Source organism: Salmo salar, chromosome 15, assembly GCF_965601325.2.
Source record: "Salmo salar chromosome 15, fSalSal1, whole genome shotgun sequence".
Taxonomy (NCBI): Eukaryota; Metazoa; Chordata; class Actinopteri; order Salmoniformes; family Salmonidae; genus Salmo; species Salmo salar.
The window spans coordinates 76,890,911-76,998,760 of NC_138305.1; the positions used below are offsets into that span (position 1 = coordinate 76,890,911).

Here is a 107,850-nt window from a genome sequence, read left to right on the forward strand (position 1 = left end):
TGCGCACATCCCTTTATAATGTCAAAAAATCCAGATAAATTGGGTCAGTTACAAGAAGCGTCAGTTTAACAATCCAGTATTATCTATCTGCTCTACAAACATTTAAAAGTTTGAGATGACATTAGATTGTCCGTCAATGGTGTTTTTTGTCACTGACGCCTTTGTCTTTGGTTCCCAGAACCATGTGTGGGGGGGGGGGGGGGGGGGGGGGGCTTGTAACCATTTTATTTATATATAGCAAAATGCCACCAATGTGAACCAAGGGCAGCACACTACAAAGATCTATGATGTTGGCGGTGTGCAAAGAAGGTTGTCTATATAGTATTGATTAACATATAGCGCCATTTACATTCATTACACATCTATTCCAGACAGAGGCTTTCTCATTGAAGGCAGAGGGGGTGGAGGTGGGGGCACAAAAGTAAAATGATAAGGGAAATTTGCATAGACAATTAGTCTTGCTCCACTTCGTGACTTAAATTGCTTCTTTGGTTAGGGTCACTTGTGATTTTGTCAAACCTTAAGAGTTTAACTGGCATGGTCGGCCAGGAATTTAAAAGGTTGTCAACATTATTTAAAAGTAGTGTGTTCGTTTTTTTTTATAAAATTTGAGCTTTCGGCAGTTAATAAAATAGTTGTAAAAAAAATTATGCATTTTTTCTGATTTATTTTACAAATTAACAAGACACAATAATAAACACACACCTATTGAGTTAATCAACAATGTATGATATAGCTAAACTCTTTATCTAGGCCTTTTAAAATTGGTACCTATTGCACTATCCAAATAAAGTGATAGATTGTTGATTCAACAAGGGCAGCTTATCATACAACACCAGCCAATTATTGAATAGACTCAAAAGGGGACCGTTAATGAGATGGAAAAAGCACAGAAGGCCACAGATCTTCAACTGGAGGAGCTGCACCAGGAGGTAATGCAGTGCTTTTCACTTATGGACAAATCCTCTGCATCTCCCTCAGGGTTTACCTCTTGCTCTGCCATTAAGGGAATAGGAACAGGTACAGTAGAACTACAAAGACCCCTCTGAAGATATTGTTATACAGAACTCCCATTTCCCCAAGACCCCTTACCACTATCATGCTTCCTCTGGAGAGCTCTCTCTCTCCCTATCAAACTACTTTTCCCCACGTTTGGCAGCCCAGAAGATGATGTTGATCCACTGATTTCCTTTCTATCTGGCCTCTTACTGACTTGGAGGTTATTGCCACCCTCCGCAGTGTTCTCCATGGTACAGCAAGGGACTGGTGGGAGATAGCCCGTGAACATATGTCAACCTGGGAGGAGTTCAAAAAAATATTCCTCTCAGCCTTCATCTCAGAGGACTATGAGGATGAACTGGCAGGACAGGTTCGTAACAGAGTCCAGGGTGAAGCAGAACCAATACGGGACTTTGCCTTCTATCGAGTTCTATGTAGGAGATGGAAGGCTGACATTACTGAGCAGGAGATGGTCAAACTCATTCTTAAGAACATGATTCCCCGCCTTGCCAGTCAACTTCGGGAACGTGTGCAGAATGTGGATGATCTGGTGTGTCTTGGGACTCAGTTTGAGGACAGGTAGCCTAGTGGTTAGAGCGTTGGGCCAGTAACTGAAAGGTTTCTGGATCGAATCCCCGAGCTGACAAGGTAAAAGGCTGTCGTTCTGCCCCTGAACAAGGCAGTTTAACCCACTGTTCCCCAGTAGACCGTCATTGTAAATAAGAATTTGTTTTTAACTGGCTTGCCTAGTTAAATAAAGGTTGAATAAAAAAAAAATATAATTTAAAAACCACCTCCAAACTCAAAACCCTGTTCCTTCAACCCGGTTTGTGCCCAAGATCCAAGTCAAAAGTCCCGTGATGTGCTGGAGGTGTAAAGTCCAACATCCTCCAGGTTCTTGCCCCCTCTATGGCCAGCGTCAGGATTCAGGAAAAGGACAGAAGACCGACAGTCCAGACAAGCATGGTGGCTTGCATACAATTTGGTCGGCCTTAATGCTCACCATGAAGCCTTCAGACAGCACAACTAGTTGTCTTATTCCTATTCCGCAACAACTATAGGTTCCTCTGACTGTTAGGAACTGGAGAGGGAAGGCCATAATCGACACAGGAGCAACTTACACAGAGGCAAGAGCCCCTGTGGCAAAACATGGCATTACCTCATGAGGAGCTTCGAACCTGGACCATTGTACTTGGCCAATGGAGAACCTACCACACCCTTGGGCTGGATTGATATGATAATAAAGCTGCATGATGAGACTATTAACCTTCCTGTGGTTATTCTTGCAGATCCGAACCTTGCATTTGCTGTAGTCCTTGGTCTGGACTTCCTGTCCTTCAGTGGACTGACCATCTCGATGTCTGAATCATCCTATCAGCTGCGCTCTGACCATTCCCAGCCTCATCCATTTCAACCTGGAAATGCACTAATTTCAGGCTGGAGCCTGCTACCTTATTCAGAGTCCTGGCTAGGTCAAGACAAAGACAGAGAAGATACAAAGAAGAAACAAAGACAAAAACACATCCACCAGTGAAGCCAGAGAATCCAGCTATCACCCTGATTACAGTCGTACCCACCTTTCTATTCGAGAGCAAAATCAAACCTGATGCTGATTTCTACATCAAACAAGCAGTGGAACAGGCATGTCTGTCAGATGACGAGAGGTGGCAGCTCTCCCAGATGTTGGAGATGAATAGTAAGGTCTGTACCCTTACACCCGGCCGTACAAACGTTTTCAAACACAAAATCTATACCCGGCATGAAGTTCCCACAGGCTGTCCCCTGTCAAACTGGCAATTCTCAATGAACAGCTCAAAAGCATGTTGGAGAATGGAGTTGTTCTTTTTCCGGATGGGCTTCTCCGGTTGTCCTGATTCCAAAGAAAGATGATGGATATCGATTCTGTGTAGACTACAGGAAGCCGAATGCCATAACAGAAAGCGATGCCTACCCTCTACCAACCATCAATGACATACTGGAATCTCTGGCAGGAGCATCCATCTTCAGTAATCTGGATCTGAACAGCGGTAGGCATCGCTGTTCACATGACTCTCCTAACAAACACATACCATAAGTTGCTGCTAGTATTTAATTTTTTTATCCTTCTGCTCAGCCACTTTACCACTGATTTACAGTTGACGTCGGAAGTTTACATACACTTAGGTTGGAGTCATTAAAACTAGTTTTTCAACCACTCCACAAATGTCCACAAAAAATATAGTTTTGGCAAGTTGGTTAGGACATCTACTTTGTGCATGACACACGTCATTTTTCCAACAATTGTTTACAGACAGATTATTTCACTTATAATTCACTGTATCACAGCTTGGAAAATTCCAGAAAACTATGTGATGGCTTCAGAAGCTTCTGATAGGCTAATTGACATCATTTGAGTCAACTGGAGGTGTACCTGTGGATGTATTTCAAGGCCTACCTTCAAACTCAGTGCCTCTTTGCTTGACATCATGGGAAAATCAAAAGAAATCAGCCAAGACCTCAGAATTATTATTATTTTTTTACCTCCACAAGTCTGGTTCATCCTTGGGAGCAATTTCCAAACGGCTGAAGGTACCACGTTCATCTGTCCAAACAATAGTACGCAAGTATGAACACCATGGGACCACGCAGCGGTCATACCGCTCACGAAGGAGACGCGTTCTGTCTCCTAGAGATGAACATACTTTGGTGCGAAAAGTGCAAATCAATCCCAGAACAACAGCAAAGGACCTTGTGAAGATGCTGGAGGACACAGGTACATCAGTATCTATATCCACAGTAAAACGAGTCCTATATCGACATAACCTGAAAGGCCACTCAGCAAGGAAGAAGCCACTGCTCCAAACCCGCCATAAAATAGCCATACTACGGTTTGCAACTGCACATGGGGACAAAGATCGTACTTTTTAGAGAAATGTCCTCTGGTCTGATGAAACAAATATAGAACTGTTTGGCCATAATGACCATCGTTATGTTTGGAGGAAAAAGGGGGAGGCTTGCAAGCTGAAGAACACCATCCCAACCGTGAAGCACGGGGGTGGCAGCATCATGTTGTGGGGGTGCTTTGCTGCAGGAGGGACAGGTGCACATCACAAAATAGATGGCATCATGAGGCAGGAAAATTATGTGGATATATTGAAGCAACATCTCAAGACATCAGTCAGGAAGTTAAAGCTTGGTCGCAAATGGGTCTTCCAAATGGACAATGACCCCAAGCATACTTCCAAAGTTATGGCAAAATGGCTGGAGGACAACAATGTCAAGGTATTGGAGTGGCCATCACAAAACCCTGACCTCAATCCTGTAGAAAATTTGTGGGCAGAACTGAAAAAGCGTGTGCGAGCAAGGATGCCTACAAACCTGACTCTGTTACTCCAGCTCTGTCAGGAGGAATGGGCCAAAATTCACCCAACTTATTGTGGGAAGCTTGTGGAAGTCTACCTGAAACATTTGACCCAAGTTGAACAATTTAAAGGCAGTGCTACCAAATACTAATTGAGTGTATGTAAACTTCTGACCCACTGGGAATGTGATGAAAGAAATAAAAGCTGAAATAAATAATTCTCTCTGCTATTATTCTGACATTTCACATTCTTAAAATAAAGTGGTGATCCTAACTGACCTAAGACAGGGAATTTGTACTAAGATTAAATGTCAGGAATTGTGAAAAACTGAGTTTAAATGTATTTGGCTAAGGTGTATGTAAACCTCCGACTTCAACTGTATATGCGTATATTTTCCTCATCTATCACCAGTATCACTGATATCGTTATTGATATTGTTCTTGTACATACTGTATATTATTTTGTTCTTTCTCTACTGGCATTGACACTTTTTGTTCTTGTTTTTTTGTTGACACTTTCTATTTTCGATATTGCTACTACTTAAATGTGCAAATAGCCATAGCCTCTCTTTCACATGACCCATCGAGTTAGCCAGGTGTGTCTGGGGGTGATTACGGCCATCTGTTGAATTTCATGAACATGTGTACATGTCTAGACAATAGTGACCCATCCACTTAGCTAGATGTGGCTAGGGGATTTATTTCACATGACCCATCATGACCCATCAAAGTGTTTCTGGATAAGCATCATCTAATTATAAAATATTTATACAATATTTTTTTCTGGACACTTTCTATTTTTTTATATTGCTACTATGCAATATGCAAGTAACCATTTCAATGTACCGTTTACACCATATGTATCCTGTGCATGTGACAAATAAACTTAGATTTTATTTGATATAATGTGTGTGTTTACCAGAGACGGTAATGTGAAGCACAACATGACCTGCCGCAAAGTCAGATTAGGATACAGGCCAAGGACTAGATAACATGTATTTTTACTACTACTTTCACCTCTTTTAGTCTTGAAATCTTTGGTTGTTTACTACACTACCTTACTCATTCTGTTTAGCAGATGGCCTCACATGTGAATCCTAAAAGAGATGGGTGGGGCAAGGCTTAAGAGGGTTAAGAGGCTCTCCAGTAGGTGTGCCAAAACGTTCAATTATAATTTTCTCAAAAGTGGGGTTACAGGTTCATTGTTCAAAGCAAAATTATACTGAACAAAAATATATATTCAACAATTTCAATGATTTTACGGAGTTACAGTTCATATAAGAAAATCAGTCAATTGAAATAAATTCACTAGGTCCTACTCTATGGATTTCACATGACTGGGCAGGGGTGCAGCCATGGGGTGACCTGGGGAGCCCACTGGGGATCCAGGCCTAGCCAATCAGAATGGGGTTTTCAACACAAAAGGGCTTTATTACAGACAGAAATAGTCTTTAGTTTCATCAGCTGTCTGGGTGCTGGGCTGACGTGGTTACATGTGGTTGTGAGGCTGGTTGGACGTACTGTCAAATTCTCTAAAATGACGGAGGCGGCTTATGGTAGAGAAATGTACATTAAGTTCTTTGGCAACAGCTCTGGTGTACATTCCTTCAGTCAGCATGAAAATTGCATGCTCCCTCAAAACTTGACGCATGTGTGTTGTAAAACTGGACATTTTAGAGTGTCCTTTTCTTGTCCCCAGCACAAGGTGTACCTGTGTAATGATCATGCTGTTTAATCAGCTTCTTGATATGCCACACCTGTCAGGTAGATGCATTATCTTGGTAAAGGAGAGATGCTCACTAACAGGGATGTAAACAAATGTGTTCACAACATTTTTGAGAAATAACCTTTTTGTGAATATGGAACATTTCAGGGATCTTTTATTTCAGCTCATGAAACATGGGACCAACACTTTACATGTTACGTTTATATTTTTGTTCAGTGTATTTTTCCACTGTTCCTCAACTCCAGTGTATGATATACAATTTTATAGCTATGAGTCTACTTTTATCCATTGTAAAAAACACTATTTCAAATTTAGCTACAAAATACTGAAAAGAAATGCTGGGTCACTTTTGATTGTACTTACACAACCTTATTCCTCTTCAATCCCTATGAGACATAAGGCCACAACAAGCTCCCTCCACTTCTTTCTGTCCTTGGTTGTGTCATGCTCAGAGAGATTTTAGGTTGCACTTGTGCAACCGGAATAGAGGAAGTTCCAGCTCGCCACTTCCAAATCGAAGATGACAGGTCCGGAGGGTCTTCATTTCATACATTAAAATTGATGATGGCTCAAGTCACTCATGCTTATCTCGATTCCTCTATCACTTTAATCGAATTACAGCATGGTGGTCAAGGACAGCCAATTACAAAGCGATACCTAACGAGCTGTATCATGGCATCATTTCTCGCATTTCAGATCGGATCAGATGGTCTGCTTCTGACCGCTAAGATGGAAGTTACATTAAAAATATTATAACTTAAAGTAACTGTCCAGTCAAAATCTAAAATCATACCCAAATAATGTTGCTGACTCATCCTATACTATCATTTGGCAACAAAAAAAAGTAAAACCTGAGAGTGAGGAGGATGAGCTGGACAATCAGCGGTGTACTCACAATATGTTTTATGACCGGTATACACCCACACCTGTCACGGCTGTCTGAATGATCGGACCAACGCGCAGCATGGTTGTGGTTCCACATACTTATATTTATTGTGAAACGTTGCAAAACATCAAATACTTGAAAATACAAAAACAACAAACCGTGACGCAGAGAGAAAAACACACTACTCAAAAGATAATCATCCACAAAAACAGGTGGGAGAAACATCAACTTAAATATGACCTCCAATTAGAGACAACGACAACCGGCTGCCTCTAATTGGAGGTCATGCCAAACAAAAACCAACATAGAAATACAAAACTAGAAACTGAACATAGAAATAGAAAAACAGACAAACACCCCCTGTCACGCCCTGACCTACTCTACCATAGAAAATAACAACTTACTATGGTCAGGACGTGACAGTACCCCCACCCCCCCCCCACCCCCCCAAAGGTGCGGACTCCGACCGCACCTACAAAAAAAAAAAAAAAAAAAAAAACCCTAACCGCCCCCCCCCCCCCAAAAAAAAGTATTTAAAAAACACAAAGGGAGGGTAGGGTGGGTGACTAATGTCTATGGCGGCGGCTCTGGTTCCGGGCGTAGTACCCCCACCGCCCGCTGATCTCCCCGCTTCTGTATGTCCAGAGGAACCAGACAATGGATAATTTCCGGAGGCTTCAGACCACCAACCGCCGCTGAAGACTCTGGGCTAAAGGCCGCCGCTGAAAACCCTGGGCTGCAGACCGCCGCTGAAGGCTCTGGGTTGCAGACCGCCGCTGAGGGCTCTGGGCTGCAGACCGCCGCTGAGGGCTCTTGGCTGCAGACCGCCGCTGAGGGCTCTTGGCTGCAGACTGCCGCTGAGGGCTCTTGGCTGCGGACCGCCACTGAGCGTCGCTGGAGGCTCCAGACTGGAGAGTGTTGCTGGAGACTCCAGACTGGGGAGCGTCGCTGGAGGCTCCGGGCTGAGGAGCGTCGCTGGAGGCTCCTGACTGGGGGGCGTCGCTGGAGGCTCCGGGCTGAGGAGCGTCGCTGGAGGCTCCGGGCTGAGGAGCGTCGCTGGAGGCTCCGGACTAGGGATGCGCACTGGAGGTCCGATGTGTGGGACTGGCATAGGTGGCGCCAGACTGGTAACACGCACCTCAGGTCGAGTGCGGGGAGCAGGAACAGGACACCCAGGACTGGGCAGGCGCACTGGAGGCCTGATGCGTGGAGCTGGCATAGGAGGCTCCAGACTAGTAACACGCACCTCAGGGCGAGTGCGGGGAGCAGGCACAGGACGTACTGGGCTATGGAGGCTCAATGGAGGGAGAGTGCGAGGAGCAGGCACAGGACGTACTGGGCTGCGGATGCGCACTGGAGGTCTGGAGCGTATGGCTTGCACAACCCGCCCTGGCTGCATGCTCAACTCAGCTCGACAACTGCAGGGTGCGGGCACAGATCACATCGGCCTGTGAATGCGCCCTGACGAAACAGTGCGCCGCACAACACGGTGCCTGCACAACACGGTGCCTGCCCGTCACTTGCTTCCCACAGTAAGCACAGGAAGTTGGCTCAGGACTCCACCCTGACTCTGCCCAACTCCCCGTGTGCCCCCCCCCCCCAAAAAAAAATATTTTGGGGCTGCCTCTCGCACTTGCCTCTTCGTTGGTATCGTGCCTCCTCTCATCGCCGTTCTGCTCTCCCTGCCTCCACCTGTTCCCATGGAAGGCGATCCCATCCCGCCTGGATCTCCTCCCATGTCCAGGATCCCTTGCCGTCCAATAACTCCTCCCATGTCCATTTTTCCTGCTGATCCATCCCACGCTGCTTGGTCCTTTGGTGGTGGGTGATTCTGTCACAGCTGTCTGAATGATCGGACCAACGCGCAGCATGGTTGTGGTTCCACATACTTATATTTATTGTGAAACGTTGCAAAACACCAAATACTTGAAAAAACAACAAACTGTGACGCAGAGAGGAAAACACACTACTCAAAAGATAATCACCCACATAAACAGGTGGGACAAACATCAACTTAAATAGGACCTCCAATTAGAGACAACGACAACCGGCTGCCTCTAATTGGAGGTCATGCCAAACAAAAACCAACAGAAATACAAAACTAGAAACTGAACATAGAAATAGAAAAACAGGTCACGCCTTGACCTACTCTACCATAGAAAATAACAACTTACTATGGTCAGGACGTGACAACACCATTCTGTTGTTGGGGTATGCCCACACCATTCCAACACAGAAGAGCTGCTTTTTAACATACTTAATAAAAAAATGTTTGGAAGGAAAAACAATTTCACTCGTACTGTAATTAATTATAGGTAATATTTTATAGAAATCTGGAAACACTGGACAGTTACATAGAAGTTCATAGAAATCTGGAAACCCTGGACAGTTACTTTAATTGTTTTTGATAGCTAAAATCTAGCTGTCACAACAACTCAACACAACAGTACAAAGCCACACAACACACGATTGATTTCCTTGTCATTCAGTGACACGCAACGTCAACTTCAACTGTCACACGTGGAATTTGCATTGGTCTCATGGCACTGCATGCTTACTCACTTCCCTAGAGCCATGTTTTGCAGGCCAGAAATGGAAGAAAACTACCCAAAATGGAGTGAAACAGGGAGGTACTATCTGAAATTGTCTACTAAACTGTTACGAACCGGCTCAGAGTTCGCAACAAAAGGGAGACAACGTGGAGACAAGGAGTATCAAAAATATATATGTATTAGATACCACAACTAGCACAAACAAAAACAACAAGGTGTCTGCATGGAGAGAGTCTCCCCAATGAATGTGGAAGAGGTGCCTTTATCCTGGGACACACCCGGGCCCAGGTGTTTCCCATGTAGCTGACGACCCTTCCAACTCCGCCCACCGGCATCCTAATAAGGAAACAAGAACAAAGAGAGAGAATACGGCAGACAGAGTGGGAGGGTCGTCACAAAACTAATTAGAGTTTTTCTTTGCAAAACATTTTGCCATGGTGTGCCCTAATGAATACAACCCAGATTTTGGAGCATGTGAATGTTACGAATGAAATTCAGATTTGTTCCTGCCTCCGTGACAATCAGGAAAATTACAAAGCCGATTCTTGGGCTGGATAGACCAATTGTCTGTCGTCATTTATCAATAGCAGTTGAAATAGAGACACATAAAGTACATAATGGTGGTTGTCTGCTCAAGGTCTGGAGCGGGTCCTGTTGTGCTATTCCAAGTACAAACAAAACTGGGGATAGGGAAGGGCAGGCATACTTTGTATATTGTATTAATGAGTATGAAATAGTTATAGGCCTAGTATATTTTTGCCTGGCTATCCAAACTCCATGCTCCGGCCAAACGTTACACCAGCCTATGGACGACTAGAAGATGGCACCAACAGAGAAGGGAGACATCTTACGAGTTCCAACCCATCTTTGCTATTTTGGGACTTTTTCATATTTATCTTCATTTCCTTTGTACAGAAAGTTCATACTATTATCACATATGACCGTCAAGCACTTCTGGACATCAGATCGACAGTTACTAACCTCGATTTTGACTTCAAAAACCGACTTCACCTCTGACTCAGCTGTTCCCTTGTTCATACCGGACCCCATTTCTTTGTTTCATGGGCTACCAAAACGCCGCAGGTGTAGACGTGGTGAGATTGAGACAGAGAATATCGACCGGCACTCCCCTCCATTCAATTGGCAAATGTCCAGTCACTCGAGGATATGATGGATGAGCTTCTTTAGAGAGTCTCCTATTAGAGAGACTTGAAAAGCTGCCATTTTATATGCCTTGCAGAGACGTGTCTGGATTACTCCATGTCAAGTTTACTGACGACACAACGATGGTAGGCCTGCTCACCGACAGCGATGAGATGAGACTTGGCAGTGTGGTGCCATGATGACAACCTCATCCACATGAGAGGATGAAAGCACACCCTCATCCACATCGACAGGGCTGTAAGTGGAGTGAGTTGAGAGCGTCAAGTTCCTTGGCGTCCACATCGCTAAGGAGGCTGAAAAGATTTGTTAGGGTAAAGTGACTACACATCGACAGGGCTGTAGTGGAGTGAGTCAAGAGTGTCAAGTTCCTTGGCGTCAACATCGCTAAGGAGGCTGAAAAGATTTGGCAGGGGCCATCGGATCCTCAAAAAGTTCTACAGCTGCACCATCGAGAGCATCTTGACTGGCTGAATCACCGCTTGGCATGGCAAATGCACCACCCTTGACTGCAAAGCACTACAGAGGGTGGTGCGGACAGCCGAGTACATCTCTGGGGCCGAGCTCCCTGCAATCCAGGACCTCTATATCAGGCGGTGTCAAAGGAAGCCACGCAAAAATTGCAAAAGACTACAGCCACCCAAAAAACACTACCACATTGACACTCTCACAAAAATACACACACACTACTGACACTCTCACAAAACCCATACATTCACTATATACACACACACTACACTGATACTCTCACAAAACTCACACACATTCACTACATATGCCCACACAAATCACACACACCGAAACAAAACACAAACACACACACACACACACACACATATCATATGCTGTGCTACTCTGTTCTTTATTTGACTTCTATTATTATCTATCCTGATGCCAGATCACTTTACCCTACCTTCATGTACAGACAGTATCTACCTCAAATACCTCATTCCCTCGCACATTGATCTGGTACTGGTACTCCCTGTATATAGCTCCACATTGGTCTGGTACTGGTACTCCCTGTATATAGCTCCACAGTGGTCTGGTACTGGTACTCCCTGTATATAGCTCCACATTGATCTGGTACTGGTACTCCCTGTATATAGCTCCACATTGATCTGGTACTGGTACTCCCTGTATATAGCTCCACATTGATCTGGTACTGGTACTCCCTGTATATAGCTCCACATTGATCTGGTACTGGTACTCCCTGTATATAGCTCCATTCTTGTGTATTTATTACACTTGTGTTACTATATATTTTTTATTTTTTATTTTTTACTCCGCATCGTTGGGAAGGGCTTGTAAGCAAGCATTTCACCGTTAAGTCGTTAAGTCGACACGTTTAAATTTAGATTTGTTAGTTTCTTCTCCACAATGAGTTCCTCCCCTTTGATTTCTAGAATGGAAATACGTTTCTATACATTCTGTTCTGTTAAAATGTATAAAATGCTACAGTATTAACATACATAAGTTGAAGTTAACATGTCTAAAGCCTCAACACCTCAACATATTTGAATAAGAAGACTGACAAACATTTGTTTTGTAGAATGCACAGTCCTGACTGATAAATCTGTGAATATAAAAAGTTGTCTTCTCAGCAGTTTTGCCATTTCACCTCAGAATCTCCATTAGCTGTGTCTCTTGGGTAAGAAATCTGATGCACTCTGACTCTTAATGCATTAGTGATATTTAAAAGAGCGTTGAGGTATTAAAAAAACAGACTGGAAATGGAACTCCATATAATTATGGCAATATGTCTTGACTCTTTTTGGCAATCATTTGGATGCATTTATGCTTTCAGAGACAGTTTTGAAATTGCTGTGCTGCTGAAATTCAACCACAAACTTCAGCTATTTTTTTTGTTTTAATATGACAATAGTCCTGTGTCCACTCTACATGAGATGAACAGACGTTGCATAATGTCTGTACACAAATCTTTAGAAAGACAAGTGGTACAACTTTATGTATTTTCACAGCACACCTCACCAGAGGTAAGAAGGTGGTCTCTGCAGGTGTGTCTCAAACCACTGAAGGTGGTGAGAGTGGTTAATCGTGAACACCAGTAAGTCTCGTCTGCCGCCGCAACACAATTAATCGCTCATACATCTTTAATATCCCATCCATCTCCTCAATCTCAACTGACAGAAAGGTACTCACCTCTTAATTATTATCACAGCTGGCAGGCCAATCAGAGGAAACAGATCTTACGCTAGTAGAATGACTGATGAGGCTGCTGTAGTAAATAGGGGAAGAAACAACCAAACCATGCTAGGACTTTTGTAATAGCCTGTACAACAGCCTGTAAAGTTGAAGTTTCAACTCTGATGGAAATCACCTGTTCAACCATCAAAAACGGTAACATGATACAATGCATGTTTATACAATGTATAGTTAAGAGGTAATTGTTTTCTTTGGTTGCACAATACAATTACAATTGTATTACACATAGCTAGCTACTGGACAAGTTGTTGGGCAAATACCATGTAATGCCCAAATTGAACATAGTTATGTAACTATTAATGATTTATTTTTACGTGGGAGGAGTGAGTTGCTTTTAGTTATTTTCACTGTCTCCAAAGTTTATGTGGGTCTCCTAGTTTTTGCTGCGCTATAGGCGAGGACATCATTATCCTTTATCTTCATATTCAATGTTAGTGCTTAAAATCTTTATTGTTTTGATATTGTTTAGCTGTTTTCGCCCTTGTCCCTTATTGGACGCTGTAAGTTAGCCTCTTTTCACACCTACACAGTGGACAGAAATGTAAGCAAAGTAGAGGCACCTCGAAGCACTGGTCTAAGTTCAGCTGTTGCTAAAATGTAAACAGTAAGACTGAGATCACTTCTAGTCCAGCACAAAATAATGCAATAACCTGTGTTTTCTTACTAACTCATGAATAACAGGAACAATAATCTTGAAACAGAGTAAACAAACTTTTACTTTATTTAAAGATATCAAATATGAATGAATGTGCAAGATATAGCTTTGCAGCTTAAACTGTAGTCATAGATGTGTGGAGTAAAGAGGTAGGCCATGTTAATTGGAGCATGATGTAGCCAGAAACTGGCACATGAGGGTGGCCTTCCTTCAGTCCATCTGAGGCAGAGTCTGTTCAATCCACTGATGATTGGTGCAGAGTAGAGGTTGATATCTGGCAGCTCAACACTAGACAGGGGGGTCTGGTCAATACAGCAATGACTGGGTAGGGTTTGACATCTGTCCACTCAACACTGGTTCTAACAGCTCAGGGTAGATGCCCGAGAGCTCAGGATGATAGAAGAGATCATGTATAGGACAAGAAATGTTTCATGACCTTTGCATAAGAGAAATGGGGCACAGCTATGGCAGAATTAATTGTTACATAAATAGTTTTGCACACTTTGGCCCAATTTTAATAGTATTTTTATCTCTAGAAAAGTGCTGTGTTAACAATTCAAATACATGGAAAGCCCTATGAAGTTAACAATGCAATATGGGACCTAAACAGAGGACAAGTTTAGCCTCAGACTTTGCACTCTTAGTTGTTGCAGAAGTTGGCCTGATATGGCTGCTCAATTCGTGCATCGTTGACTACCTTTTATGTCTAATTAATTCCCACTACCACCCACCTAAATGGGGTACATTTTATTTTATTCATTTGAATTTTTTTATTTTTTTATTCTCTTTTCAATCAAGCTAGTATTTGAATAGTAGTTGAAACATGGTCTCTGTCACTTTACCATCTAAGTAAAAGGGCGTCACGTAGCCTAGTGGTTAGAGCGTTGGGCCAGTAACCGAAAGGTTGCTGGATCGAATCCCTGAGCTGACAAGGTAAAAATATGTCGTTCTGCCCCTGAACAAGGCAGTAAACCCACTGTTGTTCCCTGGTAGGCTGTCATTGTAAATAAGAATTTGCTCTTAACTGACTTGCCTAGTTAAATATATATATTGTAGGTTTGCACGCATAAGAATATGATCATTGGAACCAGATGGCAAAAAATATTAAGATCAAAATGCTTCTCATCACTGATAGAAAGAAAGCTGTTAGCTAAAATGCCACTGCAGGAAATGGGGATGGAAAGGATAGCGCATGTAACAGGAGGTGCCTCTATTTGAGTAATTATGGTCATCATGTGACTTGTGTATGCTTTTCTATTAGTCCGTTTGAATTCATTGTTTGAGCGTTCTGATTGGTTGCAGAAGTGGCTCTGCAGAATGCACCTCCACCTGTTCCTACAAAATGGTGTTGCATTTCCTGGAGTGGGATAAGGATGGTGGTTGGAAGAGTGAGCTTGTTTGAAATGTAAAAGCGTTGCGGTAGCTTTTGATAAAGAATAACATCGAGAGGAAGCAGCTGCTTTATAAGTGGGATGCACTGTTGAGCGCTACATTCCGAAGGGTTCGTGCTGATTGTGCGAAGATTGTGACAGCTGGTTAAATGGCGTCCCTTGTGAAAGCAAGAACAAGATGTATGTCAGGAGAAGTGCAGTATTATCATAAGGAGATACTTGGAATACGGAGGAGAAATGAAGGGACAAAGAGAGGCAGAGGAGGTCTAAGAGAGAGAGGGAGGAAGACAGTGAGCTTGAGTTGGATAAAAATGGTGGAAAAAGGGAGATGGTTTGTTAAAGATAAATGGTAGAAAGTGTAAGCAGAGGGAGCTGAAGACAGGAGGAGAAATGGAAGTGAATGAGGTCGAAGTATCGGAGGTGGTAGGTGTGATGAAGTTCTCGTAGCCCGAGGCTTGCACTGAGGGTCAGGATAAAGATGAGTCTGTGACAGTAGGAGCGACGTTTTTGGAAAAAGTGGATTTTTGTCTTTTGGCTGATCCATTTGTGGTTTCAGGGTGGGTGGAAACAGATCTGGGTACAGAGAAGTCGATGAGGGTAACTAGAAGTGGTCTTGTGATAATTGTTCGTGTTTCTGCTGGTCAGAGAGAGAAGGCACTCCGTGTTAAATGAATGGGGGCAAGAAATGTGAATTGTTTCGCTCTCAAGAAAAGGGTGCCATTGAAAGGAGTGATTACTGGGGTAGCAGTAAATGTAAAAGTTGACCAACTGAAGGGGAAGATTCCTGGTGTTTGTGATGCTCGTCGTTTGGTGCGACGTAGACAGGGTGGCGAGAGTAGTGAAAGAGAAGAGTCATTGTCTGTTCTTTTGAGTATTGATGTTGAGTCTTTGCCCGACAAAGTGATGTTAAGATCTATAAGTTATCCTGTATGAGCTTTTGTGCCGAATATATTACGTTGTTACAGGTGTCAAGCTTATGGGCATGTGGCAGCAGTGTGTAGGAGGGAGGTTCCTAGGTGTGAGAAGTGTGCAGAAGGACATTAGATAAAGAAATGTGTAGCATTGGGGAAGGTAGGGGTTGAAGTCGGAAGTTTACATACACCTTAGTCAAATACATTTAAACTCAGTTTTTCACAATTCCTGACATTTAATCCTAGTAAAAATCCCTGTCTTTTATTTATTTATTTATTTATTTATTTCACCTTTATTTAACCAGGTAGGCAAGTTGAGAACAAGTTCTCATTTACAATTGCGACCTGGCCAGGATAAAGCAAAGCAGTTCGATAACATACAAAAACACAGAGTTACACATGGAGTAAAACAACATACAATCAATGATTCAGTAGAAAAAAAAAAAAAAAAGAAAGCTTAGCTCAGGTAGGATCACCACTTTATTTTAATGATTTGAAATGTCAGAATAATAGTAGAGAGAATGATTTATTTAAGCTTTTATTTCTTTCATCACATTCCCAGTGGGTCAGAAGTTTACATACACTCAATTAGTATTTGGTAGCATTGCCTTTAAATTGTTTAACTTGGGTCAAACGTTTTGGGTAGCCTTCCACAAGCTTCCCACAATAAGTTGGGTGAATTTTGGCCCATTCCTCCTGACAGAGCTGGTGTACCTGAGTCAGGTTTGTAGGCCTCCTTGCTCGCACACGCTTTTTCAGTTCTGCCCACAAATTTTCTATAGGATTGCGGTCAGGGCTTTGTGATGGCCACTCAAATACCTTGACTTTGTTGTCCTTAAGCTATTTTAACACAACTTTGGAAGTATGCTTGGGGTCATTGTTCATTTGGAAGACCCATTTGCGACCAAGCTTTAACTTCCTGACTGATGTTGCTTCAATATATCCACATAATTTTCCTACCTCATGGTGCCATCTATTTTGTGAAGTGCACCAGTCCCTCCTGCAGCAAAGCACCCCCACAACATGATGCTGCCACCCCCGTGCTTCACGGTTGGGATGGTGTTCTTCGGCTTGCAAGCCCCCCCTCTTTCCTCCAAACATAACTATGGTCATTATGGCCAAACAGTTCTATTTTTGTTTCATCAGAACAGAGGACATTTCTCTAAAAAGTACGATCTTTGTCCCCATGTGCAGTTGCAAACCGTAGTCTGGCTTTTATAAGGCGGCCTTTTAGGTTATGTCGATATAGGACTCGTTTTACTGTGGATATAGATACTTTTGTACCTGTTTCCTCCAGCATCTTCACAAGGTCATTTGCTGTTGTTCTGGGATTGATTTGCACTTTTCGCACCAAAATGTGTTCATCTCTAGGAGACAGAACGCGTCTCCTTCCTGAGCGGTATGATGGCTGCGTGGTCCCATGGTGTTTATACTTGCGTACTATTGTTTGTACAGATGAACGTGGTACCTTCAGGCATTTGGAAATTGCTCACAAGGATGAACCAGACTTGTGGAGGTTTACAATTTTTTTTCTGAGGTCTTGGCTGATTTCTTTTGATTTTCCCATGATGTCAAGCAAAGAGGCACTAAGTTTGAAGGTAGGCCTTGAAATACATCCACAGGTACACCTCCAGTTGACTCAAATTATGTCAATTAGCCAATCAGAAGCTACTGAAGCCATGACATCATTTTCTGGAATTTTCCAAGCTGTTTAAAGGCACAGTCAACTTGGTGTATGTAAACTTCTGACCTACTTTAATTGTGATACAGTGAATTATAAGTGAAGTAATCTGTCTGTAAACAATTGTTGGAAAAATTACTTGTGTCATGCAAAGTAGATGTCCTAAACGACTTGCCGAAACTATAGTTTGTTAACAAGAAATTTGTGGAGTGGTTGAAAAACAAGTTTTAATGACTCCAACCTATGTGTATGTAAACTTTCGAATTCAAATGTATGTGTATGTGTGTGTGTGTATATATATATATATATATATATATATATATATATATATATATATATATATATATTTCTTCAACTGTCTTCTGACTGTGAGAAGAGCGATGTTGATGTTGTGCCGTGATGCCAGCAGATTACAGATGGCCTTTGCCGATCGCTCATCATCTTCATTCATCAGTGAGTCGATGGCTTGAATAGTCTCGCTGGAAATGAAATACAATGTAAAAATGTGCAGCATACAGTAAAAACCAGCAGTTGATTTATTTAAGCATTATTTCTAGCATTATTAGGCCTACTTTACAGTATTGTCGCCTACTGTACATGTTCATTTTCCTGGGATTTTGAGTTCGGCATAAAACAGGCATTTAATGTGATAGTGTTTGCGAATAGCACTCTGTGACCAAAATCCCCAAGTCTACCAGTATTTTTTAAATGTCTCCAGTAGATTTTCCATTCCTCCTGAATGCCCTAATCTGCTCACTTAAATGAATAGAAATCCTGGTCATAGTGCTACAGTATGTTGTACAGCATAATCAAAGTGAGGACAATCGGGGATCTGCTGTATACTTATAGCCTATTGTAACCTGAAAGTCACACCTTTCCTCACTTTGCCCAAAACTCCACCCAAAACTCAATTTAGAATTATATAAAAGCCCCTTAGATATTCTCACAGATCCTAAGGGGCTTTCATATAATTCTAAATTAATTAATAATAATCACTTTGTTTAAAAGTAATGCTATTTTGGAGATTTCGTTTTCATTTAAGCTAGAGTGAGCGAGAAAATGGCAATTCTTGAACATGGGGTTAGACATTCTCACTAATTTGTAAATAAAGCTGCCAATAATTACGTTTAGAGGATTGTTCAGTTAAGAACAAATTCATATTTACAAGGACAGCCTACTCCTTCCTCCCTGTCTGGGATTTGAACTCCGGTCTCCCACGTGCCCTGCCTGCGCACAACATGGGGATCCTTTAGCTAAATTGCCCAGTACTGCTCCTGTCAGTCACGTTGTACAGTGCCATATTTTCCATTCCATCCTAACGGAAACCCAGAGGGTTTTTTGTTTTTCTTGGAATAGAAACACCATTAAATTAATCAAATGAATTAACCAAGTACCAGTCAAAAGTTTGGACACACCAACTCATTCCAGGATTTTTCTTTATTTTTAGTATTTTCTACATTGTAGAATAGTAGTGAAGACATCACAACTATGAAATAACACATATGGAATCAGTTAAGAACAAATTCTTCTTTACAAGGACAGCCTACACCTTCCTCCCGTCAGGGAATTGAACCCCGGTCTCCCGCGTGCCCGCATTCTCTAGTACAGACATGGCCTCCCTTATGTAAGGAATTAGGCACTTTCCCATGTTTACTACAGTATGTATTATAGGCTATGTTTACTTGTCAGACTGCACAGTAGCCAAGTAAACAAATGCAGGTGGCTTATATCTTTAATTGTCACGTCCTGACCAGTTAAGGGTTATTTGTTATTGTAGTTTGGTCAGGACGTGGCAGAGGGTATTTTGTTTATGTGGTTCGGGGTGGTGATTTTTGTAGTAGGGTGTTTGATTTATTATTTCCGGGTTTTTGGGGTTATGTTCTAGGTTTGTATTTCTGTGGTCTCTAGTCTTTTGTATTTCTTTGTCTAGTTTATTGGGGTTGGACTCTCAATTGGAGGCAGGTGTTTTCTAGTTGCCTCTGATTGAGAGTCCTATATATGGGTATGTGTTTGGTTAAGTGTTTGTGGGAGATTGTTTCTTGTTTTGCATGTGTGAGCCTGACAAGACTGTTTTGTTGTTCGTGCATTCTTTGTTTGTTATTTTGGTGTTCTCTTGATTTAAAATAAATACAAGATAAGCATCCACATTCCTGCTGCGTTTTGGTCCTCCATTCCCGACGACAACCGTTACAGAATCTCCCACTAAATAAGGACCAAGCAGCAGAGGAAGGAGAGGAGGAACGCTGAGAAAATGGACTTTGATATGGACGATCGTGAGAAGTGGACGTGGGAGGAGATTATGGCCGGAGAAGGTCCATGGAGGAAGTGGAGTGATGACAGGGAACGCTACAGGGGAACACGACTGGCGTTTAAGCCCGAGAGGCAGCCCCAATAAAAAAAATTTGGGGGGCACATGGGTAGTTTGGCTGGGCGAGGATTGAGCCCCAGGCCAAATCCCCGTACCTTTTCTGGGCAACCAGTGACTGGACAGGTCCCGTGCTTCGGGGTAATGGGTACTGTGGCGAGGCCAAGTATTTTTAGGCCGGTACGCGCAATACCAGCGCCCCGCATTTGCCAGGGGGAAGTGGGCATCCAGCCAGTAAGAGTGATGCCAGTTCTGCGTTCGAGACCGCCAGTACACCTCTACGGTCCAGTGCGTCAGCCCTGTCCGACTCGTCCTGTTCCCGCTCCCCGCACTAGCCCTGCAGTGCGTGTTCCCAGGCTGATACCTCCAGTACCAGCACCACGCATCAGGCTTCCAGTGCGTCAACCAAGTCCGACTCGGCCTGTTCCCGCTTCCCGCACTAGCCCTGAGGTGCGTGTTCCCAGGCTGATACCTCCAGTACCAGCACCACGCATCAGGCTTCCAGTGCGTCAACCCAGTCCGACTCAGCCTGTTCCCGCGCCCCGCACTAGCCCTGAGGTGCGTGTTCCCAGGCTGATACCTCCAGTACCAGCACCACGCATCAGGCTTCTAGTGCGTCAACCCAGTCCGACTCGGCCTGTTCCCGCTCCCCGCACTAGCCCTGAGGTGCGTGTCCCCAGACTGGCACATCCAGTACCAGTACCACGCATCAGGCTTCCAGTGCGTCAGCCCAGCCTCGAGAGTTCGGCAACAGTGTGCAGTCCAGAGTATCCGGCACCAGTGTGCAGTCCAGAGTATCCGGCACCAGTGTGCAGTCCAGAGTATCCGGCACCAGTGTGCAGTCCAGAGTATCCGGCAACAGTGTCTAGTCCGGAACCGAGGGAGACTGCCTGCGACCCGGAACCGAGGGAGACTGCCTGCGACCCGGAACCGAGGGAGACTGCCTGCGACCCGGAACCGAGGGAGACTGCCTGCGATCCGGAACCGAGGGAGACTGCCTGCGATCCGGAACCGAGGGAGACTGCCTGCGATCCGGAACCGAGGGAGACTACCTGCGACCCGGGACCGAGGGAATCTACCTGCGACCCGGAACCGAAGGGGTCTGCCTGCGACCCTGAACCGAAGGGGTCTGCCTATGACCCGGAACCAAGGGAGTCTATCAGCAACCCGGAACTAAGTAAGTCTGTTGACGATCCGGAACTAAATAGGATTAACTGTGTATCAAATGAGTCTGCCTACAGCGTGGAACGGAAGAGGTCTGCCTACGATCCGGAACGAGGGGAGTCTGCTTACGGCCCGAAACTGAGCAAGTCTGTCTGCATTCTGGAGGACAGTAGGCCGGAGCCAGAACCACCACCTGTATAGGTGGGTTGGGGAGGGGGGGTGTAGCACAAGTGCCGTCGGTGACGACAGCCACTCTCCCTTCCCTCCATTTAGTTTAGGGGGATTTTTTTGTTGTTGTTGTTTTGTTTATTTTTGTTTAGTTATGAGGTGCATCCGGGGTCTGCACCTTTAAAGGGGGGGTACTGTCACGTCCTGACCAGTTAAGGGTTATTTGTTATTGTAGTTTGGTCAGGACGTGGCAGAGGGTATTTTGTTTATGTGGTTCGGGGTGGTGATTTTTGTAGTAGGGTGTTTGATTTGTTTCCGGGTTTTTGGGGTTATGTTCTAGGTTTGTATTTCTATGTGGTCTCTAGTCTTTTGTATTTCTTGTCTAGTTTATTGGGGTTGGACTCTCAATTGGAGGCAGGTGTTTTCTAGTTGCCTCTGAGAGTCCTATATATGGGTATGTGTTTGTGGGAGATTGTTTCTTGTTTTGCATGTGTGAGCCTGACAAGACTGTTTTGTTGTTCGTGCATTCTTTGTTTGTTATTTTGGTGTTCTCTTGATTTAAAATAAATACAAGATGAGCATCCACATTCCTGCTGCGTTTTGGTCCTCCATTCCCAACGACAACCGTTACATTAATGCTTTAAATGCTTTATTATACAAATGTAAAAGCATATACTGTAGAGTACTGTATTTCTTCATCAGCATCTTTATGCTTTCATTAATAAAATAATAATAAAAATACTCTTTCAAAATGCTGATGTTGATTTAGTTATGGAACCATAACAAATTACTATGGGAATAAATAGCACTGATTTACAGAAATATTGGAACAAAGTTGTCTAATGAAGGCAAACAATTTAGAATCCTCCAATGTCACGTTGTACAGCGCCATATTTTCCCATTCCATCCTAACGGAAACCCTGAGGGTTTCATTTTTCTCTGAAAAGAAACACCATAATATTAATCAAATTAATTAAGCCAAATTTCTTACAATTAATCCCATATACTATGTTATTACATAGTATATGGGTTATTAAAAAGGTTTTAAATTCTCTGGTAATGCCCTCAGGTGGTCAAACTAGCACTAACTTGCATTAACAGAAAAAATGTCTGACAATTAAATAACATTGTGCAGCAGCCCGCAAGGTGTGCTGCAGAATGACGCAACTTTTAAAGGAGGAACCACTGTAGGTTTCCAAATGTGCCTGCAGACACGAACGCATCTGAAACAAAGATAAACCAGTCCCAACCAGAAACTTAATGGGCTGGTGTGCTTCCACAAGAAGAACGTTTTTTTTCTCCCTCTCATTTTTCTGGCGGATACGTAGAACCAGTTCTCGGACAATCCTTGTCTTTGGACACTGTGGGAAAAGATTGATACCTCGTAGTAGGAGGTGACTTCTTTGGATTGCTTTTTGTGTAGGGATAAGTACTGGGCACTTTGTTTGTGAATGTAGTTCTATGTGTCAGCACAAACTCATCTACAAGGACAGCAGCTTTCTCAAGAGTGAGCTCCTTGTGCTCATAAAGTAGTACGATTGTCTTTAACTTTTAGACGCTAAGTCCCCAATATTGGGGACTTTGAGTGGTTCTGGACCGGTTCCACCTGACATTTTGATGTACCAAGCACTCTGTGAACATCGAAGGGTCCAGTGCCTTATACTGGCAGAAAGCCCCATCTGTGTGCTCTCGCTACCACTCTCTCAGCGGTTTCAGACCCAACATTTGAATATGGAGTGACGTGTCACATTTTCTAGTTTATACAGACAAATAATGTGTTTGCTCTCTCTCTGAGCGACAGAAACCCAACCGGGTAGACGGCATATGAAAGGCGACAGTCTAGCAAATCCAACAGTTGTGGTTTCATTTAGCTGTGATATTCTCAGCTAAATAAGAGTTTCTCAACATGAAGAATTAATACTAATTAGACCCCTATCTCTTGGTCCCAGATCAAATCAAATGTATTTATATAGCCCTTCTTACATCAGCTGATATCTCAAAGTGCTGTACAGAAACCCAGCCTAAAACCCCAAACAGCAAGCAATGCAGGTGTAGAAGCACGGACGAAATCACTTCATGCTTAAAGTTAAAGTTGTAACGAGTGCACACATTTGAATGGTGTTTCTCCGCCACTCAGTGGATGTTTAGGAGAAAAGTCTCTAGTCAGTTATGTGAAAAGGTGCCAATATTGTATTGTCACTAAGTATGATCATATTTATTTTACAGTTATAAGAAAGGTGAAATCTTATAGTAAGTAATTTATAATTTGATTGTTACTATATTTAAAAAGCATTTCAGTCATTTCAAGCTCTATTACCCCACTTTTGTTGAATAGGAAAAAAATCCTGAGGTTTTCCAATGTACTTGAGCTTGCTATTCCTTAAGTGTATAAGTGAGTACACCTCAGCAATTTATATTTATTTTTACCAGAATGATGAGAACCAGCCCTTTCTAAAACTATGCAACATTACCAGTTATTATTTATGGAAATCTCATGAAAAATAGTATTGAAAAAAATATAAACGCAACATGTAAAGTGTTTCCATGTTTCTTGAGCTGAAATAAAAGATCCCAGACATTTTCCACACTCACAAAAAGCTTATTTCTCAAAAATATGTTGCACAAATTTGTTTACATCCCAGTTAGTGAGCATTTCTCCTTTGCCCAGATAATCCATCCACCTGACAGATGTGGCATATCAAGAAGCTGATTAAACAGCATGATCATTACACAGGTGCACAATTAAAGGCCACTCTAAAATGTGCAGTTTTGTCACACAACACAATGGCACAGATGTCTCAAGTTTTGAGGGCGAGTGCAATTGGTATGCTGACTGCAGGAATGTCCACCAGAGCTGTTGCCAGAGAATTGAATGTGTATTTCTCTACCATAAGCCACCTCCAACGTCGTTTTAGAAAATTTGACAGTACGTCCAACCGGCCTCACATCCGCAGACCACGTGTAACCATGCCAGCCCAGGACCTCCACATCTGGCTCCTTTATCTGGCTCCCCAGTGGGTGGACCTAAGCTCTCCTAGGCCCACCCAAGACTGCGCCCCTGCCCAGTAATGTGAAATTCATAGATTAGGCCTAATTTATTTATTTTAATTGACTGATTTCCTTATATGAACTGCAGTGGAGGCTGTGAGGGGAGGATGGAATGGCATCAAATACATGGAAACCATGTGTGTGATGTATTTGATACCATTCCACTTGTACCGCTCCAGCCATTAACACAAGCCCGTTCTCCCCAATTAAGGTGCCACCAACCTCCTGTGATGAACTGTAACTCATTTAAATCTTTGAAATTGTTGCATGTTGTATTTATTTGGAAATCAAAATTGTATTTATTTTTATTTCACCTTTATTTAACCAGGTAGGCCAGTTGAGAACAAGTTCTCATTTACAATTGTGACCTGGCCAAGGTAAAGCAAAGCAGTGCAACAAAAACAACATAGTTACACATAAACAAAAGTATAGCCAATAACACAACAGACAAAATCTATGTACAGTGTGTGCAAATGTAGAAGAATAGGGAGGTAAGGCAATAAGTAGACCATAGAGGCGAAATAATTACAATTTAGCATTAACACTGGAGTGATAGATGTGCAGATGATGATATGCAAGTAGAGATACTGGGGTGCAAAAGAGCAAGAAGATAAATACAATATGGGGATGAGGTAGTTGGGTGTGCTATTCACAGATTGGCTGTGTACAGGTACAGTGGTCGGTAAGCTGCTCTGAAGGCTGAAGTTTAAAGTTAGAGAGGGAGATATAAGTCTACAGCTTCAGTGATTTTTGCAATTCATTCCAGTCATTGGCAGCAGAAAACTGGAAAGAAAGGCAGTGGTGTTGGCTTTCGAGATGACCAGTGAAATATACCTGCTGGAGCGCGTGCTATGGGTGGGTGTTGCTATGGGACCAGTGAGCTGAGATAAGGTGAGGCTTTACCTAGCAAAGACTAATAGATGACCTGGATCCAGTGGGTGTGGCGATGAATATGTAGCTAGGGCCAGCCAACGAGAGCATACAGGTCGCAGTGGTGGGTAGTATATGGGGCTTTGGTGATAAAATGGATGGCATTGTGATAGACTACATCCAGTTTGCTGAGTAGAGTGTTGGAAGTTATTTTGTAAATGACATCGCCAAAGTCAAGGATCGGTAGTATAGTCAGTTTTACGAGGGTATGTTTGGCAGCATGAATGAAGGAGGCTTTGTTGCGAAATAGGAAGCGGATTTTAGATTTAATTTTGGATTGGAGATGCATAATGTGAGTCTGGAAGGAGAGTTTACAGTCTAACCAGACACCTAGGTATTGGTAGTTGTCCACATATTCTAAGTCAGAACCGTCCAGAGTAGTGATGCTAGTCGGGCGGGTGGGTGTGGGCAGCAATCGTTTGAAGAGCATGCATTTGGTTTTACTAGCATTTAAAAGCAGTTGGAGGCCACGGAAGGAGTGTTGTATGGCATTGAAGCTCGTTTGGAGGTTTGTTAACACAGTGTCCAAAGAAGGGCCAGATGTATACAGAATGGTGTCGTCTTCGTAGAGGTGGATCAGAGAATCACCAGCAGCAAGAGTGACATCATTGATATATACAGAGAAAAGAGTCAGCCCGAGAATTGAACCCTGTGGCCCTAAATGTTTGTCACGACTTCCGCCGAAGTCGGTTCCTCTCCTTGTTCGGGCGGTGCTCGGCGGTCGACGTCGCCAGTCTTCTAGCCAGCGCCGATCCACTTTTCATTTTCCATTGGTTTTGTCTATGTTTCCCACACACCTGGTTTTCATTTCCCAATTACTGGTCATGTATTTAACCCTCTGTTTCCACCATGTCTTTGTGTGTGATTGTTTATTGTTAAGGTCGGTACGTTTCCGGCTGGTTTGTTCCGGGTGCTGTGTTCACCCGTCTTGTGTGGCAACCATTATTGTTCCCACATTGGTTTTGTTACTTTGTGCTATTTTTTCAAGTAAAGTGCATTGTTCACTCATCTCTGCTCTCCTGCACCTGACTTCATGCACCAGCTACACCCACCGCCTGACAATGTTGCCCTATCATTCATGTGGCAAGGTCCTTGACAACTTGAGAACCACATCACCAAACAAAAAGGCATTGTGATTCTGTCTTTTGTAATTTACGGAACTGTTGTCTGTGTATGCCTCTGGAACCAACTCATAAACCCAAAAGATAGCAGCTTTAACAGGGTCATAGTCGGGAACTCTGATCAAGAGATAAAGCAGCGTACACTTTGAGCTTTTCCTCCAAGAACATTTTGGAGAAGCAGTGACCAAATATTTTGCGGCCATTTTAGGGATGCGTCAATACTCTCAAAAATATAAAATATACTGTACATTCAACTCTTTTTCATTAAAAGGCGGTACAAGCCAGCTGTTCCAACCAAGATCAAACTGTGTTGAGGGTGCATGATGGCCTGACTTGATTCGGAGTACTTCCAGATCTATCTCCCTTTTTGTGCTTCCAGCTCCATCTCTTTGGTGTGCTTCCAGCTCCATCTCTTTTCATCGAATGGCATGCTCACGTTCCTGTTCTTGTCGTCTGGCTGCATGTTCTTCTTGTTCTATCTGTTTTAACCGAATGCTCAAATTCAAACTTCTGTTGCTACAATCCTCCCCACCTTCTCTTTCCCTTTCCTCGTGCTCAAGCTCTAATTTCCGTTGCTCTCATCTCTCCCCACGTTCTCTTTCCTTGTGCTCAAGCTTGAATTTCTGTTGCTCTCATTTTACCTTTAGTTATATCGCTCGCAGTTGCACGTCTACGGGGTGTACTCTACCACCCTTGGGAACCTTTATCCTCCAACAAAGCAGTATCGAATAACTCTTGTACTACTGCTTTTGAATCGGCAGCTGTCACTTTGATGTCATAATGCTTTGCAGTGATGAGCAGATTCACCTTTGTACTTTTAATAGTAATAATCATTTATTTCATTTGCAAAGCGCTTTTCATTATAACAAATCATCTCAAAGTGCATAAAATAAAAAATAAAACGAAATATAAAAAAATTATGGACACAACTAGACAGGGCCAATTACACAAAGAACATAGCTGACTCTACAAGGGACAAGGACACAAAAGAGCAAAGCTATCAACTGTCATGCCTACTCCCACTCTCCCGCTCCGGCGCTCGAGGTTGCTGGTCTACTAACCACCGGTCCTGGCAACCCACATTACGTGCACCTGGCAACTATCATTGCGCACACCTGCTCCCCATCGTTTCTCACACCTGGGCTTCATCATCAACCTGATTACGCTCTCTTTATTTAGCCCTCAGTAGCCTCAGTTTTCAGGAAGTATTGTCTTTGTTTACGTTCAGTATGCTACTCCTGTTTTGATTATCTTCATGTTTCTTATTATTAAACTCACCTTCTGCACCTGCTTACTGACTCCCTGTGTATACGTTACAGAATACTGCCTCTCAAGATATGGAAGCAGGAGAAGTTAGGGATATCTCCCAGATGGTCGACGAACAGGAACACCTACTCCGTCAACACCACGACCAACTGGCACAACTGGGTATGGTAATGATCCTCTACCACGTCTCGTCCCAGCGAGCCAGTACATAACCCCATCCAGCAGTCCGCCCAGGTCAACGATGCCCTATTGACGGGCTTTGGAGTGGGCTACGGCCGTCTGAGAGAGAGGAGAGGAGGAGCTGGGTTCCAATGAGAGGTTCACGGCTCTGTTCAGGGCTGTCTAGGATCATACACCTGAAGGCAGAGGGAGATGAGCAACTACTCCAACTCCGACAGGGTGCCCAGACCGCTGCGGAGTACACCCTCACCTTCCGGACTGTGGCAGCCCCCAGTGGATGGAATGAGCCGACGCTCCGCACCTTGTGGTCAGTAGGGGCACCAGCTTCAGCGGTGTCCGATACGTTCCAACCCAGAGTCCACAAGGACAGAGGGGCGGCCCCGTGATCATCCATCTCCCAGGGTAGGCGTGAGTATTCCATCATCAATTTCCGCCAAACCCTTTCTGGTTTCCATTTCACTGGCTGGCTGTCCCTCATGTGTCTCTACAGCTTTAGTGGACTCCGGTGCCGCAGGGAATTTCATCGAACAAGCTCCTCCTCCCTGAACATCACCTAATACCCACTCTCCTATCCTTTTCTGGACCAAGCACTGGATAGTCGACCATTGGGAACCGGCACAATAACGCACATCACAGCACCACTCACAGTGGAACCCATACATCAAGAAAGCCATCCCTTCCTCATCATCAATGCACCAGTAGACAAAGTCATCCTCGGCCTCCCGTGGCTCCAATGTCATGACCCCACCATCTCACGGTCTAGGATGAAAATCACTGACTGGGCACCCGAATGCCTGAGGACCTGCTTTCCTTTCCCCTGTGGTTCCGCGTTGGTTGAGAGTCCTGTGGTTGCCCTCCAGCGCAACATCTTAGAGGTACACCAGGATCTCTGGGAGGTTTTCTCCAAGACCCACGCCACCTGTCTCCCTCCTTAATCGCCCCTTGGACTGTGCCAGCGACCTGCTTGCAGGCTCTGCGCCTCTGCGCAGCCGCATCTGCCCTCTGTCGGTAGCTGAAACCAAGACTATGGAGAAGTACATCCAGGAGGCTCTCCAACAGGGTTTCTACTGCTACCCTCTACCGCAATTGAACAGCTCCGCGGGCCTTTTAAAAAATATATAATAATAATAACAATAATTATACAAAATTGGACCTGCGGAGTGCCTACAATCTGATCCGCATCTGGGAGGGAGATGAATGGAAAACGGCATTCAGCATGATGTCTGGCCACTATGAGGACTTGGTGATGCCTTATGGATTAGCCAATGCTCCGTCTGTGTTCCAGGCATTCGTTAACAAGGTGTTCTGGGACATGCTTGGGCACGAGTGGTCGTGTATATCACCAACGTCCTGGTCTACTCTGCCACCTTGCAGGATCACATCGCCCACGTCAGAGTAGTCCCGGAATGCCTCCTGGAGAATCACCTGTATGTGAAAGCGGAGATGTGCCAGTTCCATCAGGCCGCTGTCTCCTTCTTCGGATACCAGATCAGTCCACAGGGAGTGATGATAGAGGAGAGGAAGTTTATGCAGTCAGGTTATGGACAGTCCCAACCACCATAAAGGGGCTACAACTTTTTGGGGGTTTGCCAACTTCTACCGCCGCTTCATTAGGAACTTCAGCTCCATCGCCTCTTCTCACCTTTCTCCTCATGGGTGGTCCCCGTAAATTGGTGTGGAGTCCTGCAAACGATGAGGCCTTATGTATACTGAAGGGGCATTTCACCTCATTGCCGAAACACCCAGATCCTACACTGCCCTTCGTGGTGGAGGTGGACGCTTCAGAAGTGGGCGTGGGGGCTGTCCTGTCCCAACATCAAGGTAACCCACAAATTGTATCCATGTGCATACTTCTAAAAATAACTGTCTCCTGCACAGAGGAACTATGACGTCGGTGACCAGGAGCTCTTGGAGACACTGGCTGGAGGGCACAATGGACCCATTTCTCATCCTCACCGACCATCGGAACCTGGAGTACATACTAGAGGTCGACAGATTAATCGTAATGACCGATTAATTAGGGCCGATTTCAAGTTTTCATAACAATCGGTAATCGGTATTTTTGGCCACCGATTTGCCAATTTAAAAAATATACTGCTCAAAAAAATAAAGGGAACACTTAAACAACACATCCTAGATCTGAATGAAAGAAATAATCTTATTAAATACTTTTTTCTTTACATAGCTGAATGTGCTGACAACAAAATCACAGGAAAATAATCAATGGAAATCAAATGTATCAACCCATGGAGGTCTGGATTTGGAGTCACACTCAAAATTAAAGTGGAAAACCACACTACAGGCTGATCCAACTTTGATGTAAAGTCCTTAAAACAAGTCAAAATGAGGCTCAGTAGTGTGTGTGGCCTCCACGTGCCTGTATGACCTCCCTACAACGCCTGGGCATGCTCCTGATGAGGTGGCGGATGATCTCCTGAGGGATCTCCTCCCAGACCTGGACTAAAGCATCCGCCAACTCCTGGACAGTCTGTGGAGCAACGTGGCGTTGGTGGATGGAGCGAGACATGATGTCCCAGATGTGCTCAATTGGATTCAGGTCTGAGGAACGGGTGGGCCAGTCCATAGCATCAATGCCTTCCTCTTGCAGGAACTGCTGACACACTCCAGCCACATGAGGTCTAGCATTGTCTTGCATTAGGAGGAACCCAGGGCCAACCGCACCAGCATATGGTCTCACAAGGGGTCTGAGGATCTCATCTCGGTACCTAATGGCAGTCAGGCTACCTCTGGCGAGCACATGGAGGGCTGTGCGGCCCCCCAAAGAAATGCCACCCCACACCATGACTGACCCACCACCAAACCGGTCATGCTGGAGGATGTTGCAGGCAGCAGAACGTTCTCCACGGCGTCTCCAGACTGTCATGTCTGTCACGTGCTCAGTGTGAACCTGCTTTCATCTGTGAAGAGCACAGGGCGCCAGTGGCAAATTTGCCAATCTTGGTGTTCTCTGGCAAATGCCAAACGTCCTGAACGGTGTTGGGCTGTAAGCACAACCCCCACCTGTGGACGTCGGGCCCTCATACCACCCTCATGGAGTCTGTTTCTGACCGTTTGAGCAGACACATGCACATTTGTGGCCTGCTGGAGGTCATTTTGCAGGGCTCTGGCAGTGCTTCTCCTGCTCCTCCTTGCACAAAGGCGGAGGTAGCGGTCCTGCTGCTGGGTTGTTGCCCTCCTACGGCCTCCTCCATGTCTCCTGATGTATTGGCCTGTCTCCTGGTAGCGCCTCCATGCTCTGGACACTACGCTGACAGACACAGCAAACCTTCTTGCCATAGCTCGCATTGATGTGCCATCCTGGATGAGCTGCGCTACTTGAGCCACTTGTGTGGGTTGTAGACTCCGTCTCATGCTACCACTAGAGTGAAAGCACCGCCAGCATTCATAAGTGACCAAAACATCAGCCAGGAAGCATAGGAACTGATAAGTGGTCTGTGGTCCCCACCTGCAGATCCACTCCTTTATTGGGGGTGTCTTGCTAATTGCCTATAATTTCCACCTGTTGTCTATTCCATTTGCACAACAGCATGTGAAATGTATTGTCAATCAGTGTTGCTTCCTAAGTGGACAGTTTAATTTCACAGAAGTGTGATTGACTTGGCGTTACATTGTGTTGTTTAAGTGTTCCCTTTATTTTTTTGAGCAGTGTATATATATTAATTTTTTCTGAATATTTTTTAAGTAGGCAAGTCAGTTTAGAACACATTCTTATTTTCAATGACGGCCTAGGAAAGGGGGGTTAACTGCCTTGTTTAGGGGCAGAATGACAGATTTTTACCTTGTCAGCTCGGAGATTCAATCTTGCAACCTTACGGTTAACTAGTCCAACCCTCTAACCATCTGCTTTACATTGCACTCCACAAGGAGCATGCCTGTTACGTGAATGCAGTAAGAAGCCAAGGTAAGTTTCTAGCTAGCATTAAACTTATCTTATAAAAAACAATCAATCAATCAATCAATCATAATCACTAGTTAACTACACATGGTTGATGATATTACTAGTTTATCTAGCCTGTCCTGCGTTGCATATAATCGGTGCGCATTCGCAAAAAAGGACTGTCATTGCTCCAACGTGTACCTAACCATAAACATCAATGTCTTTCTTAAAATCAATACACAAGTATATATTTTTTAACCTGCATATTTAGTTAATATTGCCTGCTAACATGAATTTCTTTTAACTTCGGAAAATGTGACACCTCTGCAACAGAGTCAGGGTATATGCAGCAGTTTAGGCTACCTGGCTCGTTGCGAACTGTGTGAATACCATTTCTTCCTAACAAAGACAGCCAACTTCGCCAAACGGGGGATGATTTAACAAAAGCGCATTTGCAAAAAAAGCACAATCGTTGCACGACTGTACCTAACCATAAACATCAATGTCTTTCTTAAAATCAATACACAGAACTATATATTTTTAAACCTGCATATTTAGCTAAAAGAAATCCAGGTTAGCAGGCAATATTAACCAGGTGAAATTGTGTCAGTTCTCTTGCGTTCATTGCACGCAGAGTCAGGGTATATGCAACAGTTTGGGCCGCCTGGATCGTTGCCAGAATTTGCCAGAATTTTACGTAATTATGACATAATATTGAAGGTTGTGCAATGTAACAGGAATATTTAGACTTAAGGATGCCACCCATTAGATAAAATACGGAACGGTTCCGTATTTCACTGAAAAAATAAACGTTTGTTTTCGAGATAACAGTTTCCGGATTCGACCATATTATGAATTACCTAAGGCTCGTATTTCTGTGTGTTTATTATATTATAATTAAGTCTATGATTTGATATAGCAGTCTGACTGAGCGGTGGTAAGCACCAGCAGGCTCGTAAGCATTCATTCAAACAGCACTTTCGTGCGTTTTGCCAGCAGCCCTTCGCAATTCTTCAAGCATTGCGCTGTTTATGACTTCAAGCCTATCAACTCCCAAGATTAGGCTGGTGTAACCGATGTGAAATGGCTAGCTAGTTAGCGGCTGCGCGCTAATAGCGTTTCAAACGTCACTCGCTCTGAGACTTGGAGTAGTTGTTCCCCTTGCTCTGCATGGGTAACGCTGCCTCGAGGGTGGCTGTTGTCGATGTGTTCCTGGTTTGAGCCCAGGTAGGAGCGAGGAGAGGGACGGAAGCTATACTGTTACACTGGCAATACTAAAGTGCCTATAAGAACATCCAATAGTCAAAGGTATATGAAATACGAATCGTATAGAGAGAAATGGTCCTATAATTCCTACAACCTAAAACTTCTTACCTGGGAATATTGAAGACTCATGTTAAAAGGAACCACCAGCTTTCATATGTTCTCATGTTCTGAGCAAGGAACTTAAATGTTAGCTTTTTTACATGGCACATATTGCACTTTTACTTTCTTCTCCAACACTTTGTTTTTGCATTATTTAAACCAAATTGAACATGTTTCATTATTTATTTGAGGCTAAATTGATTTTATTGATGTATTATGTTAAGTTAAAATAAGTGTTCATTCAGTATTGTTGTAATTGTCATTATTACAAATAAATAAAACAATTGGCCGATTAATCGGTAGCAGGGTTTTGGTCCTCCAATAATCGGTATCGGTATCGGCATTGAAAAATCGTAATCGGTTGACCTCTAGTACATACGGGCAGCAAGGCGGCTGAAACCGCGCCAAGCAAGGTGGGCCCTTTTCTTTGCTAGATTCGACTTCACCTTCTCATATAGCCCAGATTAAAATAGCATCAAAGCTGATGCACGGCCCTGTTTCGGGAGAGGTTCCTGTCCTGAGTGCACCCATCATTCCGCCCTCCCGAGTCGTTGTCCCCATGCTTTTGGACGTAGACACGATAAAAAGGCTTTGTTTAACAACTTAAAGAGGAAGCGCTAAACAGCTGTGTAGCTCTTCCAACATCTCTCACGCCACCTGGAGCATTGGCTCTGCAGCTCTTAAATATCACCTGTGCCAGCACAGGTGCAACACATCCTGGCCAACAAGGATGATTCCAATCAGTGTGCGTCCACACCTATACTGAACAAAAAATTTAAATGCAAAATGCAGTTCATATCAGGAAATCGGTCAATTGAACTAAATTAATTAGGCTCTAATATATTGATTTGACATGACTGGGCAGGGGCACAGCCATGGGTGGGCCTGGGAGCCCATAGGCCTACCACCAGGCATAGTTACACATGGTCTGCGATTGTGAGGCCGGTTGGAGGTACTGCCAAATTCTCTAAAATGACTTTGGAGGCGGCTTATGGCAAAGAAATGAACCTTCAATTCTCTGGCAACAGCTCTGGTGGACATTCCTGCAGTCAGCATGCTAATTGTATGCTCCCTCAACTTGAGACATCTGTGGCATTGCACAATTTAGAGTGGCCTTTATTGTACCCAGCACAAGGTGCACCTGTAACCCTTTCACCTGGATCGAATTTGATTCTCATGATATTAACTTACGTAGAGTATCTTAATAGCATGGGATGTTAGGTGAGAAGGACATCTCCAATAAGAATTCCTATTGTAAACTATCTAGGGTTATGACAATAGGGTATTAACTTCAGATGAAGTGATTATAGGTTTCTGTTATTGTATCAGGACAGGCTATCCCATGCATTAAATTAGATTGAAACAGTAAATGACTCCACCAAGGCAACATAAGTTTCAATATGTGTATTATTACATTTTCATAGCACAACATCAATGAGTCGTGCACAACCCATGTCCAAATTATTTAAAGCTTGCTTAATAATCCGTTGGCGCACGTTGGAGCTAAAAAAAAATGACGACACATAAAGTCCAGAAATACCTCACGTTGTGGTTACTCACTACTTGTAGATATTCCTTCAGCGAAGTATGGCAGTTCCTTGCAGGTTTCCTCACAAGATCCACAGCAAGCACTGCTATCAATGCAGACAGTACTCCTTAGTCGTAACCGATATCCCATGGGAACATGAACTAGCTTTCCCAAGCAATTCTATCTCGGTGTTACACGATGCTAGGCTAACCTCAAGGCTGTCAAATACCTCCACGATGAGACGGTAGCTTCAGGCTTTACTAAGTCTTAACAAAATTATAACAACTCTCTTATCAAATAAAATCGGTATTTCCCTTCATGTCTTAGTAGGTATGGGGTTTTGTTCTAGTTTTGTCGTCTTTTATAATTTTTCTTCACCAACGGTCCTAATGTAAAAGTCCATCCTTTTCTCTAAGTCTCTCTCCCTCTCTTTTTTCCCAGGCCTCCCGTTAACCAGGTCCATTCTCCCATTGCCCACAGCTTAACAAGCGACCTTATTTGTCAAAACTTAACCTTAAAAGTAAACCAACTTATTCACTTATACATTAAATCAATATTTCTTCAAAAGAAATGCATTAACATTAACATTTAGGAGCTATTCAATCACCTTTTAAATATAATACCAATTAATTATAACAAATAAACTGTCACGACTTCTCCCGAAGTCGATGCCCCTCCTTGCTCGGGTGGTGCTCGGCGGTCGACGTCACCGGTCTTCTAGCCATCATTGATCAGTTTTTCATTTTCCATTGGTTTTGTCTTGTCTTCCTACACACCTGTTTCCAATCCCATTGATTACATGTTGTGTATTTAACCCTCTGTTTAACCTTCTGTATCGGTGTGCGACGGGTTATGTTTACCCATGTTATTTTGTACTTTGGTTTTGGAGTTTGTTTTGTCATTAAATACTTCAGTTTAACCAATTTGGTTTCTCCTGCGCCTGACTTCCCTGCCACCTACATACACGATTATGACATAAACTCAATACCTAGTTCAAACAAGGGTATTACACACCTGTGTAATGATCATGTGCTTTAATCAGCTTCTTGATATGCCACACCTGTTAGGTGGATGGATTAGTTTGTTAAAGGAGAAATGCTCACTAAACAAATTTGTGAACAATAATTGAGAGAAAATGTGCGTATGGAACATTTCTGGGATCTTTTATTTCACTTTACATTCTGTTGCATGTACATTTTTGTTCAGTATACCGTAATTTCCGGACTATTAAGCGCACCTGAATATAAGCCGCACCCACTGAATTAAAAAAAATATATTATTTTGAACATAAATAAGCCGCAGGTGCCTACCGGTACATTGAAACAAATTAACATTACACAGCTTTTAACGAAACACGGCTTGTAACAAAAATAAATAGGCTTTAATGAAACACGGCTTGTAACAAAAATAAATAGGCTTTAACGAAACACGGCTTGTAACAAAAAATAAAACATTTGCAGTAAGCTTTAGTTGTCTTTTTGCACTGAGTCAATTCCTCACGCTGCTGTTTCCAACGTCTTATCATCGACTCATTAAGACCAAGCTCCCGTGCAGCAGCTCTATTTCCTTTTCCAACAGCCAGATCAATCGCCTTCAACTTGAAAGCTGCATCATATGCATTTCTCCGTGTCTTTGCCATGATGAGGGTGACAAAATGACTACCGTAATCAGAATGATGGGAAGTTTGAGAGCGCTCGATTTAATCTAAACAGTAAACAAAAAAGTTGTTTGACCTTAACCCGTTCAGCACGTCACAGAATGTGTTTTTTTGGCGAAAAAAAAATTGAAAGCAGGAAAAATCCATATATTAGCCGCATCATTGTTTAAGCCGCGAGGTTCAAAGCGTGGGAAAAAAGTTGCGGCTTATAGTCTGGAATTTACGGTAATTAAAACCAAGCCTGTAACATACCTGTGCGTCATTTGCCATTACATATAATTCAGTTTATAAGTCAAGGTGAAATATCACTGAGAGAAGAGCACAATATCCCAGTCTGATCCCAGTTTAGAATAATCTAAACTTTCATATTAAGTCAGTCTAGACCATCACATAGGTTCCCATTGATCTATTTGAGAGATACATAACTTGAGCCAGCAGGTGTGCGTGCGTGTGTACTTGCGTGATATGATAAAGGTTCCCATTGATCTGTTTGAGAGATACATAACTTGAAATTCATAATTACATTGCTTGTGTGTTCAGCTAGCAACGAGTCTCTGCATTGTGTGTTTACTGCTGGGCTCACCTGAGCCATCAGGTGTGTGTTTGTGCGTGCGCACTTGCGTGTTATAGTGTGTGCATGAGTATTAGAGATTATCTGTGTTTTCTCTGGTAGCGCATGTCTGAAACCTGTCTTTTTGTGCCTCACCCATCAGGGCCATCTCTTCCGAGGATCCAGCTTCTTCTTCCGCCGCGTCCCTGTGAAAGTGATGGCCTTGACTGAGGAGTGATGTCATCAACCACCGCACAACCTGTGCCACTGTTCTCCCTCCTAACTGGTACCTCAGTGAGAAAGGTAATGGTCTTTGTGTATCCCATTCCACTGGAGTTGTCTCATCTCCTCTTACCCTTCAAATGACTTAATCATTTATATTTCTTGTTGTTAACAAATGAGATATTACCTGTTAGATACTGCTGCTCTGTCGGATCTAGAAGCATAAGCATTTCTCTACACTCACAATAACATCTGCTAACCATGTGTGACCAATACAATTTTATTTGATTTGGGTGTTGATATCCTTACTGTATGCCATCTTGTCCTCAAGTTGAAGTAATGTGTGCTGCACTTTTACTAAATGAGAAATCAGTATTCAGGAATGTGAAATAGGACTGCTCATTAGATTGTGTGAGTGAGACAAGGGCAAAACAGTTAAGGACTCATTCTGGACACCAATTTGTGCAGCTTCCATTAGATTAAAAGAGGCACTGGATAAATGCCCAAAGGCGTCAGCGCCCAGACTCATCAAGTGAATTAAGAGGTGTGTATCAAGACGTGGGTAATCATGGCATATAATTAAATGGCACTTTGAATAGCACTCTCACTTTTCCCAGGGACTAAAAATACTCTGGACGGTCATTATTTGGCTGTCATTTGTGTTAAAGCCAAACCTTTGTTTTAAAGGAGTTGACTTGAAGATGGATGTCGATGTGCAGTGTTCCGAGTGAGACCTTGCTAATTGCGCCACAAGGGACAAAAGAGGCATTTATTTGTAGCTAGTGGAAGTATGGAGACAATAACTCAGTACTATCTCTTTGTACAGGGAGGGTGGTCAAAATAAAACAGCTGTACAACATTACTCAGTGAGGCTATGCCTGAATACTCAGATGTAATAAGGCATATTGCTGGGAACTATTGGCACAGTCCTCAGGTTGCAGCAACAGCAGATTACTATCCATTGTTTTCTTTAGATGACGGAACAAGGACCATTATTGGCAGACTTCGGAACTTAAAATACACTATATATACAAGTATGTGGACACCCTTTCAAATGAGTGGATTTGGCTATTTTAGCCACACCAGTTGCTGACAGGTATATAAAATCGAGCAAACAGCCAAGCAATCTCCATAGACAAACACTGGCAGTAGAATGGCCTTACTGGAGAACTCAGTGCCTTTCAACGTGGCACCGTCACAGGGTGCCACCTTTCCAACAAGTCAGTTCGTCAAATTTCTTCTCTGCTAGAGCTGCCCCGGTCAACTGTAAGTGCTGTTATTGTGAAGTGGAAACGTCTAGGAGCAACAACGGCTCAGCTGTGAAGTGGCCGCACAAGCTCACAGAACAGGACCGCCAAAGTGCATAGTGCTTAAAAATCATCTGTACTAGGTTGCAACACTCACTAACGAGTTCCAAACTGCCTCTGGAAGCAACGTCAGCATAAGACAGCATTTCTGCTTGATTGAATGGATTTCTCCTTCCAATGTAATTCCAGATTAAAATCAAATGTTATTTTCTGTAGTCCTCTGTTAGGCCAGATCCAAACAACCATAGCAGTCCATCAGCACAGTGCACAGTAATTATTATTCATGTTGTAATGCAATAAATGGCTTACCCAAATTCAGAGAGGTCTTGGCATTTGAACACAGTGATCTAATACAGTGATTGCAATGACATCTGAAAAGCACTGGTTCAGAGTAGGCATGCCACTTGTAGAAGTAAAGATATCAGCGGCCATATTCGTATGGAAGAAACACTCTTCTACTACTTTTTGAGTGGTAGAACTAAGGCCAAGAGGTGATCTGCTCAATTGTTTTAAAGGTGCAGTCTGTGATCTGTAGATAACATTTTTTTACTTTTAAATGAATCATAGTTCAGACAGGAAACACCACATTCGTTCAACCATTTCTTCTAAATTAAATGGCAATACATTAGGTCTTGGGGTTAGGTTCTGCAGTTTCAGGGCATCTCACTGCCATAGCAAAGCTAAATCATAACCATAACAATAAACTAGCAAGGTCATGTAAGCTATACCAATCCCCCCTGGAACAAAAGCAGAGCCAAACAGGTGGAGGCTTGGGTGGTGGTGGGCTAGCAGAAACAGACAATGCATAGTGAGTAACAACAATAGTTACAGCAGCAATGAGTGGCAAAGAAACATCAGCGCATAGCTGGAGGAGGCCTGCGCAGAACTGGTCAATTTCAATAGATTAAATAGACTGCCACTTTTACCTTAAGTCAGAGAGTTGAATCTGATTGGTGAAGTCTCAGCTGATGCTACAACTGATGTAAACACTCAGGTTCCCTGTATGAACTGGCTTGACTTAATTCGTTCATTGGTTCTTGAAGAATATGACTTATGCATTCTCCTTATGAGTTTATTTCAACTGTTTTACACCATCAGTACCCTAAATATAAACTCTATTGTTTGTCAAAATGTGTATTGTAAACAAAGACTGTATAGCTTCAAAACATGGTTAAAATAATACATTTCCTGTATGACCAGTCCTTGCATCCACAGCATCGTCTATGAATTTGAGTGGTAACATTTTTCCAACCCCGTGTCTCAGCTGTTTACCAAAAAAACTGTCAGGTGGCTGTTTTTGTATTATTATTATTACAGACTGCAGCTTTAATTAACTGCCTTGTTTCACCTTGCCAGCTCAGGAATAGAATCAGTGACCTGATTCTAACTGCTTTAACTCAGCAACATTTCTGTGTTTGTCTCCAATGGTAACAAAACATCAAATGTTTTGCTTTTAAGCCATTCTGATGTGGACTTGCTTGTGTGTTTTGGATCATTGTCTTGCTGCATGACCCAGCTGCGCTTCAGCTTCAGCTCCAACTCATGGATGGATGGCGTGACATTCTCCCGTAGAATTCTCTGATACAGAGCAGAATTCATGGTCCCTTCAATGATAGCAAGTCGTCCAGGTCCTGAGGCAGCAGAGCATCCCAAAACCATCACAATACCAGTGGTGTAAAGAATATAGAGAGGAACACCCCCCAGCTTTCAACCTCCCAAAATGCTGAGACAGATAAATGACTTCCACCTAGATCTCTGAGGAGTTTTCTTGCCTTGAGGTAGCACACTGTACCTCATGTTCCTCCTGTATGGTGTTCATTAGAGCAAAGTACTACTTAAGTAGTTTTTGGGGGTATCTGTACTTTACTTTACTATTTATATTTTTGACAACTTTTACTTCACTACATTCCTAAAGAAAATATTTTACATTTTCCCTGACATTACATTTTGAATGCATAGCAGGACAGGAAAATTGTAAAATTCAAGCACTTATCAAGATAACACGTGGTCATCCCTACTGCCTCTGGCCTGGCGGACTCACTAAACACAAATTCATCTTTTATAAATAATGTCTGAGTGTTGGAGTGTGCCCCTGGCTATACATGCATTTTGAAAACAAGAAAATGGTGCCGTCTGCTTTGCTTAATATAAGGAATTTTAAATGATTCTTACTTTTGGTACTTAAGCATATTTTAGCAAGTACATATACTTAAGTATATTAAGTTACTTGAGTAACTTTCTATTAAGGTTTCTACACTTTTACTCAAGTATGATAATTGGGTACTTTTTCCACCACTGCACAATACCACCACCATGCTTGACCGTTGGTATGAGGTTCTTACTGTGGAATGCAGTGTTTGGTTTTCACCAGACATGACGGGACCCATGTCGTCTAAATAGTTGCACTTTGTGGATGGCATTAGCAGCTGAATGAAGTGGAATTTAAAGATTATAGAGAGGAACACCCCCCAGCTTTCAACCTCCCAAAATGCTGAGACAGATAAATGACTTCCACCTAGATCTCTGAGGAGTTCTCTTGTCTTGAGGTAGCACACTTTACCTCATGTTCCTCCTGTATGGTGTTCATTAGAGCATAATGTAGCAAAACATTTTCCAAGAGAAAATAAATGTTTTCATTCAACAAGTACAGAGACTACCACTCCGTTTCGGAGTATTTTTATTCCATTTGGTATCTAATGAACACAACCTAGGAAAAGAGAGCCACCATATTGGGTTTGTTCAACCACGGCAGCCGGTTCTTTTGGGAGTATTTGATTTCTTGCCGGGTAATTAGAAAAACGTAGAATATTAAAATAATTCGTTTTTTATGTTTCAGATCCTGTGCATTGCCTCCAGGGGAGATGTAGCAACTATTGTTCGAAATTCTCCAAACAATACCAAAGTGACACGTGTGCATAACTTCATGCATTTTAAAGGAGCAATTGTAAATAATGTCAATAGCAGTCACTAGGGTTGGGTGGTTTCCGGATTTTCATATCGTCATACCGTCCTTCTCTCATCCTGGGATTTAAGGTACTACCGGCTTAGTACACAAGGGGGAGCCAAAACACAAAAAAATACTATTGGGTATCTGTTACCAGAATGCTAAACAAATAGCATAAGTAATAGTGAACGTCCATAGAGGCTGCTAGCTTAATATGCTAACAAGCGCAAACAAAAATAAACAAATTGCAAAGACAGACAATCCAACTCATAAAGTTATACATGTATAGATAAGAGCTACCAAATGTCATTTATGGTGAGTTTGGACATTTACAAGTGAATGTGAACGAGAGACATTGTGCAAATGAACAAAGTTTTGACGCATGCTTGTCTGCTCTGAAGCGGCATGTGTACACACTGTGTCTGGGTGGTCTTAAGTCGCGATGGCAATGGGCCTGCCTGCTTTGCTTGGAACATGCCCAACCAGAGTAACAAAAAAACTCTATACCACCTTTACTCCACACACAAAGACTCGTACAAAGCTCTCCCTCCATTTGGTAAATCTGACCATAATGATATCCTCCTAACTCCTGTTTACAATCAAACTAAAGCAGGAAGTATCAGTGACTCGCTCAATATGGAAGTGGTCAGATGACGCAGATGCTACGCTAAAGGACTATTTTGCTAGCACAGACTGGAATATGTTCCGGGATTCATCCAATGGCATTGAAGCTTATACCACCTCAGCCACCGGCTTCATCAATAAGTGCAGTGACGACATTGTCCCCATAGTGACCATACGTACATATCCCCACCAGAAGCCATGGATTACAGGTAACATCCACACTGAGCTAAAGGCTAGAGCTGCCGCTTTCAAGGAGCAGGACACTAATCCAAACGCTGATAAGAAATCCCTCTATGCCCTCAGACGAACCATCAAACAGGCAAAGTGTCAATACAGGACTAAGATTGAATCCTACTACACCGGCTCTGATGCTCGTTGGATGTAGCAGGGCTTGCAAGCTATTAGGAACTACAAAGAAAAACCAAGCCATGAGCTGTCCAGTGACACGAGCCTACCAGACGGGCTAAATGCCTTTTATGCTTGCTTCAAGGCAAGCAACACTGAAGCAAGCATGAGAGCACCAGCTGTTCTGGACGACTGTGTGATCACGCTCTCCGTAGCCGATGTGAGCAAGATCTTTAAACAGGTCAACATTCACAAGCCCGCGGGGCCAGATGGATTACCAGGACGTGTACTCCGAGCATGCGAGGACCAACTGGAAAGTGTCTTCACCAACATTTTTAACCTCTCCCTGACCGAGTCCGCAATGCCTACATGTTTCAAGCAGACCACCATAGTCCCTGTGCCCAAGAACGCAAAGGTAACCTGCTTAAATGACTACCGCCTCGTAGCACTCACGTCGGAAGTCATAAAGTGCTTTGAAAGGCTGGTCATGGCATACATCAACACCATCATCCCGGAAACCCTAGACCCACTCATATTCGCATACCGCTCCAACAGATCCACAGATGACACAATCTCAATTGCACTCCAGCACTTTCCCACCTGGACAAAATGAACACCTATGTGTTCAATGCTGTTCATTGACTACAGTTCAGCGTTCAACACCATAGCACCCACAAAGCTCATCACTAAGCTAAGGCCCGTGGGACTTAACGCCTCCCTCTAAAACTGGATCCTGGACTTCCTGACGGGCCACCCACAGGTGGTAATGGTAGGCAACAACACCTCTGCCACACTGATCCTCAACACGGGGGCCCTTCAGGGGTGTGTGCTTAGTCCCCTCCTGTACTCCCTATTCACCAACGACTGCCTGGCCAAGCACAACTCCAACACCATCAAGTTTGTTGGCGACACAACGTGGGTAGGCCTAATCACAGACAACGATGAGACAGCCTCCAGGGAAGAGGTCATAGACCTGGCAGTGTTGTGCCAGGACAATAACCTCTCCCTGAAAGTGATCAAGACAAAAGGAGAAGATCATGGACTACAGGAAAAGGAGGGCCGAATACACCCCCATTCACATCGACAGGGCTGTAGTGGAGCGGGTCAAGAGCTTCAAGTTCCTTGGTGTCCACATCACCAACAAACTATCATGGTCCAAACACACCAAGACAACTATTCCCCCTCAGGAGACTGAAATATTAGGCATGTGTCCCCACATCCTCAAAGATCTACATCTACACCACCGAGAGCATCCTGACTGGTTGCATCACCACCTGGTATGGCAACTGCTCGGCATCCGACCGCAAGGCACTACAGAGGGTAGTGCGTATGGCCCAGTACATCACTGGGGCCAACCTTCATGCCATCCAGAACATCTCTGCTAAGCGGTGTCAGAGGAAGGCCCCAAAAAATTGTCAAAGACTCCAGTCACCCTAGTCATAGACTGTTCTCTCTGCTACCCCCCCCCCCCCCCCCCCCCCCCAACCATTTGTTTTTAGACTGCTGCTACTTGCTGTTTATTATCTATACATAGTTACTTTACCTATATGTAAAAATTATCTCCATTAACTTGACTAACCTGTACCACCGCACATTGACTCGGTACCGGTACCCCCTGTATATAGCCTCGTTATTGTTATTTTATTGTGTTAAATATTTTCTTAACAATTATTTTTCAACTGCATTGTTGGTTAATCTGATTTGATTTGAAGATGGGGGAGGAGCAGACCAGCCAAGAATGGAGAGGAGAAAAAACGCAAGGAAATCAAAAGATAACTCATCCAAAGGGCTTTGACTTCTCAAACACGGCAGAAAGCTTACACAATATGATGCCCCGTTACCTTATTATTTCAGTAACTTACTTAGATAACTAGCAAGCTAAACTTAGGGGTCAGGTTAAAACCTCTTCAGCGTCTCATCCCGTCAGCGGGATCAAAATCCAGCGAAAAATCATATCGCCAATTAGCATTAAAAAAAAATCATAATAAAAAAAAAAATATATATATATATATATATATATATTTTTTTTTTATAGATACACCTCTCCTGAATCGACCCACGTCGTCCGATTTCAAAAAGGTTTTACAGGAAAAGAAAATCATTAGATTATGTTAGATGAGTCCATCGTAAAAAGCAGCAACAGAGCCATTTTCCGACCAACCACTTGCATCACATATAACCAAAAAACAGCTAAATGCAGCACTAACCTTTTACAAACTTCATCAGATGACACACCTAAGACATCATGTTACACAATGCATGCATTCTTTTGTTCAATAAAGGTCATATTTATATATAAAAACAGCATTTTACATCGGCGTCTGACGTTGACTAACGAATTTCCCCTCAAATGCGTCCCGGGAAACAATGCTACAATTCCCTAAATTACTATCCTATAACGATTTTTTTAATTTATATTGTCAATCTAACATTTATAGATGAATATCTCTTGAGAACACCTGTCATACCAGATTTTAAATTAACTTTACTGGGTAATCACACTTTGCGATAAAAGGAGATGCGATACTCAGAAAATGAGCTAATATACAGAGCTCGGCGCCATCTTGGAACAATCGCATGTCACATCTCATCTTGTATAATATTGTCAATAATCGCCTACCTTTAGTTGTCTTCATCAGAAAGAATCCCAGGTCCACAACAGATGTATTTTCGGTCGAAAAAGTCCATACTTCACGTTCCATTAGCCTGCTGTTGGTAGCGCGTCCTTGGGCTCTCTCCAAATTCTCCGATGTGCGCAGGGCTGAAGTTTCGGATAAAATGATTCTCCCGCCTGTAGGTTCGTTCAAACATGTCAAACGTTGTAAAACATTAATCTTCAGGGCCTGTAACACCAAGAGAGCCAATAAGATTCGAGGGGGATGATTTAATTGTCTTTCAAACCGTTTCCAAAGGTGGGGGTAGACATGGCCGCCGGCGTCATAATGGTGATGGCCCATCCCCTGTGACCAATTTCCAATGAGTCTCATTCACTGAGTTTCGACTGTATAAGGCTCAAACCACTGTGAAATGACTGGCGACATCTAGTGGAAGCAATAGGAAGTGCTCACTGAACCATGGTTAACGGTGTGATTTATAGGGAAAGATGAGAAGTCGAGTCCACAATTCTGAATTCCACTTCCTGTTTCAATCGGTCTCGGGGTTTTGACTGCCATTTGAGTTCTGTTATACTCACAGACACCATTCAAACAGTTTTAGAAACTTTAGGGTGTTTTCTATCCATATATAATAAGTATATGCATGCCTTAGCTTCTGAGTTTGATTAGTAGGCCGTTGAAAATGGGAACGATTTTTTTTCAAAAAATGCGCTGTGGCGCCCCCTATCCTAGGGTATCCTCAAGAGGTTTTAATGCAGAATTCTTCATTTTTCACCCAGGAAAAAAATATAAAACACATAAGAAATCTCTTGCTATGTTTTGTAAACGCAGATCTAAAATGCTTCTTATTGTGATTTCTGCTCAGCATCAGGCTAATTTTGTGATTCAGTTGCACTTCAACACTCAGATGAGAATACACAAACCGGCATTATATTCTATTTTTTCTCCAGTACTTTTCTCAGTAAAATTCAAGAATTACTTTTTGCAAAACATTAGGAAATATAGCTGGAAACATTCTTTCTATGACAGACATTAGAAATATGATGGCCATGCATCATTTTTGCCAAAAATACCTTGCTTTTTCATTGTAAGCTAATTTACTTGTGTGGTTGCCAGCCAAATAGCATTGCACTTCTGTTGTTATCTGATAAAAATTAAGCTATTTTCTGCCGAATGTGTTACACTACTGTATTTTCTGTGAAACTATACATGCATGTCCCTGATCACTCTATTGAAGGCAAAAAACACTGACTTTCAATATAAAATGTGACCCCATTGTGCTACAAACACGTGACTGTTCTGGGGAACTATGGTAAAAATCAAAATCATATCACATTTATTGGTCACATACACGTGTTTAGCAGCTGTTATTGTGGGTGTAGCGAAATGCTTGTGCTTCTAGCTCCGACAGTGCAGTAATATCTAACAGTTTCACAACATATACCCAAAATACACATAAATCTAAGTAAGGAATGGATTAAGAATATATGCATGTATGTCAGAGCAGCATTGGACTAAGATACAGTGCATAGCATAGAATACAGTATATGCATATGACATGGGTGTTGCAATATTTACGCACAAATTAAAGTGACAAAGATACCGCAGAATAGTATAGAGTACAGTTTATACATATGAGATGAGTAATGCAAGATACGGGACATTATTCAAGTGGATAGTGTTTCATTTCCTTAAAGTGGCCAGTGATTCCTAATCTATGTCTATAGGCAGCAGCCTCTGATGTGCTGGAGATGGCGGTTTAACAGTCAGTGGTGAATTACAGAATACGATACAGTATATGCATATGAAATGGGGGATGCAATATTTACACACAATTAAATGACTAAGATACTGTAAAATAGTGTGGAGTGCAGTTTATACATATGAGATGAGTAATGCTAGATACAGAAACATTATTAAAGTGGATAGTGATCCATTTCTAAAAGTGGCCAGTGATTCCTAATTCATGTCTATAGGCAGCCGCCTCCGATGTGCTAGTGATGGCTGTCTAGCAGTCTGATGGCCTTTTAATGTAAAGTAAAATAATGTGGCAGGTGAAATGAAGAACGTGATCTGCTTTATCTCCTAACGTATTGCACAAGTTGACTGTAGGTACAGTATTTACTTAAAAGTAGCTACAAATATGACAACTTATTGAAAAACGTACATACCCCAGTATACGGTATACCGCCCAAGACTAGCACTCACTGTATTGTATTGTGTTTGTAGTCTCAGTTTGAAAGGAATTAATAAAGAGTAAATTAAATGTATTTTTGTTAATACAAATAGTTGTAAGAAAGGCTACATGTGCCATTACCAATCTATAGCTGGCTGGATTGACACCAATGGGGGTGACTTTGACCACCAAACTGAACACGCCACAGCCTCAACAATCAACAGGCTCGCACACACACCGTTGAGGGTCATAAGTGGTGACTGGTGATATATATTCTCAGTGCTGATGATTTCATTGACGGATCACCTTTTGGGACAATCACACATGGCTGGTTGGGTAATGGTGTAAGATGAGCAATCTGGGATCAGAGTTGACACTTCACAGGCAGGTCCCTGGCGCTTTCTGCCATGGTGGCCTGTCATGTTGAGTTGTGATGGATGAGGGAGTCATTCCCAACATGCGAGGGAAACCCAGATGCAGGCAGGCCAGTGTCAGCGTGTGGTTTGCACATAGCGGAGATAAATAGCTCTTATTATGCATTGGAATTCCTCTAATTTACTTGACATTTCGCGGTCGGCAGCTTCCTAATTCCTTGTTCTAATTCAACGTTTTATTCGTCAAGCATTTTACTCATCTCGCCAGTAAGTCATGGGTGATCGATACATACAATACTGTATGTACAAATGTTTCTGTACTATCTAAACGCATTTGTTCTTGATTTTTAATTCCAACCAGATCCAGTTTTAAATATATTATTTATATAATGAAAATATTATATTTAAAGTATGCCAAAGCTTTTAACACGACACTAGTTTACTTTTACATAAGCCTAGCTTTCTTACAGACCAAATGTTTTTTCTTTAGGAGAGGTTAAATATCCCAATATTTAGAATGTCTTTGGAATAAAGAGCTGGTCACACCTCTGACTCACTCACAGACTCCCAGAGGATCATCCTCAGCCCTTTCTCCCTCAGATGTTTTCAACACACCAGAGAGAGAACATACCATAACCTTAAATATAACCCCATGCAGTTTATACCATGAATCACCATTAAACATATCCTCAGATCATAATTGCATTCTGCATATGATTGAGGTAAGGCCTGTAGCTTTACTTATCATCCTTATTCACGCTCAGATATTAGTTATAAGAAGGTTATTGGAGGTTGATTAAAATAAATACTTAAGAAGTATTAAGACTACATTGGAAAGCCATAATATCAGCAAAATAATATTCATACAGTACAATAATTAACCAATTTAAAACCTCAACGTTCTTCTCGAAATGTTTGGTTATTTTCAGTTCCATTCCAAATAGTTTCCTGTTATCCAAGTAGAATGTTTGAGTAGTTACACAGATCAAACAATGTTTTTGTTATGATTACATTTTGTAAACCTCACATTACGGGACGGATGCCAGTTTTTATAAAACTAAGCCCCCCTTTTTTTTGTCAATCATGACAAGTACCCCACAGTAAGAACTGACCAATAAGGATCTAGAAAGATCTCGCTGCTGGCTTCCTGTACCTCAAACACCATCTCCCAGGAGCTTTTGTTTAATTTAACATCATGCTACTTAAGGTCACTTATAGTGTCAAAAACAAATATGCATTGTGGGGGTGGGACCTTTATATGGGGGAATGAGATACCTTGGGGAGGGCAATGATCGCAGGATCCTGTCTGATGCGTTTCATTTCCCATTTGTAATTACGCTGAGACCACAGCACACACTATGATGCAAACAGCGTCTAATATAAAGTAATATTGTGTTTCCAACAGATTATACCCTCCAGGGATAGAGAGGGAGAGGGAGAGGGAGAGGGAGAGAACCATATTAATGAACTGGCAAAGTCATCAGGGTATCCTGACTCCTCACCTTTTTTTGTCTTTATTTGGACATACAGTATTTTGTTTGCATATGGTGTGTTTCTGTTGTCCTTCGTTAGCAAGAGTTCATTTGTCCATGTCAAGAAGAAAACTCTGACACAGCAATGCATGCAGAATGGGGTAAATGCAATATCAAAAGGTTTAACAAGTGACAGTATTTTGCAATTTTATAATAAGGCGACTTTGTAAACTCTAACCTCTACTGTATCTTACACACTTTCAGATCAATAATGTAAGCTACGGCACATACTCAAGTAATTGGCGTCAGCTGAACGGTCAAGTATGCACTCAGTGGTAGATAATGTGACCATTTTTGAAACAAGAAATTTGAAGCGTTTCAAACTCAGAAAGCAGATATACAGTGCCTTCAGAAAGCCCTTGACTTATTCCACATCTTGTTGTCTTACAGCCTGAATTCAAAATTGATTAAATAGATATTTTTCTCACCCATCTACACACAATACCCTAAAATGACAAAGTGAAAATATTTTTTTTGAAAATGTATTAAAAATGAATACATAAATAACTAATTTACATAAGTATTCACACCCAAGAGTCAATACGTGTAGAAGCACCTTTGGCAGCAATGACAGCTGTGAGTCTTTCTGGGTATGTCTCTAAGCACTTTCCACACCTGGATTGTGCAACATTTGCCCATTATTCTTTTCAAAATTCTTCAAGTTCTGTCAAATTGGTTGTTGATCATTGCTAGAGAACCATTTTCATGTCTTGCCATCAGTGGTGACCCGTCATTCAGGGCAGGTATTATTTTTTTTTACGTGTCACTTGTCAGTGTCACATATGAGTTTGCAAACTATGTAAAAAAAAAAAATATATATATATATATATATAATTTAATTAATAAAGCTGCATACAAACATGGTCTCTTTTTTGTTTTCTTGAGTAAGGCAGCTTCAAAATGCAGGTGTTTCAGCCTATCTCCGTGCTTTCTGTGGTGGTGGGGCAAGCCAGCAGAAAATAGGAGCATAGCATCGGCTCAGTGTTCTGTCACTCATGGGGACACTACGTCACAGGCCAAGTCTAAGTCCTTAGTAAGAGTAGACATCGAAAATGTCTGCTCTTTGGGTCCTGCCGTAGAGTTATATTATAAGTGCCCTTCCATGGACTCATGTCAACATCTTACTTTCAAAATCTTAGCTAGCAGTCATCATCATGAATCAAGTCGACAATCTACTGGCAAATCCTTTTTAATCCTTGTCATATGAAAATAAATAATGAAGAAAATGTACAGATAAAACATATCGGTGCTCATCGGCCATTGGACATACCCATTACATAACCAGTTGGAAATCGCTAATTGAACAATGAGTGGTTTGGAAGTAATCAGTGGCTAACTGCAAGCATTGCAAAGCAATCACTAGCCTGCTATTCAGTAGAGTGGCTGTGTGTTTTTTTTCCCGAGTTCCCACCATGAATCCAGAGAATGCCAGACTTTGATGCCAAAGTTTAGCCCACAAAGGACCGCCGAGCCACCTTCCTGCTTAAGTGAGCAAGGTGAGTCCAAAGATGTCTTGTATGCTGCTGCATAAATTATGTAATATGCCAGGGAGATATGTCTGCTATAGCTAAGAAAGTAATACTAAGTGTATGTTGTGTAGTAAGCTGTTGGTAGCCCATGTGCCTCACCCTAATAATTTGGTCTATTTTCACCAACACGGTATTGTAATCACATCGTTCGTGGCCGGTATGTGATTGTTTGCTTTGACAGTGCTACTGATAGTAGTGGTGGCGCTTGGCCACACGTGCAAATTCAGCACACACAGCATTCTATAATAGAAATGTGTTATTTGACGGTTCAAATTAAAAGCTTATTTAACGAGTCAAATAGTGTTATTTGACGTGTATCTTTTTTTGACACGCAAAGACCCAAGCGGCGTTCAGTGTGCCTCACCCTAATAATTTGGTCTATTTTCACCTACTGTTCTAACTTGGTGGTGCACATGTAGCCTATAACCTGTTTAATAGAAATGAGAGCTTTCATTGTCTGCTTATATGCCCCCTTTATTTATCCTACGGTTCTGACTTGGTGTACACTGTAAGAACGGCCCATGTTCTGAATTCTGTCCCTGTACATTTCAAAAGTGCTGAACAAATAGTTATATTGACTATGTCCGTCGTCGCTTGCTCATTAATGTCTTAATCGAAAATACGGATTGCCTCTTATCCACTTGTCGTCCCCTTATGCCATAGTTTGTCAGCCATATCAGTTATGTTTTTTATAAGGCAGTAAATGAGGCTGAATGAACTGTTTTGCTGCCAGACAAGGCTCCGCTGATAGCCAGGTGTAGCAGTGGTAAGGTGTTGGGACTGCTGTTGGGTCTCTGCTGTTGGGACAGCTTTATGTAGGTCCTAACAATTTGTGGGCACCGTTTGTCACCGTTATAGTGCAATTAATGTATTGTTTAGTGTTGTGTTCTGCAGTGGCTTTGCTAGCATGCATCCCACTTTTTTTTGCACCACTAAGATTTACATGCTAAAATCGACACTGCTTGCCATAGACTTTCAAGTAGATTTAAGTCAAAACTGTAACTCGGCCACTCAGGAACATTCACTGTCTTCTTGGTAAGCAACTCCAGTGTAGATTTGGCTTCATGTTTTAGGTTATTGTTCTGCTGAAAGGTGAATTCATCTCCCAGTGTCTTGTGGAAAGCAAACTGATTCCTCTAGGATTTTGCCTGTGCTTAGCTCCGTTCTCTATCTTTTTTTATCCTGAAAAACTACTCAGTCCTTTAAAAATAAAATGTAAGGGGTGGATCAGCTAAATATTGCGGAAAGATTGTTGCTTCCATCAATGTAATTGTCTGCATCATTTCCAATCCCCCAAAGATGTTTTTGGTAAATATATATATCCATATACAAACACGTATGCCTACATATACACATATATACATACACATACCTATATAGACATACATACCTTTTTAAGAATATACCTTTATTATTCCCCGCAAACCATACCACCCTTCCCCCAATTGGAGTAAACTAATAGACACTTAGGCTTCTACCTTCAGTTTATGCATCTTGTACACATTTTACAGACACAATCTATTTTACAATAGTAATATTTAGTTTGTTTTTAGTCCTTCCTCTATTTCTGATGCCCATCCAGTTTGATTTCTATTTGTAACTGTGCTATTTCACAACATTTATGAACCTATATACATTTTACAGACCCCGTATGTTTTACATTGGTTATCTTATTATTAGTCCCACCCTTCAGCTCCATTCAACCCCTCCCATTTATCTCTTAACATCATCCATTTTGGATTTCTGTTTGCCATATATTTTTAAACTGTGCTGTGATGCTTCACAAAAGTACTGAACCTTTATTTTCTCATAGCTTCTACAGATTGTAAATTAAAATACATTTTTTTGCTAAAATAATTATTATATTATTAATTGATTGACTTTGGCTTTTCAAATTACCCACTATTGCTATCTGCAGCGCTAGTTCTAGGCAAATGTTACAATTCTTCAGCCATTCCTGGACCTGTGACCAAAAACGAGCTATATATGGACAATACCAAAACAAATGATCTAATGACTCTGCCTCCTCACAGCAAAATCTTCAGAGCTGGGAAGACTGTATCCTCCATATATACAACATTATATTGGTTGCAAGAATTTTGTATAGTAATTTAAATGTAAAAATTTGAAGTTTTGAATCCGGCATATCAATTCATAAACCATGTGCTATGGAATGGGTACATCAAAAATCTCTCCCCAACTATTTTGCAATTTATATGGCACAGCTGTCAGTTTTTTGGTCCTTAAATGAAATTGGTATATGTTTTTATTTATCACACTTTTCTTTAACCATTTATGTTCTTTAATACAGGGCCGACATACAAGTTCCTTACTTTTTTCCCCTTCTACTTGCCTCTTCCATTTTTGTGGTAATGCTGCAATTAATTGGTTGTAATTTTGGGTAGAGCAGACATTTCCATATGTCTGTGTTAGCTGCATGTGTGACATAACTCCACCAGTCCTATTTATTATATAAAATTTAAATTAAAATTAAATACTAAAATTATACCTTTTTTAAACATTTCTTCGAAGAATATATATTTTTTTTATCAATTAGTATATTTGAGTTTAACCACAATATTTGTTGTATTATTTGTTCTGTCTTTTCAGGTGGATTAAACTGAAATTGCAACCAACTTTCTAATGCTTGTTTAAAAAATAACGATATTTTGGACATTATTTCCTTTTCAAACAACCGAAAGTGAGCAGGTGTAATCTGAATAAAGGGAAAAAGGCCATTCTTGAACATAGGATGAGACATTCCTACCAATTTACTAGAGAACCAGTTTGGATTTACGTATAACTTTTGTATGACTGATGCCTTTAGTGAGAGGTCTAATGCTTTAATATTTAATAATTTCTGCCCTCCGAATTCATATTCGTTATAGAAATAGGCCCTTTTAATTTTGTCTGGCTTGACATTCCAAATAAAATTGAATATTTGTTGTTCATATAATTTAAAAAGCAGTTCACTAGGTGTAGGCAAAACCATAAGCAAATAGGTAAACTGTGATATGACTGAAGAGTTAATCAGGATGATTTTTCCACAAATAGACAGGTATTTTCCTTTCCATGGTAGCAAGATCTTATCTATTTTTCCTAACTTTCTATAAAAATGTATTGGAGTGAGATCATTTCTTTCTTTTGGGATTTGCATACCGTCAGACCATTTAATTGGTAAACTACAAGGTAATGTAAAATTTGCATTTTGTAGTGATCCAATACTCATAATTTGGTTTAATCCAGAGAGGATAGCAAAAGTATCTAAATCCTCTATGAGGCCGTGGAGAGATTCTAATTGTGGTTTTAAAAGAAAACATGAATCATCAGCCTACAATGACACCTTAGTTTTTAAGCCACGGATTTCTAATCCCTTAATATTATTGTTTGATCTAATTTTAACAGCTAACATTTCGATGGCAATAATAAATAGATATGCCAATAGAGGACAACCTTGTTTTACTCCTCTAGATAACTTTCTGAGATATAGCTATTATTTACTATTTTACAGCTAGCGTTACAATACATAACTTTAACCCATTTTATAAGAGATTCCCCAAAATTGAAATATTCTAGGCATTTATATATAAACTCCAGTCGTACTTTATCAAAAGCCTTTTCAAAATCAGCTATGAAAACCAGGCCTGGTGTCCCCAATATTTCATAGTATTCTATTGTTTCCAGTACTTGTCTTATATTATCTCCAATATATCATCCATGTAAAAAACCTGTCTGATTAGGATAAATAATATCTGACAATACTTTTTAAATTCTATTTGCAAAGCATTTTGCTAGGATTTTTGCATCACAACACTGAAGTGTAAGAGGTCTCCAATTTGTTTAATGGACTGGACCTTTATATACACCACTTGGGTCCTGTTTCAGTAATAATGATATCAGACCTTCTTGTTGCGTGTCTGATAATCTGCCATTTATATAGGAGTGGTTAAAACATGCTAATAATGGTCCTCTGAGTACATAAATAAAGTTTTGTATACTTCCACTGGTAGGTCATCCAGCCCTGGAGTTTTCCCAGCCTTAAAGGCTATAATTGCATCAAGAAGTTCCTCCTCTGCAATTTGGTCTTCGCATGAGTCTTTCTGTACAGATGCTAATTTTACATAATTATTAGGAAAAAAATCCATACAATTAGTTTCAGTTAGTGGAGATGGAGGAGACTGAAATGAAAACATATTCTTAAAGTACTTTACTTCCTCTTTCAAATATAATTTGGTGAATCATGCGTAACTCCATCATTTGTAACAGAGAAGAATATGGTACATTTTCTCAATATTGCATCCAGTTTGCTTTATTTTTATTATATATTACACTGGATCTTTCTTGAATAAATTCCTCCTTTTCTTTTTGTTTTTCCTCTAACTTATTCTGTGCCTCTATGGTACAGTTTTTATTGCTATCTAACTGTACTGTTAGTCCTTCAATTTACTTTGTTAATATAGACTCTTGATCTAAATTGCTTTTGTTTAATAGATGAGTACTGAATTTCATGGCCTCTAAAGGCACATTTAAAAGTGTCCCGTACAATAAGGGGATCTGCTGTACCTATGTTATGTCTGAAAAAGTCAGTTATAAATTCTTCTGTCCTAGTTATAAACAATTTATCATCTAGTAGGCTTTGATTCAATTTCCAATATCCTCACCCACGTGGAAATTCTGTAAGAGTAATATATATGCCAATTATGTGATGATCCGACCGCATTCTTTCCCCTATCAACACTTTTTTAACTTTCGGTGCCAGAGAGAATGGCATAAGAAAGTAATCAAGACGACTAGCTTGATTAAGCCTCCGCCATGTATATCTCACTAGGTCAGAGTATTTAAGTCTCCATATATCCACTAATTCCAATATATCCATGACATTCATGATTTCCTTATGTGCCTGAGGGTGATAGTTTGTAGTGTGATTTCCTTTCCGGCCCATAGAGGTATTTAAGACCGTATTAAAATCTCCCACCATAATAATAGAGTCTAGTGTTTCTTGTAGAGTTGATACATTCTTATATATTTTCAAAGAAAATCCTCAGTCCTTAATGATTACAAGCATACTCATAACATGAAGCAGCCACCACTATGCTTGACAATATGGATAGTGGTACTCTGTAATGCGTTGTATTGAATTTGCCCCAAACATAACACTTTGTATTAAGGACAAAAGGTGAATTGCTTTGCCACCTTTTTTGCAGTATTACTTTAGTCCCTTGTTGCAAACAAGATGAATGTTTCGGAATATTTGTATTCTGTACAGACTTCCTTCTTTTCACTCTTTCAAATAGGTTAGTATTGTGGAGTAACTACAATGTTGTTGATCCATCCTCAGTTTTGTCCTATCACAGCCATTAAACTCTGTAACTGTTTTAAAGTCAACATTGGCCTCGTGGTGAAATCCCTAAGTGGTTTCCATCTTCTCCAGCAACTGAGTTAGAAAGGACGCCTGTATCTTTGTAGTGACTGGGTGTATTGAAACAGTACATCATCCAAAGTGTAATGTCCTGGGAAATGTTCTTGTTACTTACAACCTCATGCTAATCACATTAGCCTACGTTAGCTCAACCGTCCCGTGGAAGGGACACCGATCCCGAAGAAGTTTTAATGGTCCTGGTAAAATTATTTTTTTCTGTTGATCAATGACACTGACTGATCAATACACTAAGCTGGATTCAATAGGTATCAATAGGTATCGCTGAAGTATTGCTGAAGATCCGTTGAAAAATGTACAGACTTATTTAAAAGTGGTCTCCAAGAAACTTCCACATGCAAATAGCCTCTGTACTGTATATGTGTGTCAAGCATTTCAGGATAGTGGTGATTTAAGATTAGTTTTGCCTTTCATATCACAGTGAGATCAGCACTCCTACTCTGTTGCTTGATAGGCATACATGTAATATATAGTGTTGTGAAACTATTATGTCTTTTGTGGACAATGCATTATTTAATTGAATTATATCTCTTCATATTGATATCCTCTGTTGTCAGTGATATTGATCTCGCACATTAGTTGTAATAAGTTGTCAGTGAAACTTATTGGACGGGCAGTAGGCCTATAGCATCTTGTCTTCAAACTACTGTGGTCAATGTTTCAATGTGGTCTCAATTCAATGTTTAATCCATTTATCTCCCAGATTGTGATTTACAAAATGGCATTTCTGGTGCACAGACAACGTGTGAATTCTCATCACTCTATGACAATGGATATTGGATTACATTCTCCACTGGCTTATGTGGAAAACAATCACATTTAAATGTATTTCTTTTATTATCAACATATACAGAAAGTTTACATTTTCCTGGTTCAGTCATTGACTTTTGTCAAGGTGGTTGTATTCCGTGTAGTCAACAGATCGCACACACCATGCAGATGCCCTGTCCTGGCACCTTTTAACCACCCGTCTTCAACCACCTCTTGGGCTGGTACAGATGTGTTTGGGGTTGGCATCGAAGCAATATTTCCCTTTGCCCAAGAGTTTCAAATTGGCTTCAGACTGAGGGAGCTAGTTCAACTTAGTGTGACCATGGTTTAGCTAGCTAATCTTGTAGTAAATGTGATATACGGTTGCAGAATGGCATCATGTGGTTGAAATCTTAAAGGGATGGAGTGTAATCTAATTATACCTGAATACCTATGCATATTGTAGTCTAAAGCAAGAAAACCAATTATCTTTTAAAGGAGCAATCCACTTCCCAGGAATCAAAGCGGATCTTTGACTGCTGGTCTTATTTCGTGTTTATACGTGTGTGGCGTGAGCATATGTTTTATGTGGATGTGCGCACCTGTGTGTGTGATGTGGTAAAGTGTGTGAAGAACACAGATGGTCTGTGACGCGCTCATGCAAAACATACGGTACCAGTCAAAAGTTTGGACACTCCTACTCATTCCAGGGTTTTCCTTAATTTTAACTATTTTCTACATTGTAGAATAATAGTGATGGCATCTAAACTATGAAATAACACATATGGAGTCATGTAGTAACCAAAAAAGTGTTAAACAAAACAAATATATTTTATATTTGAGATTCTTCAAAGTAGCCACCATTTGCCTTGATGACAGCTTTGCACACTCTTGGCATTCTCTCAACCAGCTTCATGAGGTAGTCACCTGGAATGCATTTCAGTGAACAGTTGTGCCTTGTTAAAGTTAATTTGTGGAGTTTCTTTCCTTCTTAATGTGTTAATGTGCCAATCAGTTGTGTTGTGACAAGGTAGGGGTGGTATTGAGAAGATAGCCCTATTTAGTAAAAGTCCATTATGGCAAGAACAGCTCAACTAAGCAAAGAGAAACGAAAGTCCATCATTACTTTAAGACACAAAGGTTAGTCAAATGTCAAGTGCAGTCGCAAAAAACATCAAGTGCTATGATGAAACTGGCTTTCATGAGGACCGCCACAGGAAAGGAAGACCCAGAGTTACCTCTGCTGCAGATTATAAGTTCCCAGAGTTACCAGCCTCAGAAATTGCAGCCCAAATAAATGCTTTGCAGAGTTCAAGTAACAGACACATCTCAACATCAACTGTTCAGAGGAGACTGTGGGAATCAGGCCTCCATGGTCAAATTTCTGCAAATAAACCACTACTAAAGGACACCAATAAGAAGAAGAGACTTGCTTGGGCCAAAAAACACAAGCAATATACATTAGACCGGTGGAAATCTGTCCTTTAGTCTTATGAGTCCAAATTTGAGATTTTTGGTTCCAAACGCTGTGTCTTTGTGAGACGCAGAGTAGGTGAATGGAGGATCTTCACATGTGTGATTCCCACCATGTAGCATGGAGGAGGAGATGTGATGGTGTGGGGGTGCTTTGCTGGTGACACTGTCAGGGATTTATTTAGAATTCAAGGCACACTTAACCAGCATGGCTACCACAGCATTCTGCAGCGATATGCCCTCCCATCTGGTTTGCACTTAATGGGACTATCATTTCTTTTTCAACAGGACAATGACCCAAAACACACCTCTGGCCTGTGTAAGGGCTATTTAACCAAGGAAAGTGATGGAGTGCTGCATCAGACTACCTGGCCTCCACAATCACCCAACCTCAACCTAATTGAGATGGTTTGGGATGAGTTGGACCCCAGAGTGAAAGAAAAGCAGCCAACAAGTGCTCAGCATGTGTGGGCACTCCTTCAAGACTGTTGGAAAAGCATTCCTCATGAAGCTGGTTGAGAGAATGCCAAGGAGAAATCTAAAATATATTTTGTTTAAAACTTTTTTGGTAACTACAATATTCCAAATGTGTTATTTCATAATTATGATGTCTTCACTGTTATTCTATAATATAGAAAAAATCTTGAATGAGTAGGTGTGTCCAAACTTTTGACTGGTACTGTAGCTCTCTGAGTGCAACTACGTGGCTACACACACACACACACACGCACGCACGCGCACACACACACACACACACACGCACACACACACCCTCATATCAAGGGAGCTCTGTGTGTTTTGATCTATACCTTGAGATGCTTCAGTGGTTTTGGGGCCCATCAATAATGGAACTATTTTGGTAGCGAGGGATTCCCTCGCGACTACTGACAGTTATTTGATTAACATGAAATATATAAATGTAAAATCTATAGCCCTCTTCCTCATCATCATTGTCTTTCTCTTTAGATACACCTGATCTACAGTTTAGATCATTGTTAGTCTGGTGGGTTGTTTCAATGCTGCTCTGGAATAGATGGTGCTGTTCTACTGTGGATACTCTACGATGGAGGAATCTTGAATATCCTAACTTTTCCTTCGCTATAGCCAGGCTCATACTATCTAGCATGTTCTTATTACCTGTTGTGAACACCACCCCCCCACCCCCCGTGTCACACCACCTCGGCACTTCCTTCGCTCAATTATTAAGGAGGCCAGTGCCAAAAGTGAATCCCACCCCTCATTTCTCTCCTCACCAGGTTTAATGAAACAGCTTCTTTTTTCCTTTCCTTTTCTCCACCTCCCACCCCCCAGCAACAAGCCAAAAGCACAGATGATCTGCCTCATCATTGAAGGTGGACTGTGTACGTGTGCGTGTCGGCGTGTTTGTTTGTGTCAACAACACCCAACCTTAATTGGTCTTCATGTACTTCCTGTCTTTCCCTCAAAATACGTCCTGAATTAATCCGCTGAAGTAATTCGTTATCGAGTCTGAGCAAACAGTCACCGATCAAGTATTTTCTCTCGCCAACACAGATGAACAAAACACTCACCCCACACATCTGCCCTGTGTTTGCTGTGTAGCGAAAGAAGGAGAGGAATCTATCTATTCATCTGTCAAGTCCGTGTTAGTCATCGCTTGTTGGAGAGAGTGTCTTTGATTTGAAAAATCAATACATATACTGTGGAGGCTTCTCTCTGTGGGTACTCTGTGCCTTGAAAAGGAACTCAGCATCCGACAAGTAAATGCCTCTTCTTAGTCATCACGCCACTCCTATTTCCTAACTACACTGTTCAATAGTTTTCAATGCAGGGTTTTCGCTGAAGCGGACCTTGTAAGGTAAATGGATAACGCTTGATTGAAGCTTCTTTTAAAACCATTTTCTTCTGTCTGAGCACCCTTTTCAGCTATTCAATGTCGATACCATGTCTTTTTTTTTTATCATCCTTGCAATGCAAGGTGAGTACATCAAAAAGTGAAAAGCTGTATGGTTCATGCTCACCTCTTGACTATGAAAGGCCTCTATATATATATATATATATATATATATATATATATATATATATATATATATATATATATATATATATATATATATATATATATATATATATGCCCATCTTTGCCAATGAGCTGAAACTACAGTATGCCAGCATATGGAATGTGTAGAATGGAGTGATAGGGGAGCATTTGGTCCCAAAAATATTAGGCTTTATCTGTCTAAGGGGGGAGTTGAGATGCTGCATAGAGACAGCTAGGGCTAGAGAGAGGACTATGTCAAGTGAGAAAGAGGGAGGAAGGAAAGGGGGAGGAAGATGAAGATATATCATTCAGGATGAAAGGTAAGACAGGATAAAGAGGATATAGTATTTCTGGAGGTGAAAACAAACGGATGGACTGTGGACAGAATTTGGACGTTAGAACTCAAGGGTAACATGCTGACTACACCAGACACGCGAGTGCGTGCACCATCGTCCACATGTTTATTTTGTCTATCCCACCAGATGCGATCATGACACACAGGTTAAAAAAACAAAATCAACTGATAGAGTGTGAGTGTGAGCAGAGAGGGAAAGAGAGTGTGAGCAGAGAGAGAGAGGAGAGAAAGGAGAGCGAGGAGAGAGAGAGATATTAGAGGTGGCGGGGAGGAGGAGGATAGAGAGAGAGAGGTAATGAAAGAGAGAGTGGGGAGCCACACTTGGCTTGAGGATTCCATGGGATCGAGGAGAGACTTTGAGATGGTGAGTTAAGGGACAGAACAGAAGGGCTTGTGGTCATTCATATTCATGTATACTAGCCAGCTGGTCACTGAGAGGAGAAACATGCAGATGGAGAAGCGGCACGTCCTTCACGAAGACTCCAAGACTGATTTTAGCTCTACTTTGTCTCCAACCAAAGACTGTAGGAGATCTTAACCATCTATCTACTACCTTTCTGTTTTGTTGGCGACTTGACAGGGTTGGACAAGCCATCCCACATCCAACTGGTAGAACATTTATGCAAGTTGATTAAAGGGGATTTGACACCCTTTGAAAAGACCGAAGCCCACCAAATATAGGAGATAGTTGACTACTGGAAACTACACATTAGCGTATGCACTATGAATCTTTCCAGGTGCTTACGCTTGCTGAGCACACTTTTCTTCGTGCATCCTTCTCAAGGTAAAGTCTTGTGAAATTCGACCTTTAATTGATGTTGTCTCTGTGAGTTTCAGTTTATAGGCTGATCATTGACATGCTTGTTGGACTTGACGTTACAGTTTCCTATAGATTATAAATTGTTTAGATTATGTCATGATAAAACATGAATCGTATGTTACAGATGTGTATATTTGTAATGTGATCAATAACAAATGTCATATCAAATATTCTCAAACATATAAACCCCACACTATATCAGGTGTTTATCACAATGATTTGCAATGACACATTTTCATTATGGATCATGTTGATTTTAAGCCTGCTTTTGAGAGACGGATTCCCTGTTGTGCTTGTTGTTTGGACTCAGTTGTTGTGAGGGAGTTGGAATATGGTGTGCATCACAGTAGGTTGATGACACCGTCTAATTGGGGAGGATGGGCTTGTGGTAACGGCTAGTTTCCATGTGTTTGATACCATTCCACTCGCTCCGTTCCAGACATTATTATGAGCTGCCGTCCTCTCAGCAGCCTCCTGTGCTGTGCATACACTATTGACTAATGAAAACAAATTCATCATAAGGAGGACAGATTTGGGTACACTTAATATTCATGCAAGCCAAAGGAAACCACTTATTTTATATGTGTCCCTGGACAGCACAAATGTATTTTACAGGAGAGACCCATACCAGTCTTTACCAGTCACATTCAGATATACAGTAGATTTTCATTTAGTTGTGTCAGTTAAAAGAAGTCATTGTTTTACAGTAAACAGATTTCATTCACAATTACACAGTGAGGATGATGATAATCGTTTAAGAGAAATTATAAACTGGGTGGTTCAAGCCCTGAATGCTGATTGGCTGATAGCCGTGGTTTTTCAGACCGTATATCACAGGTTTGACAAAACATGTATTTTTACTGCTCTAATTATGTTGGTAACCAGTTTATTATAGCAATAAGGCACCTCGGGGATTTGTGATATATGGCCAATATACCAAGGCTAAGGGATGTTCTTATGACCTTATTGTTTAAATGTTGTCTTTGCCAGTAAGTAGTGGCTAAGAAATGGATAGAGACCATTGTAAAGAACAGTCTATCAAGAGCCAAAATAAGACTGATACAGACACCTACCCTCAGTGTTGAAAATAAACTTGTATCTATTGAGAAGCCATGCAGGATGCATATCTCTTGTTTTGTCTGCGACAAAGCTTGTAAGTCAAAATCCAACGATAGGGACAAACATACCTGTCCCTCCCAGCAGTTATTGGAATGAAAGGTTTCCCTGACGCGTCTCAAGGTTGTCCGGTGTCTGGACATGTCAAGCAGATCCAGGTGTAAACGGAGAGAAGAAAAAATAAGTATATCCATTTAATACGTTATTGATCCTGAGCCTTTAAAAATAGAAGAGGATGCCAGATTTCAGGCAACTGAAGGACAGCCCATCAGCTTTGATTGAGTGGAGATGAGGACCTGAGTGTACGGGCAGCATGCTAAGATGCACTGTGTCACCGACTCACCATTGTTAATGTTCACACTTAGGTATCTTTGCAGAAGTCTGTTATATTTGGCAATTAACATCCTATAGGGCTGTGTATGTACAGTACTCAATACATGTGCAATGGCATAGAAATAATGAATAAATAAAAGACTGGGCTTAAACATCCCCCAGACTTTGCTCTCACTCCTCTCCTAATTGTTCTCAGACATCGTTAGGTCATCCTCCCTGCTATGTGAGCCGATTCTAAAAAGGAGGGATGTAATTGAGTTCACTCATCTGAGCCGAATGGGAGGGAAAGAGAAGGGGAGGGACGGAGAAAGAGAGAGTTAGGGGAAAGAGAGAGGGGGGAAAGAGAGAGAGGATGAGATAGTGAGAGAGAGCGGCTGAGACGAGAGAGCGCGAGAGAGAGGAGAGAGAGAGAGGGGAAGAAAGAAAAGAGAGGGAGAGAGGGGAAGAAAGAAAAGAGAGAGAGAAACAATGTACTCCAACTGCCTTCAGCCTTCATTCCTCTTTTTGATCCTCTTCTGCTTCCTTCTCTCTCTCGATCTGATACTGTCTTATGTTACCATATGCCAACACTCAGCAGAGGTCCCCCTCTTTCAGATTACACCTCCTATCCAAATGCAAAGAGCTGTTTTTACGATGGCTGTCTGCTTGAGAGAAACTCATTATAAGATATGAGCTTTTGGTGGTGGGAGGGGTGGGGTCTACAGTTTGTATGCAGTGTTGCATATGTGTGACCTCTCAATTTCTGCGTCTAATAGATCTCTCTTTTTAGATGACACACAGGATTGTACTCTGAGTTTAAATGTCAGGGAGTTAAAGGTCCAATGCAAAAGTATGTGTAAAGGTTAAAAGAATCCAAGAATCTAAAAAGGAGAATAGACATGGGAATGAGCTCTCCAGAAGGAGTTAATGATAGGAATGAGCTCTCCAGAAGGAGATAATGATGGGAATGAGCTCTCCAGAAGGAGTTAATGATGGGAATGAGCTCTCCAGAAGGAGTTAATGATGGGAATGAGCTCTCCAGAAGGAGTTAATGATGGGAATGAGCTCTCCAGAAGGAGTTAATGATAGGAATGAGCTCTCCAGAAGGAGTTAATGATGGGAATGAGCTCTCCAGAAGGAGTTTCTGATGGGAATGAGCTCTCCAGAAGGAGTTAATGATGGGAATGAGCTCTCCAGAAGGAGTTTCTGATGGGAATGAGCTCTCCAGAAGGAGTTAATGATGGGAATGAGCTCTCCAGAAGGAGTTAATGATGGGAATGAGCTCTCCAGAAGGAGTTAATGATGGGAATGAGCTCTCCAGAAGGAGTTAATGATGGGAATGAGCTCTCCAGAAGGAGATAATGATAGGAATGAGCTCTCCAGAAGGAGTTAATGATAGGAATGAGCTCTCCAGAAGGAGATAATGATGGTAATGTCAAATCAAAGTAGCAAAATAGTTGGTAGGTACTAGCCAAGCATCAGGAGTAAGATACTAGATGATTGTTGTCTGACTTGTATGAAAAGACAACGGTTTACTTCCTGATTCCACATGGGTATATGTTTTTCATTACATAATATTAATACCCTGAAACAAAAATATCAGTAGAAAAGTGACGATAGTAGGTTATTGAGTTAATGATAAAGAATATGTATTTCACAGAGGGACAGCCTAAGCATTCACTTGTCCACTGTCTGTAGCCCAAGTAAGCAGTGGCCTAAGATCTATTTTCAAACACTTTCATTTGATACTGTACCAAAATGCAGTAACTTGTTGTTCTCCAAAGCTGTGTGTGGAACTAGACACCCTGACTATTGTCTTTCTTCCTCCCCCCAGTGTGTCCTCTTGGTGGACCCCGGGTCCATGCTTTCCATGCTGCCCATGCCGCTGAGGAGAGGCTTCTCAAGAACCTGTTTGCCCACTACAACAAGCTGTCCCGGCCTGTGGCCAACACCTCAGACGTGGTGCTGGTCCACTTTGGCCTCTCCATCGCCCAGCTTATCGACGTGGTTAGCAAACTCAAACGACTCCTATAGTTATTCACATAATTTTGTTGTGATTGACAGATGCACTGGGGTGAAATCTTTAACTTAAACTTCAGTCAAATTTCCACGTGTCAAAAGGAAACTAGTGATTTAGGTAGAAGTTAGGATTCACTGTGTTTGGCCACACTGTAGTGCAATATAATTGTTTTAAACATGACTTGATCTGTTTTAGTCTTATTGATAGGCTGAAACATGGTTGTAGACTGGTTGTGAAACCATATGAGTCTATAGCCATGTCTCAGGGGCAAGACCTATGCCAGGACCCTTCATTTCAAGAATTTTAAAGCGCTTGTCTCCCCCCTAGAAACTATGAGAAAGTTATTGACTCCAGAGACTGTAATAAACCTATACAGCGAGTTGGATTTTAAAAGGCAAATACAATCATTGGTCTTCACAGCCTTTAACTCATTAATTAAAAGCTTTAGATTAAACTTGTGTACCATGTTTCCTAAGGGGACGGTCCTCACAATGTTGACACACAATTAAAAGGCTTACTCTCTCCACTTGCCTGCTTTGCTGCCTCTAAAGAGTAATTTCTGGCTAGAATTACCGGCCAAAGACTTGTGAGCAGAGAACACAGGCAGATTTTTTTTTCAAAAGGAATGTTACATTGTGTTGTATTCACACATTTGTCTAATGTTTATTTTGTAACTTAGTCATGAAGCATATGGCTTTCTTGGGACAAATAGGACATAGGCGTTTAGGGACCAAAAAGCTGATCATTAGAAATTCAACAAGCACTTGTGGGTAGCATGTTGTTTGGGTTTTCAAAATGCTTTACAGGACTGTATTATCATACATGATTCACCACTATGCATACTTTAACCCAAATGTTCATCTTGGAACATCTTGAAAATAATGTTGAGAGGAGGGAAAGGGATACCTTGTCAGTTGCACAACTGAATGCATTCAACCGAAATGTGTCTTCTGCATTTAAAGGTTCAATATGCAGAAATCGCTCCACCATTTCCTGGTTGCAAAAATTCTAATAGTTTGCCTAATTTCAGTTTATCATTGTACCATCTAAACCGCTGTGAAATATATTTTCAATAACCCACAATATTGTGTTTTCAGCTCATTTGAAGCCGATGTACAAAACCTAGTAAAAGACGCAAAAAATAAACTTAAGAATGGCAAGAATTGAAATAGCGCACATAGAACTGATCTACCTCTTCTTAGACTTGCTTTCAATGAAAATAACAGATCTATAACGCAGATTTCAATATGAATTTGGTCGGGACTCCCACTAAATTACATATTGCAGTTTTAACACAAAGAGAGGTGCGGGGGGCTGCCTTAATCAAGGTCCACATCATTGACTCCCAGGGAGCAGTTGTTGTGAGGGCAGAACAGCAGATTTTTCCACCTTTTGGTTACTGTCCCAACACTCTAACTGCTAGGCTACCTCCCACACCAAAGTTAACATTAATAGGTCATTTGAGGCAAAGCAGTGCAATCTCCCTAAATATTTGTGTGACCTTATGTCTCTATAGAGTAAGAATGTTTTTGGAAGAAAAAAAAAAAATATATATATATATATATATATACGTACACACAGCGCCTTTGTAACGTATTCAGACCCCTTGACTTTTTCCACATTTTGTTACGTTAGTCTAAAATTGATTCAATAGTTTTTTTCCCCTCATCAACGTACACACAATACCCCTAATATGACAAAGCAACAACAGGTTTTTAGACATTTTAGCCAATTTATATATTTTTTAAATAAAAAATATCACATTTACATAAGTATTTGGCAACGATTACAGTATTGAGCCTTCATAGGTATGACGCTACAAGCTTGGCACATCTGTATTTGGGGAGTTTCTCCCATTCTTCTCTTCAGTTCGTCTCAAGCTCTGTCAGGTTGGATGGGGAGCGTTGCTGCACTGCTATTTTCAGGTCTCTCCAGAGATGTTCGATCGGGTTCAAGTCAGGGCTCTGGCTGGGCCACTCAAGGACATTCAGAGACTTGTCCCGAAGCCACTACTGCGTTGTCTTGGCTGTGTGCTTAGGGTTGTTGTCCTGTTGGAAGGTGAACCTTCTCCCCAGTCGGAGGTCCTGATCGCTCTGGAGCAGGTTTTCATCAAGGATCTCTCTGTACTTTGCTTCATTCATCTTTGGCTTGATCCTGACTAATCCCTGCCGCTGAAAAACATCACCACAGCATGATGCTGCCACCACCATGCTTCACCGTAGGGATGGTGCCAGGTTTCTCATGGTCTGAGAGAATCTTGTTTCTCATGGTCTGAGAGACTTTAGGTGCCTTTTGGCAAACTGCAACTGGGCTGTTATGTGCCTGCAACTGTGCTGCAGAGAGAGTTGTCCTTCTGGAAGGTTCTCCCATCTCCACAGAGGAACTCTAGAGCTCTGTCAGAGTGACCATAGGGTTTTGGTCACCTCCCTGATGAAGGCCCTTCTCCCCCGATTGCTCAGTTTGGCTGGGCGGCCAGCTCTTGGAAGAGTTTTGGTGGTTCCAAACTTCTTCCATTGAAGAATGATGTAGGCCACTGTGTTCTTGGGGACCTTCAATGCTGCAGACATTTTTTGGTACCCTTCCCCAGATCTGTGCCTCGACACAATCCTGTCTTGGAGCTCTACAGACAATTCCTTCATGACTTGATTTTTGCTCTGACACGCACTGTCGACTGTGGGACTTTATATAGACAGGTGTGTGCCTTTCCAAATCATGTCCAATCAATTAAATTTACCACAGGTGGACTCCAATCAAGTTGTAGAAACATCTCAAGGATGATCAATGGAAACAGGATGCACCTGAGCTCAATTTCGAGTCTAATAGCAAAGGATCTTATTACTAATGTAAATGGGAATTTTAGTTTTTAATTCTTAATAAATGTGCAACATTTCTAAAAACCTGTTTATGCTTTGTCATTATGGGGTATTGTGTATAGATTGCTGAGGATTTATTTTTACTTAATCCATTTTAGAATAAGGCTGTAATGTAACAACATTTGGAAAAGTCAAGGGGTCTGAATACCTTCCGAAGGCACAGTATATTTATATTTATTTACATTTTTTTACGGTACACCCTTCAACTCCATCCTTCTTTTTGTGCAAACAGGACGAGAAGAACCAGATGATGACGACCAACGTCTGGGTGAAACAAGTACGTTCGAATCAAATGCAGAGCTCCATTGTACATTAACTGGGCCATAGAATTAAATAGAACACAAATAGAATATAATATAATAGATCTCTATGAACTATAATTAAAAAATAATTATAATTAGGTGGGTGCTTATCTAAGTGTGTATTATATGCATGTGTGAAATGAAAATGTATTTTTTACATATCCCAACACACCCTCGGAGAGTGCGGTCACGGCAAGAGCAATTGCCATGATTGTATTTCACATTTACCTTTGACATATATTCTTTGTAATGTAACGTGCCTACATGAATATAATATTTCATCTTTATTCCCCGCAGGAGTGGAATGATTATAAACTCCGCTGGAACCCAGAGGAGTATGAGAATGTCACCTCCATCCGCATCCCCTCGGAAATCATTTGGAGGCCTGATATTGTGCTTTATAACAAGTAAAGTACTTGTTTTTAGGCAATCCTTCACTTCAAACAAGTTGCCTAAGGTGTACCGAAACTAACAGTGTAATAGTTTGACAGCTGGACAGCAACTCGTTATGAAAGACTTCAATATTGACTGATGCATTTTCGATTCCAAATTCTGACTCCGAATTCCAATTTTCCTTTTTTGCTTGGTCTGTCCCGCAGTTCAACTCTCAAGAGTCATTCCAATAGTGAACATATGGGGTGTATTTAGTAGTTGTGCCCTCAGCCCCTCGCTTTTGCCCCCTCAAGTGTTCTCCGGAGTAGACTGATTGTCACGGTTCGTCACCGTTATAGAGTGAAACCGAATGCGTGGACTGAACGAAAAAGGAAAACCAGACCGGCTTATGTATATTGTCTTATATAGACCGCTGTTTTGATGAGTAACGATTGAGGTCGGTGAAATCCCTTCACAACAAATGGGATGAGTATTAGAACAGCTGGAAATATGTTTAAGCATCGAGCCAAATCTTTTGTCCTATGTCATTACTTAATTTGGCTAAAATAGATCTGAGAGAGGTCAGTCAAAATGAGCCTGGTCATAAACAAAACGTATTTGATTTATTACATTGCACAATGCAATAGACTAGGAGGGGAATAGAGGACAAAATGTGATTGGATGTGCTTTGGGAGGTCAAAGACAACATGTCCCCCTTTGACTGATACCCATTGTTGGACACATTTTACATTCTGTAAAAGGACAGTAAACTGATAAGGATAGCTAGATTGGGTTTCTAACCTGCAGCTGGGTTTTCATAACCGGGCTGGTGGCTAGGTGAACCATACAGACATTTGTGAATGATTGGATATCACAAAGAAACATCATCACCTTTCGCAGTTCATGGCATCCAGACTTTTGGTTTCATGAAATCAATAAATTAACATGTGTGGTCTAATGTGAAAATAGTCCAAGCAAACATGGAAGCATGAGTTCAAAGCTCAGTCAATTATTAGTAGTACACAAATTACATTTACTGTTGGCAGCAGGCAGGGAAAATGCATTTGGGAATATCGCAAACTCAGTTCATGAGTACATGCATTTTGTAGTTTTGTTCCTCAAAAATGGTGTTTGTTGGTGTGTTCCTTATTGTACCTGAACATGCAGTCAGTGATAATATAGTGTTGTATTGTGTAAAATTGTTCATGAATAACACTGGGTTTGGATCTGTTAAATTCTTCACAAATGATATAGTGCTAATTTAAGTCTGGAAACCAATGCTGACTTAAGAAATGCACGCAAAGTAAAAAAAAATGTAAATGGTCCATATAGTGTTTGTAGACTAAATCCTTAAAGTAACTGCCATATTTCCAATGATGATATTGCATGAATAACACATTCAAGGGGTTGCTACTTCTCTAATGTATTTCCTCTGTAGCGCTGATGGTGACTTCGCGGTGACCCACCTGACCAAGGCCCACCTGTTCTACGACGGACGCATCAAGTGGATGCCGCCGGCCATCTACAAGTCCTCCTGCAGCATTGACGTCACCTTCTTCCCCTTCGACCAGCAGAACTGCAAGATGAAGTTTGGATCATGGACTTACGACCGTGCCAAGATCGACTTGATCAGCATAGCCAGTGATGTGGACCAGATGGACTACTGGGAGAGTGGCGAGTGGGTCATCATCAACGCCGTGGGCAAGTACAACACCAAGAAGTACGAGTGCTGCACCGAGATCTACCCCGACATCACCTATTACTTCATCATCCGCAGGCTGCCGCTCTTCTACACCATCAACCTGATTATACCATGTCTGTTGATCTCCTGTCTGACTGTCTTGGTCTTCTATCTGCCCTCCCAGTGTGGCGAGAAGATCACCCTGTGTATCTCTGTGTTGCTGTCTCTCACCGTCTTCCTCTTGCTCATTACCGAGATCATCCCGTCTACCTCGCTGGTCATCCCACTCATCGGCGAGTACCTCCTCTTCACAATGATCTTCGTCACCCTCTCGATCATCATCACCGTCTTTGTGCTCAACGTGCACCACCGCTCGCCGCGTACCCACGGCATGCCGCACTGGGTGCGCCGGGTCTTCCTAGACCTGGTGCCTCGTGTGCTTTTCATGAAGCGTCCACCAGCCACCGCCAAGCAGAACTGCCGGAAGCTGATTGAGATGATGCACCGGACCAGCTCCTCGACAGCAGTTAGTCAGTCGCAGTGTTTCTGGGCCGGGGTGGAAACAGGGCTAGGACAGCTAGGACAGCTGGGACACACACTGCCTGCCACCCCCTCTGACAGCTCCAACATCCTGGCCCTTTCCCCTTCACCATCTCCCTCTCCTACCCAGGGCCTGCCCTTAGAGGAGCACCCTCTCAAGGCCCCCCAGCTCTTCTGCCGCTCCCCTTCCAGCCAGTACTCCATCCTCCTGGAGGAGCCTGGCAAGCTCGGGAACACCGCCTCCCCTTTGTCCTGCTCAACCCACTCCTCCACTCCGTCCTCCTCTCCCCCGTCTCTGCCGCTGGGTCCCCTGGGTCCAGTCCACTCTCTTCCCCGGGACGAGCCACGAATACTGTCCCCCACCGGGCGGAGCCACAGTGTAGAGCATGTGTTTGACCACCAGAGGGAGCCTAACTGGGAGCCCCCCCAAAGGGTCGGGCACCGCTGCCGCTCCCACAGCTTCCAGTACTGCTGCCTGCACGAGGAAGGGGGTGGGATTGCTGGTGGTGGCAAGGGCCGAGAGGCTGTAGGTGAAGGAAGGCTAAAGAGACAGGTCCTGCTAGACCAACTAGCTAGAGCCTCCTCCACAGAGCCCACCGTTGATCTAGTGATCCGGGAAACCATGGTCCCCAGAATATCCCCGTCGATGAGAAGGGCCATTGAGGGTGTGCAGTACATCGCTGACCACCTCAGGGCAGAGGACGCCGACTTCTCAGTGAGTTTGTTGACATTACCTTTTCTGTCAGAGTTCCTTAATTTCCTTATGAACCTTAAATGGTTTTAATAACATTCTCTCAATGTTGAAAGTACCATTGTCTTCTATGAAGATCTTGTTGCAAGGTTACTCTATGACTTGATATACTGCAGGGGTCTCCAACAGGTCGATCGCAAGCTACTAGTACTGTAGCTTGCAGCCCACAGATGAGTAGCTCGCCAAACAATTCTGAAAATACATGCAATTGTCACGCTTTCCATTGCAAACTGTCATAAACAAATCTCACAAGTATCAGACACCACAAGCTCCCAGCTACTATCAAATCAACAAAACATTGACATTCTCCTACCCCGGTTTGCCACTATTGGCTTAAAAAGCCAAACCTAACACATTATCAGCCAATACATTTTCAGCAATATTTGTCTTTCACTACATGTGTAGCCAGTTGATTTGATAACCGCCTTGTGGGTTGACAGACATACTTTCCACAAAACTGTCTCAATTAAATGTTAACTGCAAAGTACACTTACCTGGCAGAAGTATTTCATGAGTAAGTACATCATTTGTATCTATTATTTGTTATTTGCAAACTTTGCCATGAAATGAGCAACAGCAGTACAGAACCGTTGCTAGACCGGCACATTCCTCACATGCTTGATCAATCAATCAAATGTATTTATGAAGCCTTTCTTACATCAGCTGATATTACAAAATGCTGTACAGAAACCCAGCCTAAAACCAGCAGGGTCAAATAATAATAATCACAGTGGTTGTCGAGGGTGCAACAGGTCAGCACCTCAGGTGTAAATGTCAGTTGGCGTTTCATAGCCGATCATTCAGAGTATCCTGCTGTCTCTAGAGAGTTGAAAACAGCAGGTCTGGGACAGGTAGCACGTCCAGTGAACAGGTCAGGGTTCCATAGCCGCAGGCAGAACAGTTGAAACTGGAGCAGCAGCACGACCAGGTGGACTGGGGACAGCAAGTAGTCATCAGGCCAGGTAGTCCCGAGGCATGGTCCTAGGGCTCAGGTCCTCCAAGAGAGAGAAAGAGAAAAAAGAAAGAGAGAGAGAAAAAGAGAGAAAAAGAGAAAAAGAGAGAATTAGAGAATTAGAGGGAGCATACTTAAATTCACACAGGACACCGGATAAGACAGGAGAAATAACAGACTGACCCTAGCCCCCTGACACATAAACTACTGCAGCGTAAATACTGGAGGCTGAGACAGGAGGGGTCGGGAGACACTGTGGCCCCGTCCGACAATACCCCCGGACAGGGCCAAACAGGCAGGATATAACCCCACCCACTTTGCCAAAGCACAGCCCCCACACCACTAGAGGGATATCTTCAACCACCAACTTACCATCCTGAGACAAGGCCGAGTATAGCCCACAAAGATCTCCACCACGGCACAACCCAAGGGGGGCGCCAATCCGGACAGGAATATCACGTCACTCAACCCACTCAAGTGACGCACCCTTCCTAGGGACGGCATGGAAGAGCACCAGTAAGCCAGTGACTCAGCCCCTGTAATAGGGTTAGATGCACAATTTAAGGGAAATTACTCAAAAATCTATTTGTTAGTTTTCAAAAAAAATTGTCTTATGTGATTTAAGCATTGACAAGGACTCAGAACATCAAATTTCGTTGTTTCTCAAGGAACAATTGTAATTTTGAGAGTAAAAAGAATTATAATTAAAACGTAATTTGGGAAAATATAAAACAGATTTTATGGGGCCCCCCTTAGAGTTGTTTATTAACCACTATTTTACCAGGTATATTGACAGAAAACATAGTGGACTACTTTATCTTGTACACTAAAGACCCGGGGAAGAGTTGCAGGGGACAGGAGAAGAATGTACCTATTTGAAAGCTACCAAAAAACAAGTAGCTCGCCACACGTTTCATTTTTTTTAAGTAATGCTAGAAAAGGTTGGAGACCCCTGATATACTGTATATTGTAGTCATGATCCACATGAAAAGTCTTTAGGTAAAAGTAAGGTTTAGCTCTGGGGTATTCAGAAAAAATGGCATTTGAGACTTTTCTCACTACCTTGCCAAATCCATTCCTTCATATTTAATGGATGGCCGCTCCCCTAAATTTGAAAATACAAGCCTTTCCAGGTGTCCTTGAGACAAGGTTCCTGTGTTTTCTTTTGAAGCACAACAGGGTCGTGGTATTGCGAGCAGAAAACCAATAGGCAGGAAATCACTTTGATGTCCTTGGTAAAGATATATCGATAGATGAGAGTCATAGGCAAACAGGTGTGACACAGACAAGCTTTGATTAGCAATCGAGGATTGTTTCTACTGTGAAGAGAAGCTGCTGAATAAACAAGCCAGGGCATATCCAAGGCAAAGATTGGTGGTCTCTGCAAAAGATAGTAGCACAATGTAGCTGAAGTATATGGCCAGGAGCTCTAGCCAGTGTATGCTTCTCTTTGAAACAAATAAGGCTTTACAATGTTGTCCTGAATATTTCATAAGCAAGCTGGGAATGACTGACATTGAAGGGATAGCTTCCCCTTGTAATGAAAAAAATCATCCATTCGCGAGAAATCAATCAAGGGCAGAAATTGACAGCCTGTAAAATGTATGTGCGGTGTGGTGTGGATATTCGAAATGACCATCTCATCTCTTTTCTTCTTCTCTATCAGGTAAAGGAGGACTGGAAGTATGTGGCCATGGTCATTGACAGGATATTTCTCTGGATGTTTGTACTAGTGTGTATACTGGGAACACTGGGACTATTCCTTCCTCCTTGGCTGGCTGGAATGATCTAGAAACCTAGATTCCAGACACAAGGAAACCGTGTGGAAGTCCGATTCTGAGAGAGATTAACGACAAGAGACACAGAGTTACAATGCAAAGTTACCTGTGAGTCTCTCTAGGCCAATGTATTTCTAGGTTTTCTAATAGTGGTTGATTTGTATTTTATGCCTTTTTTGTTACTTTTTAGATTGAACGTGTAAGCCACTGTCTTTATTTGTGGTTGCCATTGTGTACAGGTTATCATGAGGTTATTCAATGAGACATGGGGGGGGGGGGGGGGGGGGTGTCTTTCACTGATTCCACAGAGCATATGAATTCTTTATGAGGCCAAAAGGCTGACAGTGAAAACATCCTTCAAAATTTCAATTTGACATTGAGCTGCGTAGCCCAAGTCCTCACCAATGTATAACGAATTACTGTAAGGTTGGGCTGGCCTACGCACACACACACACACACAAACACATATACACCTTAGTGTCAGAGGTGACATGGAAGGTTTCTGATTCATTAGCTTGAAATGCTGAAACTTGAATTAATCCGTTTCAATTAAATGGAGGGTAATGTAAAAAAACAAACAGGAATTTGTGGTTCATCAGGAAAAATCATATCCTGTCACAGTTTGTTTATCTGATATTTAATTTTGCCTGATGACATAAACTATATATACAATAGTATGTGGACACCCTTTCAAATTAGTAGATTTGGCTATTTCAGCCACTCCAGTTGCTGACAGGTGTATACAATTGAGCACACAGCCATGCAATCTCCATAGAGAAACATTGGCAGTAGAATGGCCTTACTGAAGAGCTCAGTGACTTTCAACGTGGCATCATCATAGGATGCCATCTTTCCAACAAGTCAGTTCGTCAGATTTCTGCCCTGCTAGAGCTGCCCCGGTCAACTGTAAGTGCTGTTATTATGAAGTGGAAACGTGCTGAAGCACATAAATATCATCTGTCCTCGGTTGCATTACTCACTACCGAGTTCCAAACTGCCTCTGGAAGCAATGGGATCTTCATGAAATGGGTTTCCATGGCCGAGCAGCCTCAGTCAAGCCTAAGATCACCATGCGCAATGCCAAGCGTTGGCTGGAGTGGTGTGTCGTGACTTTACTTTCATTAATCTGATGACTGTTATTTATCTAATCAACTAACTATGTTTAATTGTTACCCTATTAAATTAATCATGTAACAATTAACTCATTAGGAATTTGGGGCACCACGAGAGCAGTTGTTGAAAGAGTTACCATCTCCCAATTTAAACTTTACCTATCACATCCATAAAACAGTCAATGTATTAATCATAACCTCGTATCATATCATCATTCTGAACAGTCGTAACCTCCTGCATCTGCAGAAAACCCAGCCTTACTTATGATTCAGTACTACACAAATTGGTTTAATAATTTATTTACTAGCTAACTAAATGATAACACAGGATAAACATACACACTTAATACATTAGGAAAAGGTCCCTAGCGGACTGACACAACATATGGCTGCTTCTTACACAACAACATGGAGAGGGAGAGAAAGAGACACTTATCGTTGATACATTTTAGGAACTACTCTCACTGTAATCATATACTTTGCACACGAATCGCCGGCAGTTTGGAGTAAGAAATCATGAATGTATTTACTTTTATATGTCTTCGTACGCTGTGGATCTCTGTCGGAACCTTAGGAAGGGTGTTGGGCCTTTCAGCGGCACGCTTGTAAGGCTCTGATTGTCCAAAAGGGGTCTCGCCCTCCCCTGTCTTCTACTGTTGTTCACTCTGGAAGATGCTCCTTGGAAGATGGGCTAGCCAGCCATGTCGACGGTTCCCATTGGTGATGATTAGCGGAATAAGGTGATTTGAGAAGAGTAGTAGAATAGGATGGTTTGAAGAGTAGTAGAATGGTCCCACTTAAATAAGCTTTTCTAGATACTTTCTTAGGACAGCTATTCAGCTGTACCAGTGATTGTCTGAGGGGAGCTTTCTTCTCCACCTTGTGTTGGCATTCAGGGTTCAAACCACTTTACATGTACAGCTGCAGCCTGGTGATGTTCTGGTTCATCCCTTTTATGCACTCTGGTCGAAAGGGACGGTTCCATCAGGCTGACACGCTCTCTGACCTCACTCGGGGCGTGGCTACTTATTGTGCAAAGATTATAGGAGACAAATTATCGCATGGCTACTAAATTCACATTCCTATCTTAACAAAAATACTTTCAACCTTTTTCATAGTTCATATACAATGTAAAGGATGGAGACTTCATACATGTAGTGTATATACTTTTCAATTTACAATATTTCCTTTATAACACTTAATGACATCACAAAATAACAAATCATGTGAAAGGATTATTCTTTAGCTCGCCTCTAGACCACTCCCCACGTTAGGAATATTTTTCCAGTATTCGCTTTAGAACATATTAGAGTTTCTGCAGGAAAATTCTCTGGAGACAAAGGTGTTCATTTGGAGAGGAATGTTCTCTGGATCTCCTCTCCTTTAATTTACGACAGGGTGTGAGCTGTCAACCCCCCACCAGCTCCCTCCTCCCTTCTGTGGGTGAGAGAGGGTCTGGTTACTGTCATCCATTGCCAAGCTGGTCTGATCTGACCCATTTGGATCTTCACAGGACAGTAATACTCACCGCCATTGGACTCTGGAGCAGTGGAAATGCACTCTCTGGAGTGATGAATCACACTTCACCATCTGGCAGTCCAATGGACGAATCTGGGTTTGGCGGATGCCAGAAGAACACTACCTGCCTGAATGTATAGTGCCAACTGTAAAGTTTGGTGGAGGAAGAATAATGGTCTGGGGCTCTTTTCCATGGTTTGGGCTGGGCCCCTTAGTTCCAGTGAAGGGAAATCTTAACACTACAGCATACAATGAATGACATTCTAGACAATTCTGTGCTTACAACTTTTGGCAACAATTTGGGGAAGGACCTTTCCTGTTTCAGCATGACAATGCCCCCGTGCATGAAGCGAGGTCCATACAGAAATGGTTTGTCGAGATCGGTGTGGAAGAACTTGACTGGCCTGAACAATTCACCTTTGGGATGAATTGGAATGCCAACTGCGAGCCAGGCCCAATCACCCATCAGTGACCGACCTCACTAATGCTGCTGTGGCTGAATGGAAGCAAGTTCCCGCAGCAATGTTCCAACATCTAGTGGAAAGCCTTCCCAGAAAAGTGGAGGCTTTTATAGCACCAAAGGGGGACCAACTCCATATTAATGTCCATGATTTTGGAATGAAATGTTTGACAAGCAGGTGTCCACATACACTACATTACCAAAAGTATGTTCACCATCCTAAGACAATTATGATAATCAGCAATAGGGACTCACAGATCATAATAAAGTTCACAAATTTATTTTACAACCTGATGAATCGACACAATCTTGATTACCTGTGTTTGGGTGATGAGTGAAATTGATTCTCAATTTGTTTCAGGAGCACGATTTTAATTAACCATATTTGCAGTCTCAGCAGTTAGATATTGATTTTGATGATGGAACAAAGGTAATTTGTCAATGAAAAGAGCACAAAGTCTATTTTTTAAAACATGAACAATAGTTTTATCGTTCAAATCTTGGTTAAATGTCGTTCACTGTATGATTTTGTATCTCTCTTGTAACACTGCTATTCAAATGTATCTCTATTGAATAACTTCTGAGTTGTTACATTCGGATTTCAAACCACTATGGATTTGATTAACACATTACTGGTTACCAGTAGCCTTATCAAAGACTGTGCGTCCATAGTGTTCTGTCAAACAAAGAGCAACAGTGATAGAAGCACTATATGATGTTGAAACACACAAGTCAATGTAATACAGTGTGCCAGTGCAGTGACTGCATCTGTTCATGTAATATAGATGGTGTGAAATTTAAGACATATGCAAAAGAGTTCATTTTGGAGTTCAAATGTTAATCCACAAAACAACAAATTGCATAACTGGAGAGCATTTAGATTTTTATTCATCAATATGGTTGTTTGATGTTTTCATTGATGGCTGATATGTCACATTATATTGTCTTCCTTATCATTCCAGAATGTAGTTTCTATTCAACCCTTAACCAACGGGATTTATTAGACTTCTATTTAAAAAAAATAAAGTATTTGTTTGAAAGTTGCCAATGTATGTTTATTTCAGTCCAAGCAGTCCATAGACAGTACCAGTCAAAAGTTTAAAAACACCAACTCATTCAAGGGTTTTTCTTTATTTTACTATTTTCTACATTGTGGAATAATAGTGAAGACATCAAAACAATGAAATAACACAAAATGAAATAACACAAAAAAGAAACTACACCTGGCTATAAGCGGAGCCTTGTCTGGCGGCGAAACAGTTCATTCAGACTCATTTACTGACTTATAAAAAACATACTCAGCAAAAAAAGAAACTGACCTTTTTCAGGACCCTGTCTTTCATAGATAATTCGTAAAAATCCAAATAACTTCACAGATCTTCGTGAAGGTTTTAAACACTGTTTCCCAAGCTTGTTCAATGAACCATAAACAAGTAATGAACATAAACCTGTGGAACGGTCGTTAAGACACTAACATCTTACGGACGGTAGGCAATTAAGGTCACAGTAAGGACACTAAAGAGGCCTTTCTACTGACTCTGAAAAACATGAAAAGAAAGATGCCCAGCGTCCCTGCTCATCTGTGTGAATGTGCCTTAGGCATGCTGCAAGGAGGCAATAAATTGCAATGTCCGTACAGTGAGACATCTAAGACAGCGCTACAGGGAGACAGGACGGACAGCTGATTGTCCTCGCAGTGGCAGACCACGTGTAACAAGACCTGCACAGGATCGGTACATCCGAACATCACACCTGCGGGACAGGTACAGGATGGCAACAGCAACTGACCGAATTACACCATGAATGCACAATCCCTCCATCAGTGCTCAGACCGTCCACAATAGGCTGAGAGAGGCTGGACTGAGGGATTGTGGGCCTGTTGTAAGGCAGGTCCTCACCAGACATCACCGGCAACAATGTCGCCTATGGCACAAACCCACCGTCGCTGGACCAGACAGGACTGGCAGAAAGTGCTCTTCCCTGACGAGTCGCGGTTTTGTCTCACCAGGGGTGATGATCGGATTCGGGTTTTTCGTCAAAGGAATGCGTGTTACACCTAGGCCTGTACTCTGGAGCGGGGTCGATTTGGAGGTAAAGGGTCTGTCATGGTCTGGGGCGGTGTGTCACAGCATCATCGGACTGAGATTGTTGTCATTGCAGGCAATCTCAACGCTGTGAATTACAGGGAAAACATCCTCCTCCCTCATGTGGTACCCTTCCTGCAGGCTCATCCTGACATGACCCTCCAGCATGACAATGCCACCAGCCATACTGCTCGTTCTGTGCGTGATTTCCTGCAAGACAGGAATGTCAGTGTTCTACCATGGCCAGCGAAGAGCCCGGATCTCAATCCCATTGAGCACGTCTGGGACCTGTTGGATCGGAGGGTGAGGGCTAGGGCCATTCCCCCCAGAAATGTCTGGGAACTTGCAGGTGCCTTGGTGGAAGAGTCGGGTAACATCTCACAGCAAGAACTGGAAAATCTGGTGCAGTCCATGAGGAGGAGATGCACTGCAGTACTTAATGCAGCTGGTGGCCACACTGTTACTTTTGATTTTGACCCCCCCCCCCCCCTTTTTTTCAGGGACACATTATTCCATTTCTGTTAGTCACATGTCTGTGGAACTTGTTAAGTTTATGTCTCAGTTGTTGAATCTTATGTTCATACAAATATTTACACATGTTAAGTTTGCTGAAAATAAACGCAGCTGACAGTAAGATTACGTTTCTTTTTTTGCTGAGTTTAGTAACCAAAAAAGTGTTAAACAAATCAAAATATATATTACATTTGAGATTCTTCAAATAGCCACCCTTTGCCTTGATGATAGCTTTGCACACTCTTGGCATTCTCTCAAACAGCTTCATGAGGTAGTCACCTGGAATGCATTTCAATTAACAGGTGTGCCTTGTTAAAAGTTAATTTGTGGAATGTCTTTCCTTCTTAATGCATTTGAGCCAATCAGTTGTGTTGTGACAAGGTAGGGGTAGTATGCAGAAGATGAGGGCTAAGTCCATATTATGACAAGAACAGCTCAAATAAGCAAAGATAAACGACAGTCCATCATTACTTTAAGACATGAACGTCAGTCAATCCAGAAAATTTCAAGAACTTTGAAAGTTTCAAGTGCAGTCACAAAAACCTCAAGCGCTATGATGAAACTGGCTCTCATGAGGACCGCCACAGGAAAGGAAGACCCAGAGTTACCTCTGCTGCAGAGGATAAGTTCATTAGAGTTACCAGCCTCAGATTGCAGCCCGAATAAATGCTTTATAGAGTTCAAGTAACAGACACATCTCAACATCAACTGTTTCTTAGGAGACTGCGTGAATCAGGCCTTCATGGTCGAATTGCTGCAAAGAAACCACTACTAAAGGACACCAATAAGAAGAAGAGACTTGCTTGGGCCAAGAAACACGAGCAATGGACATTAGACTTGTGGAAATCTGTCCTTTGGTCTGATGAGTCCAAATGTGCGATTTTTGGTTCCAAACGCTGTGTCTTTGTGAGACGCAGAGTAGGTGAACAGATGATATCCACATGTGTGGTTCCCACCATGTAGCATCGAGGAGGAGGTGTGATGGTGTGGGGGTACTTTGCTGGTGACAGTGTCAGTGATTTATTTAGAATTCAAGGCACACTTAACCAGCATGACTACCACAGCATTCTGCAGCTAAACGCCATCCCATCTGGTTTGAGCTCAGTGGGACTATCATTTGTTAGTCCACAGGACAATGACCCAACACACCTTCAGGATGTGTAAGGGCTATTTGACCAAGAAGAAGAGGGATGAGTGCTGCATCAGATGACCTGGCCTCCACAATCACCACCGACCTCAACTCAATTGAGATGGTTTGGGATGAGTTTGACCGCAAAGTGAAGGAAAAGCAGCCAACAAGTGCTCAGCATATGTGGTAAATCCTTCAAGACTGCTGGGAAAGCATTCCAGGTGAAACTGGTTGAGAAAATGCCAAGAGTGTGCAAAGCTGTCTTCAAGTCAAGGCAAAGGGTGGCTACTTTGAAGAATCTAAAATATAACATATATTGGGTTTGTTTAACATTTCTTTGGTTACTACATGATTCCATGTGCTATTTCATAGTCTGGATGTCTTCACTATTATTATACAATGTAGAAAATAGTACAAATAAAGAAAGACTTTTGACTGGTACTGTACATCAGTAAGAAAAAACTTCCAGAAACATATGAAAAACTTAATTGAAACTTTCAGAATATTGACTTTTGGATTAAGCACTCTTCCATTCCTAACCTTTGAGTGGTATAGCTCACTGATCAACTCTTAAATATTGAAATTAATCTTGAGACACACTGGCAAATAAGTTATATTTGCTTTTTCTTTGGTCTCACAGCTCAATGCCCACTGCTATTTAGCCTCAATGAAAGTATCTAATGTTACACCTGAAGGCTCAGACAAATGTCCTCAGTCCTGACCTCAAGTCCAATGATTGTATTTCCACTGCCTCAGCACAGGAACTAGCATTGATCTGTGTATAGAAAAACACAGCCAGAAATGTTTTTGCCAGTAGGCACGATATGGAAGCACAGCACTTTTAAAAAGGTTAAATACTTAAAGTGTTCACTGACTTCAGCAAATGCAAAATAAAAGTTCACTTGAATTGTATTAATTCGAAAGTATGCCCGTTACACTCTAGAGTAAGTCGAGAACACCACATTGTCCGAATCTTTCAGGGTACTTGTGCTCATTGAAATAATCAAATCAAAACGGAAATTAAGAAAACAAAACAACATTTTAGTTTCCCGTTGATACACAATAGTGGGTAGAAAATTTGATTTCTTGATGGAATAATGATGGTCTGGATAAGACACGAGACTTTTGAGTAAGACTATGGTCTGTATTATTGCAATGGCAAATGGACATACTGTACAAACTCAAGTAGTTAATGACATATTGTAGTATACTAATATCAATCTTCTCTTCGTTGGTTTGCACCATTTGCAATATTTAAATAGGTGGAGACAAAAGGCCATGGAACTAAATTAACTTAATAATTAGCACAAAATATCAGGTTATTCAATTCATCTTTGAGAAAAGGACCTTTAATTATCTTTGTGATTTTTTTTCCAGCTTGATTTTCAAACCCTTTGATAACTGATTAAAAAGAGATAATATCAGCATAGTTTGAGTTTAATGAGTCAAATCTGATTAGGCAAACAGATACTGCAAATAGACACTGGGTACAAGAGCGAAACCAGTGCAACAGTCAACCTTCAAATATCTGAAAAATATCCATTGCGCTATGTGGCAGTCAATGATCTGCTCGGTTTCCTACAGCCCTTAAATCCAGTCAAATCAGTTGTCACCAGATTCATATATGGACAATCTCTATATAGGGCTATGGTCGGAAGGGATGAGGAAGATAGGGTGAGAATGAAGAGATATGGTATGAGAAAGGACAGATAGATGGAAGGAATGAGGAAAGACAGAAGGGATGAGGAAGAACATTTATAAGGAAGGGATGAGTAGGGACAGAAAGAAGGGCTGAGGAAGGACCAACAGAAGAAAGTGACGAGTAAGGACAGAAAGAAGGAAGTGATGAGCAAGGACAGTAAGAAAGAAAGGATGAGGAAGGACAGAAATGAGGAAGGAAAGAAGGAAGGATGCATTTTCCCTGTCTTTCAACAGGTCCACCTGAAATGATAATGCACTGCAGTGGGATATGAAAGTAATTGGTTTCTGATACCCATTTTCCAATTGATAAGCCAATAAATCTTTGAAATGCCTATAGCTTAAAGGTTAATGGAATTGGTGGAAAATCAATTCCGTAAGAAAGTATTTATCGGATCCCTAAAAAAAAAGTGCTGCAACAATTACTGGCCGAAATTGGCATTGGATATTATTGTGCATGAATCAGAAGTAACACATACACAAGGGGACAAGGAAGATACGATATGTTCTAGTTAAGATGAGCACCGCAGCAAGTACGCAGAGGCTCAGTCATTCCAATTAGCCTGTAGCCTAGCTGTCCTGTTGGTAGTGGAAAGGTTATATGCAATCCCTATGTAAAACATCTGTCAAAGAACCACCCAATCAATTCTCCAATCACATCTCCTTAATCACATAAGCCTAGCTGGGATGAGTGCCATTTAGCAGGGAAGACCTCTTAAAAGGCCAATCAGTCTAAATACATCAGGCGAACAACATTGGAAACCCAACAGCTAATGAATCTAGAGCATGAGGCCCAAGAAATGTGTGTGAAACACATACACACTCATGCATGCTCCCACACACACACACACACACACACACACACACACACACACACACACACACACACACACACACACACACACACACACACACACACACTCTCTCTCTCTGGGTCACTGATGGACGAGCTGAGTATCTTGATGTGTGTACAAAATACAATTCATGTTTAATAAAATGACACTTAGGCCCTAATGCACACAGTAGAAGCAGAAAGGGGTTAAATTACAGAGTAGGCTACGAATGGCACATCTCCGAAAGGCGCAATGCATTTATCCAAATAGTCTCTCTCTGGACAGGGTTGATTTTTACAATGTTTACATACATTATCTTTATAGTATTGTAATCTTTTAATAATTTGACATCGCTGTCTTGTGATATTGAAGTTGTCTCCACCTCTATTTTAACGCCACACTAGCATGTGTCTTTGTGAGACCCCCTGAAAAATCAGAAGAAAAAAATATATATAAAAACATATATATTTATTTATTTAGTCTTTAACTAGGCAAGTCAGTTAAGAACAAATTCTTATTTACAATGACAGCCTACCAAAATGCAAAAGGCCTCCTGCGGGGAGGGGGGTTGGGATAAAGAAAAATATTTCTTTAAATATATAATATAGGACAAAACACACATCACGGCAAGAAAGACAACACAACACTACATAAAGAGAGACCTAAGACAACAACATAGCTAGGAAGCAACACATGACAACACAGCATGGTAGCAACACAACATGACAACATGGTAGCAACACAGCATGGTAGCAGCACAAAACATGGTACTAACATTATTGTGCACAGACAACAGCACAAAGGGCAAGAAGGTAGAGACAACAATACATCACGCAAAGCAGCCACAACTGTCAGTAAGTGTCCATGATTGAGTCTTTGAATGAAGAGATTGAGATGAAACTGTCCAGTTTGAGTGTTTGTTGCAGCTCGTTCCAGTCGCTAGCTGCAGCAAACTGAAAAGAGGAGCGACCCAGGGATGTGTGTGCTTTGGGGACCTTTAACTGAATGTGACTGGCAGAACGGGTGTTGTATGTCGAGGATGAGGGCTGCAGTAGATATCTCAGATAGGGGGGATTGAGGCCTAAGAGGGTTTTATAAATAAGCATCGACCAGTGGGTCTTGCGTCGGGTATACAGAGATGATATACCCGTATATATATATAATATAATTTCACAAAAGTAGCGCACTGGGACTTTAATATTCCTGTATTAGTGGACCAATACAGCTGTCTGCAGCACAGAGGAGACTTGTCCAGCCCCCCACCCGTTATTATTCGAAACATTAGCATACATTTTTATTCATAGGTCACCTTCAAATAGAAAGTGTTCATAGGCGATAGCAAAAGCATCTGTACCAAAGCAGCCATGAGTACACTACTTTCTCAAAAGCGTGAAGTCACCTTATATTCTGAATCACGATTTCAACCTTTTAATAAAATAATTGAAAGACCAAGAGTGAGATTGCTAAAAATGTCCGTCTGGATCAGTAGATTCAATCACCACACCCCCATCACACGGCTGCTTCAGACAATGTCTGTGTATGTGGAGAATGAACTCATTCTCCAATTTCATTATTTAATAAAAAGAGACAATAGCAGTAGCTTCAAAGAGGCTGAGTATGAGGAAGGCGGGAGGCGGGGTGAAAGGGAAGGGCTTCACTTCAAAACTCCCAAAAGGTCTCTGAACTCCCAAGGTTTCAATCCCCAAGTGAGTAAAAATCACATTTGAGGTGGGCGAGAGCCCATCAAAGCTGGCAGCCACATCTGGTCAAAACGATTCCAATTTCTTCTGTCAAAATCTGTCAAAGTTTTCGTAAGAAAAACAAATATGAAAACAAAGTGTTTCTTAAGCAAAAAATATATATTTCCAGTACACTTCAATTTTTGTTGTGCATGAGGTTTATATTTACAAAGAATGAAAAATGTACAATAAAATGTACAATAAACATTGGCAAAATATACAGTATCAGTCAAAAGTTTGGACACACCTACTCATTCAAGGGTTTTTCTTTATTTTTACTATTTTATACATCAAAACTATGAAATAACACATATGGAATCATGTAGAAACCAAAAAAAGTGTTAAACAAATCAAAATATATTCTATATTTTAGATTCTTCAGAGTAGCCACCCTGCCTTGATGACAGCTTTGCACACTCTTGGCATTCTCTCAACCAGCTTCACCTGAAATGCTTTTGCAAAAGTCTTGAAGGAGTGCCCACACATGCTGAGCACGTGTTGGCTGCTTTTCCTTCAATCTGCGGTCCAACTCATCCCAAACCATCTCAATTGGGTTGAGGTCGGGTGATTGTGGAGGCCAGGTTATCTGGTGCAGCACTCCATCACTTTCCTTCTTGGTCAATTAGCCCTTACACAGCCTGGAGGTGTGTTGGGTCATTGTCCTGTTGAAAAACAAATGATAGTCCCACTGAGCGCAAACCAGATGGGATGGCGTATCGCTGCAGAATGCTGTGGTAGTCATGCTGGTTAAGTGCGCCTTGAATTCTAAATAAATCACTGACAGTGTCACCAGCAAAGCACAGCCACACCATCACACCTCCTCCCCCATGCTTCACGGTGGGAACCACACATGTGGATATCATCCGTTCACCTACTCTGCGTCTCACAAAGACACGGCAGATGGAACCAAAATCTCACATTTGGACTCATCAGACCAAAGGACAGATTTCCACTGGTCTAATATCCATTGCTTGTGTTTCTTGGCCCAAGCAAGTCTCTTCTTATTATTGGTGTCCTTTAGTAGTGGTTTCTTTGCAGCAATTCGACCATGAAGGCTTGATTCACGCAGTCTCCTAAGAAACAGTTGATGTTGAGATGTGTCTGTTACTTGAACTCTATAAAGCATTTATTCGGGCTGCAATCTGAGGCTGGTAACTCTAATGAACTTATCCTCTGCAGCAGAGGTAACTCTGGGTCTTCATTTCCTGTGGTGGTCCTCATGAGAGTTTCATCATAGCGCTTGATGGTTTTTGCGACTGCACTTGAAGAAACGTTCAAAGTTCTTAATTTTCCGGATTGACTGAACTTCATGTCTTACAGTAATTATGGACTGTCGTTTATCTTTGCTTATTTGAGCTGTTCTTGCCATAATATGGACTTGGTCTTTAGCCAAATCTTCTGTATACTAACCTTCCCTTGTCACAACACAACTAATTGGCTCAAACGCATTAAGGAAAGAAATTCCACAAATTAACAAGGCACACCTGTTAATTGAAATGCATTTCAGGTGACTACCTCATGAAGCTGGTTGAGAGTATGCCAAGAGTGCAAAGCTGTCATCAAGGCAATGGGTGGCTACTTTGAAGAATCTAATTTCTGATCCCCAGCAACATGGAGCAGGTTCCTGCTCCCTGTCACTTGCTCCCCACAGTAAGCACGGGGAGTTGGCTCAGGTCTCCACCCTGACTCTGCCAAACTTCCCATGTGCCCCCCACATTTTTTGGGAGGGGAATGCCTCTCGTGCTTCCTTTGTTGCCTTGCCTGTTGATCTCATCGCTGTACTTCCCTCGCTGCTTCTACCTGTTCCCATGGGAGGCGATCCATACCGGCCTGGATTTCCTCCCATGTCCAGGATACTTTTCCCTCCAGTATGTCCTCCCAAGTCCATTACTCCTGCTGCTCCATTCCACGCTGCTTGGTCCTTTTATGGTGAGTTATTCTGTCACGGCTGTTCGAAGGAGCGGACCAAAATGCAGCATGTTCGTAGTTCCACATATTTATTAAACGTGAAACTTAATGCAATACATAAATAACTTGAAAACACAAAAAAACAAACCGTGACGCAGAGAGGAAAACACACTACTCAAAAGATAATAACCCACAAACAACAATGAGAAAAACCCCTACTTAAATATGATCACTAATCAGAGGCAATGAGGATCAGCTGCCTCCAATTAGAGATCAACCCCAAACAATCCCAACATAGAAATAAACAAACTAGAACTTAAACATAGAAATAGAAAACATAGAACATCCCAAAACACCCCCTATCACCCCCTGCCCTACTCTACTATAGAAAATGACATCTTACTAGGGTCAGGACGTGACAGAAACTACACACTCTTTTGTCCCATGCCCTCCTGCACACTTCTTACACCTCGGAATCTCCCTCCTACATACTGCTGCAACATGATCATAAACTTGCAACCTGAACATGATCATAAACTTGCAACCTTTTAATTTATATATATATACAGTTGATGTCAGAAGTTTACATACACTTAGGTTGGAGTCATTAAAACTTGTTTTTCAACCACTCCACAAATTTCTTGTTTAACAAACTATAGTTTTGGCAAGTCGGGTTAGGATATCTACTTTGCGCATGACACAAGTAATTTTTCGAATTGTTTACAGAAAGATTATTACACTTAAAATTCACTGCATCACAATTCCAGTAGGTCAGAAGTTTACATACACTAAATTGACTGTGCCTTTAAACAGCTTGGAATATTCCAGAAAATGCTGTCATGGCTTTAGAAGCTTCTGATAGAATAATTGACATCATTTGAGTCAATTGGAGATGTACCTGTGGATGTATTTCAAGGCCTACCTTCAAACTCAGTGCCTCTTTGCTTGGCATCATGGGAAAATCAAAAGAAATCAGCCAAAACCTCAGAATAAAAATGTGTAGACCTCCACAAGTCTGTTTCATCCTTGGGAGGAATTTCCAAATGCCTGAAAGTACCACGTTCATCTGTACAAACAATAGTACGCAAGTATAAACACCATGGGATTACGAAGCCGTCATACCGCTCAGGAAGGAGATGCATTCTGTCTCCTAGAGATGAATGTACTTTGGTGCGAAAAGTGCAAATCAATACCAGAACAACAGCAAAGGACCTTGTGAAGATGCTGGAGGACACAAGTGCAAAAGTATCTATATCCACAGTAAAACGAGTCCTATATTGACATAACCTGAAAGGCCGCTCAGCAAGGAAGAAGCTACTGGTCCAAAACCACCATAAAAAAAGCCAGACTACGGTTTGAAACTGCACATGGGGACAAAGATCGTACTTTTTGGAGAAATGTCCTCTGGTCTGACGAAACAAAAATAGAACTGTTTGGCCATAATGACCATCGTTATGTTTGGAGGAAAAAGGGTGATGCTTGCAAGCCGAAGAACACCATCCCAACCGTGAAACACGGGGGTGGCAACATCATGTTGTGGGGTGCTTTGCTGCAGGAGGGACTGGTGCACTTCACAAAATAGATGGCATCATGAAGCAGGAAATATATGTGGATATATTGAAGCAACATCTCAAGACATCAGTCAGGAAGGTAAAGCTTGGTCGCAAATGGGTCTTCCAAATGGACAATGACCCCAAGCATACTTCCAAAGTTGTGAAAAAATGGCTTTAGGACAACACAGTCAAGGTATTGGAGTGGCCATCACAAAGCCCTGACCTCAATCCTATAGAAGATTTGTGGGCTGAACTGAAAAAGTGTGTGCGTTATGTTTGGAGGAAACCTGACTCAGTTACACCAGCTCTGTCAGGAGGAATGGGTCAGAATTCACCCAACTTATTGTGGGAAGCTTGTGGAAGGCTACCCGAAAAGTTTGACACAAAGTAAACAATTTAAAGGCAATGCTACCAAATACTAATTGAGTGTATGTAAACTTCTGACCCACTGGGAATGTGATGAAAAAAATTATTATTATTATTCTGACATTTCACATTCTTAAAATAAAGTGGTGATCCTAACTGACCAAAGACAGGGAATTTTTACTAGGATTAAATGTCAGGAATTGTGAAAAACTGAGTTTAAATGTATTTGGCTAAGGTGTATGTAAACTTCTGACTTCAACTGCATGTATGTACGTATGTGTGTGTGTGAACACACACACACACACACACACACACACACACACGTGATGTATTTGATACCATTCCGCTTCAGCCAATAACACAAGCCCGTCCTCTGCAATTAAGGTTCCACCAACCTCCTACACAGTGCATTCTGAAAGTAGTCAGACCCCTTGACTTTTTTTACATGTTGTTACATTGCAGCCTTATAAAAGGGATACAATTACAAAATGACCTCCTCAATCTACACACAATACCCCATAATGACAAAGCGAAAACAGGTTTAGACATTTTTGCTAATGTATTACAATTACAAAACAGAAATACCTTATTTACATGAGTATTCAGACCCATTGCGATGAGACTTGGAATTGAGCTCAGTTGCATCCTGTTTCCATTGATCATCCTTGAAATGTTTTTACAACTTGATTGGAGTCCACCTGTGGTAAATTCAATTGATTGGACATGATTTGGAAAGGCACACACACCTATCTATATAAGTTCCCACAGTTGACAGTGCATGTCAGAGCAAAAACCACGCTATGAGCTCGAAGGAATTGTCCGTAGAGCTCTGAGACAAGATTGTGTCGAGGCACACATCTGGGAAAGGGTACCCAAACATTTCTGCAGCATTGAAGGTCCCCAAGAACAGAGTGGCCTCCATCATTCTTAAATGAAAGAAGTTTGGAACCACCAAGACTCTTCTTAGAGCAGGCCGCCCGGCCAAACTGAGAAATCGGGAAAGAAAAGCCAAGAACCCAATGGCCACTCTGACAGAGCTCCAGAGTTCCTCTGTGGAGATGGGAGAACCTTCCAGAAGGACATCCATCTCTGCAGCACTCCACTAATCAGGCCTTTATGGTAGAGTGGCCAGATGGATGCCACTCCTCAGTAAAAGGCACATGACAGCCCGATTGGTGTTTGCCAAAAGGCACCTAAACAAGAGATTCTCTGGTCTGATGAAACCAAGATTGAAGTCTTTGGCCTGAAAGCCGAGCATCACGTCTGGAGGAAACCTGGCACCATCCCTACGATGAAGCATGGTGGTGGTAGCATCATGCTGTGGGGATGTTTTTCTACAGCAGGGAATGGGAGACTAGTCAGGATTGAGGAAAAGATTAATGGAGCAAAGTACTGAGAGATCCTTGATGAAAACCTTCTCCAGATCGCTCAGGACCTCCGACTGGGGCGAAGGTTCACCTTCCAACAGGACAACGACCCTAAGCACACAGCCAAGACAATGCAGGAGTGGCTTCGGGACAAGTCTCTGAATGTCCTTGTGTGGCCCAGCCAGAGCCCTGACTTGAACCCAATCGAACATCTCTGGAGAGACCTGAAAATAGCTGTGCAGCGACGCTCCCCATCCAACCTGACAGAGCTTGAGAGGATCTGCAGAGCGGAATGGGAGAAACTCTCCAAATACAGGTGTGTCAAGCTTGTAGCTTCATACCCAAGAAGACGAGGCTGTAATCACTGACAGAGGTGCTTCAACAAAGTACTGACTAAGGGTCTGAATACTTATGTAAATGTGATATTTATATTTTTATTTGTAAGAAATAAGCAAACATTTCTAAAAACCTGTTTTTGCTTTGTCATTATGGGGTATTGTGTGTAGATGGGGTACTGTGTGTGAAATTGTATCAATTTCAGAATAAGGCTGTAACATAACAAAATGTGGAAAAAGTCAAGGTGTCTGAATACTTTCCGAATGCACTGTATATACACTGCCGTTCAAAAGCTTGGGGTCACTTAGAAATGTCCTTGTTTTTGAAAGAAAAGCACATTTGCTGAGAAATGAAGGCTATTCCATGTGAGAAATTGCCAAGAAGCGGAAGATCTCATACAACGCTGTATACTACCCTTCACAGAAAAGCGCAAACTGTCTCTAACCAGAATAGAAAGATGAGTGTGAGGCCCAGGTGCACAATTGAGCAAGAGGACAAGTACATTAGAGTGTCTAGTTTGAGAAACAGACGCCTCACAAGTCATCAACTGGCAGCTTCATTAAATAGTACCCGCAAAACACCAGTCTCAACATCAACAGTGAAGAGCCGACTCCGGGATGCTGGCCTTCTAGACAGAGTTGCAAAGAAAAGCCATATCTCAGACTGGCCAATAAAAATAAAAGATTAAGATGGGCAAAAGAACACAGACACTGGACAGAGGAACTCAATAGAGGAACGCAATGCCATTGGGGGTACGCCAAATAAAAATTTGATTCGCATTTTTTTTCACATTTTCAACGGGGCAATACATTTGGGTGAGGTTTTTTTCTCGCATGAGTAACCTCGTTTCACTGCCCAAAATAAAATTAAACCATCTAGTGTTCAGCGAAATAACAACAATGTCAAATACAGGCAGCCTAGTCAAATAATGAACAACCAATCACATTAACCGTTACTCTCTCACGGGAATTCATGTTGGTATCTGTACTGATGGCGCAAAAGCCATGACAGGGAGACATAGTGGAGTGGTAACGCGCGTGCAAGCAGTTGCTCCCGACACCACTTGGGTACACTGCAGCATCCACCGAGAGGCTCTTGCTGCCAGGGGAATGCCTGACAGCTTGAAAGATGTTTTGGACACTACCGTGAAAATGGTTAACTTTGTTAAAGCAAGGCCCCTGAACTCTCGTGTATTTTCTGCACTATGCAATGATATGGGCAGCGACCATGTAACGCTTTTACAACATACAGAAGTGCGCTGGTTATCAAGGGGCAAAGTATTGACTCGTTTTGTTGAATTGAGAGATGAGCATAAAGTTTTCTTTACTGACCATAATTTTCACTTGTCTGACTGCTTGCATGATGACGAGTTTCTCACACAACTGGCCTATCTGGGGGATGTTTTTTCTCACCTGAATGATCTGAATCTAGGATTACAGGGACTCTCCGCAACTATATTCAATGTGCAGGACAAAATTAAGGCTATGATTAACAAGTTAGAGCTCTTCTCTGTCTGCATTAACAAGGATAACACACAGGTCTTTCCATCATTGTATGATTTTTTTTTACAGACAATGTCAAATGTGATATAGCGAAGCACCTGAGTGAGTTGGGTGCACAATAACGCAGGTACTTTCCCGAAACTGATGACACAAACAGCTGGATTCGTTATCCCTTTCATGCCCTGCCTCCAGTCCACTTACCGATATCTGAACAAGAGCCTTATCGAAATTACAACAAGTGGTTTTGTGAAAATTTAATTTAATCAGAAGCCACTGCCAGATTTCTGGATTGGGCTGTGCTCAGAGTATCCTGCCTTGGCAAATCGCGCTGTTAAGACACTGATGCCCTTTGCAACCATGTACCTATTTGAGAGTGGATTCTCGGCCCTCACTAGCATGAAAACTAAATACAGGCACAGACTGTGTGTGGAAAATGATTTAAGACTGAGACTCTCTCCAATAGAACCCAACATTGCAGAGTTATGTGCATCCTTTCAAGCACACCCTTCTCATTAACCTGTGGTGAGTTACTCACAATTTTCGATTAACAAATAAGGATTCATATGTAAGATGGTTAAATAAAGAGCAAAATGATTGATTATTATTATTTGTGCCCTGGTCCTATAAGAGCTCTTTGTCACTTCCCACGAGCTGGGTTGTGACAAAAACTCACACTCATTCTTATGTTTAATAAATATACTGCTCAAAAAAATAAATGGAACACTTAAACAACACATCCTAGATCTGAATGAAAGAAATAATCTTATTAAATACTTTTTTCTTTACATAGTTGAATGTGCTGACAACAAAATCACACAAAAATAATCAATGGAAATCCAATTTATCAACCCATGGAGGTCTGGATTTGGAGTCACACTCAAAACTAAAGTGGAAAACCACACTACAGGCTGATCCAACTTTGATGTAATGTCCTTAAAACAAGTCAAAATGAGGCTCAGTAATGTGTGTGGCCTCCACGTGCCTGTATGACCTCCCTACAACGCCTGGGCATGCTCCTGATGAGGTGGCGGATGGTCTCCCGAGGGATCTCCTCCCAGACCTGGACTAAGCATCCGCCAACTCCTGGACAGTCTGTGGTGCAACGTGGCGTTGGTGGATGGAGCGAGACATAATGTCCCAGATGTGCTCAATTGGATTCAGGTCTGGGGAACGGGCGGGCCAGTCCATAGCATCAATGCCTTCCTCTTGCAGGAACTGCTGACACACTCCAGCCACATGAGGTCTAGCATTGTCTTGCATTAGGAGGAACCCAGGGCCAACCGCACCAGCATATGGTCTCACAAGGGGTCTGAGGATCTCATCTCGGTACCTAATGGCAGTCAGGCTACCTCTGGCGAGCACATGGAGGGCTGTGCGGCCCCCCAAAGAAATGCCACCCCACACCATGACTGACCCACCGCCAAACCGGTTATGCTGGAGGATGTTGAGGGCAGCAGAATGTTCTCCACGGCGTCTCCAGACTCTGTCACGTCTGTCACGTGCTCAGTGTGAACCTGCTTTCATCTGTGAAGAGCACAGGGCGCCAGTGGCGAATTTGCCAATCTTGGTGTTCTCTGGCAAATGCCAAACGTCCTGCACGGTGTTGGGCTGTAAGCACAACCCCCACCTGTGGACGTCGGGCCCTCATACCACCCTCATGGAGTCTGTTTCTGACCGTTTGAGCAGACACATGCACATTTGTGGCCTGCTGGAGGTCATTTTGCAGGGCTCTGGCAGTGCTTCTCCTGCTCCTCCTTGCACAAAGGCAGAGGTAGCGGTCCTGCTGCTGGGTTGTTGCCCTCCTACTGCCTCCTCCACGTCTCCTGATGTACTGGCCTGTCTCCTGGTAGCGCCTCCATGCTCTGGACACTACGCTGACAGACACAGCAAACCTTCTTGCCACAGCTCGCATTGATGTTCCATCCTGGATGAGCTGCACTACCTGAGCCACTTGTGTGGGTTGTAGACTCCTTCTCATGCTACCACTAGAGTGAAAGCACCGCCAGCATTCAAAAGTGACCAAAACATCAGCCAGGAAGCATAGGAACTGAGAAGTGGTCTGTGGTCCCCACCTGCAGAACCACTCCTTTATTGGGGGTGTCTTGGTAATTGCCTATAATTTCCACCTGTTGTCTATTCCATTTGCACAACAGCATGTGAAATTTATTGTCAATCAGTGTTGCTTCCTAAGTGGACAGTTTGATTTCACAGAAGTGTGATTGACTTGGAGTTACATTGTGTTGTTTAAGTGTTCCCTTTATTTTTTTGAGCAGTGTATATTGTATAGTGTGTGGCAGACTTACAATGATGGCAAAAAACAACTTTTGAGAGTGCGCTGACCCTGGTGCTAGAGGGGGTATGCAGCTGGAGGTTGAATGTTTGAAGGGGACTATAAAAAGTTTAGGAACCACTGCACTATACAATCCCTTTGCAATTCAGTAGTACTTTTCATGAGGGCTCCCACATGCTGACCTCTGTTGTCACCTATTAAGGAAATGACCTCGATAACCACATTTTCGGCAGTTAAATGCAACTACAAAACATTCTTTTTTTAAAGTAATCTGTTAATGTTTTTTTTCAACACTATAATTGGTTTACAAGCTTGATAGCTATTTTTGACCATTAGACAATTGGGCGTTTCTCAATGAGTTCAAAACATGTGTCACGGCTGTTATAAGGAGCGGACCAAGATGCAGCGTTTGTGTTCCACATATTTATTATAGTGAAACGTGATGCAATACATAAATACTTAAACTAACCAGAAAACAACAAACCGTGACGCAGAGAGGGAAAAAACACTACTCAAAATATAATCACCCTCAAGGACATGTGGGACAAACATCAACCAAATATGGCCTCCAATTAGAGACAACGACAACCATCTGCCTCTAATTGGAGGTCATGCCAAACAACGACCAACATAGAAATACAAAAACTAGAACTGAACATAGACATACAAAAACAGATAAACACCCCCTGTCACGCCCTGACCACTCTACCATAGAAAATAACAACTTACTATGGTCAGGATGTGACAGCATGTGAAGGCATCCAACTGATATTTGCGATTTCACAACTGGTAAAGTTTCCCAATAGTTATTACCAGTTGGAGGACCGTTCAAATAGATTTTTCCCAGTCGTGTGTGGTAAACAGAGAGAATAATAAAGCTATAATCTTTACTGTATATATGTGAACGCACGGGCAGTGCCATTGAGGCCATCTGCAGTTTGAAGTAGTCAATTCTCTTCTTCTACAAGTTCTATGAGTTAGCAAACAAACTGAAAGGGTGCATACTGCCATCTAGAGTGTGTTGTTTGAACAGGTATAAAGCAAAGGATGGCAATACTGCCACCTTCAGTTATGGAATGTTTGCTTACTGGCTGATCCCTTCTGATGACCCAGATGGAATCATGTAATCCTTTCTTCACCCAAAGGAAGTCCCACCCAATTGACTTGTTAAAATGGGCTTTATCCATGGTGATAAATTCCCACTGCCCACCAGTTTACAAACTGCAGCATTATTTACACCTGTGATTGACTTTTCATTGGTTATAAAACAATGGACATTACCATAGCACATTGCACAACAAAACACTATTATTTGGACAGTTATACATGTATTATTTTTATATCTTTTTAAAATTATTTTATTTTATTGAGGTGGGGCAGTAAAGAGGAGAACGGAAGGGTAGGGGAGTTTGCGAGTCAGAAGGGCATGGGTCTGATTCAAATCCATGCCGACTCTGGTAGCCTAGGCTGTACATGTGTGCCGGGGTCCACAGCACTAAGAATACATTTTCATACTAAGAATACATTTTCATTTCTTACAACCATTTTCATGAAGATGAAGGCTGTATATTAAACAGTCTTGACCTCTTCCAACATAATGGAAAAGTGTAACTAAAGTGTGTGATCATTAACCATGAGAATATGGTTTACTGTAAGAAAAAGGACTAAAAAGTAGTGCATCTCAGACTGTGTGATGCTTTGTTTGTCTCACTAGATGGAGACATGGAGTAGAGTTTTGATGATTTGTCTGAATAATAAATGGTTCAGTCAGAGATTGGCTTTCCAACTGTCCCTCACGTGAGGGGGAAGTATATTTCACCAACTTCAACTCAGGTTTAAATGCTTAATATGCTTCAGATGCTGCATACACCTGGCCAGACATATTATGCCACTGAATGTGGACACATTATCTGATTACAGGACGCAGGTGTGGTGGACATTGGACAGAGTCACACATGTTGAACATTACTGTTATTTATCAGATCTATATTTAATATACAGTGTATGAAACAAGACAACACACCATTGTAAAAGGGAATGTCTATAGAATGGCTGCATAGATATCTCTAGCTCCCTGTCTGTCTGCCCTCTAGTGTCAAGACTATGTTGTACCATTACACAGAAACAAATTACATTCTTTATCATGTCAAATAAAAATAATTTCAATTTTGGCCTTCATGAAAGCATTAGGAAAGGAGTCTTCGCCAAAGGTAACCTACTACTTAGCTGTCATTAATCAATAGTCTCATGGTTTTCCCCCGTGCAGGACATTTTTGCCTATGGAATTAGAAGAGACATTTGTCAATGTCTGTCCACAATAAAATACATGATAAAGAAGTTTGGAAGTTGACATTCCCTATCCCTAGAATGATTTTCATTATCCCTATGATAGGCAATGGCATTGCGAGAGAGATGGGATTGTTTGGGAGGGAGGTTAGCCCATCTCTGGTTCTTCCAGCTATCCCACCTTGGTTTCTTTCTCAGCCAGTGATTGATCTAGGGTTGCCTGAGAGGGTAAGAGATGTTGAGGAAGGAGTAGATTCAGTTGTGGAAGGAGTAGATTCAGTTTTTATTTTTTTATTTCACCTTTATTTAACCAGGTAGGCAATTTGAGAACAAGTTCTCATTAACATTTGCGACCTGGCCAAGATAAAGCAAAGCAGTTCGACACATACAACAACACAGAGTTACACATGGAGTAAAACAAATATACAGTCAATAATACAGTAGAAAAATAAGTCTATATACAATGTGAGCAAATGAGGTGAGATAAGGGAGGTAAAGGCAAAAAAGGCCATGGTGGCAAAGTATATACAATATAGCAAGTAAAACACTGGAATGGTATTTTTGTAGTGGAAGAAAGTGCAAAGTAGAAATAGAAATAATGGGGTGCAAAATAAATAAATAAATACAGTAGAGGAAGAGGTAGTTGTTTAGGCTAAATTATAAATGGGCTATGTACAGGTGCAGTGATCGGTGAACTGCTCTGACAGCTGGTGCTTAAAGCTAGTGAGGGAGATAAGTGTTTCCAGTTTCAGAGATTTTTGTAGTTCGTTCCAGTCATTGGCAGCAGAGAACTGGAAGGAGAGACGGCCAAAGGAGGAATTGGCTTTGGGGGTGACCCGAGAGATATACCTGCTGGAGCGCATGCTACAGGTGGGTGCTGCTATGGTGACCAGTGAGCTGAGATATGGGGGGACTTTACCTAGCAGGGTCTTGTAAATGACCTGGAGCCAGTGAGTTTGGCGACGAGTATGAAGCGAGGGCCAGCCAACGAGAGCGTACAGGTCGCAGTGGTGGGTAGTATATGGGGCTTTGGTGACAAAACAGATGTCACTGTGATAGACTGCATCCAGTTTATTGAGTAGGGTATTGGAGGCTATTTTGTAAATGACATCGCCGAAGTCGAGGATCGGTAGGATGGTCAGTTTTATGAGGGTATGTTTGGCAGCATGAGTGAAGGATGCTTTGTTGTGAAATAGGAAGTCAATTCTAGATTTAATTTTGGATTGAAGATGTTTCATGTGAGTCTGGAATGAGAGTTTACAGTCTAACCAGACACCTAGGTATTTGTAGTTGTCCACATATTCTAATGACGGAACCGTCCAGAGTAGTGATGCTGGACGGGCGGGCAGGTGCGGGCAGTGATCGGTTGAAGAGCGTGCATTTAGTTTTACTTGTATTTAAGAGCAGTTGGAGACCACGGAAGGAGAGTTGTATGGCATTGAAGCTCGTCTGGAGGGTTGTTAACACAGTGTCCAAAGAAGGGCCAGAAGTATACAGAATGGTATCGTCTGCGTAGAGGTGGATCAGAGACTCACCAGCAGCAAGAGTGACATCATTGATGTATACAGAGAAAAGAGTTGGCCCAAGAATTGAACCCTGTGGCACCCCCATAGAGACTGCCCGAGGCCCGGACAACAGGCCATCCAATTTGACACATTGAACTCTATCAGAGAAGTAGTTGGAGAACCAGGCGAGGCAATCATTTGAGAAACCAAGGCTACTGAGTCTGTCGATGAGGATGTGGTGATTGACAGAGTCGAAAGCCTTGGCCAGGTCAATGAATACGGCAGCACAGTATTGTTTCTTATCGATGGCGGTTACGATATTGTTTAGGACCTTGAGCGTGGCTGAGGTGCACCCATGACCAGCTCTGAAACCAGATTGCATAGTGGAGAAGGTGCGGTGGGATTCGAAATGGTCGGTCATCTGTTTGTTGACTTGGCATTCGAAGACCTTAGAAAGGCAGAGTAGGATAGATATGGGTCTGTAGCAGTTTGGGTCAAGAGTGTCCCCCCCCCTTTGAAGAGGGGGAAGGCCGCAGCTGCTTTCCAATCTTTGGGAATCTCAGACGACACGAAAGAGAGGTTGAACAGGCAAGTAATAGGGGTTGCAACAATTTCGGCAGATCATTTTAGAAAGAAAGGGTCCAGATTGTCTAGCCCGGCTGATTTGTAGGGGTCCAGATTTTGCAGCTCTTTCAGAACATCAGCTGACTGGATTTGGGAGAAGGAGAAATGGGGAAGGCTTGGGCAAGTAGCTGTGGGGGGTGCAGTGCTGTTGACCGGGGTAGGGGTAGCCAGGTGGAAAGCATGGCCAGCCGTAGAAAAATGCTTATTGAAATTCTCAATTATAGTGGATTTATCGGTGGTGACAGAGTTTCCTATCCTCAGTGCAGTGGGCAGCTGGGAGGAGGTGTTCTTATTCTCCATGGACTTTACAGTGTCCCAGAACTTTTTTGAGTTTGTGTTGCAGGAAGCACATTTCTGCTTGAAAAAGCTAGCCTTGGCTTTTCTACCTGCCTGTGTATATTGGTTTCTAACTTCCCTGAAAGTTGCATATCACGGGGGCTGTTCGATGCTAATGCAGAACGCCACAGGATGTTTTTGTGTTGGTTAAGGGCAGTCAGGTCTGGAGAGAACCAAGGGCTATATCTGTTCCTGGTTCTAAATTTCTTGAATGGGGCATGCTTATTTAAGATGGAGAGGAAGGCATTTAAAAAAAATAACCAGGCATCCTCTACTGACGGGATGAGGTCAATATCCTTCCAGGATACCCAGGCCAGGTCGATTAGAAAGGCCTGCTCACTGAAGTGTTTCAGGGAGCGTTTGACAGTGATGAGTGGAGGTCGTTTGACCGCTGGCCCATTACGGATGTAGGCAATGAGGCAGTGATCGCTGAGATCTTGGTTGAAAACAGCAGAGGTGTATTTAGAGGGCAAGTTGGTTAGGATGATATCTATGAGGGTGCCCGTGTTTACGGCTTTGGGGTGGTAACTAGTAGGTTCATTGATCATTTGTGTGAGATTGAGGGCATCAAGCTTAGATTGTAGGATTGCTGGGGTGTTTAGCATGTCCCAGTTTAGGTCACCTAGCAGCACGAGCTCTGAAAATAGATGGGGGCAATCAGTTCACATATGGTGTCCAGAGCACAGCTGGGGGTAGAGGGTGGTCTATAGCAGGCGGCAACGGTGAGAGACTTGTTTTTAGAGAGGTGGATTTTTAAAAGTAGAAGCTCAAATTGTTTGGGTACAGACCTGGATAGTAGGACAGAACTCTGCAGGCTAGCTCTGCAGTAGATTGCAACACCGCCCCCTTTGGCCGTTCTATCTTGTCTGAAAATGTTGTAGTTAGGGATGAAGATTTCAGAGTTTTTGGTGGTCTTCCTTAGCCAGGATTCAGACACGGCTAGGACATCTGGGTTGGCAGAGTGTGCTAAAGAAGTCAATAAAACAAACTTAGGGAGGAGGCTTCTAATGTTAACATTTACATTTACATTTTAGTCATTTAGCAAACGCTCTTATCCAGAGCGACTTACAGTAGTGAATGCATACATTTCATACATTTTTTTTGTTTTTCCGTACTGTATGAAACCAAGACTATTACGGTTACAGAAGTCATCAAAAGAGAGTGCCTGGGGAATAGGAGTGGAGCTAGGCACTGCAGGGCCTGGATTCACCTCTACATCACCAGAGGAACAGAGGAGTAGGATAAGGGTACGGCTAAAAGCTATGAGAATTGGTCGTCTATGACGTCCGGAATAGAGAGTAAAAGGAGCAGGTTTCTGGGGGCGATAAAATAGCTTCAAGGTATAATGTACAGGCAATGGTATGGTAGGATGTGAATACAGTGGAGGTAAACCTAGGCATTGAGTGATGATGAGAGAGATATTGTTTCTAGGAACATAGCATGTATGGGTGGTGGAACTGAAAGGTTGGATAAGGTATAATGAGCAGGGCTAGCGGCGCTACAGTGAAATAAGCCAATAAACACTAACCAGAACAGCAATGGACAAGGCATATTGACATTAAGGAGAGGCATGCTTAGCCGAGTGATCATAAGGGTCCAGTGAGATTCAGACAGCTAGCCGGGCCATAGGTAGCAAGCTGGCAGAAGATGGGGGGAGCTCTGTTTTTAGCCACCTCGTGCGTTTCCGTCTGTAGATTAGTGGGGTTCCGTGTGGTAAAGGGGACCAATCCAATTGGAAAAATAGTTATAGTTATAGTAGCCCGGGAAAATAGTCCGATAGATCTATTCAGATAGCAGCCGACAAGACAGCTAACGATTAGCGGGCCGCAGATGTAAGTGAACATTTAAGAACACAACACGAATTTGAATATTGAAACAATGTTGCAAATGTCGGAGAGACAGACCGGCAAGGTTTATACAAATCTCCGCTGTTGAAAACTAAATGCTAGTCTAAAAGAAATGTGAGATAATATCTAATTGGTTTTTATAGTGGAGATCAAGTTCATAAATTGCCTGGCTGGGCTGATTAGACAGTCAGATGGAACAGAGTAAATAGGCATTTCAACATCAAAGCTTTAGCAGGTGGTAACTTATGGAATAGACACCGGCTGGAATGCGGTTTTAACCAATCAGCATACAGGATTAGACCCGTCCGTTGTATAAACCAGCATAGATAACTGTATAAAGATTATAGACGGGTTGGTTGTTTATCAACAACACTGAGTCGGAAGTTTACATACACTTAGGTTGGAGTCATTAAAACTTATTTTTCAACCACTCCACAAATTCCTTGTTAACAAACTATAGTTTTGGCAAGTCGGTTAGGACATCTACTTTGTGCATGACACAAGTAATTTTTCAAACAATTGTTTACAGACAGATTATTTCACTTATAATTCACTGTATCACAATTACAGTAGGTCAGAAGTTTACATACACTAAGTTGACTGTGCCTTTAAACAGCTTGGAAAATTCCAGAAAATTATGTCAAGGCTTTAGAAGCTTCTGATCGGCTAATTGACATAATTTGAGTCAATTGGAGGTGTACCTGTGGATGTATTTCAAGGCCTACCTTCAAACTCAGTGCCTCTTTGCTTGACATCATGGGGAAATCAAAAGAAATTAGCCAAGACCTCTGAAAAAAATGTGTAGACCTCCACAAGTCTGGTTCATCCTTGGGAGCAATTTCCAAACGCCTGAAGGTACCACGTTCATCTGTACAAACAATAGTATGCAAGTATAAACACCATGGGACCACGCAGCCGTCATACCGCTCAGGAAGGAGACGCATTCTGTCTCTTAGAGATGAACGTACATTGGTGCGAAAAGTGCAAATCAATCCCAGAACAACAGCAAAGGACCTTGTGAAGATCCTGGAGGAAACAGGTACAAAAGTATCTATATCCACAGTAAAACGTGTCCTATATCGACATAACTTGAAAGGCGCTCAGCAAGGAAGAAGCCACTGCTCTAAAACCGCCATAAAACAGCCAGACTACGGTTTGAAACTGCACATGGGGACAAAGATTGTACTTTTTGGAGAAATGTCCTCTGGTTTGATGAAACAAAAATATAACTATTTGGCCATAATGACCATCGTTATGTTTGGAGGAAAAAGGGTGATGCTTGCAAGCCGAAGAACACCATCCCAACCGTGAAGCATGGGGGTGGCAGCATCATGTTGTGGGGGTGCTTTGCTGCAGGAGGGACTGGTGCACTTCACAAAATAGATGGCATCATGAGGTAGGGAAATGATGTGGATATATTGAAGCAACATCTCAAGACATCAGTCAAGAAGTTAAAGCTTGGTCACAAATGGGTCTTCCAAATGGACAATGACCCCAAGCATACTTCCAAAGTTGTGGCAAAATGGCTTAAGGACAACAATGTCAAGATATTGGAGTGGCCATCACAAAGCCCTGACCTCAATCCTATAGAACATTTGTGGGCAGAACTGAAGAAGCGTGTGGGAGCAAGGAGGCCTACAAACCTGACTCAGTTACACCAGCTCTGTCGGGAGGAATGGGACAAAATTCACCCAACTTATTGTGGGAAGCTTGTGGAAGGCTACCCGAAACATTTGACCCAAGTATAACAATTTAAAGGCAATGCTACCAAATACTAATTGATTGTATGTAAACTTCTGACCCACTGGTAATGTGATGAAAGAAATAAAAACTGAAATAAATCATTCTGACATTTCACATTCTTAAAATAAAGTGGTGATCCTAACCGACCTAAGACAGGGAATTTTTACCAGGATTAAATGTCAGGAATTGTGAAAAACTGAGTTCAAATGTATTTGGCTAAGGTGTATGTAAACTTCCGACTTCAACTGTATGGGGCTAAACGGACGGGGTTGGCTTAGATTGTTGACAACATGTAAACTTTTAGTCTCGAATATTTATTGAAAACGAATACATTTGCAAAATTAGCACTTGTTGTCTCTCAAATATATTGCTACTGTCGGTTAATTAGCTATCGATTTTTTGCCATATTAGCATAGACGCCTCAAAACAAGACATGATATCAAGAACAATGATTTTCCACATGGTAGCTTCTTGTCATTGTTGCTTGCGATATGGCCATACAAAATCACAACAACACACAGCCTTCTGCCCCACTGAAGTGTGCGTATTGTTTTCGTAAGGTTGTCAGCTAACCCATCTATGTGTATTATATATTTTTGGCTTAAAATTAGATGAGAGTAGGGACTACTGAGTGGTGCAGTGGTCTAAGGCACTGCATCGCAGTGCTAGCTGTGCCACTAGAGATCCTGGTTCGAGTCCAGGCTCTGTTGCAGCCGGCGGCAACCGGGAGACGCACAATTGGCCCAGTGTCGTCTGGGTAAGGGGAGGGTTTGGCTGGCAGGGATGTTCTTGTCCCATTGTGCACTAGTGACTCCTGTGGTGGGCTGGGCGCAATACACGGTAGCCAGGTTTATGGTGTTTTCTCTGACACATTGGTGTAGCTGGCTTAAGCGGGCATTGTGTCAAGAAGCAGTGTGGCTTGGCTGGGTTGTGTTTCAGAGGATGCACAGCTCTCAACCTTAGCCTCTCCCGAGTCTGTATGGGAGTCGCAGCGATTGGACAAGAGAGTAACTACCAATTGGATACCACGGAATTGGGGAGAAAAACGGTCCAGGGATCAATTCTATTCAATTGGCATTTTAATTTGTACAGTATTTGTATTTATTAAGGATCCCCATTAGCTGCTGAAGTCCTTATGTAAATAGAGCACACGCATTTGTTTTCATAACTTTGCTCTTAGAGAACCAAAACTGTGACTAACGGTGAAACAAATCAACATAAACTCCCCTTTTCAGGACCCTGTCTTTCAAAGATAATTCGTAAAAATCCAAATAACTTCAGATCTTCATTGTAAAGATCTTAAACACTGTTTCCCGTGCTTGTTCAATGAACTATAAACAATTAATGAACATGCACCTGTGGAATGGTCGTTAAGACACTTACAGCTTACAGACGGTGGGCAATTAAGGTCACAGTTATGAAAACTTAGGACACTAAAGAGGCCTTTCTTCTGACTCAAAAACACCAAAATAAAGATGCCCAGCGTCCCTGCTCATCTGCGTAAACATGCCTTAGTCATGCTGCAAGGAGGCATGAAGACTGCAGATGTGGCCAGGGCAATAAATTACAATGTCCGTACTGTGAGACAGCTAAGACAGCGCTACAGGGAGACAGGATGGACAGCTGATCGTCCTCGCAGTGGCAGACCACATGTAACAACGCCGGCACAGGATCGGTACATGCAAACATCACACCTGCGGTACAGGTACAGGATGGCAACAACAACTGCCAGAGTTACACCAGGAACGCACAATCCCTCCATCAGTGCTCAGACTATCCGCAATAGGCTGAGAGAGGCTGGATTGAGGGCTTGTGGGGTGGTCTCACCAGGTCCTCACCTGACATCACCGGCAACAACATCGCCTATGGGCATAAACCCACCGTTGCTGGACCAGACAGGACTGGCAAAAAGTGCTCTTCACTGACGAGTCGCGGTTTTGTCTCACCAGGGGTGATGGTAGGATTCGCGTTAATCGTCGAAGGAATGCGCGTTACACCGAGGCCTGTACTCTGGAGCGGGATCGATTTGGAGGTGGAGGGTCCGTCATGGTCTGGGGCGGTGTGTCACAGCATCATCGGACTGAGCTTGTTGTCATTGCAGGCAATCTCAATGCTGTGAATTACAGGGAAGACATCCTCCTCCCTCATGTGGTACCCTTCCTGCAGGCTCATCCTGACATGACCCTCCACCATGACAATGCCACTGCTCATTCTGTGCGTGATTTCCTGCAAGACAGGAATGTCAGCGTTCTGCCATGGCCAGCGAAGAGCCCGGATCTCAATCCCATTAAGCATGTCTGGGACCTGTTGGATCAGGGGGTGAGGGCTAGAGCCATTCCCCCCAGAAATGTCTGGGAACTTGCAGGTGCCTTGGTGGAAGAGTGGGATAACATCTGACAGCAAGAACTGGCAAATCTGGTGCAGTTCATGAGGAGGAGATGCACTGCAGTACTTAATGCAGCTGGTGGCCACACCAGATACTGACTATTACTTTTGATTTTGACCCCCCCTTTGTTCAGGGACACATTATTCCATATCTGTTAGTCACATGTCTGTGGGAACTGGTTAAGTTTATGTCTCAGTTGTTGAATCTTATGTTCATACAAATATTTACACATATTAAGTTTGCTGAAAATAAATGCAGTTGACAGTGAGAGGACATTTCTTTTTTTGCTGAGTTTAGCAGGCAGGTTATGAAGACAATTATAAGGGCACAAGGCAAGACCCAGATGCAGACACAGGAGGCAGATGGTTTGAGTCTTTGATATTTATTAATCAATCCAAAAGGCGTAGGCAAGAGAATTGCCTGTCCACGACCAAAGGTCAAAACCAGTTCAGAGTCCAGAAGGTACATAGTGGCAGGCAGGCTCGAGGTCAGGGCAGGCAGAATGGTCAGGCAGGCGGGTAAGTTGTCAAAAAACAGGCAAGGGTCAAAACCGGGAGGATTAGCAAAAAGAGAATAGAAGCAGGAGTACGGGAAAACACGCTGGTTGACTTGAAAGACATACAAGACGAACTGGCACAGAGAGACAAGAAACACAGGGATAAATACACTGGGGAAAATAAGCAACACCTGGAGGCGGTGGAGACAATCACAAGGACAGGTGAAACAGATCAGGGTGTGACAACAATCAAATATCTGTATCAGTAAAGAAAGGGCTTTTCCTTGCTGTCATGGGAAAATAAGCTAGAATAATACTCACGACCCACATGATGGAGACAGTACTGTATGACAGAGAACTTCTTAAGGCTAGGCGTCCCGCTAGTGGGACACCTGTCGACAACATCCGGTGAAATTGAAGGGCGCGCAATTCAAATAAATAATCGTATTTATAAAATCCTTCTTTATAAATCGCAAAAAGTCTGTTTAGTTGGCGCCATCGATTTCAGTAATCCACTTGTTCAATATGCAGACAAAGGAATCCAAAAAGCTACCGCTAAACTTTGTTCAAACAAGTCAAACTACGTTTCTATTTAATCCTCAGATACCTTAAAATGTAAATAAACTATAATATTTCATACAGAAAGAAGAATGTTCAATAGAAAACTAAAATTAGCAGTCGCACGCCGACAGACTGATTTTCCACTGTGACTCTTTGTACCAAAACTCAAAATTCTTCCTCATTTTGGAAGAAACAAGCCTGTAACCTTGAACAAAGACTGTTGACATCTAGTATAAGCCATAGGAATTGCAAAGTCAAGGCTGCTTGCCAATGAGCATATACCCATATTCTGCATTTACTCATCATCATTTATGAAAAGGATGAAGGTCCGCCACAGAATAATTATAGTAGACGGCATTTGTCCGAAAGTGATTGATGACCTATTTTATGTGTCACGTGGTTATGCCCATTTATGTACATCCTGACCGGATGTTCTCACACTATCGAGTGAGTGCTTATGTAACTTGATAGTGCAGCTGTTTTGGGTAAAGAATGTGTTTGCAATGTCCTGGTGATTGGTGTGTAGTCATCTTGTTGAACTGAAAGAAGATTGGGAAATTTGGGAATTTATGTAGTGAATGGGGAGGCCTGAGTTTGAACATTTTAAACAGATGGGAATTTTTGTACTGAACTTATGGAGCTGCTGTTAAGGGAGCTTGTGAAATGAAAAAGTATTTTCCGGGTAGGGCTGCCAGGGGCGGAAATCCCGGGGGGGACGGGGGGGACACGACCCCCCCCCATCCTGGGAAAAATATGATTTGTCCCCCCCAATATATCACTGAAACATAACTATGTAATTTAAATAATATTAATAATACGCAATGAAAGCAATTGTGCTGATTATAGACACTTAATAGCGCGTTTTTAAGTTTCAAAAGATTGCAACCCCCCCACCCTTTGCCTCACAATGGTTTGAGCCACTACCAGTTCCTTAGCTTGCTACGTAACTGACGTGAGGTTAATCCAGTCAATCGCGCACACACACTAGCTGAATATGCAGTGCTAGCGCGCAAATATTAACTATTAAGCTAGCTAGTACCTATTCCATTTATGTGGCGTCGTCAAAGATGGAATCAGCATGCAGATGATGTAATTTAGTGCTTCAAAGTCTCTGTGATAAGGTTAGCGATAAACTGAAATCCAAACTGAACAGAACTACACTCTCTTCTACCATTGTCTTATATATATTTAATGGTCTCGTTGCAAAAGCTAAATTGTCGCAAGTGAACTTTTATTTATTTATTTTATTTCACCTTTATTTAACCCGGGTAGCAAAGATTATAGCAAACACCACTGAAACTGAATTGGTGCTCGCTAGCTTTGCAAATTCAGCTATTGTTGGAAGCCAGCCAATATGAAACAAACTACTAAAATTACAAAAGGTTGCAGCATATGTTGTGTAAATGGTGAACTCATACAGCTGTCAACTCTTGTCATTTAAAATCCGTTTCACATTTGCTAGCTACCTTTTAGATCGAAGCCCAAATAGAATGATTGAAGATGATAGAAGCCCATCTCCTACTGTAAATAACCTACACACTGTGTGTGTAGCCAGCCAGCCAGCCAGCCAGGTAGAAAAATGGCAGAAAAATAAAAGATGGACATCAGAGTATTTTTCAATACACCAAAACGCATAGTAAGAACCCTAGTAGCCTAATATCTCAAAGACTAGT

The 107,850-nt window shown here is 42.1% G+C and overlaps 1 protein-coding gene across 1 annotated transcript; it reads left to right on the forward strand.

The window, feature by feature from the left end:
* Positions 1-878: 878 nt before the first annotated feature.
* On the forward strand, positions 879-74,261 carry LOC106572182 (neuronal acetylcholine receptor subunit alpha-4). The gene is made up of 12 exons (XM_082961497.1): positions 879-932; positions 1,220-1,578; positions 27,641-27,754; positions 27,934-28,074; positions 28,724-28,865; positions 29,142-29,304; positions 29,514-29,588; positions 64,551-64,723; positions 67,842-67,886; positions 68,209-68,318; positions 69,722-71,219; positions 73,874-74,261. Exons 1-12 carry the CDS (start codon positions 879-881, stop codon positions 73,997-73,999), a joined length of 3,000 nt encoding a protein of 999 aa, XP_082817623.1. The 3' UTR covers positions 74,000-74,261.
* The last annotated feature ends 33,589 nt before the right edge of the window (positions 74,262-107,850 follow it).

Bases quoted from the DNA above. Each gene is read 5' to 3' on its own strand.
- LOC106572182 (XM_082961497.1), top strand. From the start codon at position 879: ATGGAAAAAGCACAGAAGGCCACAGATCTTCAACTGGAGGAGCTGCAC. The intron at 29,305-29,513 runs GTTATGGACAGT...CGAAACACCCAG, and splicing joins GAGGAAGTTTATGCAGTCAG to ATCCTACACTGCCCTTCGTG. The intron at 29,589-64,550 runs GTAACCCACAAA...TCCTCCCCCCAG, and splicing joins TGTCCTGTCCCAACATCAAG to TGTGTCCTCTTGGTGGACCC.